Source organism: Scophthalmus maximus, chromosome 2 (genome assembly GCF_022379125.1).
Source record: "Scophthalmus maximus strain ysfricsl-2021 chromosome 2, ASM2237912v1, whole genome shotgun sequence".
Lineage (NCBI taxonomy): Eukaryota > Metazoa > Chordata > Actinopteri > Pleuronectiformes > Scophthalmidae > Scophthalmus > Scophthalmus maximus.
Genome location: NC_061516.1, coordinates 16,784,173 through 16,925,000, shown reverse-complemented (window position 1 = coordinate 16,925,000; position 140,828 = coordinate 16,784,173). Strand labels below are relative to the sequence as shown.

Here is a 140,828-nt window from a genome sequence, read left to right as displayed (position 1 = left end):
GAAAGCGCCGTCGAACCCCGAAAAGAATCCTCGTGACTCACTGCCGTCGTGTCATCCAGCCACTGTCAACCGGCCTGCTGTGAGCTGTGAGCAAAATGGATTCGACTCTGACAACAGACGGCTCACTGGTGAAGTCCCCCAATCACAATAGATCTGGTTTGGGCTCCTCCAAACCCTGAGGGAAATATATGGGTTTTAGTTACTAAATTCTCCTCTACGTTCACCAGCTATAGTCGCCAACTGTCCGTTGGGCAGGCGGCATGCCGTGGGTCTATACTGTACGAGCTGCTGCCAACACAGATGTGACGGGTGTAATGTTTTGGGTTGGAATACCAAAACTTCAGGATGATGAGTGACCCCTTGTCGTGCTATACAAAATGAATGTTCCATTATTATAAAATGTTTTTTGTACGCGACTGAAAGTCAAATTGAAGGTGAGCACAGCGGATGAATATGAAATAATTTTTCAAACCCTCTACATTCATCTTTCTGCACAGTGGCGGTCAAACACTTGTCTTTCTGAGGTTTCTTTCTAATGCAGATGTTATATTATCAAAGCAGAGTGTAAGTGCTGTAAAGCCCGACCAAATACACAGAATAAGTGAAATATGGTCACAGTCATATTTTTAATCCGCTGTGAGACACAAATCTGCAATTATCTTTTTCACTTGGAATTACAAGAAATTATTTTAATTTCTCTACACGCTTTTTCCTGTTTATAGTACGGTTGATGCAAACACATGCACTGAAAGACACACACACACAAACACACACACACACACACACACACACACACACAGTTGCTGTGATGTGATTTAGCTCAGTAGTGTGCTGTTTATTAAAAAATGGGCGGAATGCTGAGCTTGACACCTCGCCACAGTTTCTGAATAATAAATATTAACACGGTGCTATCTCCCCGTAGAAAAATACTGCAGCGGTAGCTGGAAGTCTGTGTGTGTGCGTGTGTGTGTTTGTGTGTTGGTGGTGTGTGTGTTTGTGTGCAGTATGTAGCATGTAGTACGTGTGACTTCTCGCACACAAATGCAACTGAGTTATGACCTTATTCGGATTAACCGGAAGGCTTTGTTGTATAGCAAAAGCTTTATTAATTTATGAAACTATCACGCTGTCACTCTCCCTCCCCGCGGTGACTAATATGTCTGTGACATAGAAGAGAAGTGAATTCCCTGGGGAGAAATATGCACTCTGAATCCTCTCTATCATTTATCTCCGGTACACTGTATATTTGTATACCATGATAATTCCATTGCCATTATACCTATAGTCACACCTAACGCCTGTCCCTATACGCCTGTCCCTATACTAAGATCTTCCACATCTTCCACATTAACACAGGACACAACATACAGGTATACCAACACATTTAATCATTAAGGTTTCAAAAACAAAACTTCATTCACCCAAGGCTATGTTGCAAGTGAGACACAATTGCATATGATGTTTAAAATTTTTCCCTCCATTCAAAACAATAACTCGGCTGAGGAATGCCTTTGAATCAAGGCCCTCCTAGAGTTGGAAACAATTATCACTAAGCAATTCATTTTAATTCATCCTCATCTCTAGGAAGAGATTAAAAAGATGGCACCATAATTATGTCTTTATTTAAATGCATACTTTCACATCAGAAAGTGTTGGTGCATAGTTATTATACATATAAAAATCAATTATAGTAAAATATGATAACAAATTCTGTGAACTCTCAAAAGTGGTTTGTCTTCCTTTCAGCCTTTCCTTTTTTTCTGTGTTTATTTAACTTTACAGCTTTAAGACCTGCCAGACAGCACTTAGAAATAACCCCGTTTGAGGACTCAATAGATAATCATGCAAAAATATAGACGGCAAAAGCATGATTGACTAAGTAAAAGCAAGATAAAGAGATGGAGACGAATGAGCGAGGTGAAGGACTAAGAAATGTTCTCTCCCTGATGGTGTGTCAAAATCACTTTTCACTAATGTGCCTCTTAACCCTGAATCTGTCACTGCACACACGCACACACGCACACACACACACACACACACACACACACACGCACGCACACACACACGCACACACACACACATTCATATGCACAGGACGAGCCATTCATTTTCTTGAGCCATCTGGTCACAGATTTTAAAGCCAGTTTAGTGGGACAGTGAGCACAGACAGTCACAGACAGAGAGGAGGGAGGGAGGTGAGTATGGGGACAAGTGCGCTCACTCAGAGACAAAGATAACGACCTTCTGGTCACCTTGTCATTACAGTACACCTTGTATATATATATACTGTACCACTAGCTCCAGACGAGACCAAAACTCTGTCCAAAATAAGCTACTGTAGCAGCACCTCTACTGCATCCAAGTCAAAACATTATATTCCATTCTGATCCGTACAGAAATTGAATATTAAATACAAATGGTTACGGTGTTGCGAGGGTTACGAGACAGAAACTTTCTGAGTGCAAAAACGTTGTGGGTGTGTCATTGTTACCCGTGTTAAACCATGAGCATCAAAGCTGTTTCCTGTCAGTTTTGTTCCTCCCTAAACTTCGCCGTCCACCATCCTATCATTGACTCTTGAGCCGTCTGACTGAATCTCTGATCCGCCAGGTAGCTTAAGCTGCGCTCAGACTACAGGAAGTATTGGGCGATTTTAACTTAGATTCGGCTCCGAGGTTCTCCTCCGATCCTCGGGGGGACCCCGGTCGGTAACGATGTCCGGCCCAGATTATCTGGTTCATTGAGGGTTCATTTTAAATCAACTTTCCAATCGGAAGCAATGAGAAAGTCGAGCAGTGTTGCCAAGCTTCCGTTGTCAATCAACATTATAGACCAAGAACATGCTCCTGTTTGAGTGGAGCGTCCACCCACAACCATTTTCTCACTTTTTACGGATAGAGCAAGTTCTGGTGTTTGTTTTGGTTGCACCTGAGATTAAGGCAGAGAGATGCCGCGAGGTGGTGCTTAAGAAGGAGCGATAATAATGTCATGTAGTGTGCGATGTGCCATTATTTTCTAATCTTGTGATGTGAGCATGTTTGAGATTAGAGAGAGAATATCGGCGAAGATTCTCCTCCGGTGCGTGATGCAACCCGCTTTTCAAAATCCAACTCCTGTAGTCAGAGCTCAGCTTCAGAGGGAGCCAAGCTGGACGTTTCCCTTGTTTTTATGCTAAATTGAACTGACTGACTGCTAACAGTAGCTTCATTTGAACCGTTCAGACAAGAGAGCGGTTGTCCTCCTTTCAGTCTTGGGAAGAAAACAAGTGGATTCCCCAAATGTCAAACATGTTCTTTAACTTTCCCTCGCTTCTGGTTATTTTCAAGCCATGAGGTTTGACTAAATATTTTGTCCACCTCATCTTCCTCGGGAGAAAACCCTGATCCCATGTGTGAAGGGCTTTTTTGTGCAGCTTTAATGGTCACAGACTAACATCTGTGTCAACCCTTACTACAGATTAGACAAAGAATGGAATGGTACATAAGAAGTGATGTAAAAGAATTATCGATAGCCATGCTGTGGATCACCCAAGGAACGCACCCAAATGAGCCGCTTTATCATGAGGCCATTCAGGACATGTCCAATTTCCCCCCACAAGTCACTGATAAGCGCTCGCCTTGCCTGTCACTCAGGACTTAGACGGAGCCCAATTTAGGCTCGCTATCTATCGCACGGCGATGTTATCTGCAAGTTACCCGGTCTCGGCCTGGCCCCTCCATCTGTCTTTCTTTCTGTCGGTCTCCCCTCCTCTCCACCTTTCTCTTTCTCCGTTTCTATCTACTGCCCTCATTATTCAACTTGTGCCTATCTCTGCTTTTTCCATCCTCTGTATTTCATCCCCTGCTCTCTTTCTGGGGGACCTCACAAACTAATCCACCTGACTTTGCATAAAGATCATATCCCCCATTGACGAGGGATGGAGAAGAAAAATGTCCACATTGCTTACATGTGACGCTTTTCAGTGATGTGATGGATGAGTTGCATTTAGCTTCAGCAAACTTCCGAGACATTCCACTGATATGACTTGATTAATGGCCGCGCTGCGTCGTCCACTACATGTAGGAAGCCTATTGGGGAGGGAAATTTCTCCCCAGAAGATCTCAGATGAAACACTTAATGGCTAGTTCTGTCAATCAGTCCCCTCACACCCATGTCAAAGCCTTCTGAGTAGATTTTCAGAGCAATGACAAGACGCACAGTATATCTCTTAGTGGAAATTAATTAATGTGTTTTTAGGGGTGAAAAGCAATATGTCATCGGCAAAAAGAGGGACAAAACAGGAAGTATCATTAATGGTAATCGTCTGGTGGCCCGATCACATCGCTTTGGCAATGCATGCGAGAGATAAGGGAATGAACAGAGCTACTGTAAAAGACGACTCTTAGGGGGGAAGCCTAGACGAGCCTAGAGACTCTGAACACAAACAAGCTTGTATCACCTGTCAACACTTAACCGTAGAAAGGATATTAAAATCCTCAATTATGAAAATTAGGTTTTATTCAAGCCTGGATATTATGGAACAAAGACCTTAATTAATCCGTCTCTAATGGTCAAATGTCTTCTTGGCATCAAGGGAGCGAATAACCCCAGGGGTTAGTGACCTGGGAGCGCATCTCATAATATGAAGCAGATGTTAAACATAATCAGAGTTGCATCTTAATTTTAATGAATCCTGCAGGGTCGTCGTTGCTGCCATTAAATACCACACAGCACCAGAAAGTCTCAAAGCGATGGCAGAAGCTGCTTCAGGTTATGTGAAAATATGGAGCGCATGAAACAAATGAGCACAGTGGGTGGTGTGTTATAAAGGGTTGTTGCACAACAAGAGAGCAGACATTTTATTTCAACAAATCAGCTGGATAAAACGACTGTCTTACTGGCCCCATTGTGCCCAGGAATCCACATCTCTGTATAAGTACTGATAATAACTGGAGGTTTACAGATCTTCATGTGTTGCATATCATGTGTCTGCAAGTCTACACTGTGGGGATCCAAACTCTTAAAAAATAATAACACAGCTGAAGGTCAGTCTATTACTAGCAAGAGAAGAGACAACAATTCTTACTTATTTTCTTCAAATAAAAGCAGAGTGACCTGAGTCCAGGCTGCAGACGGAGAGCAGGCAAAAGAATCACTATAAAAATATTTTACAATTTAGTGAAGGTAAAAATAATAAACTCCCTCCGGAAGTAATGTAGTTACACATATTATTTGTTAAACATAAGTTTACCTTGCATTGACCTGCATACTTTCACTGATTTAAAAAAGTAAAAAACTTCCCACTTTTGTGTATCAGAGCATGATACCATGTTCTGATGCTATGATTCTATTAAAACCTCTTTGTGGTACAGTAAAAATATTGAAGTACTGGTGTAATATCTCATTAACCAAAACTAGGTTTGAATTGCAACTGTTGGTACTTTATGTTGATAATTCTCTCTTTTTTTTTACTTTTTTAGACCAGTGACTGTGATACGATATAATCTGATTCTATTGGGTGATTCAATATCATTTTGCTGTCTGTGCTACTGAACAAAAAAAATCTCATAACTTTTTTTTTTCACATTGTATCTAACTGGAACTACCGATCTCATGTCTTACACCAGCTGCATGTATGGAGCTGTGAAATGTTTCTGGAGGCTACATCCAACTCCACAATGAAAAGCTTTTCTTATACATGATTGGGGTTGTTGTTGTTATCCTCAATCTTCCACCTCTGTGTACCAATGTCATTGTTTTTCCTTTCCAGCTTAACAGGTCAGGGCTCTTCTGAGGTATAATTCAGTAGAGATGGACTGCCCCCTAATGCGTATAGGCAGAAAAATTGATTTCAGAAGGAAATATGGATGCGGCCTGTAGTTTAACTTGAGATTGTCAGCATCTTTTTAAAAAGTATAGCAATGACCTGCACTCATCAACTGACTGAGTTGTCTCTGATATTTGTATATGATTATGTATACTTGCGTGTATGAAAATAGGCCCTTATATTTGCTTCAGGTAAACATAATGCACATGGGATGCACAAGCCCTCAGCTAGAAACATGCATGTCGGCTTGGTCCTCAGGTTATAAACTACTTATCCACTTGGGAAAAGAAAAAAACATCAACTTAGTGAGTTATTAATAAATCAGCCTTGTATAGCCGGGGTAAATCTTGGGAAATCAATGTTTTTTAATTTTTTATTTACATCATCATGATATTATGAAAAAAGATTCAGCTCAGCCACGTCAGATCTATTGACTGTAGATGTTTATAGTCACTTATTTAGCAGCATAATTTACAGCTAAGCTGAATGATATGAATACATATACATATTCATGAATGCTCATAATGAAGTCTTGATTATAGGCAAACATCCCTGAATGTTTTCTTCAATGATATTCCATAGGAAACGGTCCTTGCATTGCCCTTTGGGTTGTTGCCCCATACATTGCTTACAATTTGTTACAGATGTCTATCAAACATGTCCTTGCCAAAGTTATCTGTTGGCCTGCCATCACCAAACAAATGACTGCCTTCTCTTCATTCTCTCGCCTCTTTCCGTCCTAACTCTACATAGATCTCTGTCACCATGGGAATAAAGCCATTTTAGCATGTCATGTTTTTTTAATATCCCCCGTGGCCCCTATAAATATTTATTGAAGAAGTAGCAATAAGATGGGCTAAAAAGCAGCCTCCGCTCATCCATGAGCAAACACCTCTAGTTTAGAAGTCAAACAGCAAATGCTGTGAGCGAGCAGGCCTACTCCAGCCTCATGTAAGGGCATTTGTATACCTTTACAGACACCGGCCTATAGTCATGAGAAATTACCAAGTCAAAACGTGTGAGAAGACAAAGTGATGTAAGATGTATGAAAATAAAAACAGTATACTGACCTCAAAACATTCGGTTGATAGAGGTGAAAAATCTTTAGAATATTAGAGAAAGGCTTTGGGCACGTGAGCAGTTGACATATTTTGACATAATTTCAGGTCATAACTTTACAGATTGCTATACTTTGACAGAATTGGAGTGTGCCGAGGCTGGTTTGATTACAAATGCATGCTGAAACGACAGGAAGGAGAAAGAGACATTTAAAGTCAAGGTGTAGGGCGACCTGAAAGCCAAATGGTTAGGACACATTCCACGTGAGCAGCAGGTCCGTGGGTTTCTGACTGGAGGGGCCATCTACTGCATCTCATTTCCTCACTCTCTATCCCGCATCACTGTCTCTGATAAACAAAAGCAAAAGCAAAAGCAAAAAAAAATCTATACTTTTAAGTGGAAATAGAAAAAACTTTTTGGCCTTAAACTTGTCATTAAGATGTTAACACTGATTCGCGCTTATGTTTGTCCCCTTTGAGCCTTAATGCTTTCACCACACTGCGTTTTTTTTGGCCACCGGGATGTCATTCGACTCATCACCCAATGTGTAACCAAAACAAGGAAGAGAATGCAGCTGTCCCGGCATCTGTCTCCAGTGATGTCAATGGCGGACGGAACAGCCAAATTGGCCCTCAATCCCGCAAGAGTAAAAGAATCCTGTAGACGGAGGAACAAAAGCAGGTGAAGGAGAGTGATAAAAAAAAAAAAAGGTTAAACAAGAGTGAACCTCGGACAGGTATTCACTCCTCACTTCTTTCTTCTCCTCCGTTATCTCCAAAGTGATGTGACGACTACCTCAGAATCGTCCCTGCGTCCTTACCAGCGTCTCGCAACTGCAGCGACTTTAGTGACCGAGCAAAAGTACCACCTGCAACCGCTAAGGGGCATTACCTTTGTCTCTCGCCACTTCAAAATCAATGCGTTTTGAAGCAAAATGGTCGACATGAACCTTGTCCTCTTTCTCTCCCCTTTGCGTTTTACCTTTTCCCCGCTCACACCAGCCCTCTGGCTCTTCCCCTGGCTCTTCCCCCTCTCCAATGGGCTGCTGTACTCTCTGTCCTGCTTCGTTCTCCCTCCAAGGCTCTGTCTGGCCCAGTTTAGTGCGTACTGCATGCGTACAGTATGTGCTTTTCAGCCGCGGTGTTCAGTTCTACCCTGATTAGGTTGCATGAAGAAGTGGAGGGACGGGGCATTTGGAGAAGTTACACCTCTCGGCCACAACATTAAAACCTGTTAAGTAAATTATACTTTCATGTCCACGCCGGGTGAACGTGACTTGAACTACAGAGAGATACATTTACAGCCGCCGCAGTGACACTGACATCAAGGTTTCCACTTTTTTTTTGCAGTTCAGAGGTTCAAAAGTGCAAATGGGGTGTCAACACGGGCAGACAAATGATTTACATCTAATCCACACATCAATACGTATAATTATGCACAATGCAGGGGAGGTATCAAAATGCGGTGTCAGTGCAGCCAGATTTAAAGCTTAATGTGAGTCAAAAAGCATCTGGAGCGTTACTTCAAATCAATAAAGATCACAAGGGCAAAGCATCAGACACATTTCAGTTGAACGAAGCAAGGACTTGGTGGAAAACTGAATATAAACTAAGGGCCAAATATAGTGCAAATATCTGCAACATGTCTTATCGCCTGTTCAACTTGAGCTTGTTTACTGTAACTGTGTGATTGTGCTGCAGGGCTCTTGATTTACCAATTGGTTAAATTAGCCTGGTGTTTGGCAACTTGCTCCTCTTCCTCGGGAAAGTTGGCTCTGTAAAAAGAAATGAGTGAAATGAGTCAAACGTGAGCTTGATTTTCTGTGCAATTTAGTAAGTACCTCATTAACACGTTGGCTACTTTATTTGACTTGATTATATCAGTTTTGGAGATTGACGTCATTGTGTCATATTTAGTTATGAGACAGTATGTGTGTGTGTGGGGGGGGGGTGCATGTGTGGGTGTGCATGCGTACGTGTGTGGGTGTGTGTGTGTGTGTGTGTGTGTGTGTGCATGCATACGTGTGTGTGTGTGTGTGTGTGTGCTCCCTAACTGACTGAAAAATGACTTTAACATTTTGTAACTCTTTATTGGACACTGATAATAACAATATACAAGTTTTTTTTGAAACATTTGTGACAAATTATAATAATTAATGATCATATAAATTTGTTCATATAGTGTATTGCTGCAAATGGTAAATAATATTTGTGTGTATTTGTGATCTCAGTCTTTTACAGGCTAACAGCACAAAGCTGGAAAGGGGCTGTTTCTGTGAGATCCTCTCTTCATAATGTTGATGATAAGATGTTCTGCTCATTTTCTCACAAAGACGGTTTATTTCTGGAATTAATCAGGTACGGTACTTTGAAGAGCTCAATTTTGTGTGGCGACCAAGTGGATAATGTGTTAGAGCAGGTGTTGTTAAACCTCACCTCCAGGCACTCTCTGTCTGCAAAGAAAAAAGTCTGAGAGGTAATTTTATTGTCCAGCAAACTTCTTTCAATCTTTCAGCAAGATGAATACTAATGATAAGACTGCAGGCAAGTCTTAGATGTGTTTTACAGCCCTCCTGATGCCTGTAAAAAGAGCTGAAGAGAAAAACGACTACCCATCTGTATGATGGACATGCAAATTAGAAAGAGTCATGAGAGGGTCAATGTATGAAGACAGAAATATGTAAAATGTTACCTTTGGTGTGTAATCAGAGCCAGCACAGAGGTCCTTTTCAAATCTGTCAATAAAAGGTAAATGGTTGCCTCCATAATGAAAATCAAACAGTATATGAGAAATGTCATTGGGATGATGTTGTGACGCCAGTGATGACGGTCGTCAGTTAATTTTAAATTGATAACACAGAGTGAGAGCAGCTGGGTTTGACTGAAGAGAGACACAAAGAAAGAGAGGGTGAGGTTTGATTATTTCAACATCACCCATGGGGAGAGCTGGGTGATGGTAGGCAAGTAGCGGCCCATGGTCCAAATCTGGTCGTCCAACAAAAGGATTGGGCCCTCCAAAGCTCAACCCATGGTTTAGTAGGTGTGACTATTTCTGCACAATGGGCACTGACACAAACAAAACTTTATCGGTTTGGTTGTTTCTGCAAAGAGACTCAACAGAGTCCAAAGGCCGATTCAGAGGCAGATGTCTACATCTCTAGAAAAGATTTTACTTAAAAACAACAAACATCAACATTTATGCTGCCGTGATCAATTCTCACAGGCCTGTTGCTTTGACAAAACTAGGAACTAGGGGAAAGAAAAGGGTACCTGAAGTTTCACCATTTGCAATTGCATTTTTTGTTCTTGTCAACACTACAAATGCATTTTCTTCACGGCTAACTGTTTTGTGAATTTCGTTTTAGTCTGAGAGTGCTCATTGAGAAAACAATTACAAAAACCCAATCCCAAAAGCACAAAGAAATCTACTGAATGTGCACAGTAAAGCATCAAGGGCACTGATCAAAGTGCATGATGGGAACACAAAACAATATGGTGCCTACACACACACACACACACACACACACACACTTGAAAATCAAGAGCAGCCACTTGATTAAAGACGTCAAGGTAAGACTGTAAGTGTGGTAGCTCTATACCACAATGTTTCCTGAGAAATTCATGCAAATATCACAAATGCCCAATCTTGCCATGTTGAGACAAATGATTTTAAAATAATGCTGGATCCAACCTTTTAAAGCAGCCAGACCAAAACAGAATGGGTTCTTTCCTGACCCGAGCCCGATCCCTCCACCAGGTTTGGTGAAAATTGGTTCAGAAATGTTGCATATTCCTGCTGACAGTTAAACAAACCAACAGAGACAGATTTAAAACATAACCTCCTTGGCAGAGGTGAACATTTGCCTTCCACTGAGTGCCTCTGGTTATATATTTTTTTAAATGTCTGTTATGAGGACTAGCTATGAAAACAGCACTGATTTACTTTTTTAAATTTTTTTTTAAAGCTGTTAAAAATCTGCAAATTTACATTCATTCTGGATCAAGCAATGATTTAGTTTCCCGCGGGCCTACTTTCATGTTATTTTGCAGCAGACCTGGTGTCAAAATGTTCAAAGTCAATTTTCCTGACCTAATATGATATACTTATGAATGCGAGGCATAACCCTCAGCGTCAGAAATGCTCTCAATCATTCTGTGGGACCTAATATGATTGACATGTCAAGCACAAGGTCACAGAAACCCTCGGTTAAAAGGACACTGCAGACAAAAAGTTGTGTATATGTTCTCTGCACACTCTGAACAATATCATCAGTGTGTTAAAGCTTTAGCATCAACAGTAATACTACTAGTAATCTGTGGCGCTGCAGTCATCAACAGTATGTGCTATTCTAAATTCATGAATCCATGCTCTATGGGTGTCCTTATTTTACTTTTAACACAGATGCACATTCGCTCCATAAAAATACCTCTTGCAATAAATCAGGAGAGGGGAGGGAGGAGACACTAACAACAAACTTGCTTTTTATTGCCTCGCTAAGTGTATGCTGACTGGACAAGATAAAGTGTCTAAAAAAAGAGAACATTTGGGACTGTTTGCATTAAAGCACTCTATTAACGGATTCAACTTTGACAAAAAGAAATGTAAAGATTTATACAGTCACAGTTTTATAATAACCCTCATGTGATCGCTCTCTCTGAATAGACTCTCACTTAGTGAAGTAAAATTCACATATCACAGAGGCTAGTTCATATTCAGGCTTGTAAAATAATAATAAACATTTCCCCATTTCAACAGAATAATGTTGGAAGTCGAGAGACTGTGCGGTGGTTGTGTTTGTGTGTGTGTCAGAGTGACAGGGAGGGGGGAATAAGGGAGGAGGAGTACCCGCCTCTGGTTCCGCCAGGGTTCATGCATTCATGCATGTGCTGTGCAGTGTCGATGCACGCTCACATGTGAATGTGATTATGTACATCTTTGTGTCTTCTGCATGGAAATCAACAATCACATCATGACCCCTGGGATCCTATTACTGTGAAGAGTGTGGGTCTCCCCAGTGTGTGTGTGGGTCTGTTGAGTAACAGTAGCCCTGCATTAGAGTGATGGGTGAACATCCTCAACTTACTCAGGGGGTCTTCAATCGAAATGAGCAAATTTCAATTTTTTTTTTACATATCATATTGCACCCACATTCGCATTCGCATGCATGCGTGTGAAATATCCAAGTACTGAGGTCGTTCTCTCATGATAAATAACTCAACATCCCTGGATATAAAATGTGTTATTGATTGTAAGAAAACCCATCAATGCACGGAGCCTCACATCGAGACAACCCTACAAATCCCCTTTGGTCAATGTACGTGTGGTCATCATCAGTTTAGATACTCCGAAACCAAAAAAAGTGGGAGGCTGCAATGAAGCAATGGCACTGTCTAGAGGAGAAGCTCTCTACGGCCTGAAAATGTCTTGAAATCACTAGAAAGGACTGAACGAAGACGCCATATGCAACAATAGTGGAAACACAGTCAGCCTACTTCCCCACATAGCATCCCACATGTTCCGTCGGCCGCTCTACGATCTCGCAATGGAGCGAGGCGTGCTATCGCAGCGGGACAGCTGTGCAGCCATCGCTGAGGCATACGACCACAGTGACACCATGCAAATTTGACTGTCAGCGTGTTCATTAGAATACAAGAGAAAACGTGACAGAAGGACAGAAAACACTCTGTTCTGGGTAAAATCCACCGACGATGTCTGGTGTAGTAGCACGGTGCTCAGACACAGCACATTACAGTAATGACAGGGCCTCTTATCTTCAGTTTTGCATGGAGAAACTGCACAAGATTACAGCCAGGGAGACACAACTGAACGACTACAAATCAATTCCGTGTGTGTGTGTGTGTGTGTGTGTGTGTGTGTGTGTGTCTGTGTTTGAGTGTTTTTATTTCCATATACATTTGCTCAAAGCATCCTGTTCAGTCATCAAAAGATTATCTCTTATTTCATCTCTATCAATCAAGTGTAGCGATGTATTGGTGTATATGATGTACTGTATGGAGTGTTACTGCGTGTAGCCTGTCTTTTACCCGTTTAAATTCACATTCAAATGTGTTGGGAGTTTGCCATTTTATCTCGGGTTGTCGTTCTTCAAAGTACCGCAAGTTCGTAACCTCCAACTCGGTTTTGTAATAAATAGGCGAAAACCGGCGGTGAGATGAATTGATAAATAGGTGAGGGAGCTGAGGTAATCAGTAATCACAAATCTCATTTGCATATTCAGCAATAACATGGAGATGAATGCTTGCTAAACTTGCTGGTGTCGACATGATTTAACAAAAGTGCAAACACAGTAAACAGCAGCCAAAGTATAAAAGATTAAGTTACGTGATGAATGTAGAATGTTGAATATGTGATGTCAGCACGAATCATCTGGATAATATGTTCTTAGTTTCATCTTTTTACAAAAAAAGTGTGTGGGCCAAATACAAACTAAAGTTGCAGTTAGGCAGTTACATGAGGTAATTTATCATTAGTGTTAATGTGTGATTTTTTATCATTCAATTATGAATAACTGCCTTCTGTTTGTCAGTTCACATAGAGAAAAACCCACAAAGCGAGTGATATCTGAAATGAAGTCCATCTCAACATTGATTTTCTTTTTTTTCTTGTCAGTAGGAGTTTTTTCCTGTGTTGTTTCCATCAGCTGTTTATCTGTGCTCATTGAGCAAACTGTCTAACGCACTTCTCTGTCAAAAACGCCAGAGCAATTTTGCTCTACTTCCGCCGAAGTAAACTAAGGCGCGCTACAATGAAGTGACATTATCTTTATCTTTCCAAAGATTCTTTCAAAAGAGATTTGACTTCACACACCACGTTGGCTCAAAGAGAGCAACTCCATCCTCCGGAATCCGTGTCCCGGCAGACTGCTGCTGACGCAGCCGGGTGCATTATACTGTTAATTTGGAGATAGAAGCATAACAGCAACCGGTGGGACTCCACTCTGCAGCTCTCACACTTGAGCCTCAAATGGCATTACTAACTCTGTAATCTAATCACTGGCCAGTGTTTTAATGCGGTCCACAGCACAAGCCCAAGGAAACTCCAGGGCATACAAGCAATTAATTAATGTAAGCGCATGGTTAACTTAATTGATTACCGTGTTATTTTTCCTAGCCTTGGTATGGCCTCATTGTACAGTGAGATAATGTAGACATGAGCACGAGCCCATAGGCGGCAGTGGTTTCAGGTGTCTATCTCTTCTCCCTCTCTGCTACTGATTCACCCACTGAAATACCAAATTGTCCTAGTTTTGCAGCCAGGGGAGTAATTGATGTCAAAATTATTATCATCCTGAGCTTAATTAGTTTTATTTATTAGTCATTAGCTGAGTACAAAAAAAAATGATAAGCAGGGCACATGAGTATGTATGAGTGCTGCCGGTCACAGAGATAAATGTACAGCAGAGGAATCAACAGTGACAGTCAAATAATAATCTTGATGAAACAACTGTCTACCGGCCTCTCCGCAGATATTTTGACAAGTCGGGGGACAGTCACGGTCAGAAGACAAGAAAAGATGGAGTACAAAAGAGAGGATAAAAAGAGAAAGGCTTAAAAGTGACATGTCCGCCATTGCCAGGTCGAAGAGCACGAACCGATCCAACAGTTCATGTAGCTCACGACCAGTTTCAGGAACTATGTGTAAAGTTTGTTGATACTTTTCATATGCTTGAAGCTTGAATATAGATCTGATCATTAGACATTCTGTATCTCATTCTCTTTTCAAAAAGTGTAATATTGTTGTTTTGTGTGTCCAGCCTTGAATGGTCGTGCAGTATTTGCTTTTGAGGGCTCGCCCATAGCATCGCATAACAAAGGGCGACCTTGAAAACGTACGAATCGCATAGGCTTCCTGTTTGTCATCCTCAAAAGTCTTTTGCACTAACCTGGAGTAACTTTCCTCCAAAATTATGGCCAAATTTATAACGAGTCTGGTACCCGCTAGCGGTCTAGGGGTTGGCCTGAACAGAGTGGCCTGGGATGGAATCAAAATCCTGGCCTGACTCATTGCTTCAGTCCCGGCCTGAGAATAAATTAAGTTTAGGATCGGCCAATTCTCTGCAAAATGTATAGTTATGGCTGGGATATAACTGATCTAGAACTGGAGCGTTACGAGAGAGTGGTTCCCTCGGATAAAACAAAGTGATACAGTATTGTGCATGCATAGCTCAGTGTGAAGGTTGGTAAAGCCAGAGGCATTTATCAGTGGAATGAGTTGGCCTCAGATTTGGCCTAAGACAACTGTCATATCAACACTGCTTTAGGGGAGGACGGCCAGCCTCTCTCTGTTCTACACTCCTCTCTCTCCAGGCTTCATCCCCCACTCCCTGCTCCAGTTCGCCATTATCCTGTTGCCTCCTCTTTCCGTCTTCCCCGTCTGATTTGCCCTGATCTCCCCTACTTCTCACTCATCCCCATTCTCTTCTCAGTCTGTCTCACACTGTTCCTCCTTCCTATCTCTCCTCCAGTTTTCCATCTGCTGTGTGTATGAGGGATGACTCTTCCTCCTGGCCTGAGTATATTAGCTCCCCGGCCTCAGTCTCTCCTGACAGCTCCGACCTTGTTAGAACCGGAGAGTGAAGACGTCCACTTTTACAGCTGCAAACCCCACCCCCCCCCCCCCCCCAAAAAAAACTGCAAGGGCAGCTGTATGACTTTTTTTTTACCTTTTAGTTTTACCCTTGAAGATGGATGTACATAAACACATCATCATCAGGGGATGATCATTAAGAAGGGAGCTGCCAGAACCAAAACATCTCCCTTCAAAACTCCATGTGAGTCTATTTTTACCTGAAGGACTACAGCTGGGATTCTGAGATTGTTTCCTGAACTTGTCTTGTAGAAAACTTTCTTTTAATGACAGAAAATGGCTTTGTGAATAAGGGGCAGCACCCACCTCACACGCACACCTTGATTTTTTTTTTTTACTCTTCTTATAAAAACCAATTACCATACTCTATCATGCTCCGTGGCACCATTAAATGAGCTCATTAAATACCTTTAGGATTACAAATCAAAGTAATTGGCAATTAGGATTTACCAAATTATGTGAAACTTCAAGGATCTGATGTTTTCGCACTTCGTTTGTGGCACTGCACAGGGCCATGTCACACTCATCTATCAGCTAGGCCATTCTGATGATCTATGCAGACAAGCCGAGCCAGCCTGGATCAGAATTTGCAATACTACAGCTGAAGCACAGAGGGACAGGCTGTCCAGTAGCACAAAAGAGGTTAACTCAAGTCTGCATCTCCCTGAGTGATGCCAAAGAAAAAAGATATCAAGGCAACCCTAATGTCAAAGTGTCAAAGCGAGCTCCATGCGTTTTTTTCCCAAGCTGTTTTGATGAAACTTGGGGGTGGACATTTTCTGGAGTTTGCCGTTCACATGTGAAGAACACCGCGAGTCAGACGCGTTCACAACAACAGGAACATTTCCGGAATTTTTCAGGCGAGGGAACGGGCACCTGGGTAGAGCGCCCGCCCGCCCGCCCGCCCGCTCGCTCGCTCGCCGTACTCTCACATGGGCTCACTCGGACATTTTCCAGAAATGTCACTCGGGGGCTGAGGTGGAAAAGTTCAGGGAAATGTCCGGACTTCAGTGCGCACCTGAAAGCAGCTTTACAGTGATAGCTCGCTCACCTTTGAGGTCCAGAGCACTGGTCAAAGTGGAACCTAATGATGGCGCCAAATGAAAGGTTAAAAAGTCAAAGACGAAATTGAATCAGCCATCAACCTAAGTTGTTGTGGAGATATTTCACCCAAAAACATCCCCCTCATGGCTTCACCAGCGGGAAGAAGTCAGATGAGCACAACAGCCCATTAGGATTCATCCTCTGGGAACCATACATGTCTGTTTCATGCAAATCAGTCGTGTAATTGATGAGGTTTCAGTCTGGAGCGATGTTGTGGATCGACCGCAATGCCCTCGCGGAAGACGCCGCTGTAAAAAGAACAACTACATTGCTTTAAGTTTCCGCCAGTAGAAATTAGATTGTGACAAGATGCCTTGATTGCAAAAATGACCAATGCGAGAGCAAAATGTAAAAAAAGAAACAAATGCACAGTATGATTTTTGGTGACCTAAGTGCAGTGATTTCCTCTACCCGGTGTGCCTTCTATGCTGTATGTGAAATGTCTGGTTACTTTACAGCATGATGTATCTCAACACCCTCAGGCTAAGCTATGGAAACGCCAACCTCTCTGAAACAATGTGGCCATTTAAATAGAACAGTAAATCAAACTTGGCCAAAGGCTGCAGAAGTCCATTTCCTCACTTCCATCACAATATATAGTGCATTTGTACAATATATGGACATGCCTGTGGGTTTAGGGAATGGCGCATGATAGAGGTCTGTGTTATGTGAACTCCCGCTGCCTTAGCCGCTCCCTCTGCACTGGAAGTCATAAAGAGTGCACAGTGGACCCGTCCCTGCTAATTTACAGAAGAATAACACTGCAGAGTGAAATCTGAGTGAGCTATTGGCCGTTGAGAGAAGCCTTACACTCTCCCTATTCCGTGCCTTCTCTATTTAGCTCGTGTGCAGGAGCTCACAGACTCAACGTAAAATATTCAGGAAGTACCACTCATGTGTTTGTCCTAGTTGCAGCTAAAAGGATTTGGTCAGGCTCAGATTGCTTTTACAGTCCTCGTGCTCTGTTAATTCTTCATCGACCGGGGGCCCCACATTGTCAGACCCGACGCTGTACTCGCACACGGCTGCTGGTAGAGACCAACAGCTGTGACCCCAGTTGACGTGTCGTCACGCCGACCCAGGCTTATTAAGTGGTCATTACGGCACTGTTACATGGGAACTCGGCAGTTATTATTATTATTATGATCTTCACTACACACCTGTAAAGTTTCGTGACTGTATTTTTTATGATTGTGTCCCTCGTGGATTCGAAAATCTGCCCCACACCTGCCAAAGTACTCAAAACCACCTTTGTTGTAGTTCCTGTCACAGTTGGTGTAGGTGTCTCCAGGACACACACACACACACACACACTGTGAAAACAATACCAGCCACGCTGTCACGGCTGGTAAAAAGTACAGCCAGTATTAGTCGTAGGCAGACCTGTGCTGCTGGTGCTTGACTGTGAACTCAGGCGGTGCTTCAGAATACTAAAATAGTCCTCTGCCATGCGTTTCCCCTTGATCTGAAGAATTTCATCATGGGAAAGAGTTTGGTGAATTGGGCTTAAGCAGCGCTTAAAGAAAACGTTTGAAAACGTTCGTCCCCTGTACGATATTGGATGGATGAGCGCCATCTCGGTTATTCCAATTCAATGGTTCTCCTTCAAAAGGAACATTTCTGATTGTCATACGGTAGAAAATACACACGTGTACCCATTAATGACAACTGAAACCAAATTGGACTATATTAATATTTTCTCTGTGACAAATATATATCACATGCATTTTCAATTGTCCATTGATTTCCCCTTTTTTATTTCTTAGAAGATAGAATTTTCTGTTCAGTTCTATTCACTATGGTTCTGAATTACAGCCCGAGTCTTTTGAAACAGCACACTCAGCCACCTGGTCTTCAGAGTCCTCCACTGCGGTTATAACATGGCAGCAGACACCAGAAAAACCATAAAGAGCCTGTGCGTGATGACTGAGTAATAACAGTAGATTTAAGCCATGTGAGAGCAGGCGGCCCTTTCAGCCATAATGTCTAATACAAATGCATGTCTGGGAGCCAATAGATTGAGATCAATAATCATTGTTTATTCATTACATGAACACAGCAAGTGCTTATAAAATTTATCATTTTTGCTTTTGAGTTGAGTGCAGTTGCGGAAATAACCACCAATAGAACTGTTAACTTCCCTGCTTTGGTTCAGGATGAATGAACTCGATAAATTCCCAGGATTACATTCAAATTCAGATATTGATTGTGTTACATTTCATACAGTGTTTGATATGATGTTGAACATGAGAGGGAGGCACAGAGCTAAGGATGGAGGGGTTGAGGGGAGCCTGGCCAATACACGGGGACAAATAAAATAACGGTGCGGCTCTCATTTCCATATAACTAACATCAACAAAGGATTACTTAAACATGTACGTACATGACACGCACATGCGCATGCATGCACGCCCAACACACGCAGACTAATTCAAAGCCATTTGCAGAGCGGAGCAGTTGCCTGCAGTGTTGGGGAGTGGTGCGACTGGGATGGGACCAGCTGCCTGCAAATGGCTCAGAATGCTAATGGGCTCGCAAATGGGTCAGGGAGAGCTAAATGAGTGCTAGGCTAATTATGAAGTAACCCCGCCTCCACCAATCGGGTTCGAAGGCCAGAAGGGCCAGTGTGCTGACTGGTTGTAGACCGGTTTTAATTAATTCAATTTATTTTTGTTTTATTGGTTGTAGACCATAGCTGGCTGCTAATTAGCTTGTACTTGTGCAGCAGTTTCATGCAATTGGGTCAGTGTGAGGAGCCAATGGGTGGAGGGCATCACGAGCACAGAGGCACGTATATCTTAGCTCCTTGTCACCGGTTCAACACCAATTTTGCAACAATCATGAATCGGAATTTGACTTCTGATCCTTTGGATATATTTAATTCTTAAACAAATACATTTCTTATAATAACTTTCTTTTGTTAATGAAAATCTGTGTATACAAATGGACAATTGCAATATATGTCTGTTTTTGGCAATTTTCTGAATGATGAAAACTATTCACATCCTTTACGCTCGAGTCTGTTGTCATACCCGATGCCGTCCATTGTGGCTGAATTTATTAATTAAATGAATTTGAGTAATTAAAAATGGCACATTAATAATCCCTGTGGGATCCCTTATTAACTCCTGTTTAAAAACTCTATGTTAATTATTTGGATGAAATGAAAAAAGTATTTGTCTTTAAAGCCACGAGACAGAAAATGTAACAACATAAATTTGATCTTGGCAGGTAATTTAATCTCTCTGGAGAGCCAGAAACAGTAACCTTTTTTTCTTCTTCAGGTTAATGTTAACGCCTCTGGTGGCTTTGTATGTGCCAAGCAAACATCTTGAGGTTATACTGCCATCTTCTGGTAAAGATTGACCTACATTATTAAAAAGAGGGACCACACACAAGACAATTCTGTAGCACAAAACATTTGTACCACTGCTTAATCATGCAGATAATGAGCAGTACAATTTGGGGCTGTCAGTGTGTGCGTGTGTGTGTGTGTGCGTGCGTGTGCGTAAACCCATGGCACAGGGGGATTTCAGCATATTTATGCCTGGCAAACAGATCAATGGCTATTAAAAAGGTCAAGGGCAGATGATGATGGATGCCGGTTATATGTATTGATAAATTTTGACTGCATTAATGAATTACAAATGCACACCGGCACAGCAGAGACCAAATGATAGGTATTAATTCATTGATGCTTAATCTGTCATAATTAATTCCATAGGACCAGCAGTGATGAGAGCGATCCTCCGTTAGACAGATTAATTATTCAACACGAGGCAGAGGTGGATCAAAGATAAATGAGTGTGGGAGAATGGTGCCGGCCGTCAAAGGCCGAGGTTAATTTCAGTCTTTTCTTGGAAACTAGCACAGGCTGACTTACAGTAATAGTTACATGGAGTTACCATGCAACTGCAATTGGAGGCTCGGTTTGACCCACCGGTTCAGTGAAGAATTGAGTTGACTTTGAAAAAGAATTCAGAGATAACATACTGTAACGTGAGATATTCACGTGTTAGCAGCGGGGAGCTGGTCCCAGGCGAATCCAATCTTTAACCACCATGTTAACGTCCTTCACGTTTATCCATGAGGCTGAAGTACAAAACATGTAACATAAATATTTATGTTAGATTCATATATCCCTTCATATTCATTGTTCTGTATTACATAACTCAAGCCTTCATCTGTACACTACGCCATTGCAGACTACTGATGTAATGCACGTATTTATAAAGTGTGGACATTACTCACAGTAGTCTATCACATTTAGATCTACACTTACTTGTATTTGTGTGCGAGGCATGCTTGAAGGTTCAGGGACATGATCCAATGACAAATGATTTCTATTTGAATTGCAGTATCACATGTGTGGTACGTGGTGAACATTTCCCCCACTTATTCTTTATTTGACCCTCATTGGAAGTGCTGAATCAAAGACAAACTGCATCCATTAAAAATAACCATCCAGTTGTATTTTATTTACTTTCCAGCATCATTTACAGCTGTACGCAGGCACAGGGAAGGACACGTTGCATTAGGTTTTCATAATTTTTTTATAATTTAGAGCAATGTCTTTTTTGAATTCAAAACCGACCCTAAAGAAGTTCTCCTTCCTGCTGTTTCGTCGGTGATCCCACCATGTCACTAGTATGTCACTAATAAGACATTGTCTCTTTACACTCCTAAATATTAGGAAATATTCATGAAACCTGTCTTGTGCATTGGCATCTCTCTTTTTCTTCTTCTTCAAGTATGTAAATTGACTAATTTCAAATGGTGCTTATACACCTGGCCAGCTTTGGTTTTTCCTTTTGTGATTCAGCCTCTTCTACAAATGGGCATGTTTCAAAAGATAAAAAATTAAATCCACAAAAAGGCTAAAAAAAACTGAAAAAAACTGTTATTAACAGAAAAACAACAGCAGGGAACTACTGATGTCGTGTATATACAGTACAACACAGCACTGGAAGAAGGAAACTGTACACAGCTTATCAACCAAAACTACTGAATATGGATTGTTGAGGAAGTTATTGCTGGATTTTGGATCACTGAGGAAAAGACAAAAAATCATCTGAAGGAATTAACACCTGTCGTGTCAGTCAGGTAAAGCCTCCGAGAGGGAACTTCTGCCCATATTGTGATGTAATAAATCAGACTTTAATATAGATGAGTTTCTTAGCAATTCTCTGCACCAGTCCTGGTGGACAGACAAATGTCAACGGCCGGTGTTAGAAGAAAGTTTCTCTGCACAGTGGACAGGTGGACTTGTTGCTGGAAGTGAACCATTTGTACTGTGGACAGATTAGAAAAATGACAAGAAAACATTGTCAAAAAGCAACGTTCACTAATAGCATTTGTCAGATGTAAGATGGGATAAGGTTTTTTGTAAACGTGTGAATTACTCCTTTTATTATATGGAAATAAAAGGCAACATTCTACTGGACAAACTATAATTTGTTGCAGGTGCTATGGTTCACTTTTTTTAAATCGTTAAATTTTATCAATGCAAATAAAATGTGCTGAAAAGATGGCAGAGCATATATATATATATATATATATAGACATCTCACCAAACAAGCCGAGTGGAATTTCTTTTTGCAGGTTCGACAAGCCTTCTTGGGCAGCGAGTAGTTGGAGCCGTGGATAACAGAGAAGCAGATCATGCAATCCTCTATTCCCTCAAAACGTTTATCCACGTTGTTCTTCCAGAGGGCCAGGCCCTCCATTATACTGCCATTCTAAACACACAAACACAATTTCAGTTTTTTTGGAATTGCTTTAACCTCTTCAGCATTTTCTGATCCCTAAAAACAAAGTATTCTCACATCCTCCATAGCCTGAATCACTCAAAAAGGATATAATCTTGTTGCGCTTTAATCTGACTACATATTCAACAACAGTGTCTCTTGCATTTAAATCCATTATGTGTCTACCTGATGCGTGAGGTAGGTGCTCAGCTGCAGCATCCAGTTCCTCCACTGCTGTACGGCAACACCAACGCGCCTCCCACTCTCCACAGTGATGGAGCCCAGAGGGTAGTTCTGTGGGAGCTGAATCACCAACTCAATGAAGATGTCATCAACAGAGTAGGTAGCGATCACCTCCCGTGCTGCCGAGCGGGCCTTGACCTGGGGCAGTGAGGTGGATAAATGAGTGCGCTGTTTGTCAGCGCCACAGAGGGCGACAGAATCACACTTTTAAATTAACAGGATCTATTGGTACCAATTAATTATACTGCAAATGGGATGCAGGTATCGCACCAAAGGATTTGTTCAATTTTAATTATTATCATGCCGATTAACCTTTATGTAATTTCTTGGTATGCTGAATACAGAATCTGCCAGGTTGGGTAAGTTATATTAAATAATCAACCCATGAACGGCAGATGAGATGAGATATGAAAACAATTTTTTAACAAAATGAAACATGAATAAAAATAACTAAAAGTTCTGGTAACATTATGAGAAAAGCCAACCATCTGGACTGTAAATTAAACATCCAAAAGAGTGAAGCTATTTTCAGACACAAACTCTTAAAATGTCCGAAATTTGGGTCCAGACATTTTGCGGAGTTTGTTGTTCACATAAAAAAACGCAACAGGAGATTGTCCGAGTCAGACGCGATCACAGCAGCAGCATAACCCGGAACATTCAGGCAAGGGTGGTGCTTGGGTTGAGCAGCCACTCACTCGCCGTGAATCTTCTGAAGATTTCCTGCTGCATCCTGCTGTAAGCTATTCTCCCATGGGCTCACCCTGGCGATTACTGGAAATGTTACTAAAGGGGCTGGCGGGAAAAGTCACAATTTTGGAAATGTCGCAAAGAATGTTGCCAAAAGTCGCTGCTGCTGACATTTTCTCAGAACTTTTCCTGCCTTCTCACAGGATATCACTGTCTGGGAAAAGTTCAGGAAAAAGCCTAGACTTCAGTGTATGTCTGTACTGTTAAAATCTCCCCAAAGTAGAAGTCTTGACATTTCTTTGCATGAATAGATAAGTGTTAATTTGAAAATCACAGCTGCTTAGAATATTGTTTTTTCTTACAAAAATTTATAGAGAAAAATAAACTTGGTAGACCACTGACTCCATTTTCCTCTATTACTTCATGAACAATGTGTCTGCTTGCATCAAGTCTTAACATTGAACCTGAAACCAGTACAAGCTGTAGTTATAGACGCTCACACGGGAGCGATGTGATCGTTAACTTACAGTCATGCTGTCGAACATCTGAGTGCTGGAATGGACGGACGAGATCTCCTGCGCGGAGAGAACGGGACTGACATATTTAATGGTGAACTTTTCCGCTGCTGCGCACACTCTCTTCTCCTGGCTGTTCCACCACAGCCGCACCATGGCGGGCAGGTCCTGCACCGTGCTGTAGTACACGCTGCAGGCCAAGTGAGGGAGCTCCCATTCGACACCGTCACTTTCTGCAGGCAAGAAAAAATAGGATAGAGGGAAAACTAAACTTGTTAACATTTCACAGACGGGTACAGAAACTGTGTGTGGGTGCTCTACTTACTGTCTACAGCCAGAGACAGGTTCTCTGTAAAGAAGGTTTTGGTGTCCCTCGTCTCGGCCCCCTGGCCTGGGTAGACGGGGTTCTCAGGCATTAGTTTGAAGAGGTGAAGGAGAAGCTTGTTTAGGGAGCAGCTCCTCTTCAGGTACTGGGCATAATGGGCACGCAGCTATAAATAGATTACAAACGCAGTCATCACTGTGACAATACTTCAATATCAATACAACAGATATCAAAGCACACTCTTCCCATGAAACTTATACGTCTGTTTGTTTCTATGCACTTTTATTTACTCAAATGCTAAGTAAAAAAAAAAATTTTTTTTTAAATGCAACTATACGGTAGAAAATATCAGAGGCAAAGGCTGAGGTCTTCTCTGACAAGACTCGTCATGACTCACATGAGAGGGTGAGGATTTGAAAAAAGTGAGGAGCAGCTTCCAGGCCAGCAGGTAGCCCAGAATGCAGGAGTGCTCGACGCTGAGAGGCTGGACCACTGCGAACTCTCCGACTTGAACCCCCGCCAGGATGCTCTCGCACAGCTCCTCGCAGGTCGACAGGATGGCCATCAGAGAAGCTGGAGGAGAACTTAACACAAAATTTGTTTGTAAGAAAGAATATATACAGTATAAAACATAACCTATCCTTGGAAATCTGGTGTCCCTTTTTGACTTACAGACATGGCTCATCTCTATCATCATCAGACTTGTTATTGTCTCCTTCTCCGTCACACTCAGGCAGCTGAGGCATGACCCTGTATTGATGAGAACAAAGTTAATTTCCGTAGTTCACTAATCTTGTGGTAAGCATGAAACAATCATTTCCAACTTCCTGCAGTAACCTCAAGATCTCCAGATAGGCATAACAATTTAATTTCTGTGGCAGAAATTGGATAAAATCAATTTCTTGTGATTTAAGGAGGCCCATCATTGCATACTGATAACATTAAGTGTTAAACTAAATCCATACTTTTCCAAAAGGTGGTAGATGGTGATCTGCAGAGGTCTGGCCTTAAACAGCAACAGGGGACAGAAGGTGTTGAGGAGCGTCTGGAGGGGCTCAGGCAGGTTCGTCTTCTGGTCGGCTATGAACTGAGGTGGAAGGGAGTTCTGATTCAGCTTCTGCACAGGCACATATGTCAAAGCCATGCCAACTGACTGCAGCACCACTGACGGGAACACAGGGTCATCCGGTTCCGTAAAGGCATCTTCGTTGAAGAAGAGAACAGACAAAAGGATGATGAGCCATGAAATCAGGACTGTTAAACAGACTCCCTCCCTCCGTTGCTTGTACACTACATTGACAGGTTGGAATCAAAATCAAACACAGTTTTTAATTCTTTTCTGTCAAATCCTTTTAAAATCCCCCCCCCACACACACACACACCTGTGATATTGATAGGCAGAGGCAACAGCAGGTTGTAGATTCCCTCTACAAAGAAGTCTTTCCATTCGCCCGCCAGCTGTGACGGCAGCGTCTCCAGAATGTCAGGCGAGGATGACGCGAAGAACTGGTTCAGCTTCACTATTAGTGCAGCAATCTCGCAGGCGAACAGCTGCACCCATGGGTTCCAAAGACTGCTCACATTCTCGCTGGCGGTCTGAGATAGGCAGCCAGCAAAGTCAGAAATAATGAGTTGTTGAAAATCTATAATCAAGACAAGAGCTAACCAAACAACATTACTTATTATTAGTTAGCTACAGCTAGAAGTTGAAAAAGCATCCACCTCAAAGTCACAAAACTACACAGTGTCTAGGATTTTTATCTCACCTCCAACCAGGCTAACATAGAGCAGAGCAAGAAGTCCCACTGGCTGCTTCCAAGAACCATCGGACAATGAGCCACCAGCCAGGACAGGAAACGCATTATTTCCACAGTGAGGTTCAACTGTTCTGTGGTTGCTTTAGACAGGTCACTGAGAGATGAAGACAAATGTAGGCATACGAATTAAATGAACACTGAAAAAGCAATGTGTAAATGTTTGCATGGTTTGTGTGGCTACGTTACCTGCTGAAGAGGAACCAGTCGTCCTTGCTGTTTCTCCACTCCATCATCGTGGCCAGGATGGCCTGCAAAACCTCCTCCTCTATTTCTGTGTTGGCCTTTAGACAGCACAGCAGCACCACCAGACACCCGAACACATCTGTGACACACAGGCAGGAATTATCATTGGCTTAGTTAAAAAAATTTTTTTAAAGTTTTGTCTGTGTATGTATGTGCGTTTTCTCACTTTCATCCTCTTGCCAGTTGATGATTGCAGCAGTGGCGAGGGCTACGAGAGTCTGTCGGTCTTCTTTGCTCATAGAGGGGCAGAGGACCTGTAGCGTGCTTAGTTTGCTTTGAGTCGCTGGGAACAAACTGATCAAACAAAAATACAATTTTAAAAACAGTGGGGGTAAGCGTGTCTACATACTGGCTTTAAATGTGAAATCCAAAAGCACTGACCTTTCTACGCTGCCATAAAGCTTCCTCACGGTTGCGCTGCGAGTGGTTGCAAAGTTGTTGGTGCTGATGTAGTTTTCTAGAGTCAGAGACCATAACCCTCCATCCTCCACTGACCTGCAGGGTAACGATACAATGCAGAATACTGAGTGGATATTTTTTTCAAACTATCCCATAGCGAAATAACATCATTTGAAGAGGCTCGAAAGGATCCAGGCCACTAGTCAGATCCGCTCGTGCCTTAGCTTCTGCGAATGTACTTTTCTCTTAGTTTTTGAATGAAGAGTGAATTGATACAAGCTCATGTGTTACATGTATTTATGTAGTTCGGCTTTGTGTCGACGATTAACTCTTCCAATCAAGTCTTCTTCATCAAAAATCAACCAGTGAACCTTACCTTGAGTAGAGTGTCTCCAACAGGCTTGACGTTAGAACCAGGCTGTCAAGTCCCTCCAACAGGCCCCAGTCAGTCAGCAGTCTGTGGTAGGCAGACACTACAGTGGGGCTGTACTCTACCTCCTTACACCACTGCAGTGCATACAGCAGTTCGGAAACTATCAAACAAAAACATGCATAGACAAACACATTTTTACAAGGATCAAAGATTGGCATCCACATAAAACACGAAGAACACAAAGTTACAGAAAAAAATTGTTAATGTCCTGTTTGTGCGTACCCGTGTTCTTAAGGTGTGGCAGGTGTGAAGGACATTGTGCCTCTTTTTGGTCGCCAGTGACGGCTGCAACATTGCTTGCCACCTTCCCTAACAGGGCACAGGCACAAAGGTGGGCTGGCAAACCATTTAGCCCCCGAATCTTCCAGACGTCCATTGAGGCATTTTCACAAACTCCTCTGTGACGGCTGGACAGTAAGGGTGTTTTGATCCACTGCACAGGACAGAAAAAAGGGGGAGTACAAGGTATTAATGTCAAGTGTTTAGTGTGCAGGAATTAATAAATGCATAACCTTCAAAACAAACATATGGTAGTGCCTGCATGAGTTATTTTCCTTGAGGAAGGATGATGGATCAGCAGACTCACCTGAGGCGGTAAGGCCTGTCTTATTCGTGTCCATTCTATCTGGCTAGGCATCAAAAGGGTAAAGAACTGGATGAGGAGTGAGTAGTCTTGTTCGCAGACAGCGATGATCGTCTCCACCAGGCTCTCTACAGCCAGAACTAGAACCTGTAAACTAAATCATACCACCAAGATGAGTTAATAAGAGCCACAACAAATTCATATGATGTGGTCGAACAGCTTTAGAAACAATTTGCTGAGGGGAACCAGCAAAGATTTTTAAAAACTACACGACAAGATGGATTTTGTTACCTTCCAATGTCCAGAGAAACGTTGAGGAGTTGGTTTCTCACCCAAACGGCCGCACTGTGCAGGAAACCGCCCTCCTTGACCTCATATTCAGAGTGTTGCACCAATGACTGGACCCCACTTGCACTTACTCTCCTCAGCTTATCTAAAAGTGAGGCTTTCAAAGCAACATCAACACAAATCAGTGACTCAGGTGACCTGACAAGCACAGTATAATGTGTTTTGAGCAATGTGCGATCACCTACCGGACAGTTTAGTGTGCGTTTGATCTTGGGCGGTGAGTTGGAAGACGCTGAGCAGGAGTTCCTCAGCAGAGAGTAGCAGAAGACAGTCTTGTACAGATGAGAAGAAAGTGGAGGCTACGTCACAGATGAAGGAGATGAGCGGCTCCATGTTGCCTGCATCCGACAGGCTCTTGGTCTCGGACAGAGTGGCGTGGAGCTTCTCCAAGATCTTCTCCATGTACACCTCCCCTATCAGTGGCTCTGCATATAAAACAGGTCAAAATGATTTGTTGGATAGTTTGGTAGCCAAAAATAATCTTTGCTGGCGTGTGTGTGTTTATGTTCACCATTGTTATGGTGTTGAGAGAGGACCAGGCTGATGAGCGTCCAACTGTGGCTGCTAGTAATAGAACTGGGAGAGCTGCATCCTACATTGCACAGCTCCTCAGTCAATCCCAGGAGCTGCTCGCCCAGAACCGAACCTTTCAGCCAATCACGACAGCTCTGAAGTGTCTCAGGATCTGCACAAGCCTAAACAGTACAGACAACAGAGTAGCACATGTTTATAATAGTTTAAGTTTGATGCGTAGGTAGCTAATACACTTTGATTAAAGTCATCAACAAAACATACCCTCTGTATAATTTGCAGGATAATGCTCGACTGCAGATTCATCTAGAAAGCATGAATGTCAGGAAAGAAACAACAGCCAAATTAGAGTTGGACACAGGACAATGCCGCAATCAGCATCGTGTCATCTGCAGTCTGTGTTACCATGGTGATGTGGTCGAGGATACGTGTGGTATCCAGCCGGCTGCAACAGTAGAGTGAGCTGAAGACCATCTCCACCAGGTGCCCGGTGTCTCTGCGCCCTGTCTCAGTGAGCCACACCACCACCCGCTCCAGGAGGAACTGCACTGCTGGATTTTTTACGTTCAGTTCGTCTCTCCGCTCACCGTCCTTTGTTGTCTTATCATCCAATTCCATCAATGTCTAAGACGAGCACAGTTCAGGGGAAAAGTCAGTTGGATCAAGGAACTGTAAGAGAGCTGCTTTTCAACATTTCATCTAAAATGAAAAACGGCAAATACTAAAATTACTACCAACCATTTTCAAAGCTTGTTTTTATTAAATTCACCCCCTGATTATATATGTGTGTGTGTCTGTGTGTGTGTGTGTGTGTGTGTGTGTGTGTGTGTGTGTGTGTGTATATATATATATATATATATATATATATATATGTATATGTATATGTATATTTTACACAGACATAGCCCAAAAAATTCAGTAGATTAGCTAAACAGAACTGAAACGGCTGACATAAAACTACACAATTGTCAAATATAACTCACACTGAAGATCCTTGGTGTGTGGAAGGACCGCAGCAGAAGGGAGAGGAAAACAAGATGCCTCTCTGAGTTTTTCTCATTCACATGCACCAGACACAGTTGTGCCAGCTGGCACACTACATCTTCAAAACGCTGGGTCTGTTGGGATCCGAATGCCTTCTCGTTCACAGGCTCTGACACCGCCTGCACAGGCTTCTCAACATCATCCCCCTCCACTCCGGGTTTCTCATTGTCCTCTGGCTTAGAGAAACAGATCTTGACAGATTTTTTCTTCTGGATGTGCTTTCTGTTTATTTTCTCAGGGAAGCGCATCACCTGCAGACATGAGAGAAAGTGAGAATAGATTTATCTAGGCACTGAGTTTTCTGTTTCACTTTGGCCACTTTTTAAAATGGTGAATGGTTTAGACAGCCAGGTCGATTTGCTGTGTCCTTCATGTCAACGTGGAAATTAAAGTGGGGATTATGTCTGAACCAGATATTCTCCGAAACTAACCTGTAGCAAGGTGGCTACCCCTTCCAATGCCTGTGGATCCGCTTCCTCATTGTCAACATGACGCACAAATAAAAGACCAAGCTCCTCCCAGAAGTCTGCCAGAAGCCCTTGAAACGCATCCTTGCCTTCATCCGTTTCGCCTTCACTTAGTAAACCTGCCCTCTTCTCCCAGGAAACAAGCATTTCAGTGACCAAAAGGAAGAGAGGACCATTCTGAAGGGAGGGGGTTCCGAGAGCCTTTTCAAGTAGAGGTAGAAGCTGCAAAAAAGACAAACAACAAAAGTATGTAGAAAGGTGGAGACTTGAGAAGATTTGACACGATGGGGAAAGTATGCACCATTGTGTGATCCAACCTGCTGTGAAATAAGCATGGTCCTTATTTTTCTCTGCTCCTCTTCTTTTTCTGTATTTTGGAATACGCAGTACCTCAAGCACTCAACAACAGAAGTCACTATGACTGCACTTTCCGATGGACTTGTCGCTGCACGCTCACTAGAGATGCTAAGACACAGACAGAGTAATAAATTATAATCAATATCATAATATAAACAAAGCAAGTAAGTGTCATCCGTAGACATTTTACATGTAAAATCATGGTAACACATGAGCCTGGGGGTTCTGCTAGGTAAAATTTGCACATTTGTAATGCACAACTTTTAATACATAAAGATGATCTAGACATCCCGCTGGAATATCTTCTGAATTCATCTTTTGCAATTTTCCGACTCCAGCTCAGAACATTGCAAGATGAATAAACATAAAGCTTTGCAAAGGATTACCATCTCTTGATTAAAAGTAAAAAGTGAATTATTTCATATGGTGATATGTCAATGTCGCATGAATGCAAAACCCAACTAAAAAAATAATTAAAAAATGAATCCCTAATGCAATTAACTGTTGTCCACTGCTTTACCTCAGGAAAAAAATGTTTTATACAATGCAGTTTCCTCGAAATTTGATTTGTGGTTAATATTGAATTATATCACAGCCCCAAGTGTACGTACACACGTGAAAACAAATTACCCTTGTGTGAGGGAAGTGAAGAAGGTGGTGTAGAAGTCCAAGGCTGGATCGGTGACCTGCTGGGTCAGTTTGCTGAGGAGCGGCATAAGATTAGGGTGCAGAGCTTTAGCCATGCCTTTCCCACCCTCTTTTAGTAATGTCATAAGTTTAGGTAGGAAGCCCTTCTTCGCGTTCACATGTGTCCAGCAATCCTGGGATAGAAACAGAAATATCAAAAGATAATATACAACTTATTGTTGTATCATGACTGAAACAACATGTGCATGTGTGCATGTGTTCCTTAAACAGAAGCTTACAGGGACTTTGGAGACAACATGAAGAACAGCTTCCCACACAGGAGGCAGCACCACAGGATCCGTGTCATCGATGCTGAGGAGGACGGCAGGGCAGAGTCGTGCTGCTTCAGCCTGGACCAGTGCTGGAGTGAACTCACACAGGGAGCACACCATCTCGAAAAATGCCCCTCGAATCTGTGGAGCAACACACATTGGTAACCTCCTCACAAAAGCTTGTTGTATTGTATATTAGATGGCATTGGATCACATAATTTTATCATTTTAGGTTATAGTCGACTCAAGTGTAGGTGCGGGATAGATTGTTAAACAAAATATAATATATATATATATATATATATATATATATATATATATAAGATGCTGAATCAAACCTCAAGTCACTCTGAAGTTATTACATATTATCCCACTAAATCTTAGCAGGCTGCAATCTTTAATTAATATTAAAAATCCAGTCAAGATTTTCTGATTCAAGTAGATGACGATATTGAATGTATTTTTTGAGTAAACATTTGTTTTCGTACACATACCAGGTGAACGACTGGTTGACTTAGCTAAAGGCATTGATCAGTCTGTGAAAGTCAGAGCAGTCCCGTCAGTGCCAGTACCTGTGGTGTCTTGTGTTTGCTGTACTTCCAGAACTTCCCAGAGTTCACGAGAAGTGCCAGTCTTGGCTCCAGGGCCTCCCTGTCACTCTGAACGAGCAGAGAGAGCAGTCTCTTCACTCCCAGTAGAGAACTGGTCAGCATGCGCAAATACTTGGCTTCCCTCTCCTCCTCTGTCACACTTCTAGAGAACATGGGAGAACCAGAGCGTGAGCAAAAACGCTGAAATAATGCATTATCATTGTGCATATAAAATGAGCTAAACTGATCACTCACTGTGGGTCGCTCAGTGTGTCAGCCGTTTCCTTCAGCAAAATATCTTGAAGTACCTGCAGTAACAAAACAACTATTTAATTAAGTCAAATTCAGCTCATTAGATTACAGTGCAAAGTCCCTTGTTTGGCGAAAAAGCCACCACTACTCACATTAAGGATCTCATCCTTGCAGAAGCTGAGCGCCTCAGGTTGTTTAGCAGGTGAGAAAGCAGCCTGGAAGGCCTGGCAGGCCGCAGAGGCTGCAGGTGTGTAAGTGTCACACTGGGACAGAATCCAGTGGCCCATCAAGCTCTTCAGGAAGGGGGCCAAGCTGCGACGCACTTTCAGCACCAGCTGCTCAAACGCCTGCTGTGTGGCCTCCCTGATCCGGCGGTCATGATCCTAACAGGCACGACGATACAGACAAAAGTCACCTAATGTCCACACAAGACACACAAGTACCCACGCACAGCGTGTGTATACGACAGTCCCGTATGAATGTCATCCTGAATTAGACTGTAGTCCTTCGTTGCTTTTCAGACATGCACTGAAGTCCAAGCATTGTCCGGAACTTCTCTGGAGGGGCTGAATGTGAGAACGCATATGTCTGCAAATGTTGCTTCGGACATTCTCCGGAGTTTCTCCAGCCAGCGGCCTGGTCAAATCTCCGGAGAATGTCCGAGTGAGCCCATGTGAGAATACGGCAGGAGGATCTCCGGGGGATTTTCGTTGTGAACACGTCTGACTGTGACACTCTCCTGCTGCGTTCCCCACATGTGAACAGCAAACTCTGGACCAAATTCTGATTCCATGTCTGAAAACAACTCTAGTCAGACCTCTTGTTCAAAGATATTTCCAATCATGAATTTAATACATGTTCTGTAGTTCTGTATAGTTTCCTCAGGACAGCTCAACATCGTCGATGGTGACATTTGTTGGGAGTGTTTGTCCATGAATGTGTGTAGAACGTGTCAGCGTCAGCTCACCACTGATATCCGGCAGTAAATCCTTGACCAGTATGGCAGGACCCCTTTGACCTCTTCAGCATCCCGCTCCTGACACATGGACCCAAAGTCCTGCACAGCCTGAGAAAAATTAGAACATGTGGTTATTACAAAGGCATGGAAAGGAAACAACAGGCGGGTGTGCAGCTTCTTGTCACGTTGTGGCGTAGATGTTTTTAATATTTAAAATGGTACTTATGTGGTAAATATGTTCGATTCTGCACGCTTTTGTGGACATCGCGTTGAACTGTGTGTGCATGGTAGCAGGTCGAAAAGAAACAACAACATCAAGTTAGAAGTTTGACTTTACCTTGAGTCTGGTGACGCCATCCCTCTTGGAGAGTTTCCTGAGCACCAGGCGGAAGTCAGCGTCCACCAGGTTGTCTATCTCCTCCGCGCCGTGGACAGCGGGGACGTAGCTCAGCTCCGAGGTCGCCGCTGTATCGAACCCCACGAACCCCGGGATGACTCCTCCCTCCCGGGCCAGTGCCTCGGCCGCTCGGCCGCTACTCGAGGGCTAGAAGCGGGAGAGGAAACGTGTGGTCATTAAATGGAAATCAAGGGAAAGGGGGAAACGTCGTGGTTATAAAACCGTCGGGAGTCGAGACAGCGTTGCCACATGAAGTACGCTAACTGTTGACGTGAAGTTTACTTGTGTTAGCTCGTGCTAAAGTTGTGTTGCTAGCTATATTACTTTACGGTAGCGCTCGTACTCACCCGGACATTTCCCTTCGTTCTCTGCTTGTTCTTACCCCCCATGGGTTCGTCTCTCTCTCTCTTAAAACGATCCGTTTATTGTGGGAACTCCGTTGTTTTCGGGGTTGACAGCATTAAAACACCAAAGTAAACGACTCAAGAGAAAGCCACTGCTCGTGCTCGTGCCACGGAACTGACGACTTCCTGTCCACCTCTTTCAAAATAAAGTCTCACTATCACGTGTTTGTATGGTGTAAAAAATATATCTTATTATTTCCCGTAAAAATCTGTCACGCGTGACCGAAATCCAAAACAGGAATGAGACAAAACAGCTAAAATATCATAAGTGAAATCGCTTTTTTCTTTTGGGGAACTTTCTTTAACTGAAGGAAGTCACACTTTTATTTTGAATGACAAAATCACAAAGCAGAAGCGCGTACAAGTTTGTACTTGACACTCGTTTACTGTGCATACGCTTACTTCCGGTATGCATTTCTTCTTCTTGTCAGTGTGGGGGTAAACTCGAACCATTAAGCGCTCATCGCTGCCTTCCATGAAACATGTCCGGGACTGCAGCACTCCAAATCATGGACAGGATTCTTGTACAGACAAGGAGTGTTCATTTAGGCTTGATGTTGCTCTGGAAGTCATAAATTTAGTTGGTAAGTTGGTAAATTGCTACCCAGTAGGATTTTTAACCTCTGCTGACCTTACATAGGAAATTACATTGAAATCAGTTTGTCTAGCTCTGGATACATCTAATGAAGTTGACACATGACCTTGCTGAGTGAAAGGTTTAGGGATCGAAAAACATGAAAAAAATCATTTTGTGGTACCCTTTGCATTGAGTTGGGATTTCCAGCTGTGGCAGTTTGAATTAGCTAGAGTTCCCTTTAGTTCTGACTATACTGGCAATGGGTTTGCTACAGATCTATAATCAATGTGCAAACAAAAAGATAAACTTCAAATTCGGTAACACACACAATCCTCTGCCCTAAATGAAGATCAGGTTATTCAACTTGCTCTTTGCGCTGACCTTCACTAATAACTTTCCTTGACATATTAGATCAAACTCAGCACAGGAAACAAACAAGTCATGTATTTGGAATCAAAAAATATTTTAATATACACACCTTCTTACATAAATCAAATATATTTGTAGAGTTGTATTATAATTCTATATGATTGATTTAGTCTCTTTTTAAAACTCGTCTGCTTGAGTGTCAACAATAATGTTGCACTGTATTTTTTTTTTTTACAATCATGGCTTCTGGTAAGGAGGTCAGATGTGTCTAAAGCTGGGTCGCGAACAACTGATCTTAAACATTGAAATAAATACTCTGGCAAGTCACTGAAATATGAGATTTGAGACAATCTAACAATTACAAACTTGTATTATGCAACCATATATGGAATGAAGTTGTCATGAATGATCCACTCAAAGAGTTGGAAGATTCCACATTGCAACTCAAAATGTTACATGAGCCACAAACCTCTCATCCGTCACCATCAACTGTGGGACTGTGACCATCCACCACTAACTAAGACCGATTCCTCAGTAAACAATGGTTCAATCAATGTGGATGTTAAGCAGCAGGGTTCACCTTGGAATTGCCAGTAAGCGTACATTTAAATTTTTTAAACTTGTTTAGGGAAATATTAATATTGAAGTTATTTCCTACCCAAAGTTTGGATGTAGAAAATCGACATTCAATTATTTGTATCTGCAGATTTTGTCTCCATTATATTGTCATAGCCAGCTTATCCTATGCATCATATATCAATGTCTTTATTATTTTAGACTGACATAGCTCATTTGTAAAGTAAAAGGCTATACTTTTCTTTCATCAAATCCTTTCTTATATTATTCAAACAGTTTACATTACAGTTTAGAGTACATATGCACTTTAAAAACAGATGGTGGACGAGACACCAAGTATTTGATTTCAACCATATATGCCAAATTGTGGTGACAGGGAAAGTGACATCGCAAGGCGGTGGGAGTGATAGAAAAGTAATCACTAGCTGAATGTCCAAGTTGCCAAATTCAGAATCAATAAAATTAAAATAAAGCAGTCATAATGAGATAATTAGCAATTCACTTTTATGACATTTAAGATAAATGTGATCACTGACAACCTGCAAACTGTAAATAGAGGTTTTTAACTTATCAGGTTAGTTCTCTTCATGTGCTGTAAATGTGTTCTCCTCATGATTTCAGCCCCTTAACCGGCTTGTTGTGTACAAGTGAAGAAGCTAGTCTCAATGCAGTTTTCTTGTAAACAATGGATTCACCGCATGTTTCCTTAGCTGTATTGACTGTTGATTTTTGCATCTTCAATATGAAGTTGTTTTTTTAACAGTTGTTGAGCTGCAACAGTAAATTAAACAGTCTCATAAAACACACCTCACCAAACCATGTTGTTCACAAAACTAACCACAAAGTTTGCCATGGTCCTTGATGCTTTCTTTTACCCTGGTACGCATCTTTTAACGTGACTTTCTCTATTGAAATCACCACCGTCAAGTGCTGTTAGAACAAAACAAAAAGAAAAAAGGTAAATATTCATAAAAATGCTCAACTCCATTTACATTTAAAGTAACGGGTTGAACAGTTACTCCCCACTTTTGTGTTTCACATCATTGAACACCATCTAAATATATCTATCATTACATACTTCAAAATAATATGATAAGGCTACATAATTATCTGCACCCGTTGTCTTGAAAAGGTACTAATTCATTCATCTTCTCTCTTTCCTCTTAAATCTTAGTCAAAATCCGGTATTAAGGAGTTTCACCAAATCACCACCAGTCACAACCAATCTTCATGTAACTGCAAAGTGAAGAATCATAACGACTTATGGATGGAATAAAAATGTGTCGCAAAGGAGTCATTTCTTGACCAATTTTTGCTTTTTGTGACTGACCCAAAATCTTACCACTACTACCCACCCTATAGAACTGGTTAATGTGATCCTGCCAAACGCAAATTGACAATTTATATTATTATTATCTATATTCATATATACTATTATAATTATTATTCTGTCTTGGATGGTTTAATGTTTCACTTGTGTTTATATACTTGTCAATTTTGATGTCAATGTCAATTTAATAAATTGTGTGCGTTTTATGTATTTCACCAATTACCTTTGTACATAAAATACAAATCAGTAAATGTCCCTGTGAAAGACTAAATGTTTTTCTCAAGCCCTGACATTATGGACAGATCTTGGACTTTTACATCGTTCAAAGCAGATCCCATCTCATACAACAACATCACTACTTCTGAGCTGTCACAACACCTTTAAATCAAATCCAAAAGTTACTCAGAAAGAACAGGCAAACTGTCCATTTCCTGTTGAGGTAACCTTAAAACTCCTCCCACAGCCTGGTCCCGAGTCATCCGAGTTGGATGTCGGCTCCTGGTGGAAGCATCGTGGTGAAACGAGGGTCCAGTTTAGGCACGAAGCCTTTAAAGTCCCTGGAGGCCTGAGTCCCAAACACATCGAGCAAATGTCTGTTCATGACAGCAAACCTAGGAGAGGAGACAGAAAATGAAAAATGTTGACAATCATATAAGTTATAAATAAATACAGTTTACAAAGCTAGAATGCTCTTCAAAGGGATTGTATTTCTGTATTATTGTTCTGGACTTTGTCATCTTATTTACATACTGAAATGGACCAATGAGTCTGAAATACATTCATACCTTCCCTTAGTTAAGCGCAGCAGAAACTTCCAGTATGAAGGCCTGAGGTTCTGCACTTCCATCACGGCCTGTGTAACAGTAAAGAGTCATGCATTATATCCTTTCTCAGCAAAACAAAAAAATGTGTGTGAGAAGCATAATCATGTGAGTAGATATGCGTGTTTGTGCAGAGGTTACTTACAGCTTGGAAACAGATAGCAGTGGAGATGGCATATATGACCGTGTCTGCATGAGGAAAGTATGGGAACCGGCCGGCCTCGATGCCCTTGAAGTACATGGTCTAAAGACAGAGATTAGTACATGTGCTGTTAATCATAAACTAGGCACTCAAGATAAGCAGACATGTGGGAAGGGAATACTCCGTTATAGTTGTTTTGTCGATCAGCGAACTTAGGAACTACTAACATTTCTACAAGCCTTGTGTGAATAAAATCAGCGACATGGGTAAACGAGTAATTATAAGCACAATTAGATATACAGTAACCAGGTTACTACAGTGAAGTAAACACCTTTTCTGATTTGCTGAGTATTCTTTGTTAGCATGTGTACAGCATTAGTAACTCATATTTTAGATGTCAATGTTAATTATTTATCATTTAAGAGAGTTAATTACTTTTTGTATGATATTCCGTAAACCCAGTTTCTCTACCTTTGAGGTGGGTATTTTTATTTTGGCGAGGTTATTTTCATTGTGATTGTTATCGTTTCATGTGCAATAAGATTTTCCTTTTACCTCCACCAGCTTAGAGAAGAGATACATGGATATCGATGTGCTTTTGTAGAAGAACATTGAGAGACCAGCCAGGAAGCCTTGAAAGAGAAATGAAAAGAGACAACTGACAAACAGAGTAAACAAGCTGAGACATGGTAGAATCTATAGAGGGATCACTCTGCAGGGATTTCAAGTGGCAGTTTACACAGTTACCTGCTATTAGTGCATGGAGTTCGTCGTCAATGTTACGCAGCCAGCGCAGCAAGCAGCTCGCTCCCTGAGCGAAAGAGAGATTAATTTAAACAAAGTCAACAAAATAATACTTGCATGACATACTAAGAAATACAATGGGGGGGGGGGGGGGGGGGGCACAACAGACGTAATTGGAAAAATTGAATAGAACAGCAAGTATGAAATGTACCTTGTAGATGCTGACGAAAGATCCTAGAAACGCCCCGAGCTGGAAGTTCTCCTTGTTGTAGAAGAGAGAGGGGAGCCGAGAGGGTTTGGAGAACATCTGCCTGAAGGCTGAGGGCAATTTGAGACAACACTGAATCAGGTAGCCAACACTGAACATCCTGACAAAACCCTGGATAATGAAAGAAAAGACATTTAACATCAGTATAGGCGTCATTTTTATTGTTTAATGAGTTTCCTTATGATTTAACAATATGGAGTTTGTATTTTAAAGCCATTATCACACAAATGAGAATAGTAGTATCTTGGTCAAGAGTGTCTCACCTTAACACAGTATGAGATGCAGTTGTCTTGGTAATGTTTACAACATCTGTGTCTTGGACCGTGCTTGCATCTGGACAAAAAAAAAGGACGGGGGGCGCAAGTCAATACTGGCCACCACTCTGCACAAACCTATAGGTGTGTAAAGTATAGCCTGACCAATATGGATTTTCATTATAAAAATCTATAAATAAAAAGAAAAATCCAAATGCAACCAAATATACAGAACTTGAATTAAGAAAATAAATTAATAAACATAAATGCACATCTTATCAGCATTGTTCAAATAAATGTCTTCATATTGGCAAACATGAGCGTGAACAAAAGGTGTGTGTTCTCTCACATTGACTCTATCAGATGCCTGGTGTATGCTACCAGAGTTTTCCTCCTGGAGCTAGGCCTTTCTGCTGATGGTTGTGAATCCTCGGCCTCTATAGCAGCTATGCTCTGAAGGGGCCTCGAGCTGACATGGTCTGTCGTGCCAGAGTGAGTCGGAATCTCTTCCTTCCCAATGATGAACCTGTGACAGAAAACGGACGCCACATCTGTGAGCTTGACCAAAGACCATCAGCAATCTAACACAAGGCATCGTTTCAATTGGGGACAACTTACTTCAGTGCAGAGAATGCAAAGCCTTTGAGACCGTCTTTACTCCTGCAATATAAAACAAGATTTTATATTTGCGCTCCTATAACCAAGCAATGTTCCAGATTTCACTGAAACAATCTGTCCACTGTGCTGCTCTGACCTGAAGAAGAACATGTAGAGTGACGCGGTTATGCAGAACAACAGCACCTAACGGGAAACAAAGACAGAAAGAGGAAATCAGGACAACAGGTGGAACATAAACTATTATATACTGACTAACTAATGAAATGTATCAAGCTTTAGGGAAAGGGTGCTAATTTGCATGTCATCTGATGTTGACGTTACTTAAAAACATAAGTGTTAAATAACTGACAGACACTCACACTCCTGTGATGTGACTGTTATTGTTCTGAAGAGCAGTTTGACAGTGGTCGTTTTGAAATTTCTTTCTCAGGGTTTCTTGCTGAATGCACTTTTTGTTCATTTGAGCAGTTTGTGTGTAGAGCCCTTATTTAGCTTGAGCTCTACAGAGCGAGGCGACAGTATGCAGGCCTACACAATGGCATTGTTCATTCACGAAACAGCTGTTAAATGAAGCCTGTGTGTTCAATTGCCTGGTTTGAATAATTCAGTTTTGTTAAATCAAACTTGGATGTGATTTTCCCCCTTTTGTGCACAAGTTTAAAAAGAAAAAGAAACCACTGATGAATATAAACACAGATTTTTTTAACCACTTGTGTGATTGTATGCATCAAAGTAAGATGTGGACATGCAGAGTTACAGGCATTCTACATAAAAGAAATTTGTGGACGTGCTGCGTTTTGTGGCAAAGGCTTATCTGCATGTTTGCGGATAACAGCTATTTGGTCAACATCTTCCTTGCAATGGACAAACCACTGCCAGACTAAGGATCAAGCTCAAGTTTCTTTTTCCGAATCAATTGGTCTGGAGAGAGCACAAGAAGAAACGCTGTGTCTGCTTGCTTGTTTGTTTCAATGATTGTGATAAGAGGGGGAAGACTCAGACATTATTCTACAGCTTCTTTGACAGTCCTGGTGAAGCATGGCTACCTGCTAACAGAAAGCTAAATCACACCTAAGAGCCACTGAGTAGAGATGGAGCACTTCTATATTATGTGTTATATTATTTGACCCCCCCAAGCCTCATCATGTAGCTCCCTTCACCTCCCTTTCATCTTACCTCGCCATGTTTAATGGGTTTGAGGATGCCTCGGGTCACGGCCATGCGGAACAACGTCTCAGTGGCCTAAGAATATAATCACACTACAAATATTACAAATGCAATGTGTGGCAAAAGCAGACGTATCTCTTTATGTACAAAAAAAATCATGTTTGAATGAAAAGAATGACTTACAAGATTTGTCATGTATATTGTCAGCAGCCCTCTCCTGGTGGGGGGGAGAAAGGGTGACATATAGTTTCTCAAATAAACGCACAAAATCAATAGTTACACAACCATCCCCTGATAAATGAGATGTGTCCAACAACTCGATCAGATCCCATAAAGGAAATGTCATTTTGTGCAGTGCTGGACGTGGTGTTTGAGTTCAAAACATGAAAAGACTTTCAGAGAGGTAGAAAAGCAAATATAGTGAAAATAAATAGGCAGGAATCTCACCTGCTCTTGCGCTCCAGAAGGATGGCAATATAAGAGGCAGGCAGTGCCGAGCCGAACCCGGCAGACCAGGGGTAGAACCCCCCAAGCAGTTTCCTAAGAGTGGAAAAACAGTGTTATTTTGCTGGGGGGGGGGGGGTTGTTTATGTCTTGTGACTATGTAGTCACATTTAATCATGTGTGGCTCTGTGATTAAACGGACGGACGGTGTGCGTCTGTGAGACATTTGTTGGAGCTACAAACCTGAGGATGCAGAAGAAAACGATGTAGAGGCCGCCATTGGCAGTGAGAAAAGAGGTAGACCACAGGATCTCAGGGAGAAGCCTTTTTAAATAGTAGTCCTTCTTCCTTCTCCTTAGAACTGCTGCTATCTGCAAAAACACAGAGCAGAGTGGCAGCCGCCGTGGAACCGACAATGGTTTTAAAGTTGCATCGGGAAAGCAGCAAACTGGTCCAACAGCTTAATGCTAAGTTTGGTTTCCTGTACATTTATCATTGCACGGCATGGCTTTTATAAACTCCCATCGCTGGAGGTCCCGTCCCCCCCCCTCCATGAGAAGTCGCTGCTAACACCACGATGAAGTTCATAGACAAGCGGTACTAAGTCATCCTCAGTCGCTGAATGAATGAGAGGAGACCAATACAACCAAATATGTAGAACTTGCAATAAAGAATATAACATTTTCCAGTAAGATTTAAACATAACATGCACATCCTTTCTGCATTGCTTTACATATTGACAAACATAAACACTAACCGATACAGTGTGTGTGTGTGTGTGTGTGTGTGTGTGTGTGTGTGTGTGTGTGTGTCTCAAATCGGCTGATATTATCGGCCGACCGATATATCGGTCGAGGGCTACATGTAAGATCGGTCACCATTTAATGATATAGTAGGTAAAGTAAACATGTGAGCTAACGTTGGACTCTGTGTGTGTGTGTGTGTGTGTGTGTGTGTGTGTGTGTGTTTAATATGGTTATGCAGAACATTGACAGATTTAATAAAAGCTTCTTCCCCAGGCCGAGAAACGGACAGACTGTTGTATTATTATAGGAGGATCTGATTTTCAGAGACAGTTTGACTGAGCACCGACTTGTTCTTGAACCGGAGAAAGCGAAACTGTGCCGCACTGTTGCCGCTCCGCACTCCTGCTGTGAGTGACGTGGGGAGAGAAGAAACTCCCTCGAGCCGCAAACAAGTACAGGGAGGAAAAACAGTTTGAGAAACGCCTCCAAACACGGTGTCGCACCGTGTCTGGAGTGGCCGACACAAACACGCAGTGTGTCCACTTCACAGTGGCACTGGTGAAGCGCGTGCACGGCGCGCGCACTCGGCTGCGCTGGCCTCGCGCTGGGCTAGCTAGCTAGCTAACGTTAGCCTCAGGCTCCACAAGTCACACTGCGGCGGGACGAACGGGGACACACACACACACGTACCAGGTAGAGGGGGGCGTATATCTTGAAGGACACCTCCAGGGCACCCCTGGTGATCTCCAGAGCGGACAGCGCGCACGACGGGTTCCACGTGTGGCCGATCTCGTAGCAGCTGTGCGGTATTTTGCTCAGAGCGCCCATGACTGTGCCACACCGACGACCAGCAGCAGGCAGCAGCGGCTACACGCCGCCGCGCGCGCGCACGCGTTGACCGCGAGGCCGCCGCGGTCACGCCGGAGAGCGGTGCACGCGCACGGTGCCGAGGCTTCAAAGGTCATTATGAGCAAATATCCAAATTCCTTATGTTTCAAACCTCTGCGTCGTCAAAGCACGGAGCGTCCGGTACACAGGGTTCCAAATGTTATGGGGTTGTTTTATATATTTTCCTCAACCTTATTCAAATAATAAGTAATCTGAAGCTGTACCACCCTAGTATCTATAACAGGCCATTACATTAATTTTGCTGACACTTGTGTCCAGAGGGACTTACAATCATCGAAGCAGGAAGCATTAAGGGCCTTGCCTAAGGGCCCTCACTGGGATGACCTGGAATCGAACATCAATCTTCTGCACCAATGCCAGCCGTGTAACCCATTAAGCTATACCAGCTGAACTGTGTAGTTTTTAATTAATTGATAACTTATCTCAATGCTCAGTCTGTTTTTGATATTAAGTTCGAATTTAATTCCCCTATGTTTACCTGGAAAATAGATTGAGTCTTCAAAACGCTTTTGCTTCATCAAAATCAGGTCTCAAGACAGAAGATATGAGAGCATTGTTCTTAATGCTATTATGCTATAAATATCACAAGTTCAATTCCATCCCTTTTCACTGTGGACTAACTAACTAATTACATAAATCTACCTGAATCTTCAACTATATATTTAAGTCTGAATTCATATCAGGCTTTAATGTGGCACAAGATGTTAACCATCGTTGTAACTGAGACTCATGGATTGTGTTAATACAATACAGTACACAGCAGCATTATTTTTGCCAGTGTTTCTTTTAAATTTTACTGGCACAAAGCCACAAACCCACTGGAGAATTGCATGGGAATCTCATGATTCGGCTAATTGCTCTAATGTTTGAGGTTAATAGTGCAGGAATCAGCCGGCAGACAACAAGCTGAAGTCCCAGAGGTTTCCACTCCACAGTAAAGCACAGAGATGTTTCCTAACTGAGAATGAATTAGAGCACAGGTGACCATCGAGGAACAGAGTGTTCTTTCTATGGGCCTGGATGTCAGGGGGCACGATGGTGACACAAGACAAAAGCGGGCATAAGCATCTCTGTGGATTGAGAGCTTTGACCTTGACCACCTTACAAGCTTACAAGCGCATAACCGAGTGATACGAGTACAAGACTACAGGCACAACCTTTGCTCCTGTAAGGGTTTATTTCCAGTATAACCACTGCACACAGTGTGTTTGTTTTTGCACCACTGAGCCATGGGGTGCGGAGTGCAGTGACAGCTTTGTGGGGATTATGAGAAATAGGAAGCTCAGGGTTAAGGGAGGGGACGGACGGACCAGAATGTCTACAAAGGCAGAGCCACCAGTTCGTCCAGATTCATCTCTGCAGTTGTACTGCTCAGAGTTGGTCAGCAGGAGTCAGCGGTTTCACATGAAAGGTGTGAGGTGCTGGGTTGAGGGGAATTTGCATTATGAGGATAAATTGTGATTAATATATTTTTTTAAATAATGGTCGATTGTACATTATCTCTACTAACTAAGAAACTAAGAAGTCACAGTATCATTTAGCAACATGCCATGTGAATGTTTATGAATTTGGCTCAAAGGGATGTTCTCTTTTGTTTCCACCAGAACCTTTTTCACGGGGAAATCCAGAGATCCATTGAGACAAGATGGAGAAACTGCACAAAGCACTCAGCTGGCTTTCTTTCAGTAATTTGAAAAATCACAGTGCTCTGCAATTTATTTGGATTATGCTTCTATCATTTGTATTTTTCTAAGCCATGATAATTTATTATTATACATTGTTAAATAAACCCATTAAAAATACAAACGTTTGTATTGCCAGGTTGTGTGAAAATCCTCTGGGAGCTGCCTTATCCTCCAGCAGGACACTTTCTGCCAACAGCTGGGAAAATGTGGCCCGCAAATCCATTTGATACAAAGTGTAAAACCTACAAATATTTATTTATGGATAACAACATCTCGAACCAGCCTGAGATATTTTTCACGACCAAGTTCTTCTTAATGAATTAAGGACAAAAACATTAGGATATAACTCAACCACTAATACCGATGTTCATATTTTGGTCAGGGAAGAAGACACATGGTTTGAAGGAGGCCGTGAAGGAAGCCATATCTGTTGAAATAGAGAAATCCTCCTTCCACAGAGGAGGAGGCCTGAGACACAGTCTCTCTCCCACCTGCTGTCCTAGTTCCATCTCTTACCAGGAGACTTAAAAAACGACTTAACCCCTTGTGACCCCCAAAACAACAACTCTGTGGACAAAGGGGACTCCGACGACTCATTACAGCAGTTTCAACACGGACTGCCCATACACCACAGAGGTTAAATACCAGGGTTTCACCACAACTTAGTTAGAACTGGAGGAAGCATCTTGGATGAGAGGTTAAACTAACCAAGTCCAGTTGCTCCCGATTCAACACCCTTGTGGTGAACCACTAATAAATACAACGTACTTTGGATAACTTAGCAGAAAGAGATAATGTTGAAAGATTTAGAGAAAATAACTTGGCAGAAAGAGGTCATGTTGAAAGATTTAGAGAAAACAACTTAGCACAAAGAGGTAATGTTGAAAGATTTAGAGAAAACAACTTATCCGAAAGGGGTAATGTTGAAAGATTTAGAGAAAACAACTTAGAAGAAAGAGGTAATGTTGAAAGATTTAGAGAAAACAACTTATCAGAAAGAGGTAATGTTGAAAGAGAAAACAACTTAGCAGAAAGAGTTAATGTTGAAAGATTTAGAGAAAACAACTTAGCAGAAAGAGGTAATGTTGAAAGATTTAGAGAAAACAACTTAGCAGAAAGAGGTAATGTTGAAAGATTTAGAGAAAACAACTTAGCACAAAGAGGTAATGTTGAAAGATTTAGAGAAAACAACTTAGCAGAAAGAGGTAATGTTGAAAGATTTAGAGAAAATAACTTAGCAGAAAGAGGTAATGTTGAACGATTTAGAGAAAATACATTTTAATATTTGGATGCAGATATCACCATCAACTGCAACTGCACTTTCTTGTCGCATTTTCAAAGCAGTCTAATTTCATGCCCACACAATTCTCAAATGTGCGTGCGCGCGCACACACACACACACACACACACACCAGCTGACTAACACGCTTACTCATCACCTCTGGAAAATTGACAGCCGATGGAGACGGTTCGTGGCGCCCGAGTCTGCGTTTCAACATAAGTACATCAATTAGCTTAATTTCCCAGTAGGAACACAAATGTCACCAACTGCCATTAGCAATTAACGCGAGAACAGTGATTGGTCAACATCCTCATCATCATCATCCTCATCATCATCATCATCCACGGGAGGCGTCAGTGCGCCGTGGCGGAGTCAGCCAACTTGTTTGTCCTCAGCAGACTTTCCCCACAGAACCGCAGCAGCGGCGGCGCGCAGTTTGGAGAGGGGTCTGGAGAGGGGTCGCTCTCCTCCACCTCCACGTCTCAACCCGAACCCAAAGACCCCTCGGAGACCCTCGTCCTTCCCCCTGGAGCATGGCGCAGACTTCGGGACTGTTGGCGACTCGTGTGTCGTCGTCGTCGTTGTTGTTGGTGCTGCTGCTGCTGGTGGTTCTCTGCTCCGCGGCGGCAGGGACGCGCGGCAGCCGGCAGAGACGCTACTATGTGGGAATCGTCGAGGAGGAGTGGGACTATGCTCCGAGTCGGAAGAATCTGCTCAACGGCAACGACGTCGAGCGCGATGAGTGAGTTGCGACGAGACGCGTGGGACAAGCCCGAGGAGCGATAGTGACGGGGTGTTATCAGGTCACGATTTGATCACATATCAGAATGATATGCTGCGTGTCGGTATTAATTACACATCTATCCCTGTGAGAAATACAAGAGGTTTTGAATGAACAGTGGTGCAGTGCTGGGTGCTCTGCTGGCCGAGTGTTCTCCCTCACACGACCTGGGGCTCGATACACCGGCAAACACAAACAACTGCTTCACATACGAGTTTGAGAACATTTACAAAACAGACCAGTACTGTGGGATTGGATCCAGTCGACAGAAAGGTGTAAAAGGGTGCAAAGTCTGGAATTAGGATTTTCTGAATGCCTCCACTCCACTGTGGTTGTGCACATTTAATGTACTTTGCCTTTTGAGTTTGAGAAAGTTGAGCCCACTAATACTATTAAGGTGTCTGGCAACTGTGTTCGTCTGGCCTGTACGGTGTACGACACCTCAGTGTTCTCATTTGGAGCTGGAGTTGAGACAGCCGATGAGTGGTGACCTCTAAATGAGCGGGGCACCTGGCGTCTTTTACTTGGCTGTCTCGCACAGCGATCACCAGATTCATGAGTTTCAAAGACACGGCAGAAAAAAAAAATCATGCGTCGCGAACTTCTTCAATTCTCCTGTACGTTAGAGTACAAAAGGGATTCGGTTGGAAAAAGGTACAGCAATTTGTAAAGAACGGATGGCAAGGCAGGAGTCCTGCCGCAGGACCTTTGTGTTGTATGGAACATCAGGATAACTATCATCTGAAGGCATATGATGGATAAAATTCAGATTTTCCTCGGGGGAAGAGAGAGAACTTTGACGCAACATAAGTGTTGGATCCTTGCGTAATGCAGGGTTTTCCAGACTAGCTCATGAGCACTAAATAACCCTGACCAGCTTCCTGTCAGTGCGACCCGAGTGTGAATCGAGTTAACAAAATGTTTTTTTTACTCATCCTCCTCCTTGCTTTGGCTATGAGCTGGAACTACAGTAGCAAAACCGTGTTTGCCCTAGCTCCTGTAACGGGTTATTAGCCTTGGGAAACATGTAATCATAATATTTACATCTTCAATGGTTAGAGAGATGCAACTGGATGCCATTGGCTCTGCACTCTGACTTTAAAAATGTGAACTGAAACTGGATTAGTGGCTGTTTTTTCCTCTCTCCTCGCTCCAACACACTCTCCACCACTCTGTTTATGCCTTCCATGATTTGTGACTTCCTTTCCACTTTTATCTCAGGCATGCTTCCGTATTCCTGGAAAGAGGACCCCAACGTATTGGCAGCATTTATAAGAAGGCTATGTTTCGGCTGTATACAGATGCCACATACAGTGTTCAGGCTCCCAGACCTGATTGGTTGGGCTTCCTGGGGCCCGTGCTACGAGCCGAGGTGGATGACGTCATCGTGGTCCACCTGAAGAACAGTGGGTCCAGGAACTATTCTATGCATCCGCATGGAGTTTTCTATGAGAAGAATACAGAGGGTACAGCGTTACACAATACAAACTAACACACATATGTATGCCAAAATATATGATAATTGTTCTTTTAAACAATGATGCAGTATGTGAGCCATTATCAAGAGATTTGCTTCGTTGGTCCTCAAAGTTATGGCTATACTGGAGACAGTGGGACAGTTTGTTGGTATAGTCAGATATATTATTAAATTGAATAGATTTAATCTTTTCTGGGGTTTTTTCAAAGTTGTGTCTTTATGTTGTGTCATGGTATCTTGGCATGTGTTATATGCAGTAAAAGCCCATTTAGGCCTATGTAAGTTTTTTAATTACTTACATGGGCCTATAATAATTTCTAGAATTGATTTATAACTCAATATGGAAGATATGGCCTCCTGTCAAAATCCCACCGAAGTATTCTGACCTTTGCAGCTTGTTGTTATGTAACAAGCCCCCATCCCCCACCCATCTGTGAATATACATCCTGTCACCAGATTTTTCAGTCTTACAGGAACTGAAACTGAAACTAAAAGTTGTTTTCCCTCTCTCAACAGAATTTGGCAGATGAGCTGCTTTCATTTGGGCAATCACAGTGTGTCACTCTGACTATAAGTCACATGACCAGTAACTAGCAGCCTTTGAGACAAAATTCTTTTTTTGCAAGATGGGAGAGAAGTGAGGGGCTGAGGCATGAAGTGGTGACAACACACCAAGATATGAAACTTATAAAGCAGATAAATGCATCCTTAGCTATGTCATGTGATGAGTACAAATTAGTACAAAGGTCAGTGTGCCTGTGACTAAGACTGAGGTGTTTATGTGTTTATGGATCTCACACGCACACACACAGGGAGGCTGAAAGCCTCACAGAGATAAGACCCAGAGAGGAAATGGATATGACAATGATTTCTGAAACCTCAATTGAAGATTTTTAAGCCTATTGGCAATTGAATTAGTATTTAATTTTATTCCTAATATTTTTTTACGTCATTCCACAGCACTCAGTGTTCAATTTTGAATAGCTGAGGCAAAACTTAAGCTTGTTCAGGCCATAGAGCTAAGACCAGTTTGCTGTTAATGACCAATCAGGCTCAACTGCTCTAAACACTTCAGCTGAAACAGAACGATCTCAACTTAAACATGTCGCATTTGCCCACCAGGGGCGCTCTATCCAGATGGGACATCTGGCAGGTTGAAGATGGATGACGCTGTTCCTCCGGGAGGCAGCTACACCTATCGCTGGGAGGTCAGGCCAGAGTTTGCCCCCACAGATGATGATGCTAACTGCCTCACCTGGGTTTACCACTCTCACGTGGATGCTCCCAAGGACATCTCCTCTGGACTTATCGGGGCTCTGCTCACCTGCAAGAAAGGTATGAAGATATGATATGCTATTAAACATAATTGATTTGACTTTAGAATAAATGTTTGTCATATGACTGTATACTTGCCTGTTTGATTTCCTCTCTGTATGCATAATTTTTTTGTCAAACCAAGATTATTTCTGTATTCCCTTATCATAGTAATGTTCGCCAAGGACCTCTTCAATCCCTTCTTAAACAAACATGTTGGGAAACCAGGGGAAATGAGGGATTGAATGTTCCTCGATCATTATTTGGCTACATGAATGTCGTATTTTAACCCCCTTCCTGCCTTTTTCTACATCTATGTTTCATGTTTTTGTATGAACGCAGGAACCTTGAAGGAGATAAAGCCGGAATCTGCCACAGCCTCGGCCCGCAGTGATGTGGACAAGGATGTCTTCTTGATGTTCAACGTAGTGGATGAGAACCTTAGTTGGTACCTGGAGGACAACATCAAGAAACTCTCCGATCCAGGGGGAGTGAAACAAGACGATGACGACTTTAAGGAGTCAAACCTGATGCACGGTGAGAGAGGGTTTTGTTTTTTCCTTTCTTTCTAAAATGACTGCACACACACCAAGTTGGCTAACAGAAGAATATAATTCATTGTAGAATAAAATGCTTGTTTTAGGTTTTTCAGAAAAATGAATGTGAAATGTTGTTGCCCTTACTGCACAGTCCACTCGACTGTTAACATCATGAAATTGTTTGAAATGTTTTTTCGCAATGAATTAGCTTTTCATCAAAACAACAAAAGCTATAAAGGAAGGTTTAAAGGCTACATTCGTTCTCTTTGTCCTTTCGTCTAACCTCTCTGTTTTTCTCTGTGTGACAGCTATTAACGGGTACATGTTTGGTAACCTGCCCGGGATTCAATTGTGCCAGCACCGTGCGGTCGCCTGGCATTTATTTGGCATGGGCAACGAGGTGGACATCCACTCTGCCTTTTTCCATGGCAATACACTGCTAGACCGTGGCCACCGCACTGACGTCCTCAGCCTGTTCCCAGCCACGTTTGCTACCGCTGAGATGATCCCGAAAGCAAAAGGAAAGTGGCTGCTGACCTGTCAGGTTAATGACCACTTGCAGGGTAGGACACTTGACCTTCAACCTCTCAGCATTTTTTTTGTGAGGTTTTCCACGGCCATTTTGTCAGCGCCTGAAGTTATGGGTCTTCCTACAGCAAAGCTTGTATGTCTTTTCAATACATGCGGGACCAAAGTCCATTGATCACAGACTGAATGAACTATATTTGCTCAACACACTATGAATAATGCTGGCACTTGTGAAATACCATTCCTTTGTATCACACCAGGTTTCCCATAATGGTCTATTCTTATTCCTGTGTCTCTCAAACAAAGTGTTATTTACCCCACAAATCCCACCATTGAAAGTTTTGTGTATTTTGGATCCTGACCTCTCTCTAATATGACAACTGCTAAAAAATAAGGTTGTTCCAAGTGTGAACCCTGAAATGTTTATTATTAATCGAACATAAATCGGACTCTAGAATTGGTCTCTGTAATGCCTTTTGTGAACGTCTCTTCCTCTGTTCCAGCTGGGATGCAGGCCTTTTATGAAGTGAAGTCATGTGGCAGTGAGCCCAGCCCCACAGTGACGGGCGGTGTTGTGAGGAATTACTACCTGGCAGCAGAGAAAGTCCTGTGGCACTATGCTCCCTCTGAGAAGGATCTGATCAACAACGTGTCCCTTACTGAGGCCGACAGGTGGGCAGAGTACAACCTACTCTAATTAATTATAACAGTGAGGGTCACTGCAAAGGAAATGGTGAATCATTATCCAGCCCAATGCATTTCAAGAATTTTGCAGTAAACACACGGACCCACGTGGTTTCAAACTATTTCGATTATCGGGGAGTCATGACGATATCTTGTTTTAGGCCTGGTCAGAGAGTCTGCCTAAACCAAAACTGCTATTATAATAAATCTGAAACAAATCTATGCAATAGTGAGACCGGAAGTTTAAACTGTATCAGCTGGACATATTTTTGCATTTAGAAAGTACAGCTTCGATAGTTTTGGAGGTGGAAAAAAGGGAGCCAAATGAATCCATAGATAATCACCATTTCATTAAGTGGTGAAATATCCCTTAAAGGCTTGCAAACCTCTGAACAAAGTCTGTCTGCCGTCTGTCTGGCCTCTGGACGCGGCTGATTACGTGAGAGCTGGTCACTCCTGTGGTGAGGCAGTCTTCAGGTGTCCAGAGTAAACAGTGCAGTGAGTTGTTGTGATGTGTCAGTTTACAGGACCCAAATTGCAGAGACTAAGAACTAGTCAACAAAGTCATTCTGAAGTCTTTTACAGGGACAGTGAGACCGTTTTTTTGACTGTCCAGCTGTTTATTCTCTTCAGTTTTCTCACACCGCTGCTTCATCCAGCCATCAAATGAAGCGCTAACACTGTAACCCCCCCCCCCTCTTTTAGTGCATCAGAGGTGTTTTTTGGCAGAGGTGGTGGAAGGATCGGAGGTCAATACCTAAAAGTGATATACAGAGAGTACACAGACAATACCTTCACCATCATAAAATCACCATTACCCGATGCTGGACATTTAGGGATCCTTGGTAAGGCGTTCCAGATTTCGCTCTCTTGTATTCACTGGTACTCTGGTATCTCGTCTTTCACCCGGATTTTCTAGTGACAACGTTCTTTTGCATTTGTCCAGGTCCGGTCCTGAGGGCAGAGGAAGGCGACACTCTCAGAGTGACATTCATGAACAAGGCAGATAGAAATTACAGCATTCAGCCTCATGGCCTGCACTATGACAAGCTCTCCCAGGGAAGCAGCTATGAGGACGGTGAGGAAGCAGCCAGTTGCACTGCCACAGATAATTACCGCGCTAAAAATCACCGAACACTGGAAATTATGAAGCAGCGAAGGTCTGTGCAAATGGACAAATGACTAAAGTGACACCAGATCTGATAATCACAGAACTTTGTGTGCAATACTGTAGGTGTTGACAAGCTCGGCTCCCACGTTGGCCCAGGTGAGCAATTCAACTACACCTGGCAGGTCCTGGAAGGTCCGTCTTCATCGGATTCCCCCTGTATCCCCTACCTGTACTACTCTGCCACTGATCCTGCCATGGACACCAACTCTGGGCTCGTGGGACCTCTGCTTGTGTGCAAGAAAGGAACGCTGGGGGAGAGTGGAACTCAGGTGCTGCTTATTTTTATAAACGGATTAATGGAAGATATTTTTTTCAGCACTACTGAGATAAAAATTTTGGATTAAATGAAACTTTAATCATTTTCCGGGAGATTGGGCCTTTGCAGATAAGATAGTGAATATGAGAACGAAATACCCAGACGAAAATGTTGAAAGTTGATGGTAACAACAAAACAGTTCACATCTTCGATAGGCAGGCATTGACATTTGCATGTTCAAAGATGTGTATCAGACTTTAAATCAATGTAATGTGTTTTTAGATTTTATGCTGTTAACTGCAACTGCCGCTCTACTGTGTGTGGATTGCTTCATAGAGAGGTGTGGATAAGGAGTTCTTCCTTCTTTTTTCTGTGATGGATGAAAATATGAGCTGGTACCTGGAGGACAATATTGAGACATACGGCAGCAATGAGACAAATCCAGAAGAAGATGACTTTATGGAGAGCAACAAGATGCACGGTAATCAGTGTGTTTGTTTGGTAACGGGTTTCTGATAATAGCTTTCATACCATTAGTGCCATATTTTGTCTCCGTATTTTCTTAAATCTCGTCTATTGCAGCTGTAAATGGACACATGTATGGGAACCTTGCCGGACTGGAGATGTGTGCCGGAGACAAAGTTTGGTGGTACACCTTCGGGCTCGGCACAGAGGTCGACATCCATGGTGTTTATTTTGAAGGGAACACCTTCAAGAGGCAAAGCACAACACGGGACACCATCAACCTGTTCCCTCACACCACTGCTGGTGTCACCATGCAGCCCAACACCCCTGGTTAGTCACTTTACTCTTTACATTCACACACATTCACAAACAGTGCTACCACTCAAAACCCACATCTTTTTCTCAGTCATACACAATGCCAGTGTTCATCCCTACTTCCTGTTTTCTTTGACCAGCAGATATACATCGTCCACATCAGCACTTAACAACAGGAAACTGCCTTTTGTGTTGTTTTTAATGATTTACAATATCCATGAGATATGTTTGCAGGCTTCATCGCAGCCCATTTACAGGGAAATTCCACTTTAAATTATGTTGAAGTTGTTAACGTGCCAATTGAGACAACTTTGAGAGGGTATCCTCTGTGTTTTTATTGTTTTAGCTTTTCTTATTTATTTATTTAGATGTGACAAACTAATGGGATCAACTTTTGTGCCCCTTGTGGTTCAAGGTGGTATTATTGTTTGGTCACTGTCCTTAAGACGCTGCAGTAGAAAAATGCCAGTAATCCCAATTTGAACAATTAACATCAAGTTAAATGTCCAGTAGTATTTATTGAGAAGTCTGGTTATGTCACTTACTGATCTAGTAGTAAGAAGTTAAACTGCATGTTGTTATTGAAGCCTCTCAAGTCCTGGAGCTCTTTCCGTCTGAGGTTCACTCTTGTTTTAACACTTTTTCAACCACTTCGCTTGCTTTTGTTACTCAGTCAACAAATCTTTTTCTCTTGTGAGGTTGAGTTGTTTTTGTCAATTCGGCTGTTCCACTTTTTGCCATTTCCGTCACTGCGGATAGATACTGGGAAAACGCTATTCTCTTCCTTGCTTTGGTTGTGCAATGGGTGACGCAGTTCCTTTGTTGTAAATCGAGTCGTCATTTTCCTGTGATAACCGCGTCCCGGTGGCCAAGAGAAGGACATGGTGAAAGCAAGGCTTATTTGGGACCGTTTTTCTATCGCCATTACACTGTGCAATCAGTTTTAACATCTGTGTCCAAACCCTGTACCTCTTTTCGTTCTCCTGTCAGGTGTGTATGAGGTGAGCTGCAGAGTAACAGACCACTACTCGGCTGGCATGAGGCAGCATTACAGAGTCAACTACTGCCCCAGACGCAAAGTGAAGCACACGCGCACACAGACGGAGCCGACCAAGATCGTGCAGTATTTTATCAGTGCTGAAGAAGTAGAGTGGGACTACTCACCAGAGAGAGACTGGGAGCTGGAGAAACACCACACCACATCGGAGGACAGGTGTGTGAGAGCAAGACAATTGTAGGATGATGTATTTCAGTGTCGGCGCCGGAGCCTGTGATTAGTGGCGAAACTTATTACTGTTTGTTAATGGAAGCAAATTGGTACATGTCTCCCAGCCCAGGCAATATTTTTGTGGCGAGAGGGACGAACAGAATTGGCTCGCGCTACAAGAAGGTGGTGTACAGAGAATACACAGATGGCACCTTCAGAGTTCAGAAGAAGCGGCAGGCCAATCAACAGCACCTAGGAATTATGGGTACGTTAAGCTGCTCTTGATGTTGTTGACACCAAGAAAAAACTGAAGACAACACGGCCTCTCTTGTCTCCCATAGGTCCAATAATCAAAGCAGAAGTAGGAGAGCAGATTGTGATCGCTTTCAAGAACAAAGCCAGTCGCCAGTACTCCATTGGTGCACATGGAGTCAGGGCCAGTGGTGCACACATTCCTGTCAAACCTGGTGAGAATCCATTTTGAAGGAAATGCATGTTGTTTCTGGTGTTTTCTAACAATCTTTTTTCTATGTTCTCTTCAGGTCACATACTCGAGTTGACATGGGATGTTCCTATAAGCTCTGGTCCAGGGGTCTCAGATCCTAACTGCATCTCTTACGCCTACTACTCCAACGTTGATTTCATTAAGGTACATATCCTCTGTTTATTTACAGAGTTTATTCACAGTGTTGCTGTTGATAGAAGGTGTTTTGGAATACATTTGCATGTTTGTGACAGAGACGGCTTCATTTGCTCGTGTTCAGGATCTGTACAGTGGTCTTCTGGGGCCTCTGGTGATATGCAGGCCCGGGACTATGCAGCGCGGTGAGGGGCCCGACAGACAGAGGGGCGACGTGGAGAAGGAGTTTGCTCTGCTCTTCATAGTGTACGATGAAAACCAGTCCTGGTACTTGGACGACAACATCAGGACATACCTCGGCGTTGAGCCTGACACCGTCACAAAAGATGAAGAGTTTGAAGAGAGTAACAAAATGCACGGTGAGAGATGGAAAAAAGTGAAACTAATCTATGACAGAATTCAGATGAGTTGTTTTACCCTATTGAGATATATGGGGTCATACATCACAAAACATGTTACTAGTGAACACATAGGTAGATAGGAACATGTGACCAATCCTAATTTACAGTAAACATATAATAATGGTGTTCCTTTTACACTTCTATCTGCATGTTTCTTTGTCTAATTAAATATGTGATTATGTGAGTGTTTGGTAATCCCGATGTGTCAATGTGTATATTGAAGGGATCAACGGTAAGCTGTACGGTAACCTCCATGGACTGGTGATGATGCAGGGCCAGAAGGTCGACTGGTATCTGCTGGGCATGGGCAACGAAGTGGACATGCACACCGTTCACTTCCACGCTGAGACTTTTACCTACAAGGTCATTTTCACCACCACAAACAGATAAAACTATAGTAGGCAAAATGTTCATATACAAATACAACCAGTTTTAATCGGAATTTGCGCTGACATCCAAGTGATGGAAGGAAAACACAGCTTCTCGAGAAGTGTTCATTTCCATTTATTTGTTCCGTGCGTGCGTGCGCTTCAGACAGACCGCGTCCACCGTGCAGACGTCTTTGACCTCTTCCCCGGGACGTTCCAGACTGTGGAGATGGTGGCTGGGATCCCAGGGACTTGGTTGCTCCACTGTCACGTGACCGATCACATCCACGCTGGCATGGAGACCACTTTCACCATCGAAGGTGCGTATGCATTGCGCGTGTGTTTACATACTTAGCCTGCGCATGGCTATTAGCAGCTGCTGCAGAGGATTTGTCTTAATGTCTCACTCTTGTCTTTTTCATTTCCAGAAAACTCCTCACACGGTAAGCACCTAAACATTATTAAAGTTCATTATAGTCTGTTCAAATCCGAATAAATTTGATTTAACACAGTACAACAGCCCCACCTAATCTGAAACTTGAGTCCTCAGTGTAATCTTAAAACTTACACAATATCATAAATATCTTCTTTCATTATTGATATTAAGGTAGATTTTTTTAAGTTTTCATTTTCAATACTGTCAACTCAAATGATTTTATAAAATAAATCACTGTATCATATTGTCTTATGTTACTGCATATTATTATTATTATTATTATTAGAGTCTTCTTGAGCATGTCAATTTTAGTAAGGATGTGTTTAAATTCCATGGGAAATGTATTGTATCGGTGCTGCCTGCTTTTACAGAAGGCATGAAGGCAAGTGAGATTTTTTTTCCCTTTTCTTTTCTCCAGAAATCTTTTCATGATTTTAGGCTGTTTTTAAAAAAAAAAACAGGTGAAAACAGCATATGTTTCAACCTGCTACTCTTAGAGACATGTGACACTGAGTCTCGATAGTCTCCCTTCCTCTCTCTGACTTCCTTCTCCTCTCTCTTATCTGGTCATGTTTCCTTTTGCCAGCACCAGAAAGTGAAGGCTCCATGAAGACGCTGCTGCTCCTGCTCACACTCGGTCGAATGGCCGTAGGTGACCAGCTCTGACACTGGACTGTGTCTGTTACCACCGCAAAGCAATTAACAAGTCCAGGGACAAAATCACTGTTGCGTATTGTCAAAAAGAAGTTGAGATCTCGACCTTAAATACATTAGCTACAAAAGGTATGGACAGTATAAATAGTCCAGTTCATGATCGAAGTAACACATAGAGATACAAGACACACAGTCAGTATGAATCATAAAAGCTGATTGAAGTATATGAAATGCTATTAGAAGCTAGGCTGATTGTTGTTATGTTGATTATAAAATGAATGTATTAACATTATGATGAATGATCGAAGAATGTGAATAGAGTGTTAAACTCTAATGTCCATTTGTCATGCGAAATGAGGAAGTCAAGTCCGCTGGAAGATGGCGAGTGAAAGTTTACGCAGTATAAATGGAGCGAAAAGCTCTCTGTGTGTGGGAGGAAGGTACATCTATTGGAAAGTGTCAGAGTTTTCTTCAGTCTTTCCGTGTTCACAGTATATAAACCATAACGCGAAATAGATCGGGGTTAGTCTACGGAGCTCTTCCTAGGATACGGATGGAGGATGTGAACTGCCAGTTACAATCTACGGAGAAAAGACTGCGTTGCCAAAGGTTTCAATAAATAATCTGACTGCAGATAAAGGAAAGATTGTGGTCACTGAGGTTTTATACGATAGTAAAAAGTTTGGAGTTTTGGAATACAACGTCTTTAAGGTTTTTATAGGTTGTTCTAGCCAACCAAAGCAACAGATCCCTGGAACCTTATTCCTGGTCACTAATATTTATCCTAGCACCTAACAGGAGCCCAGATCATCCGAGGAGAGCTACCGTAAACGGACGTAGCAGACAGAGGTAGCCGACGCACAGGGCTGTTCGGCCGGCTGCACTGTCAAGCAGAGGCAGGTTAAACATTCGGACGTAGGCAGTGAGAAGCTTGGCGAGTCTCCTCACCAGCAGCTTAATCAGTACAGGGCACTTATCGGGGTAATACTCCATAGGACCTGCACTCGGACCCTTTAAACAGAGAGCTGGACCAGTACCTCCTGTACAGGGGTTACTCGGGATCTAACAGTATGTGTTTGCTGGAGGATATATGCACTGTATGTAAATATCAAGGGATGACTTTACAGCCATGTCAAAAGTTCAAGATCGTTGTATTTCTTAGGGCTAAAAGAAACATATTTTTTATTTTGTGGATTGTCTCTATGTCGTTCTGTTTTCTGATATGTTGCACTGTGTTTGAGCAAAGCACTGCTATACCAAATATGTTGTTCCAGTTATGAATGCACAATAAAGAAAAAAACATTGCGATATATGTATGTGTGTTAGTGGTCATTTTCACTGTCATTTTTCTTTATGGTGGCGCCAAATTTGAAAACTGCAAGTTGGCAAGAATGATAACTTCTTTTCTCTTTTCTGTGTTTTATCCACAACGAAATATGCAACACTGTCAAGTTGTTTTGGTAGCTGGAATGATAACGTTAACCCACGTGGAGACTAATTACACAATAAATTCTAAATTCTGCTTCTGTTAAGTATCAGACAACTGTATCCTGTCTGGGGAATGTGTGGTATCCTGTGCTAGCTGATCAGACCAATAAATGATTCTGATAAGGTTTAGGAAATAAAACACTGCACTAGATTAGTTTCAACCCTGAGGTGTGTGCTTTGTAATGAGCTTGTAAATAACTGTTAAACCAGGTTAGATACAACCACTGCAGCATCGGCAGAAATGTGCGATCAGTTGATCATTTGATGTCTGATACTCAAACAGTCGGACCGGTTAATCTAGGATGTGATTGATTGATTGATAGATCAACATCAGTGGTTCCATTGGATGCCAGATTAAAAGAAAATCTGAATTTCAAACTGTGGGTTTTTTTAACCTTTAATCAGGGACATTGATCATCGTAACGGCACAAATGACCTTATCAGTGTTTGTTTAGGTTGGCTGACTGTTCACTCAAAGATCAATTTGCATATTGATCACAGTTTCAGCATAATGCTCTGTAAGTGGACAATCAATCGTCTCAAACTTGGAAAACAAGTTTTCACTACAAGTTTGCTCACACTATAACCTTCACTTTCAAAAAATATGTAAATCTATTCCTAAAGACCTCAAGAAAAACTGGGTAAAACAATGGGATGAAGCACCACATATAAATAGTTAATTCGCTGCAATTTAAAGTTTTATTAATGGTAAACAATCATCTACTGATGGTTTATTGATCAGGTATAAGCGATTAAAAAGAACAGAGTTGTCAGGCTCAAACTATAAGGCTTTGATAGTCTCTTTAGCGCCTTAATTCATCAAAGAGACACAATGGACAGTTTGATTACCTCTGGAAAAGGTAAAATACATGTATGAACTATTATTCATATATATATATATATATTGACTACAATTAACTACAGACGTATAAAAGTGCAACAATTTATTCACTTACACATAGAGTTTGACTGGCCCTGAAATAGTTTTAATGTGGTAGGAACATTCATGTCGATGTGGAATGTTTATGGTGAGAGCCAAACGCTTCCCTCGATGTGCGTGTTCCACCTCAGCAGATCACACCCCAGTAAACATTGAACAAATGTAGCACAGCAAACACCAGTAAACAGTTTAGGCAACAACTGAAACAGAGGAGTCACTGCACCAGTCTGCTCTCTATCTATTCCTGTTATTGATCCTGGCAGCTGTTGTCACATCCTTATCTGCAAAGGTCCATTATGTTTTCAACCAGACTTTGTTTGGCTTGATTAATCCTTTCCATTTACCCAGTTAAAGCGCTTGCGGACTTCCCATTGCACAGTGGCTTTGATAAAATCAAACAACGTCATCCTTTTTTTTCTTTTTAAATAAACTCTCATTTTTAACCTTTTCAGAAAAAGAACTAGAAAAATGTCGCATTCAAAATCCTCCTTCAAACTGACTCCTGAGCTGCACGCCCTTGATTATGATTGAAAAATCAAAGTGCAAGGCCTGTATGAGATGTCATTCAGTGCCGGTTGGCTGAGGTGCAGGCATCAGACGTGGTCGACAGGGGGCGCCACGTGACGCCAAAGCCTGAGTATATAAACCTGGCTTGTCACAGAGAACTGATCATTTAAAGCTGGTACCAGAGTACATCTGGAAGTGTGGAGCTGGACGCTGCTGCTGCTCAGCCTGGAAAGGTAAAGAAGCTTGCCGGCCTCTGTGCTTGTATACCTGTAATTTACCTTGCACTGTCGAAAACGGGATGAATAATGAGGATATTAGATTTTTAATTAATTTAATGAAGCAACACATACAAAAACCATTGATTATGACATATTCAACGGCTTATTTCTTTACCATGGGACCTACAGCGTACCCTGCATCCACTTTTATCGCGGCGGCGGGACCGACTTGGTGTGTGTGGGTGCACGTACAGTGTTGTGTGGGGCAGTTGACTGTGTGAGCTGGTTTGTTTATTGTTTGTCTGGCAGCTCCTTTATGTTTTTTGGATGCACCACAGTAATTGCAGAGGAAAGTTGCGGTTGGATGAGCCTGCGAGGACATTTAGGGGTTGTGTGGTGAAGAAGAGGCGATGGGGGGGACAGGGGCCCATGGGTGAGGGAGCAGTGAGAGAGCCCCACTTTTCTCTCGGAGTCCAGTTCGGACCAGTTTTTTTTCCACTCAACAGCAGAAACTCTGTGAAGCCATCCTGGATGCTTCTTCAGTTATTAGTGCCTGTAATGTGATGTAAGATCTTTGTTCCAGCCGCACAGTGATGTAATGATCTTTTGTACAAGGAGGGTTAATAATTCACCCGTCGTTGTTAATGTAAGTTAGTTAGTTAGTTTAGTTATTTCGCTCTAATGGCATCAGCCGTCCCTCTGTGTTTAATTAAAAGGGAGACTTTCAGTTAATCAACGAAAAACAGAGCTTTTTTTCCCCTCAGTTCCCCTCAGACATCATATATTCACAGACATTGAGTTTTTACACTTTGTTTCATAAAGTAAAACAAGTTATCTTCAGTTAGGGGAAAAGTTAAGTGGTTTCATCTTGTAATCTCGTAAAAATCTGAACCTTCCTGTCCTGCAGTGACTTCAGTGTGATAGGGTAACTATAAAAACCTCCCCCTTTCTCTTCACAGATAAGTGATCAGAGCTCCTCCATCCCGAGTGTCAGTCCGGGAGGCTCTCTCTGCACTTCCAGCTTGCTCTTCTCTTCCCTACCTCTTCCTCCATCGGTCTCCCCCGGTGCTTCACTCTTCTCTGCCTGTAATTCCTTCCCCCCCTCGACCATGGCTCCGACCTTGGCCACAGCGTTCGCCAGGCGCTGGTGGATGGCGGTGACTGCTATCATTGAGAATCTGCTCTTCTCTGCGGTGCTGCTGGGATGGGGCTCGCTCCTCATCATGCTCAAGTCGGAAGGCTTCTACTCGTACCTTTGCAACGAGGAGGGTGAGTCACAAATGCTGTATTTCTGCACTGACAGAAGAATGAACGGACTAACTGTCTTCATTTTTCTGTCACCTGGTTCAGACCTGTGCCTAGATTTGCCTTGAAAGTTAAGCCCTAGCTTATAGGAAAAGTTTGTGGTATTAAGCATCTGTCTTCATGAGGTTACAGTGCAAAACTCATTTTTTGGGGGGCGGTGACCTTTTCCCTTGAAACGCACTGAAATTTGCTTTTTAATGTAAGGATTTGGGGAGATGGGAACCGTGACAGTCAAATAAGTGTCACCTTGATTTAGGAGGGAAGGAGGGAAGGAGGGAGCAAGCTTTTATTTAAGAGATGTTACTCAACACTGCTCCCCTCTTGCCTCTTCCTTTCTTTCGGAAGACTAACTGTTTTCTGTGAAGTGGTCATGAGCTGTTTTTTTTTTCTTTTCAAAGGACCCAGAAGATAAGGAGGGAGCAGGGTTGCACATAGGCAAAGTGGTCCAAAGCTTAAGAGTACAGCTCCAGTGTCACATGAACCAGACAGAGTATCACATTCTATTCCACTCCAGCTTAAGAGGCAGCAGACGTATTGAGAGGCAACTGATAAGCGCACAAGGGAGAAACTTAGGCGAGACTTATCCTTTTGGACCCGAGGTGACAGCGTGCCCCGCACCGTGGCCCGACTGTCGTGAGCACCGCTGATGACAAAGACACTAGACTGCTGGCTAGATTCAGTTTATCTCCCTCACTATCACATTGTCTCCCGGGGAGTTTACGCCATTGATTTACCTAACTGGTGATTTGCAGGAGAATGTTTTTTCACCACGACAAATGCACTACGCCGTCTTCCCGTCAATCAAATTTGACAGGCTCCTCAAATCTCGTCCCAAAGCAAAGTGATGCAACTTTGTCCGACACTTATTGTGTGATCTTTCGGTCAATTCATCACAAGCTATGTAGAAAAAAAAGGGCCACCCACAACTTGCAGGCGTCTTCCTCGTGTAAAGCCACCGCCACCTTATCTTGCGCTGATGATACGACAAGGAGAGGGCAGCAGCACCAGCTCAGCTCTTTACAGACACGTGACATGTGAGGGACTCTTTATTGCTGGTAATATGGAAGTTTGAAGTCCACAGATAAAGGGTCGGGAGGGGGAGAAGACTGATAGTAAAGTGATGAACAGTAGAAATCGGACCACTGGTGGCGCTGACTGTAAAAACAAAAAGGTGAAACGCCAGATGACAATGGTGCGGTGCGGACGGGGAGTTTGTGCAGAGGCAGCAGAGATGTGTAAAGGCTTGATTTTTATATGGGCATGCCACTCAAGTTGGTCAAACTGCTGTGGTCCTTTGTTGTAGTATTTGTTGCATTAGTGTCCCATTACTTTTGAACATATCAAAACAAACCATACGCTCCCCCGAATTAATATGAAGCACACGTTTTTTGTCGCATTTCACTCTTTAGCACACAATTTCCTACGCGAGGGTTGCACTTCTTTCTCGGTTCACTTTCACCATCTCACCAACTGCATGTTTCGGCGCTCTTTTGACCACCTTTGCCCCTCGCTGCTGCTCATCAGTGAGATGGATTGGTGCTGTAAGGCCAGCACACATGGACTCATGGAAACGCTTAGGAGTCCCGGCTGTGTAATAAAGAGCATTATCTGGTTTCCTGAGGAAGACCTTGCTCATGCAGCGCGTCACGGTGCGTCGCACGGGGCCGCCACGCACGTGCTCGCCTCCTGTGACTACGAAGACACCACAGAGGTGTAAGGGAGTGTGACCCAGAAGACATACGTGCCCAATAAGTTCAAGACCAATAACTGCTGCTCCCCTCGCTTCCTCCCTTGGACTTTTGTACTTTTGTACTTTCTTTATCTCCTTGCCGGTTGTGATGATAATGAGAGGTTTATTGCCAGAGCTAGATCATCACTTTTCTTTCTGTGGTGGTCCACAGCGCTAATGAAATAGCATCTCTGTAAAAGCAGTTTTCAAACATTTTAAACTAAGTGTTTATTTTGCTTCTGCCCCCGCCACTAAGTGCTGACATATCAGGATCCTGTGAATAGAAATCAGAAATAGAAATAGAAATTTCAATAGAAATAGAAATGCCACCTTCAGATTTCTTCTACACGACATAGGCCACTGCTTCCTATACGCTGAACTATAGGAGCTGAGCTCAACCTTACACAAGCATATGTTTATTCAACACTGCTTTTGTGGATGGTGTTTTTGTTCATCAGTGTGATCAAATAAAACCTGTAAAACGTTAAAATGTGACTTCTAATGAAAAGTGGTCGTGCTGTGGCAAACCGAACCACCTCCACTGACAGCTTGTTTGTTTTTGAAGTGCATGCCTGTCCTGGCTTTTTTGTTAATCAAACTCCGTCAAATTATCTAACGCCAAATCTTCTACCCACATCCATCATGTTCTGTAGGTAACAGCTCCAGCTACAATGTGTCCCGGCCCGAGGCAACGCCCGAGCCTGACGAGTATGCAGACTACTATGACAGTGAGGGCGCCGTGGTTGGTCTGGGAGACGGAGTGGAGATGAGGCCCCTCGTCCCCGTGGATGGGCCCCTGAGGATGAACGGCTGGCTGATCTGTAAGGAACAGGATGAGATGCTGAACCTGGCGTTCACAGTGGGCTCCTTCCTGCTCTCAGCCATCACGCTGCCGCTGGGGATCGTCATGGATAAATATGGGCCTCGCAAGCTGCGACTGCTGGGCAGGTAAACAAGGAGAGGACGTCATCCAGACTAACCCTTGAGCTACTTCTGAGAAGACAGAAGATCTATTCACTTCCATTGTAACTGCACTATGCAAAACCCTTTAAGAAGCGGAAAAAAAATAGCATGAGAGACATGAAACTCAAATGTCATCAAAGGTATTTAACAGTTTCATCTATTTCCAGCACATGCTTCGGACTGTCCTGTCTACTCATTGCTTATGGAGCATACAATCCAAATGGTGAGTACAGTAAGCCGGAAGAGTGTGCACCTTACTGCGAAAACAGTGTACAGTGGTTTGGTTCTCGACTGACTCATGACTGTAATGTGTGTCGTTTGCAGAACTCTCCGTCCTTATCTTCATTGCCCTGACTTTCAATGGCTTCGGGGGCATGTGCATGACCTTCACCTCTCTCACAGTAAGTGTGTGCGCGGTTGCGTGTGTGTGCTTTGACTTCCCTCCCGCTGCAGAGCCTTTGCACCCGCCGCATAGTGTTCGTCCAGATGTAGAAGCTCTGTCTTCACAGGTCTTTGTTCAGATCAGTGTCAGTGCTGTTATAATAGTTTGTATAGTAGCTGTTCTGGCTCCAGCGTCTACTCCCCCTCTCCCTCCCTTCGTGTCTGGCATTCCACCATGTCTCCTGTTCTGGTGGGGTTTTTTGTGTTGTTGTTTTTTTGGCTCCTTACACTGCACTCTGTGTTCCTGACGACAACTGAGCTCAGCATTGGAAAGCAGGAATCAGAGACTGATTGGAGAGGAAGAGAGAGAAGGCAACACAATGGTTCATTATCGCTTTCCACTGCATTTATTTTTGTGCTCCAGCGAGCACACGCGCAAATAGTCACTATTAACGTTAATTCATATTTGGAAACAAATGTATTTGAGCACAACTTGCGATGCAGCATCCATCTCAAAAAAAGGGACCAGTGAGGCAGCGGTGTGGAGCCACGGCTCTGATCTTTCAGTTTCACATTGTGTAGCAGGTTACAAGGAAAAGTTAGAATAACAATCAGAAAACATAAATCACAAATCAACCTCACTCAGTTCCCCAATAATTTTTTGTTTGTATGTGTTTATGTTAAAAGAGTAGATTGATATTGCAGAATATTTTCAGACTCACGATGGACAGATTCAAAACTTCAGCTCAGATGTTACGCGGCTAATGTACAGGGGTGTGTTAAGCTCCTTTCGTTCTAACGACACACATCCAGATTTTATTTAATTGTCTTCAGACCCAACCAGCACAGAAAAACAACTGAGAGTTCAAGGGTCAAACCCTCACCATTCCTTTGCATTCCTTCCCTGCCATTCTTCGTCCTCTTGTTCCCCCCCAACGATCTCAGTTCAGCCTATACACCGGAGTCCTGCGTTGTGCCATGGTGATGCCGTTCACGAGAGAGGGGCTCCGCTCCGGTAAATCACCCAGGAAAAACCCTCAGTTTCTATACCACCACAGGCTGCGTCGTTCGTCTCCTACGTGACATTTGTTGCATCCACCTAAATGTCTCATTAGTCGCTGCCACTGGCCTGAATGTCAGTGATGTAAACCGGGCTCCGGGCCTTTGTTTGCTGTGATTTAGGGACGAATCCCACAGGACGCCTCCGGAGTCCGTGTATGAAAACCATGTTTTCCCCCTCACGTCCTCTTTCACATCACCTCTCTCACATGCTGGCCTGTTGCACTTAAAATCATCAATGATTAGACTCTAATGTTGCTCATTGACTCCTTGAATACGAAGTATTAATTCGTTCAACACTCGGCCGCCCTCAGCAGCCACCACAGGCTCCCCATGCCCAATCTCAGTTGTCAGGTCACCTTCCCACATCTGATCAGGTCTGTCCCTCAGCTGTATCTGGGAAGTTCCAAAACCCACTGGAGCAGTTTAGCCAGTGCTTCACTGTGCCGACTCTCTCAGTTCAGTAGACACCACAAACACATACCTCCTCCTCAGCCGTTTTCCCTCTTATGTAATTGAATGTGCTTGTTGTTGTTCAGTCTCCTGAAAACAAAACAGCTTGTAAATGCCTTTGTATTTGGGTGTTGTTTTTTTCCGCCACCCACTGTCGCCTGCTTTGTCCCCCGGCCCTCTCTCCTGCCCTTCCTCAAAAGGCGGCGCAGCATGTGAAAGACAGAGAAAATGAACTCGGTACTCGTCTCTCCATCTTATACCTTCACTGCATCTCTTTCCTCCTCGGTCGCCCACGCTGATTGTTTCAGCTGTGTAGACTCTGTCAGCGCTGCGCTCGCGTCCCGTTCAGGACAGCTGCGTGTTATGTGATGCTGGTTGACTTTGCTTTTGCTTGTGTTCCATGTCACTTTGTTGTGTTTTTTTACTCCCTGATGTTCTTTTCCGCTTATTGGTTCCCCGCTGTCCACCCTGACCCCAGTGTCAGTAGGCACCATCCTCACAGTGTCCTCAATGTGTCCCGGGCCTCAAGCTCAGAGCAGCTACACTGCAGCCGAGATCAACCATGATCTAGACACCAGATGGTTTAACCTTCATACTCATTTATTTATCAAAAAAGTATATCTCAGGCAGGCGTAATTAGGACATGTGATAATCCAAACTCTTAACTAATTTATCTGCGTCCTCTCTCTCTCACTCTCCCTCTCTCTCTTTAGCTGCCAAACATGTTTGCCGACCTCCGTTCCACCTTCATCGCCCTGATGATTGGCTCCTATGCCTCCTCAGCCGTCACCTTCCCTGGCGTCAAGGTAACAATCACTGATGTGGCCTGCTCACATCCACATGCCTACACTATGTATAGTGCAAACACGATGTATATTGTGTTGTCAATTTCTCATACAATCATGTATTAACATATGATGACCAGTCTGATGTAGACATTAGTTCGGGGTTAACGAACAGCTGGTTTTATCAGGGCTAGTAAGACATTTGGGCCAGGAAGAAGGATTCAGAGAGGTGATGAGGCCAACATTCTTGGTGACCTGGCCGCCTTGGCCTGGCTATTTAGGATGTTTTTACCGTGTGATCTGGGTCAGACCTCTGAACCATTCCATGGTGAAGGAGCTCTGAACCAGCTGAACAGACTCTGTTGTACTCTTTGATTCAATTAGATATGACTTGTATTCAAACTTGTTACATTTGAACGATTATTTGTTCATTTCTCGAGGAAATCAAGATTTCCCCCACATATATTAACAGGGGTTTTGACATCATCATGATTTTATATTTCCACCACTGAGAACTGTGAAAATGTTCCCTTTCGTATATACGTCTTCTCCTCCTCCGAATTTTGCATTTATTGGTGTGCATTTGCATTAACACATGTTGTGATGTGCCCAGGTGATCTACGACCTTGGCATACCTTTCATCACGATCCTGGTGGTGTGGGCTTCCTGTGCCGGAGTGGTCTTCCTCAACTGCTTCTTCAACTGGCCACTGGAACCATTCCCAGGACCAGAGGACATGGACTACACGTCAGTACCATAGATACACACACACACACACACACACACACACACACACACACACACACACACAGCGTTTTTACACAGTGGAAGTCTTTGGTGAGACTCCAAGTCAATGTCCTCATTCTCCGGGAGCCTTTCCCACGGACACTGATCGTTGAAGATAAAGCAAGCAAGAAACAAAACAAGTTGGACTAATCTATAAAGAGCAGTCACCACTGACACTATTTGACAAATAATTATGCAACATGTGAAAGGTGTAAAGCAGCCAGGTTAAAGTCTGTCTGGCAACACTCATCGGCTGACCTCATCACATTCCTGACTGCCTTGTTCAGCAGAAAACTTTTCCAGCTGACTCAATTGTCACCTCCTCTGCCCTTCACTGTCCTTTTACTCCAACTCTTTATTTGAATCCCCTTTTCATCCTTTTGTTTTTCACATCTCCTTTCCCAGTGTGAAGATCAAGTTCAGCTGGCTGGGCTTTGACCACAAAATCACAGGGAAGCAGTTCTACAGCCAAGTGACCACCGTGGGCCGTCGTCTCAGCGTGGGCAACAGCCTGAAGCAGAAGGAGCTGGCCACCAAGGACGGCCACAAGCTCTGCCTCTCCACCATGGACCTCGAAATGGACTGCAAGACCAAGGATGAGTGTAAGGGCATGAATTCTCCTGATGTGAATTTGCAGCTTGGATTTTTGGAGAAGTTGAGCCCTCTCTTTTGGTGATTCTCCTTCTGGTGCATATCCTTCACTTCTTTATCTCCTCTGCAGCCCAGTCGTTCCTGAAAACTATCATCAGCCCCATCTTCCTGCTCAGCCTGGTGACCATGTCCGTCACTCAGCTTCGTCTCTTGTTCTACATGGGGGCCATGAACAGCGTCCTGGAGTCGCTCAGTGACGGAGACCTCAACACAGGTCTGTTTTTCGACATTTAGATGTGCATGTCTGCGTAGACAGAGACAACACTTTTGTTGTTGCTTCATCTTTGATTCATGACTTAAAAGCAGCTGGACTTACTTGGTTTTACTTGACTTTTCAGTGGAGAGAATGGAAGTTGGTAAGATTCAAAGCCTGTAGTTGTGCCAGTAGTTTACTGACCATTAGACTGTTAACTTTCAAGCTGACAACTTCTAGAATTTCACATCTAGTCTTGTAGAGGCCTGTCATCACAATCTAACACTCCACTACTATAACTTATATAGTCATAACCATTTTTTATTATTATTTCATCATTTGACCTTGTCTGTTGACCATGCCACTAACCCAGTCCTTCAGCTGTCATTCAGCTTGAATCTGAAATCACCAGGTTCCATTAGTGGTATTCATTAACTCACTTTGCCCCTCGGCACCAGCAAAGATTACACATCATATGAGCAGTTTCACATGACTCATTTATCATTAGTCCCCAGACCATAAATCCACCTCACAATGGCTCCATATTGACTTTTGAGCAGCCGTTTTCTCCATATCCAGTTGGTTCATGCATTATGGCTCCAACAGCTGACACTAATCATTTACTGTGCCATTATTGTCATTAACAAGTCCTGTCATCTTCTTTATCCTCATTTTGTCCTCGTTCCCTCTCTCTCTCTCAGTGAGTCTGTACTCCTCCATCTTTGGCGTGCTGCAGCTGCTTTGCCTGATGACCACCCCTGTGATTGGTCAGATCATGGACTGGAAGCTGAAGGACTGTGATGATGAAACGGACGAAAAGGAACCCTGCAGCAAGTGAGTCAACATCGACGAGGATGAACCCCTTCTCCATTTATAGACCCAGACATGAATATTTACAGTATTCTCCTGTGTGGTGAAGGGGAATAGAACCGAACAAACGATCCTCTATTGTGGCCTGATTATCTGACCTCTCTTCCTTCAAAAGGGGCGAGACAAAGAAAAAGCGCAGAGACAAAAAGACCCAGAAGGTGACCAATGCTTTGAGAGCTTTCGTCCTCACAAACGTCCTTTTAGTAGGATTTGGGATCACGTGCCTAGTGCCCAACCTCCCCCTCCAGGTGAGTGGTCCACACACAGGGTAGCAAAGTTATCACTGTCTCTTTGTGGCCTCGAATTTTTCTTTACAAGACTTTACTCAATAACCTCTTTTACAGGCTATTGGCAGCAGAGACACACAGTTGTATAAAGGTTCACATCGTCACTGTGTGTAAATGCTGCATCCAGTTCCAAAACTATTTCTTTAAGACCAAAGAAATGTCCATGTAGATCAAATTTTACAGTCACAACTGAGAAAAGGGACATCTCCTGCAATTTCACTGTTCACTGTGCATTCAGTGAAGTGAATTCAGTCACCGTGGAACTTTAAAGGAAAAGTTTGACATTTTGGTAAAAACACATTTTGAGAAATAGACAGGACAATCAGTACAACTCACGTCTGTCAGGTTAATATGAGGCTACAGTCAGGAGACGTTTACTTAGCTTAGCAGAATTAAAACAAAACCGAGATGTTAATCAGTTTGCATTAGAGGTGCTGCTAATAGGATTTTGCTACCTTTGGACAGAGCTATACATTAACTGACTGCATCAGCTCGATGATAATGAATATTTATCTTCTATCTCAGATTGTGTCATTCGTCCTACACACTGTGGTGAGAGGATTCATTCACTCTGCAGTTGGTGGCCTCTACGCCGCTGTGTAAGTCACACACACACACACACACACACACACTGAATACAGTAGTCTGAATATAGCTTCAACCTGAGACTCTCTCCTCCAGGTACCCCTCCTCTCAGTTTGGCAGTCTCACAGGCATGCAGTCTCTGGTCAGTGCTGTGTTTGCTCTGCTGCAGCAGCCACTTTTTCTGGCTATGATGGGACCCCTTGAGGGAGACCCGCTCTGGGTATGAATGTGCACACACTCAGACAGACTCACGCCTCAATAAAACCCTCGGGCCCGGCTAACTCCAGTGTCTGTCCCCCAGGTCAACGTGGGACTCCTTGTCGTCAGCATGCTGGGCTTCCTGCTGCCGCTGTACCTGATCTACTACAGATGGACGCTCAACAAGAAGCAGCAGCAGAGGGAGGACAACGCAAAGATCTTCATGAGAATTAACGGCTCCGACATCCCCGAGGCCTTTGTCTAGAGAAGAGTAAATGAAGATTCATTACTGAGAAACACTGGCAATCCGGTGATACGTGCACACATATACACATAAAAAAAAGGACGGCTGGAATCTTACACATCACATTTATCCATCAGCAGACTGCCACCTCCATTTTCCCCAAATCCCACCAAGACAAAATTACGCTCTGGTTGTCATGGAAACAAGTCCATTGGACGCTGTTGCTGAGGAGAAAAGTAAAGCGCGGAGAGGAAAAGGAGAACGAGAGAGAGGAAAAGACTGTGAAAGGAAAGAGGCGTCATGCTCTCTGTATTCCCCCAAATCCTCTGACTTCTCTTCTTATTCCCCACCGTCGTGCAGCCCCTCTTCACATAAGACTGCGTCAATATTCCCTATATTAACAGAAAAGGGGGAAAAGGAAGCTTGGTTGGCCCACAGATTTCCACCTGGGAAACCAGCAGGACTAGAAAATGTCAGCATGAAAAGGTTCCTATGTTATTATTGAGTGATTCCTTTTTCTTGTTTTCTTTTTTGTGTGTTTAATATGCACATTCTAAATCATCCTGATATTAAATCCCAAAACGAGGTGCTACCTATCTAGACCTTTTGACAGATGCTGAAAAAAGTAAGTGTGGACTAAATGGCATCGATGAGTGACAGGGAGGAGAGTCGAGCCTTAATGCTGATGAGCAAGAAGAGAAGAGAGTTATGATGATTCATTATTTTGTTTTAGATTTTTGTTTTTACAAGACTAACATCTTATTACAGTATTTAACTAGTAGCTTAAAATATACTGTTGTCTTGGATGAATGCCGGTGTTTTATGTGGCTGTATTCTGTAAGAGGGACATCAAACAACCCGTGGTATGTTTTGCTAAAAGCAAACGTTTAGATTATTTATTTTATTTCCTTTAGTTTTCTTTTTATACCTTAAATTCACCAGAGATTCCTTTAGTTTCATTAAAAAGAGAATATGCATTGTTCATTGGGAAGACTGCTCTGTTGGACTTTTAACACATTTTTTTATTTTACAACTTTTTACCAATAGTCTACCCTTTGCAATACATGGGACTGCAATCCAACAAAACAAAACACATCATCAATTAGATGCCTCATCTTAAAGTGAGTATGTCATTCATTCTGTCTATCTGGTGTTAAGAGAAATGCAGCACTTTATAACCATGTGAACCCCTTTAAATATCACAGTCACACACACCAGCTGACTTCAGCACTTCCCTCCTGATGCCTCTCTTGAGGAATAGTCTCACTGTCATTTTTTGAGCTCCTCCTCCCTTCACACGAGTATTTATTTTATTCAACGCTAATTTTTCCCATCACGACTTTCGTGACGTGCTGTATTTAAATGATGCTGTGCTGGTAACTGGTGTTGTTTGCGCAGAGCTCTTTCTTCCATCGTTGAACGTAATAAAGAGATGTTTGTCATACAGACATTCCAGGTTGATATGGAATTTTTTGTTGGCGTTAATAAAGACGTGTTGATCTCTGTTTGCTCTGGTTCATCACTGCTCACCAGGCTACACTATACAGTATGTGTGTGTGTGTAACTGTAGTGTATTATGTGATTCTTACATGTGGGTATTTTACACCTACATAGTTCCCATGTACAGGGGTTGCTTGCTTTTTCATGAACAGGGACTTTGTCAGCATGAAGGACTCATGGATATAGTGGGTGCAACTCCCTCCTGTAATGATCTATTGTTAAATTAGGCTTTTAATTTGAAATTCAGTTTTGAGAGGAGTACAATGTTGTTTCAATATGAGTTTGATATTTGAGTCGAAGAGTGTCTTTAAAAGGAATAGGTTTTAATTTCAGATAAAGGTTTAGTTTTAGGTTGTTCTGCAACCAACCAGCAGAGGTCAGTATTAGAAACATGTGTTTGCCACCTCACCACACACCACACTCGATAAGGAAATACACTGAAAAGGTTTTTTAACTCATTTCCCAAACATTTTAAACCAAACCTGCAAAATTGGAAATTTTTGAATTTCTGATCTTCACTGAGACAGACCACACAGTTCTGTATAACTGGCACGTATCATACATAAAATGAAATGTTGATACAAATATGAATGTGCTTTAACAACAGTGTTTAAGGACTGACTTCATGAAGCGTGTTCGGGGGTGAGGTGAAGACTGATTCTGAACAATGTTCTAACACCTGATGTTCCCGGCACACTCTCGGCCTGTCAGCACACCGCTCTGCCATCCGATACTTCTCTCCATCCGACGGCTATCACTTGACACCTCAGCCCCTCTCCTCACCTGAGAAGAGGTCTGAGAGAACAGCACATGGGGGACAGTGGCTCCTGGAGCGATGGTGGCCTGCTCCTGCTCCTGCTGCTGAACGACCTCTTTGTTGGCCGGCTGACCTATGTGGTTTGTCCAGGGACGCTGTTCAAAGACACAACATGAGACCACTGCCCTCTAAAGCAAGCAAGTAGGTCAGTCACATCATGTTCTGTTGACAAATTTGACCACACACATTTGGCTTTTCTCTTCTGTGCCTCAGATCACAACACATAAATCAATGAGACAAATGAGGGGAAATATGAACGGCAAGTAATAGACCATCAAAACAGGCAAATCATTACAATTTGAAATGTATTATAGCACAAAGTCTTTTAACCATGCAAACGTACCTATTTTCTTTATTGGGAACTGTAGTGAAAACTTCTGTTGTTTGACAAACCTGTGATGGATAGATAGATGGATAGATAGATAGATGGATAGATAGAAAGATAGATAGATAGATGGATAGATAGATGGATACACACGTTAGAAGCGGCTCTACAGATGAGGAGACAGAGGAATGATAAGCGGCTGTTGGCAGCCGGATACAGATGCGCTATTAATACAGCTGCAGTGCGCTGTTACGTAATTTTTAGACTCACACTCACGCAATCACATCCCGCCATCCTCGGGACGCGGGGCTGGATTATGGGACCTGTGATGCCATCGCGTCATGGACGCGCCAGCAGCCCCGTTCTGTACAGACAGACCCGTGGGTGGCTGGTGGACCAAAGTGTGGCCAGGGGACCGCCAGGGGTCCCTCGAGAGTCACAGGTCTTGGCGCAACAATTCCTCTGTGGTTTTTATGGGGATGAAATGTACACGTTTGCCTCCACACATGCGTGCCATCGCTATCGGAGATGAAAGTGTCTGTGATGTCAAACAAATGTCAGTCATCAGACAGGAGTGGGGCTGGGATTCTTGGATGCAGATAATCTCATTGGTCGCGGGGACTTTTTTTTTGTTGTTGCTTAAAGGGGCTTAAAGAGCTGACGCACCGTGCGTCCGTGCCACCGGCGGTGGTCCCGTCGTCACTCTGACGTCACCACGTCTCTACGTCACTGCGACTGCGATGACGCCGAGGGTGGAGCACACTCACAAGAAGAACGGCTCAGAGGTTCTCACTGGACCCGACAGATTCCTTCTTCCTTTTTGCCACAGAGGAAATCCCTCATTTTGTGATAAAGCCTAGTATGAATGCATTATATTATCCTGATATGATATGTCATTCGATCAACTTTCTCATTATTTGTTTGTTTTTGTAACAAATCGTCAGCCTGCTCTGATTAATAAAGTTATGGTACAGACCAGCTGTAGAAACCACATGTGCTGCTTGAGTAGTAGCTATCCTTGAAATTACAAACTTGAACATGGGGATTGTCAATGTCAGCGAATTACATATAGGCCTTCATGTGTTGCTACTCATTTGAAAAACTGAATGGGTCAGTGTGACTATATCCATTCATCGTGTCTGAGCTGCGTGGACCCACCACAACGACCACTGCTGCACCGTGCTTTTCTGTGTGCGAGTGTGTGTGTGTGTGTGTGTGCGAGTGTGTGTGTGTGTGTGTGTGTGTGTGCGAGTGTGTGTGTGTGTGTGTGTGCGAGTGTGTGTGTGTGTGTGTGTGTGTGCGAGTGTGTGTGTGTGTGTGCGCGCGCGCGCTGCGCTGCGCAGGCCTCGGTCGGTGCTCTGCGCGCAACAGCAACGCCGCGCCGCGGCCCCGACCAGGAAGTGAATTTGAAGAAAATACGCGACTGTGGAGGTAGGATGACATAGAGGAGGAGAGGTGGAAGAGAAGGCAAGCGGAGGAAGAAGAAGAAGAAGAAGAAGAAGAAGAAGAAGAAGAAGATCGAACGCGTTTCTGGACCTGTATTGAGCTGCTGCCCCTCTGGGATACTCTGGAAAAAAAATGCTCATAAAGGAATTGTAAGTAGCTATGTTTGCATGTGTGTGTGTGTGTGTGTGTGAGTGAGTGTGTGACAGAGAGAGAGACAGAGAGAGAGAGAGAGAGAGAGAGAGAGAGAGAGAGAGGGAATTTGTGCGCGTCCATCCGTCGGGTTTCGCAGCGCTGACATTGTGGCCGGTCGCCCTGACTGGAATTACAAGAGCGCGTCCAGGGCGACGTCGACGTCCCGCATCTCTTCTCTCTCCGTCACCGCGACGTGTCCGTTCAATAAAGCAGCGGCTGCAGTTGCATCAGCAGCCGGCTCGGGCAGGCATGGCTGTGCCCTTCACATTTCTTACTGATTGATTTATTTATTTCTTTTTGCACCACGAGCCTCCAAGTGAGGTTATCACTGTGGCGGGTCACATAACTGCCTCCTGCCCTGGTGCTGTGCCGACGGACGGGTGTCGCGGTGCCGCTGTGTGACGCACGGCGCCACGCAGCGTCCCTCCGCGTAGGAGCCGCGGCGGCCGTGTTATTGATTCGCGGTGAAGGTGAAACGACCGATGGAGCATTCCGGCGCTTATACTGTACCTCTGGAGGAATGGTGGTAGGGAGGCGCGTGGCGATGCTCAGGGGGGGGGGGCTCGAGGGCAGAGAGAGGGTGGCAATGGGCAGGTATAGGAAAAGTGGGAGCAGAGCATTGGCTATTTCAAAAAAGGGCAAATGGCGAGGTTTTGGCGCACCAGTCAGGCATTTCTGACAATCTGACAGCTGGGCCGAAGTGGGATCTCGCGTGCAAACAGGAAGATCTGGGGGGGGGGGGGGTTCTGACACACTGCATGTGGGGCATTGGCTTTGCAGGCCACGGTGTGCAGGGAGGATATCTGAGCGACTGAGGCCTGTAGCCAGAATCAGCTGGTGGCTAAGAATACAAAAGCCAAGGCCAATATCATCCCAGCTCGTCTGCAAATTCTCTTAATCTAACCACCAGCTGATGCAGTGGGACGATGCGGGCCTTCAAACTAAGTAGCAGATATTAGACATGGTTGTGGACTTCAGACAAGGTGGCTCCATCATTTTGATGTTGTTCATTCTGCTTCATGGAGCTATAGGTGACTCACCTGTAGAAAGTCATTGGATCTCCTCTACATTCATAGGGTAACAATGTAGTTTCAGATAGTTGTCTGTCACTTAATATATCGCTATATTCTTCTATTTTTAGTCATACATGTAATTTCATTGTTTGATCTTGAACAATCTATATTGATTAGAGTCAGGTTTAAATGGGCATACAATTTGTCAACAGTGATCATTGTCTGGATTTCTCATCACATGTATTTCATCAATGAATGGCCCCGAACTCAAAAAAAAAAGCTCAGGATCGGAGTGATGGCATTGGCCAAAGATCTGAAGTGATTAGGGAGAGTCTGGGCCTCAGCGGTCTGCCTGGGAATTAATTAAATCGGTCGTGATTAAATGCTGAATGCATTGCACTGTCAACACATGGGCACATGAAGAGCCTTGCGCACGCACACACGCACGCACACACACACACCAAGATACACTTGTGTGGGTCAAGAGATCCATGTCCTACTGTAGCACAGACTTGGTATCGTGCTCACCTGAACCACTGACCTGAATTACTCCTGAGCCACTTTTTCCCCCCCCCCTGCTCTTCCATGAGTTTTGGCAGGTGTGCACCAATTTACTGTGCAATATATGATGCAATAAAGACAATGAATAGCAGTGAAAGAGGAAAATATATAGCGAAAAAGGCATATGGAGAAAAGGAGAAGACAGAACAGATGATCGAGGCAGGAGGAGAAAAGAGGTGTTTGTTTCCTGAAGCAACAGAAAGACACTTGTCAAGACCTTTAGACCAAGGAGATTTACAGACACAGAGCATCCAGGTGACTTTAGTCCTTGTTTGACTTGAGCCTACATTAAAATATAAACTTTACTTAATACTTAGATGCACGAAAGACTTACTTTGAGCATTTTAAAAGGTGCACAATAATATGATACACAATATTATATCAGAAACGAATGCCAAACAAACAACAACTGGTCACTCACTTGTTTTACCACTATCCTTGTTTCACTACTTCACAATGTGAAAAAACTGTGTCCTTGAATGTAGACATGGGTGTCATCAGTTTGTTGTTGTTGTTGTTGGTGGACCTATGTGTCAATTTGTCAGTCAGGTCCCAGCACTCTTCATGTAAACATAATGAAATGATGTTTGAGACAGACAAAATGCTAATAAGTCATTTTATTTATGGACAGTGTACGTGCACTTCTTCTGTGTGCTGTTTATGTTTTTATTTTATGTCCAGTAAAACCACCGCTGGTTAGTTTCTCTTTGGGATTTTATTGAAGAAATAAAAACACAAAAATGCCAACAAAATTTAGAGAACATAATGAGTGTAGATATGGCTTTCATGTTAAAAAAAGAAAAGAAAAGCATAAATGATAATGGTGCATAAGGATCATGAGGCAGAAATGCAGACGGAGAGAATCTCTTGATCACAGCTTCCCCTGCCTGTAAAATAACCTCTATGATAAACCTTTTTAAATATACATTCAACCTGAAAATTTAGGCTTCACATCTCACTTTTTGAATTTGATCTTGGCTGTTTTCCTGCATCAGTGAAGCATATTCTCATCTTCTCCTCAGAATAGCAAAGAATAAATCATCTACTCTCTCCCGAAGACTCAGTGTCACAGTGTCAAAGTGAAATATGTGGATTTCATACTTAATTGGCTGGTGTTGTATTTTTGTCTTTGTAACGTTTGGTATCCGTCTTATTTTATATTGTTAACAAAGGATAATGTGTCACAAAGTCAACACTTAAAATTGAAATTAATCAAAAAACCCCGTAAATTGTGAAGTGCTTATCTGGGATACAGAGCTGAAGTCACTCAGCACCTGATCTGTTTGATGGTCATCTACTCCTTGTATAGCTGGTATACTGTACATATGCTGTCACTCATTACAAATCCCTGTCGGTTTACTCCAGCTCAGCTGAAGAGTCCGCTGAAACAGCTTCATGCAAAGGACACATGTCTGTCAGATAACTGGTTTGTGGGGAGCTGAATGGTTAGAGATGTCACTTCCTGTGGTCAGTGCGTCACTCACAGGGTCTCTCCGGGCTGATCCAGTTCACAGAGCATGACAAGATGTCATACTACGATGCCAATAATGAATTTAGTAGCGCAATATTTAGGGATTAATGCTCACGGGGTCAAACGTTGTGCAATATGTTTACTATTAAACCAAATGGAGTGCCTGAGGTTATCAGGATTGTTTACCGGGGAAAAAAGAAATAACGAGTAACACAAGAATCAGTCTGCAGGGGAAGTAATCCAGGAGGAAGTATCTGTGTATGTTTTCTTCACTGTATTTGGTATGAATGAGTTGGACAAAAATCAATTCTCCTGAGCTGCAAAACAAACTAATCCACTGGTTAGAGCTCAGCATATAGGAGCAAAGTTTTGGGTTGATTGATGCATTTTTATTCTTTTAACAACTTCCTTTCTTGTTCCTTCTCTTCCAGTCGAGTGATTCTTCCTATCTCTGTGGAAGAGGTAAGTTTTATTTGTGTGTGTGTGTGTGTGTGTGTGTGTGTGTGTGTGTGTGTGTGTGTGTGTGTGTGTGTGTGTGTGTGTGTGTGTGTGTGTGTGTGTGTGTGTGTGTGTGTGTGTGTGTGTGTGTGTGTTATGTTGTACTTTTACATGTGTTGATATTTAAATTGTGCACACATAAGATGTGGGCTGCACGGTGGTGTAGTGGTTAGCACCTTCGCCTCACCTTCGAATCCCGGGTCAACCAGGGCCTTTCTGTGTGGAGTTTGCATGTTCTCCCGTATGCGTGGGTTCCCTCCGGCTTCTCCGGCTTCCTCCCACAGTCCAAAGAGATGAAGAATGGAGTTAGGTTCATTGGAGACTCTAAATTGACCATAGGTACTTTACAGCTCCATCATATCAAAGAAGGTTGCAAGCAGACAAACTGCTGAATCAACACAGTCAACAAATTCTTTCCCCTCGACCTCGTCCTCCTTTCTCTGGCTCTGCCCCCTGTTATCCTCGTTTCCATTGCTGCTCTATTCAGGCGTGCATCGTAAATGAGTCAGCTGAAAGTATACTTCCATGACATTGTGTGTAACCACCACCATAATCTGCACAAAGCAGCACATAATCTGCTCTTACACACACTAAACAGTCTCAGGTATGAGTGTAAAGCACCAGTTGGGATTAGAATGGCATGTCCTCTTCATATATTCTTTACTTACTTGCAATAAAAACAACCAAACCAAAAACATTTGGGGGAATCTTCCTTGTATTGATTTGCTTGCCAAAGAAAATCTGTGACTTCGAAACATCTCCTGGTGTTGTACACATTCATTTTCATTCTACCGCCAAACCACGAGGCAGTGGAGAGAGAGAAATACTGTATATGTCGATTCTCTTTAGATCCACACCAGTTGCTTCTCATTAACTGTGGTCAGCAGAGTCGTATCTCTGTACAATGAGGCAGGTTTTCTCTCAAGCAGGAGGCCTGACCGTTGTGTCCCAGTCAGTATAGTATGTCACAATTCGATGCTGGGGAAAGACATTATTAGAGGAGCCTTTTTTTGGCTCCCTCCAGGGCTCCCTCCGTTATTTGCCTCTACATACCAGATATGGAGATTTGTAATCTCTGTGCAAATAATAGAATAATTCTTACTCCATCAGCTCGTTCCTTGTGTATGATGTTGTAAGCGTGTCTGCGCTCCGGTCCAGCTTTGAGCAGAGGTTATACGGTGGATTAGAGGTGATTAAGAAATGAAAAGATCCATTGTGCTTTGTTCCAACACTCGCATGCACACCCCGGTATCAGGAAGATGGGGCCCGAGAGGAAGAATGGGACGAGAGGTTTGTGGCACATGTTGCGAATGAGGAACCAAATTGTGCGCAATATAAAATTAGATGTGACAAGAAGATGTAGAGGATGAGAGTTTATGGAAGAGATTATGAGGATTCGGGGACAGGGTATGGCGAAGGTAGCGATCAGGGATAAGAAGAAAATGTAATCCATCACTTAAGATTGAAATAGATGAGCTCATGATACAGGAGAAAAAAGAAAAGTATATCTGTCCGTGACTGTGAAAGCTCACTTATCTTCAGGATGATACATGGCGAATGCAACATGCATTCATTAAAGGAGGATGGGAGGGAGCATCTTCTTATTTCTCTTTTTCACACTTTTCTGCCTCAGTCCGACCACAGCGTGTTTTTCTTGTTCTTTTCTTATTTTCAGTACCAGGTTGGCCAGCTGTACTCTGTGGCCGAGGCCAGTAAGAATGAGACGGGTGGAGGAGAAGGAGTGGAGGTGCTAAAAAATGAGCCCTACGAGAAAGAAGGCGAGAAGGGACAGTACACGCACAAAATCTACCATTTGCAGAGGTAAGACGTGTTCAGGGCACGTTTCAATGCAAAGAAGGTTCATGTAAACCTCACCCATTTAAATAAAAGCCTTCTTCCTGGTTCACCCCATGTGGACTATAGTACGCTGGAAACGACCAATAGCTTTTAAGGGATAGTTCAAAATTATTGTTATTATCATTATAATGTATACCCAAATAGAGTTAGATGAAAGAGAGCAAACCTGGCTCTGTACAATTTAACTAAGGCATGCTCGCTACTGTGTGAGACTGTACTGTACTTACACATGATAATGTTGAGATGCTCATGCCGAGCAGGTGTAACGTTAAATATCACTGCTTCTAAATCATTATGGTAAGGTATTACTTTTGAGTTATTAGGTCAAATTAAATAAGTTAAATAATGTGAAAAATTACAGTGATTTGTTTTTACGTTTTATTTTTCTTCCTATTAGTAAAGTGCCATCATTCGTCAGAATGTTGGCTCCAGCTTCTGCTCTCAATATCCATGAGAAAGCCTGGAATGCATATCCGTACTGTCGCACAGGTAACTCGCACACACACACAAACACACACATACCCACACACACACACAAATGTCATGTACAAAATTCGGACTACATCATATATCTGAAGCTGCGTACGTTTTTCTTTTTTCTCATTATTTTCATAGTTTGCCACGTGTCTCACAGAGCTTTAGTGGTGCACGAAAAATAAGAATAAAAACCCCTTTCGGGGTTACAGGTACAGACACCATTATAAGAATAACTAAACTATGTTTAATAGAAATTAGATATTCCGTCCTTAATAAAATGTCCCAATCACAGGAAATCCTTGGTCATGGTTGAAATCCACACTCCCCGGGGGGAGCCCCATCCTCCAAACTTCGAATCTATTGAATGTAGCCAATCTGTCCAAGCTATTGGAGGCTGTAATTATACCCACCATAATAACTGCAAATTCATGTTTTAATATATTTGGTATCTGAAATCTGTCACTGAATAAACATTAAACAGGAGTCCGAGGGGGATAATGTTCTCACTGAAGGGCTTCCTTATCTGTTGTACATATTTGATTCAAAGGGAAATTATAATGCTGAACATGATCATGTCCACTTGATATTAATCTTAGACTAGTGGGAATGTAATTGGCTCAAATTATTTTGAGGTCGCGCAGATGCTGATCACTTCTCCACATGAAGTTTGTTCTCTCGGTACCTCTCTCCCTTTCTCTCTCTCTCTCTCTCTCACCTTGAAAGAGTTGTTGAATAATTTACTGTGTTCAGTGAGAAGAGTCATGCAATCACTTGAGATCTCACACACACACACACATACACCGACAGCCATCTGTTATGCAAACACACAAGATATTAAAAAGCACAACCTGATCGTACACAAACACAATACCCACTGACGAATACCGTCCAATAGTTCCCCTTGACCTATTGTTCAACCCTAAATGTTATTCAATTTATAATATGTATCTCGTATTTTTCGTTTGCTCCTATGCATTCTTTCTCATGGCTCTGCAGTTATCACTGTAAGTATTTTTTTTTTAATCTTTTGTGCTCATAAATTAAATAAATTTATGACAACACAAACGCACACACACCAAACTTTGCCTCACATAGAGGCAGCGAATGAACCTGAAAGTGGAGAAAGAAATCTGATCCATTTCAGTGACACTGCAGCAGCGGGAATAGTCAGACAACATTGCTCTGCATGTGTGTGTGCGTGTGTGTGTGCGTGTGTGTGTGTGTGTGTGTGTGTGTGTGTGTGTGTGTGTGTGTGTGTGTGTGTGTGTGTGTGTGTGTGTGTGTGTGTGTGTGTGTGTGTGTGTGTGTGTGTGTGTGTGTGTGTGTGTGTGTGTGTGTGTGTGTGTGTGTGTGTGTGTGTAAGAGCAGGAAACTGACTCGTGTCAATTGTATTTCATGATTTTGCATTGCTTAGATATTGTTCTGTACACTTGCTGTCCGTCTTCACTCAGGACTCTTTTCTCCGCAGAACGAGTATATGAAAGATAACTTCCTGATCAAGATTGAGACATGGCACAAACCTGACTTGGGACACCTTGAAAATGTAATTGCAAAAGACTGTAATGAGCAGAGAACGTGTGTGTGTAAATGAGATGCTATCGTGTATTTTGATGTGGTCATTTTTGGGGGGTAGAGAACTTCAAACTGTGCATACATGGCAGAGATGCAATGATCTGAAGTAATGCTTCATCTTAAATCATGCTGTATCTCACACTTGGTATGGGTTACACTGTTTTCTTTCCAAATCAAAAACTGTTCTATAAAATTTTGTCCAACACATGGAACCAAGCCATTGTTTTGGCTACTACAAAAAAGGCTACAACAAATTCCCTCAAGTATAATTTTCTGCATTTTTATCGTACAGGCTTTCTTGTGTTACGTGTTGCCTGCAGAGGTGTGTGTCTGTATCTAGCTCTGCTCTGTGGTTCTGCCTCAGGTTCACGGTTTGGATGCAGAAACTTGGAAAAAGGTGGATGTAGTCTATATTGACATTGCGGACAGAAGCCAAGTGGATTCGAAGGTGAGTATGTTCAATTTCAGATCCGTAGTAAGATGAATACAGAAACGAGATCTCTTAACTCTTGTGTATGCCTTCGGCTCACTGTGTTTCTTCTCGTGTCTCTCCAGGACTATAAGCCCGAGGAAGACCCGTGCAGGTTCAAGTCGATGAAGACCAGCCGAGGCCCTCTAGGACCAGACTGGAAGGTGCAGAGTCTTGTTATAAATGTCTCAGACATGTCTGACGCCACCGAAATACACGATAACCAAAGGATCTTTTGAAACTATTGATATGAAATATGATATGATATGAAATAGGGAAAAAAAATCACTTGTTCTGACTCTCGCTGCTTAGCAACTGTAATGTTCAGTCAGCATTGAAGACCTAAGCACTCGGCAAAAGTTTTGTTGACAATTTAAAAATGATCCGTGTGTATTTGTGTGCACTTGCAGAAGGAGCTTCCTAACAAGAAAGACTGCCCACACATGTGTGCCTACAAACTGGTCACTGTCAAATTCAAGTGGTGGGGACTGCAAAATAAAGTGGAGAGTTTCATTCAGAAGGTTTGTTCACAGTTCAGACTGTGCTACATAACAGTTCGTCACTGTGACATCCAGGTAGCCACAGGTCAAGATCAGCTACTGAGCACGGATCTTTAACAACCAAGGAAACTTTTGAGTTATTTTCCCTCCTGGACAGTATTTTTTTGTGTGTGTGTGTGTCAAGAACTGTTGTTGCCTTTGGTGTATATCCTGTGCATGCATGCAGTACATACAGTCTGAGTTGATAGTGTAAAAGTACCACACCACGCTGCACACACTGTACATACATGCTGCACCAGCCTCTAGTGGATAAACAGGCTACAGCAGGATAGAATTCAACCCATAATCACACAGCTTCATTTTAGCATTCGAGTTCCGTTTCTCCAAATCACAGTTTGACTTCATGTTTTCTTTTCCTGTCGTCCTCAGCAAGAGAAACGCTTGTTCACCAATTTCCACCGTCAGCTGTTCTGCTGGATCGACAAGTGGATTGAATTGAACATGGAAGACATTCGCCGCATGGAGGAGGAGACGCGCAAGGAGTTAGACGAGGTAGGCAATGAAAACTGAGCAGGACGGATCCAGACACGGTCTGCGCAGATCTGAATCTTTTAACATTTTCAAGAACAAGTTGACATGAGTAGAAGCTAGTTGGTCAGTCATAGTCTTCGAGTCCTGAAACGGGACAGGGTGTCAGCTCCGCTGTGTTTGAGTACGAACTGGGATTTATCATGCAGCGACAGCATTTCAGTGTGTGATGTGTGTTTTTGATGTGTTTGTCAGATGAGGGTGAAGGACCCCGTGAAGGGGATGGTGGCTCTGGAGGACTGAGGTTGTGTCAGACTGTGAATGCTGCTGCTCATCGGGTGAGAGGAATATGAATCAAGTGTTTTGTGAACCATAACATTGCACCTTAATATCCATTTGTCTGTCAGTATGAACACAAACTCTTGGAGTTTTTTGGGGGGGTTTTTCATACGCTGGTCAGTTTTGGGGCCATTTTCCTTTTATTTCCACATTTATTTTACTACACTGCATCAGTTGATTTCAATTACAACACACATTGTTTTTTAATTTCCATTCAGTAGCACTTATAAACACCAGCACTTATTTCTGACTATATTCTGAAGGTTTTTTACAAAGACGTTTGTTCATATATCATTCCTATCCTGATTTATTGCTTAAACATGGCAACAAAATATTTTTTAATGGCTGTTGACAGTATTGTCTGATTCATTCAGGGATAACATATAAGACTTATTCAAACCCCCTCTTTTTTAAATCTTCTTTATACTAATTACATTCTCAATATGGCTGTATTATTGAAAAACATGCTAATAAGTAACCAAAGGAAATGCCTTGTGTGTATGCTCTTATTTCTCTCTGTCTCTTTCAGACCAGAATACCCAGACACCAGCGGATTCACATCCTCCTCTTGTTCCAACTGATACAACACCTGACCGGCCGGTCCAAACTCTTCCTTCCCCCGGTGCAATCTGGTTTTCGGGGACCTGGACCCAGTAAACTCCCAATTTTCCAGCTGGTCTCCTCCACCCCATTCCACCCCCCCACCCCCCAGTCCCATCTATCTCTGTTTGTTTTTCCATCCAGTGTCCCCATCTTAATAACTGCTCTGAGGCCTCCAGTAGCAACAATATAGATTTTATCAGTCCTCTCTTTCTCTCTCTCAGTGTGCGAACTGTTCTAAACTACAGAGAATAGTGTCATATACTCTGCAATTTAGGACTTCTTTCTATTTAAGATGTCCCAATGTGTATATATACAGTATACAGTATATTGGGGAGCTGAATCATTGTATTGAAATATATATATATATATAAATATTAATATATATAAACAGGGTTTTTAAAATGATTTGTCCTTAAGTGTGTCTGTGGATTTTTATTCTTCCAGACTAAGCTGTGTCTGCTCAGTGTTGCATTTTGATCCCGTGTTTTTTTTTCTCTTCTCGTTTTTCTTTCTTTCTTTTTTTCCATATTTTTCTGGATGTGTTAGTACCTCCCCTCTCGCCATTTGTGTCATGTTTTATGCAGTGTTTCCTTTTGTTGCTCAAATCAATTTGCAAATCTACAAACTGCAGCTGCAAGGTCGCAATTGTGAGTGTTATGTTGTGTCTGTTGTGCTCCTGAGGTACCAGATAGGATTTATTCGTATTATATCCCTGAATATGTTGATGCATTCATTGGCTTTTCTGCGACTTTGTGTGTGTGTGTGTGTGCGTGCGTGCGTGTGTTTCTGTAGCTTTTGAAGGCCATATTTTAAATTTTTTCGTCACCAGCTCATTTCTCTTGATCTTAAGTTCCATCAGGCTGTTCAAACAGTCTGCTAGAAAGTGAAAGAATCATTTTTATATTCAAATATTCATTAACACACACACACACACACACACACACACATAAAGAGAGAGAAAGTCTCTTCTACTCTTCTCATAAGATAGAAGACAAAATGTATGAATACAATAGAAAATGCACAGTAGACAACTAGAACAGCCATAAATGAGTATAGGACTGTCTCTCCTTTAGTCTGACAATCCACAGGATTCACATACTTTAAATGCAAAACTTGTTTTTTCATGGTGGTGATTTTAAAATGAACAGCCACCACGGATATGCATCTCTTCCCACACGCTGTAGATAGAAAAAAATGTTCTCTGAGAGTAATACTTTAAGGTTGTCTGCATAAATCTTTGCCCTGTCACCCATTCTGTCATTCCTCCAGTGGATAAATGGTATTATCCAGTGATAGCAATAACTACCATGACACGTTGGGTCTCCCGTTTATCATTGACAATCTGTTTCTGTCGTGAAAACAGTTTTATTCGAGCAGAAGCGAAGCTGAAAGTCAACTCGTTGTTATTTGTTAAACGCTGGTTTTGTGGTGTCCGTCTTTGGAGGAGTCTGCCGATTGTTGTTTGTAGTAGTGTGGTTTTTTCGATATATGCATGGGTGTACATGAGTAATGTATGGTGGCGTGTCTTTGAAGAGATCCGATGCTGGCTGGGTAAAGAGGGGAGGACGTGATGAAGGTAGTGGAGCGTTTAACAACAGGCCCTGTCCCGATTCCTCTTGTTGATGACTGTCTGGCCTCCTTTTGTCCTCAGTCATCTTTATTTTTTCTCTTTTCTATCCTTCACATCCTCCACATATTTTAACAGTGTGGGAACATTAGAGAGCAAGCAACAGATAACATCAGAAGGCCATTGCCACAATGCTTACACAGTTTACTCACAGTTGATACATTTGAATTATGACAGTGTCATGGACAAAATATCTGCCATCAAAACAAGTAAAATAAAAATAAAAAATAAAAATATATATATATATATGTATTTATGTGTATATATACATATATATATATATATATACTGTATATATGTATGTATGTTAGCACTTAGAGTGATTGTAAAATAAAATTTGATTAATTTGACATTCATATCAATATTTTGCCTAGAATAAAAAGCAGACATTGTGCATTAATGACTACGTCACAAAACAAAACAGCTTTCATAAAAATGTCTAAAGATGTTTTTGCGCTGTGACATTCACCTTCACTTTTTCCAACCAGTGAACCTGCTTTATTTTACTCAGCTTTCTAAGTCTTTAGCATGATAAATCCAAATTTCTTTAAAAAAAAATATACCATTAGAAACTGTATTAAAGCAGCCTTGCCTCGGTGATACCTACTTAATAACTTTAAAATCTCTTATTGTCCATCCTTGTGACACGTTTTACAGGTATTTGTGTATCTGTCAGATTAAGATTCTGTTGCGTCCTCTTTAAAGAAAACACACCTCTCTCTGTGTCCATCGAGCATCTCACTCACTGTCAGTGATGGGGCTACCAACTGATTCATGGAGATTTATGGATGTACTGGAGATTTGTGGATGTACTGTATGTACCGACTCTGTAAATAGCAAATAAATTAATGTAGATGATACATAAATATATATATATATAGACCAGACTGTCCTGCCAAACCTTCAGCACACCCTCTCGGCACTTGATCCTCTAATCCCCTTGCTAAATCGTCAGGCATTACACAGACCACAGTGACCACGTTGCTCTCGCAGAGGTGTCCTGAGGGGGCGGAGAGCTACAGTTGCAGAAATGTGCTGCTGATTAGATATTTATCCTTACACGCTGTTAGAGGTTTTGCTGGCTGCAGATTTTAATGACGCCCCAGCAAAGCAGTGGAGAGCTGAGATGCTGTGCTGTTTGCAGCGGGAGGGAGAAAAAAGCAAAGCAAAGCAAAAAGCCTATCCACTACTTCCTCTCCTTCTCACGTCCGTGCCCTCACAGACCGGGACCAGGTCTCATTGACAGGACAGTGTATAAATATATATTTTTGTTCTGAATGTTGTTGTACTGCTGTTGTCAGTCTCTGAACTACACCCGCCTCTCTCACTGAAAAGGAACATACCGTATGGCGGCAGCTTGGGTCGACTCATTGATCCACTTAATTAGCGGATGGTGTCGGCACTAAGTGGAGCCTCCGTAGGAATTTAGTTAGATTTGCCGTCTTGTGGTCGGCGATGGGGGTCGAGGGGAAACTACTCCGCAGCTACGACCGGGTGCTTGAGGCTTGTCTGTTTGGAAACAGATACTGACTGTAGATCCATTTTAAAGACACCATACAAACTTGTGAGAGAACATGGCTTAACAGAGACAATCTCATAGATATCTGTTGTTAGATTCCTCAATTTATAATCAGAGTATGAAACCAAATGATTCCACAGTTCCAAACTGTTTTTAGATTATAAAATCTCTCTCTCTCTCTCTCTCTCTCTCTTACTCTCGCTCACTCCTGTTAACTTGTCTCCTGTTTTTTCCTTTCTTTTATTGTGAATTTGTGCCTTTTTTTGTCATCTTATCTTCCAATAACACTACTGTACATTGGAGACGTAAGAAATGAATAAAAAGAAGCAGAGCTACTGTACATAAGTTTTGATGTGAAAGTTGTCGTTTTTCTTTTGCTCTAATTCATGCGCTGTAACACAAGAGCAATGATCTCCTAACTCATTTACCACCGAATTTTGACTGCAAGGAGAGCAATGATACTGGACTTAGGGCAATCAGAGGTATGTTAGTCTTTAATTAAAACCCATCTCTAGTAAAGCTTTGGGAAGCTGCTAAATATTTATATTAAAGTAGTATAAAAGTCAATTATAAAGCAATTTACTGGTAGGTCTAGAAAAATAAAACAGGCTGGCAGGCCGCAGCCTCCACACACACACACACAAACACACACACACACACACACACACACACACACACAGTAGGCAGGGTACAATTAATCAGGCTTTGGCTGCCAAAGATTACTATCTAAGGGGCAGAGGAGGAGAAAGAAAGAGTGCTGCTACAGATTTTGTGAGACAGCACAATCTGTGGGTGTTTAGAAGGTGTTAAAAGACACCAACACTGCTCCAACAGTAAAGCAGCCATCTAGTAACAGAATACAACAATGAAGGACAGCACCCTCTACATTTCAAATGAGTGCAAAACATTACAAAGACATTCAGTGGAATCAATCGATATTTTCCCATTAATTTAACACCAATATGTGAGCTAAATTAATGAACTCATTCATTAAACTGAGTTTATAAATCAACAAAAGAAGAATATTAGCAGATCTCCCAGCAAAACCTAATATATTTATTATTCCCCACCGCAGCATTGTTGAATCATTGCCCAGAAATTATAGGTTTAACTCTGAATTGGCACAGAGTAAAGCAGAGCGCCATACGCGCATACTGTTAAGAAAGTGAAGGATTATTTGTGAACTCCCAAAGAGGGCTTTAATGCAACAAATACCATGCGTCACGGCGACATTGAATAAACAGACATGTCCATTCATGACTAACAAAATACTTTCTCACTGCATTGTTAGCCAACCTGGGATAATAGCTTGATCCGATGTTACGCTTTAAGTCCAGAGCAGGTTGTGTGTGGGACCTTGAACCCAGGCGGGGAACAGCTGAGAGCGAAGTGAGGGGAACCAAAGAGAGGAGGAACAGTCAGACAACGGGACTCGCCGCAGGAAAGCAGGTCCAGTCTCCCAACTCCCCTTTGGAGATCTTCATCATCTGTGCCCAAGGGGTCTGCAGCTTTTTCCGGACACCACAGGAGAAACACACAGATACAGGTACTATGCTGAATGGATGATAGTGGTCATCACATCTTCCTGAAATTCATAGGTGTTCTTCTCGACACAAAGATTACATCATGTTTTTCTCGAACAGATTGGTAAGATTAATGGTGTTCGACGCTGTTGTCTTCTTTCTGGTCGTCTGGAGAAGTTGTTGTTCTTGAAGGTCATAGAGTAGAACTGTCCTGCGGTGTCGAGGAACACAGTATTTATCACCGGACAGTCAATGGATTTGAGAAAAAAAATCCAACAACTATGGATCTTGATGGGTCACATTTGATGTAAATGGTTTGACCCTTGTGTTATTTCGTAAACCATAAGAACATAATATGACATTACAGTGTAGTTATCAACTCCTCTTTCACCTGGTGGGCCGCCTAAAAATCGGTTCCCATTTTAATGTAAAAGATCCGGTGATTCGGCTCAAACTTCACTAAACAATGTTCTTATATTGACATTGGATCTGTTGACTGTGTTACTTTCAGCTCTGTTGAGCATTTTAGCACGTCAAAGCTCATTGTTTTGGCTTACAACCCTAAAACCACTGTGCTCAGCACCAGACAACAAGACGTTCTGAGCATCTAGCGAGCTAGTGAACATGGCCCAACATTTCTCAGCCAAAGAGACACATTTCCTTCAGAGGTTAGAGGAGGAGACCAAAACAGAGCTATGGTGAGTGTCAGACTTACCTTAAATTTTCATCTGTCAAAGCTGTCAGTGGTGCAAAGGCCTCAAAATACTGTTTCTCTGATTTGGATTTCAATCGTAAACCAACCACAATGCCATTGTGTACGTATTTGAATTAATATTGACATTTATACTCTGCAGTTTTCCGAAAGTACATGTTAGTGGCAAATTTTCACCGAGACAAAAGTGTTTCTGTTTTTACATGTGACCTTGGGGCACTGTCACTTTAACATGGATGAAGCTAACCGGGATTTGACATGATTACAAAGCCATTTCAGAAATGACTTTCAGGCATCCCTGTCAGATTTGGCTTTGTCTGTCCTATTCGGCTGTGGTCTATTATTGTGCTTGGCACACTTCCTGTTTGTTTACAGTTTGTTTTGGCGCATGTGTGTTTGTGTGTACCTGCAGGAAAGGAAATGAGCACCGGAAGATTACGAAGTGGTGGGAGAGACAAGTGCAGGTAAGATCATTCATTACCTTTCTCTCCCATTAAGACCTCTTCTTCTTTTTTTCCTTCTGTGTCCAGAAACTTGAGAGAGAAAAAGGGGATGAAAGTAATCGTGGACGACAGCACAGACTTCCGACATAACATTGTGTACAGAAAGAGTCCTGAAAAAGAAGGTTTAACTCTTCCAGTACAGTGTCTAAATTGCATAACCTTCCTAAATTTAAGCCTGGCATTGTCTTTGCAGGGCGCTGTGATACAACTCACTGGGCTTGTGAACCCCCCCGTCTGTTATTCACTTAACACATTTGCTTGCAAAAGAATGTGTCCTAATTCTCTTCATGTGACACTGTTACATGATGTGACAGGAGAACTGGACCAAAGATTAGCATTTAATTAAAGGGCTTAAAAGTTTTTCTTTTTCTCCTAGCTAGTATCCAGCCCTCCTGTTTTTGTCCCCTGCAACTAAAACACTCTCATTATTTACTCATATAAAGTTGTTAAAATTAACCAGTTAAAAATCATCGAAAATGTGTTGAATTATGTAATCCCCCAAATTACGCAGTATAATAATTTTCCATTTCTTGAGGTCCTATCACCACAGCTGCTGTGTGACAGTTTTAGAATCAGACAATGTGCGGACACTGTTAAGAGAGATTTAATTTGTTTTAATCGATCGATTGATGGCATCAAATTTGCCAAAGAAAATAAACAAGGAATTTATTTTCAATATACCAATTGAAAAAAAAAGATATTGCAGTGAATTAAGTCCAGGAGTTCTATGATGAAACCAAGTCTGTCAATGAATCAAAGGTTTCAAAGTTAACTTTCTTGCAGTTTCTAATCTTGGTCATTGTTCACAGAGCAACACATTTTCTTGACTCTGAAACTAAAGCTGAAAGTATTAACATGGTTTTGAAATCTCTATACAATAAAAGTATTAGGCTAAACGTTTGGAGTCGCTGATTGTTGCACGTATTATATCCCTCCAAATCTATTATGTAATGTTTCCACTATTAACTGTTTTGCAACAATAACATAGATGGGTAGTGTTAAACAGAGAGTCCAAAGTGTTCTCTGATTAAAAATGAAAATGAATTCTCTGTTATATTTAAAAAAAGAAAAAAGCTTAATATCTTGGTCAGAGCTGTTTCAACTCTATTTAAGCCCCTCTCCCTGGGTTTAGAAAGATAACCTTTCACCTATATGAGGAAAGGCTGGTTAATGCCATTGTGCGTTGGTGTGCCGTCACTAATGCGGGGATATAATTGCAGAGTTGCATGCATCGGTAAGTGTACTCAGCTGATGGAGGAAACGCTGGTTGAGTAAACCTCTTAGAGATCTGAACGGTTGCTCAAGTCTTACAACAGTACTCACAAAGATGGAGGATCAGCCACTAGTCCTCCTCTTCTACTCACTGTGACTCAAAGACAAACACACACTCAAACACACACACACACACACGTTCACATGCCAGCGATTAGGGTTACGGCCACATTCCTCAGTCAACCCCACTGCTTTGTGAATTGTTGCTCCATCGCTGCCTGACCACACAGGAGTCCGCCACAGAAAGGACCACACCAACACAGACGCACTTAACTCAGGGCTTTTTGAGTTTTGCATCCCGGTCCGTTTGGAGGCAGAAGCTGGGCCGAAGCACCTGCAGAGAAATTTAGATGAAACGATCCCTGTTACTTCCAGTGGTCTGAGCAGTGAGCAAAGGCCTCTTTCATCAAATGGCTGCAACCAAACCAACTGGAGAAGTCTGAGGAGGAATCGAGCCAAAAGCATCTTGTACTCTGCATTTTGCTAATTTGCAATAAAGCTTCTTTTTTTTTATTCGAGTAATTTCTTAAATAACCTATAGGACAGATAGGTAACAACGGCAGGAAGACCTTTTTCAGTCTAAGATCCAAAGATGGACCCCTTGACCGGCAGTCCACGTCCGCGCTCAGACAGCATGAGCAGCTCAGCATCTCAGGGCTCCAGGTCCAAGGTGCTGCTCCGCCAGCGTCTGACCCAGCTGCTCACCTGCATCGAGGACATGAGCTCTGACGATGAAGCCAGTGAAGAAGTGTCCCGCACGCTGGATGAAGCGTTTCAGCTCTGCGCACGCTACATTCCCACAGATGCATTCAGGTCGACCACATGCACATGGTTACATGGTTACTCGCGCATATGTTGACACACACACACACACACACACACACACACGTTAAGGGAGTGTTTGAGTTGTTTGAAATAATCAGGGACTTGTTTTCTTACTTGCGTTCAGCAGAAAAGGAGGAAGGTCATGTTGTAAAAGTTGAATTTTTCTAATTCATTGTCCATTATCTGGATCTTGTCTGGGTTTCTTAACAGTTTTATTTTCTTGGATGTTCAAAATGTTTTTTTGTTTTTTTCGCTCTGTATTTATTATATGAATACTAAGAATCTATTGTGATTACACCTTAAGGGGAGACTGTGACTTACTGCCACTGATATTTGTTGTTTAGTGTTTTTCCATCACTTTGGCCTAATTACTGTCATTAACCCCAAAACACACACTTCCAGGCTGCACATGGTGACCTGGAACGTAGCCACAGCCGAGCCTCCTGAAGACGTCACCTCTTTGCTGCAGCTGGATGTCCAGCCCCCCACGGATCTCTACGTGATTGGGTGAGCAGCGAAAATGTGGAACCTGGAATCGAAAAAATCTTGGACCGTAGCAGCAGGTCCAAAAGGCTACAGATGCCAGCGTGCCAGTGTTTGTCATTCATTGCTGCTGGTGTGTGTCAGCCTGCAGGAGGTGAATTCCACGCCTGTGAGGTTCATCGCTGACCTTTTGGTGGAGGACTCCTGGAGCCACGTCCTCATGGACACACTGGCACCCAGAGGATTCATCAAGGTGAGAGCAGAGGCAGGAATAGGGAAATGGTACTGTGAGGAAATCTGTGGATAATCTGAGGATAACCATATCCTGAAGGCTACTGTTACAGTATAATCATTGGGGTACTTCACTTGAACACTGCGTTCATACATTTTGAGTTTTTCAGCATTTTATTGTATTTGGTAGTATCTTTAGTGAAATACCGTGTATTTAGCTGTGTATTTATGTATTATCATATAATACAAGAAAAGCTATTTCTATTTAGCTCATGATATTTCCTTCATAGAATTTGAAACTGAAAGAAAAAATTCAAAAAGGTTATTAAAATCTCTCCCTATCTCCGTCTGTTTCCAGGTCACATCCGTGAGGATGCAGGGTTTGCTGCTGCTGGTTTTTGCCAAACAGGTTCACCTCCCTTACATCAGAGACATCCAGACCACCTACACTCGCACTGGCATCTTCGGCTACTGGGTAGGAAATCCCAACGTGTGAGCTTAGCTCTGAGCCTTGAAGACAACAACACTTTTTAAACCCTGCACCCCAGGAATCCCACCAGCATCAGATGCGGTGGAGTTTGAAGACATTATGAAAGGCCTATTGTGTTTGTTCAGTGGGACATCAACAGCCCTGACCGAATGAAATCACAAACAAAGAACACTCAGTGGAACAACTGGTACATATGGAATAAATGAAATAATAACTTGAGAATGAAGTCATACAATTATAAGAATAATGTTACAATAGTATGACAAGAATTCAATTTTTGTTAGTTGTAGACAATTGTGCAACGAACTGTCGAAGAATAAAGTACATGGACTTGGAGGAAATAGCCCCTTTTGTGGAAGAGGAAGTCTTGTAATGTTATGACTTTCTTCTTTATTAGACTTTCTTCTTGTATTGTAATGATTCTTTTCTCAAAATCTCGGATTTTTATCTTAAATATGGCCTCCGTCTTTGCTTTTATTAATCCTGAATAATAAAAAATATGTCTCTAAAGTTCAGTCTTTGGAAAACTCTTTCCACCTCCTCTTTTTTTTTTTATCTGTGACAGGGTAATAAAGGAGGAGTGTCTGTGCGTTTTTCCTTCTACGGCCACATGGTTTGCTTCCTCAACTGTCACCTGGCAGCTCACATGAACTACGCTCTGGAGCGCGTTGATGAGTTTGAGCACATCCTGGAAACGCAAGACTTTGACATGGACGACACCCCACACGTGCTGGACCACAAGTCAGTACACGCACATTTGCCCAGTGAACTATATGCTCTGAGGGGTTGTTGTCGCACAGCAGGTAGGGAGAAATTATGCTCTGTTCCTCTCTCACCCAGGGTGGTGTTCTGTTTTGGCGACCTGAACTTCCGTATTGCGGACCATGGCTTGCACTTCCTCCGCTCGTCCATCAACAGTGGACGCCTGAATTTGCTGTGGAGCAAAGACCAGGTGATGTGCTGAAACAAGCACACACACACACACACACACACACACACACACACACACACACACACGCGTGCGTGCACACGAACAAACAATTAAGAAATTTCATTTCACACTTGTTTCATATTTTTTTTGCAGCTCATCATGATGAAGAAGAAGGAAGCGTTCCTGCAGGAGTTTGAGGAAGGGCCATTGAATTTTAAACCCACCTACAAGTTTGACCGTAACTCTAACACCTATGATACCAGGTAACACGAGCGCCAAACAAGTAGATTACTCGCCAACATGGACACACACTTTCAAAAACATGCATCCAGACTTCATCTGTGCTCCTGTTTCTATTTGAATATTGCACAGCTCTCTGAAGACGTGGTTCGGTTTTAAGTAAGACTCTTTATGTGTTGCATGCACCCCGTTGCCTTATTTCCTCAGTCCACGCACCATCTGTCCTTTTTCACAAAGCTTTTGCTGTCACAGCTTTTGTTCAAAGTAAACCTGCAACCCCTGAGACAAAACAGAAAACAGACAACTAAAAAAGCCAAAGCCTGATCTAAAGATGGCTCCCACAGCTCTTTCTGCGAGTCTTATCCCTACTTGACACAAGCACCATGTACGTATGTGTCTCTCTCAGAAAGAGCACTGTGGCGCTGCCCCTAACCATGTACAGACCCCGGCCCCTACAGCGCTGCAGCACCACTCTCTTCTTCCTCCTCACCTCCCTCACCCTGGGGGCTGCTCTCTGTCTGGCTGGGGGCCTGGTACAGGGAGCTAGACCCACCAAGGTGGGTGTCTCCATAGATATGATAAGCCATCGGTTAGGTTATATAGATATAATCTACAATCCCAAAATAACTGGAGACACTGACATAAATGGCATGACACAAAAGCGGTTAGGTGAACTAATGGCCGCGATGAATTTCAGATATGATCTGCAAATTCATGAGACTTGAGACAGTTCCCTCCTGCACCCAGCACCCCTCTGTGTGGTCCTGCATAATGTATGTGTTGCTTTTCATAGTGAAAGTGTGTAGACATGAGCTGTATACCATGTCAGATGGTATTGTCCACCCCTGATATCTGTTGTTTCTCCACAGCATGCTAAGAAGCATTTAGTGTATAACTGAATTGCATGTGTGTGAGTCGGGGTTGCGTTTTGTTTTTTTCCAATATCTGTATCCAATATTCTTATATATGTACAAGAATAAGAATTAGGCATTAGGTTGAAATGGAAAGACGCAAGTGGATATGTGACATATCAGGTTACTATTGGAGACAGATAATTCAATAAATGTTCAACCTGTGGTTATCAACCCTTGTCTTTGCTTTGCTCAGTGGCAAGAAGAGGAAGCCAGCTTGGACGGATCGGATCCTCTGGCGCATCAAACCCAAAACCCCGCCGATGGAGGACGATGATGAGAAGGCGTCGACTTTAACTGATGATGGACAAGATGAGTATCCAATCGTGGTCAGCCAGGATAAATACACCAGTGAAATGAGCTACGGAGTCAGTGACCACAAGCCTGTCATTGCAACCTTCAGCCTGGAGGTGAGCGCAGACTTATAGTTGGACATTTTTCTGTGTTGCTCTCTCAGTTCTGTTAATAAATACATATATGTTTGCTTCCTTCATTCGGCTTCCTGCATTGTCAAAACTCGTCTTCCTCTTGTTTTTCCCCTATACAGCTGAGGAAATGCTTTGACACACCAATGGTGCACATCTCTCCTGAGGGGGTATGGAGTGCCGACCAGGATGCAGCTCTAAACTACACCATCCAAGAGGACTTCATGTCCTCCACATGGGACTGGATCGGCCTGTACAAGGTACTGAGACCAACAAATAGGAGGAAAAAAAAGAGCAAATAATAAAATACAAGACAGATCTGAACTCAAGGGGTGGATGTCCCGCAGGTGGGATTCAAGAGTGCGTCCGACTATGAGACCTTTGTTTGGGTAAGGGAGAATGACCTGCCGGAGACAAATGAAGACATACAGGTAAAGTAAAAGAGAGGCTTTTGTAATATGTGTAGAAACTGTTTACGATGAAAATAAGTTATGAGTTCAGGCTGGTTTTGGTTGTAGATATCTGTGGATAAGGACGAGATCCCTCTGCTGGGTGGACAGTATGTTTTGGGTTACTACAGTACAAACATGCAAAGCATCATCGGCCTCAGCGCTAACTTCCAGGTGGGTGATCTTTAAGTACCTTATCATCATTTCTTTTCTTAAACGGGAATTGTATTTCTTTTTTCTGTACTCATGAACTTTCTGTAAGAATAATGCTAGAAAAAGAAGACAGCCGGACAAATGCTGAAATCTGTGCCAGAAAATTGTTATTTATAGTTTCTATGAGTGGAATTAATTTTTAACCAATTACTAATAAAAAGAAATTATGTCAAGTCATTAACACTTGAACACATTTTAGCAAAAATAACATTCTTCCCTGAGGCGCTTAATGAAACCTTGTTTTATACAGTGTACACATGTTTTAGCAATGAGGTCATGGTAAGTGAATGGGAAAGACAAATATATAATTAAATTTTCCCATTTCTCAAAATGATCTATAATGAACTTTGCAGACCAAGTATGGCAGAGCAATTACTTGCAATAGGTTGTACAGGTGTACCTAATAAAGTGGCCACCATATTTCCAGTAGGAATTGCGTGTGGCAGTGGGCTGGTTGGATTTAAGATCCCATCTCTGCTTGAATCTTGCAGATCCTGGAGTCAAAGCGAGCTGTTATGGAAGGCCTCGTTCCTGAGATCATCAACGGGCTCAACAAATAGGAACAAATTCACTGCAGTGCCACATCGTATTCTTCTCCCCTGCAAATCCACACAGAGCTGAGTAAGACTTCCAAACGCCCCAAGATCAGCTCCATCATCTACTGCATAAGCTCACCCAGTCATTGATTAAAGGCCAACTCACTGTGCCATCACATGTACTGGAAACTTAAAGTTGTTGTTGTATACCTTTGCCTTCACGTACAATTGAGTCTAGCTGGAACAGTTCATTGCTGTAATGAATTATTTGCCAGTTAGAGCAGAAAATACATGAATAAAAATGCCAAACGACACAGTTGCTTTTAAAAGCAAAAGGTGCTTCAGTTTGTTTTGTTGATAGTAGTGCAGAATCCGCCATCATAGGGAACTTTTGAATAGAAAATTCAGTGACAATCGTGTGATGATCTGTTTCACTTTATCTGTACTATCTTAATGCAGAAAAAAAGCATCTGGTAATTTTAGGTCTTGCTGTCACTTTGCACCAGCTACAAAGCCCAACTTTGTTTTGACTGATAATATTTATTATATTATAAATAGAGAAAGATTTAAAGATTTAAATAGTTTATTTACACATGGATCCCTTTAAGAACATTTAATGTTAGATATAGATGTTGAAGTGGACTTCTACATTGAAGTGTTTTCCGTGATATATTGTATCTCAGATGTACATGTAGTAATATAGATCTTATGTGTATCATGACAGACTGTAAGACAGTGAACATCAATCATAACAGGGTTATATTTTGAATGTATCTGGGTTTAAAAGATTTCAATTATTTATCTTTCTCTAAATGTCACTGTAGTTTCTTTCCTATTCCAATGCAAAAAAAATATTGATGTCAAAGAAAAAGAAAAGTGTTGAATTGTGTGTTGTAGCGAAGATGTTTATTTGGTTGACTGAGAATGAATAATATCAACAGAGCACAGTCAGTATGTGTGTTGTGATTATAAGTTTTATTATTATTATGAACATTTATATACACATGATAAAAAAATGTGGGCACTCTCCTGTGCAACTGTTATGATAAAATTACAAAATCATTTTTGCAAATGCAAGAAAAACTATCTCATAAATACAAGATTGTGAAGACAAATTGGAGAGGTGTCACATTTTTTATATTTCTGTATTCTTTAATTTTCTAAAATGTTAACAAATATTATATGGGATGTACACATATGCAACAAGAGCGCTATCGCTTGCTGTCGTCTTGAACACATTTCTCACTCTTCCAATACATTTCCAAAATAATGATTGTTATACATGGTGGCCATATAAATACTTATATAAATATAGGATAGAAAAAATTAAAAAACTCCCCTTACCTGAATCATAACCATGTCTCCTCAGATTTGATTTATAACCACCTGAATCCTTATTCATAATTACGTTATTACGTAATTCGTGATCATGGCTTTTTTTCAGTACTTCGTACTTGCGCAGTTTCAGTATCTGGAACTTGACGCAGATATATGGCGCAGGAAATGTACCGAAATACTATGAAAATTAAGATGCGCAAGAAGCCAATCCGACCAGAACCTGTTTCCACTCCACTCTCCCACAATTCATTGCGAGAACCCGTTCATGACCTGACAGCTTCAGCCTCTGGAGCATCCGTCGTGTAAAGGCTCTTCGGTAGTAAACACGTGGGGACCCTTCGCACGTCGCCATTTCGCTGAAGGTAAAGTTTTAACACATTTATGTAACGATCCGAAGTCATATGAAACTGGACACAGTTTTGTAAAGAGGTCACGGTTATCTTAGTGTCATGCGACCGCCGCTGAGATGAAGGAAGTGTCCAGACTGCGGGTTAGCAGCAGGCTAGTGGAGTTAGCTTCGTTGGTTTACGTCGTAGACTATCGTTGATATGGGCTAGCTAAAAGCAAAACCGCTCACCGGTTCAATTTCACAAAAACAGTGCAGTGTACTGCTCCCCAAAACGTTTTTTGAATCAACATTGGTGAGTTAACGGACATTCTGTTATAGTTTAGCTAGCTATAGTGTTGCCTTCAGGACAACCCAGAAATTACAGCACCTCATGAGGAACTATGCTCACCAAAGAGGATTGACTGAAAAATCCAGCAAAATCTAATTTGAAGCAAATATAATTTCAAGATTCAAGAGAACAGCCACGAGTACAAACATTTAAAAACAAGATGTGTCCACGTTTACTTCTAACGAGAAACTGGATGTGTTTGAGGAACCATTTCCCAAGCTTTGTAGAAAACTAAACATCATATTCACAATGTAAATAAGTATAACACGTGTATATACCTCCATTTATTTAGAAAACTTGTTGTTAGAGTTGTGTATCAAAACCAAACGGACGACGATGAGTGAGGACGTGGAGCGGCTGCTGATCCAGTTTCAGGACGAGGAAGGGGAGGTTCTGGGTTCACCTTTCGATGTGCCTCTCGACATCACCCCAGACAAACTACAGCTGGTCTGCAATGCACTGCTACAGAAGGTAACTACCTGGTATCATACTGTATAACATAAAAACAGGATTTACTCTGGGATGTACACGTATGCAACAAGAGCGATATCGCTTGCTGTCGTCTTGAACACATTTCTCACTCTTCCAATGGTCAATCCTAAAATTGACAGTATTCAATTAACCATAAGCAGATTTCATTATTCCAGAATTCCAATATAAATATAAATATACTACAAAGAGACCACAGGCCATTGCCTTGCGTTGTGTTTTAATCCTTCTTAGCCACACTTATTAAAGTCATAAAAAATATACGAATTTATCACATTTTCTCTTCAATTCACTGTAGGAGGAGCCGGTGCCGCTGGCATTTTTTGTGCGTGGAGAGGCCGAGGTGGTGTCCAGTCTGGGCTCTTGTGTGAAGGCTCTCGGTGTAGAGACAGAGCAGGTGCTGCCTGTTGTGTACCAGCCACAGGCGGTCTTCAGGGTTCGAGCTGTTGCCCGCTGTACCAGCACACTACAGGGACACACAGAGGCTGTCATCTCAACTGCTTTCAGCCCCACCGGCAAGTGAGTGACTTGGATTTCTTTGCCTGTTTTTTTTTTATTTTTTGTACTCTCGATTTATCTGAGAGCCTCTATGACATGACAGCATTTAGAAGGGAACACACCCCTTGTGTAGGTTCAGACATGCTTGTTAATAAAGTTGTCCTTGGTTGTTTTAGATATCTGGCCAGTGGTTCAGGTGACACCACAGTGCGGTTTTGGGACTTGACAACTGAGACGCCCCACCACACTGCCAGAGGTATATAGTCTCTTCTGTAGAGTATCGTAATCTGCTGTGCATGAAAGACACAAATAATAGATCAACGAGTTTAAGACGTAATTGAGCTTTATTCTGCTTTATTTAAGGACACACTCACTGGGTACTGAGCATTGCCTGGTCACCGGATGGCAAGAAACTGGCTTCAGGGTGCAAGAACAGTCAGGTATGATTCCAACACACGTCTGGGTTAGGGTTATCCCTAGGGTTATCCCTAACCCTGTATCTGTTCAATGTCTCCCATGAACATTATGTATGAGTTTTTTTTCGTGGTGATGTTCTGCAGATCTGTCTTTGGGATCCAGTGACGGGTGCACAGATAGGAAAGACTTTGACGGGACACACCAAGTGGATCACTTGGCTCTGCTGGGAACCTTTCCATCTGTGAGTACTCAAGTCGTCACTGCATCACTTCCGTAAATTTTTTCTTATTATTTTAGTACTATTGTTAAATGCCATTTGGATGCAACTCTGATGTTCTGCGTGAATATATTTTACGTAACAATTAACTGCTTCTCTGATCACCCCCCCCCTCTCTCTCTCCCTTTTCAGTAACCCAGAGTGTCGTTACTTGGCCAGTAGTTCTAAGGACGGCGCGATACGCATCTGGGACACAGTGTTGGGACGCTGTGAGAAGATCCTGACTGGACACATTCAGTCAGTCACCTGTGTGAAGTGGGGAGGAGATGGACTTCTGTACACTTCTTCTCAGGACAGAACGGTCAAAGTCTGGAGAGCCAAAGATGTGAGTGTGTGTTGATCGCTACAGACAGAATGAGCCGAATGTGAGATATCTGTGTGACAAAGCAAGTGTATGGGCGCTTTCAAACCTACCTTATTTGGTCTAGACCTTTTGACTTTTGACTTTAGTCCAAACCTAAATAACAGGTGTGAAAGGAGACTTTGAGCACGGCCCAAAATTTTGTTTGACCAAAAGCGCCAGTCCAGATCAATCTGAACCATGGTTCGAATAGTTTGCAGTGTGAAAACACTTTTTTTGGATAGTTTGGACCTATGGACCAATTGCAGGAAGTTGAGACAGCATTAAACAAAAGATGAAGAAAACGAAGCGGGAAAAAAACTAAAATGAGCCGTTGTATCATCACATCGGGGGAGGAGAAGACTAAATATTTAATTGCAATTTTTTAAGGATTGTTTGCTGTATTCAAAGTGGACGTTCGTTTTGTGTATTCAAAGTTGTGTCCGGTACTGCGCCTGAAGTTGGTGATGCTGGAATTAACACCATAATGATATGACAGTGGCAAGAAATTTGGTAAATGAACCGGTTCATAGATGGAAAAACAACTACCTGACGTCAAACGCACGCCAGTCTACGAACTACTCAGGCCTAGGTAGACGCAGCCCACGTAGGTGATGACGAGAGGAAGTATGTCATACAAATGATTGTATGTGTGCTCCATACACTGCAATATGAAACCTAAACTAACTGGATCAAATGTAAACAATATAACAAAGACATGTGGTGTAAAACGCTCTTAATGTGTCTTCATGTCTACCTTTCGCTATAGGGTGTCCAGTGCAGGACTCTGCAGGGCCACGCCCATTGGGTGAACACCCTGGCTCTTAGCACAGACTATGTCCTGCGCACTGGTGCTTTTGAACCCGCAACTGCCACTATAAATCCGCAGGACCTCACTGGATCACGTAAGAACTGCCACTTTATTCTGATAAAACTCACGTGTGAACACATCTTACCTATTCTAATGGGATAAACAACCTTTTTGGGAAATATGTTATTCATGCAACAAGCCTTATTTCTCCCGCAGTGGAAGAGCTGAAGGAGAAAGCCTTGCAAAGATATAATAAAGTCAGGGTAAGTTCATCTGTGATGTGAAAATTTGATGTGTTCAAATCTGTATCCACCTAGTGTCAGTGCCCTTACTCCTGTTCTCGCGCTGCAGGGTTCAGCTCCAGAGCGCTTGGTGTCTGGCTCCGATGACTTCACCTTGTTCCTTTGGAACCCTGCAGAGGAGAAGAAGCCTCTCGCCAGGCTGACCGGCCACAGCGCCCTGGTCAACGAAGTGCTCTTCTCCCCAGACACCAGGCTCCTTGCCTCTGCCTCATTCGATAAATCCATCAAAATCTGGGACGGACGCACTGGAAAGTAAGATAAAATCGCAACCACAGTTCAGTTGATGAGACATCATAAATAATGTTTGTAATACTACTGTTATCCAGGTGATGGTGCTGTAAGTCTTAAGATGTGTGTCTGTCTCTGTGTAATCATGACTCTACCAACATGCAGGTACTTGATGTCCCTGCGTGGCCATGTGGCATCTGTGTATCAAGTGGCGTGGTCTGCAGACAGCAGGCTGCTGGTCAGTGGCAGTAGCGACAGCACTCTTAAAGTTTGGGACGTAAAGACCGGGAAGCTTAACATGGACCTTCCTGGCCACGCTGATGAGGTGAGGGAAGGAAGTGCTGCTCCCCAATTTATTGCGTTTATTATATTTTGACCCACTAATTTTGATTGTTTGTTGTGTCTAGGTTTATGCAGTGGACTGGAGTCCTGATGGACAAAGAGTGGCCAGTGGCGGGAAAGACAAATGTCTCCGAATGTAAGTGAGATGCCAAGAAGCCTTTTTATTTTTTAGTTAATTGATCTGAGGAAACACTGGTGTAACTTATGTCTTGGCCTTGTGTTGTACATATCCAGATGGAGAAGATAGCCACACCTCTGCTATCCCTCCACACGTCGGCTGAGGATTTACGTCTTCCACCGTCATAGAAACCTGACAGCTGGAGCAAGGGTGACTAGACTGTACCTAATCTACCATTTGGCTTCATTACACTGTCGGTCAAAAGTGGCATCCTGTCAAGGAACTCAAGTCTGGTCATGATGCAAGTGTCATGGGATTATTGATGAGCGTAAACGTGTTTAGCTCAATGGAAAATGTAAAACGGGAAACTTTATATTCATTGCAACATCCGTCCATTGAGCTATGAAAGGATTTCTATTCATGTACATACTGTTTCGTACACATCAGGAGTTCTGACGTGTAAAAAACATACTGAATATGCAAATAACCACCAACGAGGATATGTATTAAAAAAATAATAGATTTTCGCCCCCACATCAGGGAACCAAACATACTTTTCAGCATTATGTTTGTCTCCTTCTTCACATTAAGCTTTACTGGATGGCTTATATCCTGAAGGTGACAGGTGGGAGCGCTAATACCTTCCTCTGTGATGTTAATGCCGACGGCGCTCGCCCTGCTCCGTCAGCCTTTAATCTCCTCAGTCCTGCAGTCAACAAAGCCTGTATCTGCCCCTTGTTTCGAAGCCAAGTTTCGCCAACTCTGAAACCGTGAGATTCACATCCCAGTGTGGGAAAAAACAGGTTCAACATTCCAGCTACAATAAGATTAATTATCTGTGTCAACAGGCTTTGTGAATATTTAACGCAAATAAATATACATCACAGTATTTACTATGCTTCCAATTAATTGAATAACAGGTTGTGTAGAATAAAATAACAGCAACTTACGGTTTGTCACTTCACAGATAAATGTTAGGTGTATACATAATGTATACATAATTCTTTATTCATGATGCTCCTTTTGAAAGGTCAAATTGAATTGAATGCTTGAATGAGATATACTTACCCCTACCTTCAGATCATATTGCACATGTTGATCTTGATGTTTGACACACATTTCCATTGCTCAAATTCATTTTTATTAAGTTCTAAAGTATATTGAGACCAGTGAAACGACATTATGTCTTAACATGTTCCTTCAGAGGTTTCCACATCTGATCATGTAAACAAACATTGAGCATTGACATTTTTTTCTGATTTCTTTACACAAATCATTCAATCCTCCTGAAATGATCTTCGGAACTGTGAATGATATCACCAAATTGAATTTGCTGTATGATGAGGTCCACAAGCCGTCGGCCTGTTTATACAAAGCAGCAAAGCATAAACACAAAGTACATAACATGGTAAGTGCGCTTTTGTCTATGTAACCAAAATGGCAGCGACAAAGATTTGACAGTATTCAGTTCCTCTTGGTTTGAAAGGTGATAAAGATGTGCTTTAATCAGAAATATTGCAGATTCTACTGTAGTAGTTTGGCAAAGCGGAGTAAAAGGCAAGGCAGTGTAGTGCAACTAGGTCCATCAAAAACCTCTCTTACCTACTTGTTCTGTTGTCATGCCTTTCGCACATCTACTTTCCCCCTTGTTGAAGTTCAACATATGTAAACACTGTTAGACAAGAATGAGTGGATTCAAAGATGGCTAATCCAGGATTTCATCAGTTTGCGTACAAAAAGCTTATGAAGCAGGTTAGCTTGAGGTAAACAAAGAATATTCAAGTGACGTATAAAATCTTGACTTAAGAAAAGTCTCTGAATGAATGAATCATTAAGCGCAAGAAAACCGCTGAAGGCTCAGGCGCATTGAAGTCACATGGCTTCACACAGTTGGACAGTTTTACATCTTGTTATCTATCTGGATTCACTTAAAAACGTAAATTTCAGGCAGCCCACCAGCACCTGGTTGGAAACGCCAAGTCAGTCTGACTGAAGATGTGAATTAAGCATTGCTAGTTATATATTCCAAATAAAGCCTTCAAATTCATTTGTACAGAGCACAACCACCTACTGAATACCATGGGAGCACAACTAATGTTGATAATGTATTAATTTCAACAGATTGATAACAATAAGCTCCCAAACTAATAAACGGACTCTTGTCTCCCTTTGCTCTACTGGTAAGACTGAGGGGAATATTGTGCTACATATGAATTGGTTTCCTACAATATGTGCTTTAATGATTACTTGTGTCAGGTTAAAGCTCTCAATTTATCTGGGGCAGAATTACAGACTCCCAACCAGTTGTTTAGTCTCAACTAACCGGCCTACTGTTGGTGTGTAACGGCCATAAAATGAACAACAGTATCTACACGTCACCAAGACTGTGTAAAAACTGTGAGTTATTTAGTGGGATGATGCCACAAGCACAGTCAAGCAAGCAATTACAACACCAAGATGTGTTCAAGCGCTGCACAGACATTTTAACGTACTGCAGTGGGCTCGTTTACATCCAGTAGCATCTCAGTTCATCCCCTCGGTATTAAGTAATAAGTTCTTAGTGAATCAGAAGACACATTTATGGTTTCAGTACAAAGTGGTCACTCTACAACATGTTCAGTAACAACAGTCAAAAAAAGCTGAAACAATGGAAAACATAACCATTTTTTGTAACCTACTATTTTTTTCCTGCTTTTCATTCTCATAGTTAATAATACTTACTTGTGCTTCTTTTCTAAATACTGTTTAGTCATGTTTCTTGTAATAAGACTCAATTCGAGTCTCCAAGTTTGGTCAGGTGCACAGAACAACACATCACCTACTTCTCTTCCTACTTTGCCTTTCCTGTCCTTCAAAATAAAGCGATCCCTCTTTACTCCTACGCCTGACCACTAGAGACAAAGAAGAGAAATGCAAAGCTAAGCTTTTAGTACTGCAACTAGCCATTCTCCCTTCTTTATTATCACCGTATTTATATAGGTCCTTTGAATAAATTTCTTTTTTGAGTGGAAACTGCTCAAGATGAAGTATCATCTGCTCCGGGCGAATGCAGAGAGCTAGTATGAACTAGAATAGAGGTGTTCAGTTGTGCGTAGCATGAGGCACTGCTCCGTGATTCCCTCTGGACCTCTGCCACCATGTGGTCGGTCTACTGAGTCTTCCACACTTTGTTGAGTAGTTTGACCACCTCTTCATAGATGACAAAGACTATGGCCACGTCCAAGCACACACGACCAAGCCTGGGAACTGTCCCTTTGTAGAATCTGCAAGAAGGACGAGTTTAGATGAAGGTAGATGGTTTAAAGTAGTGAAAACTAACACCGTAAGCAATGATCAGGGTAACTCACGCCTGTGGTCCTTCGTGCTTCAAAATCTGGATGGCACAGTCCACTGTGTTTTTGTAGCGATGGGCCTCCAAACCCTTAAAAAAAAAAAAAAAAAAAAAAAATATATATATATATATATATATATATATATATATATATATATATATATATATATATATACGAGTGTCTTAGAAGAGGTACACCTGACAACAGTAATTAAACCCATCAGAAGCTGTTTTCAGACATGAACTCCAGAAAATATCTGCAGAATTGCGCCAAGACATTCTTCAGAGTTTGCCATTCACATATGTCGAATGTATCAGGAGATTGTCTGAGTCAGACGCGTTCACAACAGCAGGATATTATCTGGATCATTCTGTGGGGTCTGGGTAGAGCATGCAGGAGGCAGGACAGGGCGATAACTCAGATGTGGTGACAAGTGTTTTTACAGGTATCATGCCCAATCGCTTGCTTAGGATCGTCTGGTGATTTTACTGCTATGCTCTCACATGGGCTCAATGTCCAGACTTCAGTTCATATCTGAAAGCAGCTAGCAGGTGTGTTTCCTACCTGCAGCCTGGTCTTCACCACATCCAGAGGTGTATTTCCAAAAACACTGGCAGCTCCGGCCGTCGCTCCAAACATCGCTGTGACAATTGGGTGCATCTCTCGTCTGGGATCATCCCCTTTGAGGTCAAATCCAAAAGTTGGATTCATAGGGAGTTTAAAGGAGGTGGCAGGAAAACATTTTCAGTGAGAGATCGGAGGCCGTGTAGAAAATAGACAGGGACATTGGATTTGCAGTAATTAGGCTACTCACCTTTGTACCAATTGCCCAGCAAGTTCATCACATAGAAACGAATGGCCTGGTTGGTTCCTTGTTTCAGCAAAGTCGCAGTCAGACCTTGATATGTCCCCCTGACACCTAAATGAGTCAGACAGTTTAGGTTTCATTAGGGAGCGCAAAGCACACACATACATATTGCTTATAACAGATGCAGTTTCAAACAACCGCTTAAATGTTTTCAGTTTTCCTGCTCTCTTTACCCTGTTCTCTAATAATCTCACTGACTCCGTGGAAGAAGCCTCTGTAACGAGGTCTGAGGGAACACTGGTCATGGATCAGCTTAACCTGGAGCAAAAGGGGAAAACCTTTTATTTTATCAGTGCTATATTCATTTAGAGCAGTGTTGATAAAACAGATGAAGAAATGTACAAATGTCAGCTTCACTGACCTTGACTGTCTCCATGGGACAGACGACCACAATGGCCTCTGTTAACCCCGCTCCTAACCCACACAAGAGACTCCCTGTGTTATCTAGCCGACCTGTTGCATCTCGCATCGGGTTGCTGAGTATGTCAAACGTGCCAAACCTGAGAGAAAGAGGGGAAGGTTATACATTAGGAGAATGGTAATGGTCAGACAACTGTCTCAATGGTACCATTAGTAACTATGCAAGACTGGTACAGTTGATTAATTGGTTAGCTGAATTACTATCTCACTCATTGTTAAATCGTAGCAAAAATATAACATTGCATTTGGTCGTGCCAGTGTCTCAAACAAAGATTTTGATGCTTTTTCTTATCTTTAAGCGGAAAAAGATCACTTTTTGCCTTAAAGTCATTATGATGTTAAAAAATATTGCACAGTGTGATGGTGATTGAAAAAATGACACAATTCACAATTGTATTGGTCCCTATGAGCCTTGCTTTCACCATGTTATTCTCTTGGCCACCGGGACGCAGTTTTCGTGGGAAAATGAGGGCTCAATTTACAACAAAGGAACTGCATCACCCATTGCTTAACCAAAAGAAGAGGATGGCGTTCTCCCGGTATATATCCCCAGTGATGGAGATGGCAGAGGGTGGAATAGCCAACCTGAAAAAAACAATCTAACCTCGCAAGAGAAAAAGAATCCCATTGACGGAGGAACAAATCCAGGCAAAGAAGGACATGATAGAAAAAGAGATGAACCTCAGAAGGGCATTCACTCCGTGGAAAGAGCTTTGGGACTTGCCTTCTTTCTACAAGATCGGTACGTTTAACTCAGTTATTTGTTCAAATTGGGATTTTTACGGCTGTTTTCTGCTTTGGACAGTAGCCAAGGCGGCTGATGCTAACGCTGCAGTATAGTCAACGCTGTGAGCCAGAAAACGAAGTAAGCGCTTTAGTCTTTCTTCTCCTCCGTTATCTCCAAAGTGGTTTTGGCGACTCGCTCGGGAGCTCTGAGGAAAAGCACCCTTGTCTTGCTACTGCAGTGTCTTTACGACAGTGACTACAATACACTAAAGTTGTCTGTTGCCTTTTTAAATGATATAAACGGTAGTCATTAGTTGCAGCCACTCACATTTGTCTGGCTTTAACTTAAGTACCATGAAATGCAGAGTCATACTTTGCAAGGACGTGAGTCAGCTGTTAAAGTAATCATAAGATTACAACCCTGACGATCTGTGATGCTGTAAACCAGCAGAATGCAAGAGGCAAACGTGCCCTTCTACTGCAGCTCCATTCTGGTTTTGATGAGTAATTCGTGAAGTAAAACTAACTCTAGGACATGTGTGCATCTTTACCTCACAGCAGATTTGGGTATTGATCCATAGAGCAGGGAGCTGAGGCCTCTATACAGTCCCCTGAGTCCGTGATCCTGCACTGTCAACTTCACACAGTCGCCTGTACGTGCACACAGAGCATCCAGGGGTGAGTATACAGACACAGAAACCTGCAGTCGGCCGGTCAGTCGGCAGCCACACGCGTCCCAGTGACCTACCAATCCCTCTGTAACGCGGTGGGTTGGCTCTCTCATCCAGCTGCAGCTGGGTCTTGACATACTCTGTGGGGAAGGTGATACAGATCTCGATTCCTCCTGCAATGCCACCTGGGAGAGAGCGGAGAGGCAGAGAAGCACCGCTGTCAGGATTTGTTGACTCACTGCAGAATTGCTCGAGAATGTTCTGAGAGCAGGAGAAACCCGCATTTCCATTGTCGTACATCTATAAAGATTAGATGGAATCACCGCAGAGTGATGCTGCTGCTGGATCATTGCTTGGCACACAGTACCTCTGTTTTAATTAAATGCCGATGTGATGTGATTACACAGCAGTGCCTGTAATGAACTGGGAAGGAGAGCTGCTGAATGAACCTCCCTCCACCCAAAACGTAGCAGAAAACTTTCAGCATCTCCATATATATTTAGATTCATTAAGAAAATGTGAGCTCGGTAGTAAATAGAAACAAAAGATTATTAAATGCGTGCGACTACATCATGCAAGTGCTGTAGCATCACTGCTGTCTGCGTGCGTTCTGACCCAGTTCTGCATGGATAACCTCAACGGGCGACAGGCTGAGGTCAGGCTGCAGTGTGCAGAGAAGCAATTGGCGACTATGATGCTTGGAAATGGGTGCATGGCAAAAATCAACCTGCAAGAATAGCCTTTACGGAATGCTTCATTTCCCTCCCTCCGATCGCAGCGGCCGCCAGGTTCCTGCTCGCCGCGTGCGCCCGCTGGTGGGCCGGCAGAGAGCCCGGCCCCGCCGCGGCGGTCAGACGCTGGAGCGGAGGATGCGCAGCCGCGCCCGGGCATCCTCTCCGGACACCGCGGCTCTCGCACGGCCCGTCGTACACGGAAAACGGCTTCAGCAGCGATGACATTGTGGTCGTCAGGGCAGGTTATGGGGGGGGGGGGAGCTCCCGCTGTTGGTGACGGTCCCACTCAGACAATGTCAAGAACAACAACAACACCGGGAGGAGGACCAATAGTGGCGGCGGAGGGCGCATCAATATTCAAAGGGCGGTCAGGTGATGGGGCAGGCCATTGGCTCACCACGCCGCCTAATGCCATTATTCAGTCACGTGACCAATGCATGACTTTTGGCGACCAATGACGTGCCGGATGCTGTTGCATCGACGTGTCGGCTCTAATTTCCCGTCTGACGAGTGGGCGTGACACCGTCGAGTCTGACAGCAAACTGGCCACGTATATTTACCCGTGTTGTCCTTTTGCTTGAAGACAATACTAGAATACTAGAACTAGAATTTTTTTTTGTCATTTATCACCTGTATGCTACCTATGTGTGGTGAAGCAGTATAAAAAAGGGGACATTCCATAAATATGTTATGTCACCCATATATATATGTTATATATATATATTAGGGTGACATAACAGATATCTCTTATGTCACCCATGTATATATATATATATATATATATATATATATATATATATATATATATATATATATATGCAATCCTGTTGACACTGTATATATTTAGTTGACAGTGTTTTTATAGTTCTTTGTGTTTATTTTGTTTACAATTTATTATTTTATACCTTCTTTCACTGACGTTTCTGTTCTTATTATCCCCCTTGCTGCTGTAACACAGCAGCACTAATAAGGAATTATCTTTTCTTATCTTGAATAAACATATTTAGTGTGCAGGAGTATATATTGTGTTTTCTAACACTATGCAGACATAGCACAAAAGACACGGGATATCAATAATATTGATGTCCCATAAAAAATAATTATTAGATGATATTAAAGATAAAAACAGACAATAGACTTTGCTTCCTTTCCTCGTGTGTCATGTGCCATGCAATCAGATGGGTATATGTTGCCTTGTAATCCCTGTTCCTTTAAATAGTGCTCTCCCCATGCCAGAGCACGCACGCACGCACACACACACACACACACACACACACACACTGCCTCCCCCATCACCCTTTCCAATGAAACTAGGTCAGTGTTTCCACAGACCCACAACCCCCACCCCCCTGAGAAAAAACAGACAGTCATTGAGTCAGCCCAATCTCCAAACTAAAATGATCAAATTGATTTCATACTTCATTCATTTCATTTTTTTTAGGTGCGCAAGCACCAGTGCATGGGCTCTGTGATCATAAAAAGGGGGTCGTATTCGCAAAAATTAAAGAATCCAAGGCAGGAGGGAGTTACAGGTCAATATTTCCTCCAGCTGGTCTTCCTCTTCTTGGGTGTCATCATTTACTGAGAAGTTTCTTACTTGGGAGATGATTGACAAGAGATTTTATGTGTGCATACACAATCAGTGTATGTCTTGATATCCAAAAAGGCCCAGACTGTCAGTGTCTCGACCAGGTCATGCAGCTCCTTTTCCAGTGATTCACTGCAGTTACTCAGGTCCAGGGTCAGACACTGCAGATAGACAAGATTAAGGACATTCACAGCATATTCACTATGTTATTAAAGTTATATATTCAAGATTGTAAAATTAATTAACAACTTCTTTTCTATTGTCATTTGTGGCTTTCAGTAAGTACAGTTTATAGTTTAGAGGCTAATACCACTTTAGATTTGGGGAAAAAGTCACAAAAATCTGGAAGAAAAAAAAACTAAAACCCAAAACCATAGTCTATAAAAAACGGCAAAGAGAGATGGATGTGCCTTGAGCTACATTCAGTCAAACAGTGATCTGGACACTGTGGAATACAACATTATTGTTCTATTTTGACATCACAAAGACTCCATCAATATAATCACTCCTATTATTTGTTTTTATTCAACCGGCAACTCAAAGCATGAAACATTAAAACAACTATAAAAGTGATTTAACAGACATTTACACTCATGACTACAGGCATGATTGATTTATACTGGAATACCTACTTTTATAATTTGATTTGACCAAAAATAAACAACGTACACTTTTTCTCTACTTGGCAAATCCAGATATGTTCTTAATTATGGCTAATAACTGATCTATAAAACATACATAACTTAACTTATAACTTATTGACCATTAATAAAACACTTATAATAATATAATTGTCAGGGTAACTTATTATATAGTAGTACCAAACAATCTGAAAAAATATATATTTTTATTATTGATGACAGTTTATGAATAAAACTAAACTTCTTTTTATCTTTTTCCAATGCAAGCAATTCAAAAGGCATTTCTGATGTTTTTTGTTTTCTTTTGTCATAATTTAAAAGATTAAATATAGGTTTTTATTTAATCTGGGAATTCCAACTGAGAGCAAATTACTTTTTTACTTTTTACCGCATCCCTCAAAAATGTAAAAATGTAAAAATAAAAAACAAATAAAAAAGATTAGATTATTCCACCTGTGAGAGGCACGGTAGATGAATGCAGTTTTTCCCAAATTTGTAGTCATGAATGATATCCAGGGTAAAACATTCTTGTGTTTGAACGTTATCCCATATTTCCTGGTCTTAAAAGGTGATGATGCATGAAATGTTAGCTCATTTAGAATAACTGTGGAGATTCTCGTTCATCAAGTTCAGTGTGTTAAATCAGGAGCAACTGGACTTGGTTGCAGATTTTAGAGCTTCGTCGTCAATCTTGTTGAGGCAGGGATTTTAGAAGACAGACTGACCTTGTTTTACACATGCAGTTTATTTGTCTGAACACATCGTTGAACATACAGTATATCACAAAGATTGAACATGAACTCAAAATGAAATAAGGAATGAACATGGCTAAGGCTACGACACCAGCGGAAACAGATTTGAGGTTCAAAGTATTTCCTGAGCGCATTGAGACGGAGAGAAGACAGAAGGCCTGTTATTTTCAGTACAGGGAGCGTTTTTCTCTTGTGATGACTCAGTTTACTTGTTTGAGTTCCTCGGCCCTTCAAACAGCAGACATTTGGCCTGTGCAGAAAGAAAGAAAACAGTCAGAGGCTCCCGAGTAAGCAGCCATAAACTGTGGTATGTTTAACGGAGACTGTGATCTTGTGCGTCTCTATTTATGTCGCCGTATGTTCACAACCTCATGCCACCGCAGTGTGTCAGGGGGCAAGCCCAGATGGCAGTGAGGGCACGTGTGCGTTTGATTGGGCATGTCCTGGTGTCGTTGCCCCCAGCAGGGCCCCTCGCTGCCCCATAGAGGGCGACATGGGGAGTGGGACGACCAAGCCACGCCAAAGTGAGGTCGAGGGTCTGTCTGATAGCTCACTTTCGGGCCACTAGAGGGCAGTGGTGACGAGGGACCTGAGTCTTCCTGCAACAGAGCCACAGGGGAGAGTTTAGTCACCTGACGTTAGTTTAAAGTTTGAATTTAAGTCTTGAACAGCACAGTCAGATTGTGAACTCTGACCAGCTGTCTCTCATTCAGACAAAACCACATTAGATGGGGTATTTGAAGAACAATATGTTGCACCTATAAACTCGTTACTATAAAAAATCAGCCTCAGTGGCTCACCTCCTGAAAAAATGTTTCTTAGTATCATCATAAATTCATGTCTTCCCAGAGTCAGTTTTCTCTTTGGTGACTGCTTTGAATTATTAAGACCAGTAGACGATGGTTCGGAAAAGCATTTGACTTTTGATCAAATCACATCATGACGATTGACTGACTACTTTTGCATCTGTAAGATCTGTACATGTACTTTTGAATCTTTCCTTTTTTTATGCAGGACTTTTACTTGAAGTGGGACATTTCAATTTGAGCCAATCTCCTGCCACTCAATTTAAAAAAAAGATTTTGTTTGTTTTAGCACTTTGAAAACGCTGCCACACAAGCAGTATTTCTTCTTATATTGCAATATTAATATTTAAAAGAGCACAAGGTTTAGTTCAATAAAGATATGAATTCCCTGCAAGATAAGGCAAAACTTTCAGCTAATTTTTTTTGGCACCAATGTTACTTTTTTTGTTGCAAGTTAAGCCTGTGTTTGTGAAATTAACAAATTTTGTTCCATAAACTAGTCAGAGAAACAGATTTTCCTCATTCCAGTGTGTCAGCACTGTCTGGGTCAAATAATGCATTCAGTGAGAAAAATGAAAACCTGTTCAGGTGATTCAGGGCGGTAGTCTGGGTCAAGCGACCTTAGACAATACCAGCAGGGCTCAGAGGGGCGATCTGTGAAGACACAAACTGTACAAAGTACTACACCAGCAGTCAGTGTGACATACTTCACCTCCAGTAAATCACCTCACGTGTGTGTGACTTACTCTGTATGTTGGAGGGATGAGATGACACTGAAGGGGGGGTCACTTCATCCTCTGTTGGCAGGGGGCATGAGGGGAGGCAGTCAGCATCAGCATCTTCCGGTGTGTTTGTGGGTATCGGAGTCGTCTGCTGCAAGGTCTCTGTGTCACTGACACAAAGATCCTCCCCAACCTTCACCAAAACCATACAGAGGAACACGCACTGAAAATGTTGAGCAAAAATTTGTGCACATTTCCCCCAATGACTATTCTGTTTGAGCGAAAATAAAACAGATTGAGGTAAGTTTAGAGTATTTAGTAACATATATACATATATATATATATATATATATATATACATAAACATTATTTTCTGTCACAGATGACCTGCACAGGATCTACCACTCCATCACAGGCTTCGTCGTCAACCCTGTTGTCTCCCGTTGGCTCCTGGAGGATTTGGGTCTCATCGCTCTCCTCGCCGCAGCTCGGAGTCAGTGTGTCAACCTGGGTAGAAGTCGTCCCACTGAGGTTTGAGAAAAGAAGCAGCAGAATTTAAAAAACATGCCCTCCTAACTGCCTGACTAGAAGGTTATCAGCAAATCAAATTCGGCTTGTAACACCCGCTCAGCCTCTACTGTTACTCTCAAGGAGGGCACCTGATTAGTAATAAACAATCAGACGCTTCTTGCCTTACCTGTCGGTACTTTCTCCCCGTTCCTCCCTCTCTCCCTCCATCCCTGCTCATGTGTTTCCCTCCCAGGGTGCCTGATGTGTTATTTCCGTCTTTATCCCATCGTTCATTAGCGTTTCCCTCTCTTCCTCGGCTCCTGTATGTCCCGCCCTCTGTCCGGCTCGCTGCCCTCTCCCCTCCCTCGCTGTGTGTGAAACGGAAACTCCAGGCATTCAATATTTGATGTGTCTGAATGGCTCACAAGCAGGTTTCTGTAAAGAGTAATCAGGTGAGAGCTCGGATGTCTCTGCGGTGGAGTCTGCTTTGACATAAACAGGCCTGCAAAGACCAACACTGCATACAAATCCAGCCAATGTTGTTCAATTTGTGTGACACAACATGTGTACATTGTAATATTACATTTATTCGAGGCACAATTACTTACAGCACCAATAAACAGTGATAGTGAGGTATTCATTTACAACATTACATTAAAATATATCTTCTGACAGTCAAAATCTTCAAATTCAGTGAATAATAAATGTTCATGCGATCTTTGTCGTTTCTTTAAACCATTTCGAGCTGAAACATTTAATCAATTATTTCAATCAATTGGTTGACTGACAATAAATAGATAAAATTAACTATTGAAATATAATTGTATAACTATATATCAGCAACATTTCCTCCCCAGTTCCAACTTATCTGTGACGACTGTTTTGTTGAAAACAAAATAAAAACACAACACATCATCATTCCCTGACATGTTATGTGACGTGCTAGCGACAGATGCTAGAACTCGTGGTGAGCGCGTCAGTCGCCCATACCCGAGGCTGCGGGTTCGAGACCCGACCAGCCCAGTCCAATAATCAACAACAAACAATAATACTCCAAAATCTCTCACTGGCCCTTCAATGCCACATCTGCTCCCACATTTCATAGGAAAATATTCTACTTTTTTGAATCTGAATCTGAATGTAACAGTTACCAGTTACCCCACAGATTAATATTACACACAAAAAACATACTGTATGGTTTAGTTACTGTACGATGAATTCAACTTCACTAAGAAGACACTATTAAGATTGACCGTGTATGCGTCATTCTGTACATGGTGTTCACTCAGGACTTCCATCTTGTGCCCACAGCACCATGACTGCATTGTAAGTGGCTCATTCTTCCAGCAGATGGAGGAAGAGCATTTTTTTTTCGTGGTTCAAAACCTTCAGATTGACAAACGAGACCAAAGTCACATCAACAAAGCCAAGGAATTTCTGGCTCACTCTCTTCTCCCCTACATTTTGGTCCATTTTGTTCTCAAGAACATCACTCGCATGAGCAGCTCACTCTTTATTCTACTATTCTTGCACATTAACTCAGTCATTAACATGAGAATGCCTTTACAAACTTGAAATAATCTCATAAGATATGATAGGCAGCGCACATCAATGAACGCCATTTTCAACCATAATTATCATTTAAATGACGTGACTGGGGATTTGATTTCAGGGTCGTGTTGAAGAGCTGTGGAATGTGTGTCATTCTTGTGTGTCTCTTAAGGGTGTGTGTGTGTGTGTGTGTGTGTGTGTGTGTGTGTGTGTGTGTGTATATACGCGTGTGTGTGTTTGTGTATGTGTCATCCTGTAAGTGCATGGCAGGTAGGGAGTAATTTTAGTTTTTTTCCTGTATATGTGTGTTTTTTTGTAGTAGGTGGGAGACAGGAACATAAGTGGCGATGAGTCACCATTCTTTTGTGACAGTGGCGCAGAGAGAGTGCTTTTCACCCATTTCCCTCCCTTGGGGCTTGCATACAAAACAAGAAATGGAGAGAGGATAAAGAAGAAAAGGGGAGGAAGATTGTGTGTTAGGGAGCATTAGGGGGGAGCAGGGCCATGGATAACTGGAGAAAAAAGGGGAGAATATGGGGAGTGGTATAAAGAAAGGGGAATGATGGGAGGAGGTTGCAGAGATCATAAACAAAGGACGTAGTTTCAAGGGAGAGGCCTTTTTCTGCTCTGCTGCTGTCGTCCAAATGGCTGGTAAAAGCTTGGCTAATGAGGCATATTATGGTGCAAAGATGACGTTCAAAATGGTCGTTTAACGGACAGGAGAATTAACAAACATGAGCACGGGGGGCAGCAATGAGGTCAGGAGCAACATCATATGGGAAAGTTCAAACATTTTGACTCTTTTAGTGGCTTTTTTACTGACAAAGATATCTAATGGTCACAGAGAGTACCAGCAACGTACTGGATAAACACCTAGCGTCACACAATGGATGTAGAGTTTTGGTGTGCATGCTTCGGATTGATGTCCTCTGAGGTGCAGGTTTGATAGAGGTGCATTTTTTGATATCAACACTAACCCTATACTTTGCCTCGGGGTATCTCGGGGTCTTTGTCCTGCAACATGTTTCTATTATCATAACTGGGATCCTTCTTTTATATCATTGAAAGCTGGCCAAACAAGCTGCAAGCTGTTAAAGAATACATTAAACGATAAAATCATAGTTTGCTTGACAAAATCGAGAGTGATACAGTAACGTATTAAATACAGCACAACAACATTTTATTAGTTTCACTTGGTGCACCAAAGCGCTGATTTTCGTTTATTGTCAAATTAAGGGGACAATAGAGTCCACTGGGTCAGAAAAGGCATTTTGACGTGCCTTGTTGGTCCTTAACTCCAAAGTCATTACATCACAGGTCATGTTTCAGGTTAAATGCCAATTAGCAGCATTTTTTTAATTGCAAAAAGAGGTGTGGAGATCACACCCAGCACTTTGGCATGTGAGCAAAAACCAAGGCCAAATCATCTTGAGTTAAGAACATTGCAGAATCAGGTTAAACATATGACAAACGGGCGGAATGGATGAAATAATGGAGAGGGGTATGTTGGCCGCATGCCAAATTTATAGTATTTTAGTGTGAGTGTTTGCAATGGTGATCTGGTCCTTTTTTACAAGGTTATTTTTATGCTTCCATTGCACTGGTCATCGTGTTGGTCATTTTGCACTTTGACTTCAGCATTTGTATTACTAATGTGTCAATTACTATATGTATATACGCATTTAAAGTTCACGTTGTTCCTAAGTCCCATTGCTGTAAAAAAAAATTGTGATCATTATTTCATCAGATTTTGAAGGTGTTAAATCTGTATTAATTCGCTGTTCCTACTAATGGCTGCATCCTTTTTACTACTTCTTGCAGCCATTACTGCTGAATGGCTGTGCTGTCAGACTCTTTTGTGCCAGGAGCTGGACGTACACCAAATTTTGTGCCTGAGAGAGTTGGAAGCTTTTGAAAAATTCAAATTGCATTTTAATTATAGTACCCCCACCAGGCAAAATATAAATGATTACTTCAAGGACATAATGTGATCTAAAGCTTCGCACACAATTCTGCTATTGTGCTGGAAATTTTTAAAATCTCAATTGTGTTGTAAGTCACAGGAATATTAATGTGGGAATGTAAATAGTAGCATCTCAACAATGCTCCTTTTTTCCCCCACAGCTTAGCAAAAAGGTGTAAAAGAGGACTTAACGTTTCCCTTTCATGAGCAACGCTGTGTGAGCTTCAGTGTATTACCAGAGCAGACCTGCTTAGGCTCGTTCTCAGGTCTCAATCCTGTGATAAATCAAGCCTTTTTAATAACGGCAATAATAACATTGTCTAATGTTAAGGGAGTTTTGCTGAAGTAGAGAAATACAGACATGAATTTGATCAGATATTACACACAGCACATTACCATCGATGCAATATTAACCATCCTTTTCAAGAAATCAATAGGATAGAGGTTCGGTCGTATTCTGTACAGACGGTAAAGTTCCTTAATTAAATTTGTGATGTTTGATGTTAGGCTATATCAAAAAACTGACTTCACTTGACTGTCGCAGAGTAAGTTGTACATAAGTTGAACTGCATCAAAGTTTAATGTTTAGTTTGATAATGTTAGTGTCATTATTTAAATTCATCTTTTGTTATCATGTTTAAACACATGTTAAAACTTAAAGTGGGCAGTCAAACCTAAATGTTTATTTCACTAGTTGAGATCCAAAAGTTCCTGAACATAACACATATGTCTGACATGTTATGGAGTGTTAACTTAGTTTTTACACTTTGTATGCATTTTCTTATTTTTAGGCCTCTCTTACCCAGAATGAGATTCAGTTCGGTAACCTTTTCTCTTTTGAAGTATCCGTCGGACCCGAGGTTAGGAGGCCAAATAGATCGCAACTTGAGGAAGGTACAAAATATCTCTCTATATCTTGTTCTTGGAGACTCAAGTGACAACACTTGGGACAAAAGACTTCATACAACTTTTTCGATATATGTTAGACCTGTAAACTGACTTTGATTTGTAAAATTGGCCACTCTCAGATAAATAAAGGGGGAAACAAGATGTTAAAGAATTAATGATTATTTATTGTCTAATTATTATTCTAGGCTAAGATAACTTCTTGCTGACACGAGATTGGATATGAGAGTGGTACTGATCTTCTCTTGTAAATCTCTGCAAAATGTTTAACTATTCCTTTGCATTTTTTTCCAACAACACAACCACAGTGTATGTCCTATATATGACATTGCTAGACATAGAGTGTATGAATATTACAGACAGGGTCGTTTGCTCGACTGTCAGCTGCTTTGATTGTCCTGTTGTTGCATCTCTTTCTGCATCCCAGCACTAGTGGCCGACGGTCACAGTTATGGCCACAGGAGATGAATATATTCATTCTTACAGTCCGTCGGTGAATATCCAGCTGTGATAATGACAGAAGCTCATTTAAAGTCTGAATTCATCACATGGTGCACAAGAATTACCCGAGATAAAGCCATGAAAGGTGCCATTCCAATCAATGTTGAGCAGCCTGACAAGATGACATGCAATTAGACCATATTGACAGCCTGCTAATCGCTGTCAGTGTTTGTGCCACTGACGGCACGCATGAGGATTGTTTTGATACCAAACGAGTAGCAGCCAGAGGCACAAGGAATTATAGCAGGAGGGCAGGAGACTCGTGTGAAGTGAGAATGAGGAGGAGGTGTGGAAACAAGATATGGCGAAACGTATCTACCGAACACCTTTCCACCGGCCAGTTGGCTGGTTCCAGTCAGGAGCGAACATGACTCAATCTTTATCTTGAATGCCAGCAGCTAAATTACTATACAGCATAAAGAGTGTGTGTGTGTGTGTGTGTGTGTGTGTGTGTGTGTGTGTGTGTGTGTGTGTGTGTGTGTGTGTGTGTGTGTGTGTGTGTGTGTGTGTGTGTGTGTGTGTGTGTGTGTGTGTGTGTGTGTGTGTGTGTGTGTGTGTGTGTGTGTTTGAGCGTGTGGTCCTGCGCAATAAAGTGTACAGATGGATGACTCATCCACCAATCATGTGACTCATCAATCACTGCAGTTAGTTTCCCTCCCTCTTTCTGAATTTTTCCTTTCTTCACTTATTCTTCCCCCATTTTCCATCCAATTAATGTTGTTTTTATCATGTTCATTTTGATTATCAGGTGATATAATAATTATCTCCCTCGATGGGGTTTTTTCTTCATTTGTCTCCATGTTGATGCGACTGTGACGTGTGAGTTGTGCTATCACGAAGCTGTGTCAGACAGTCTTTCTGTTTACTGCATTTCCGATTTGTTTCATTTCTCGAGTCAAGCGTTCCCGCTGTATTTGCTTATATACAAGTTAAACATAGCACTCTCCAAAAAGCCATTAAAAAACTGAACTTTAATAAAATAATTGCTTTTATTTTTTATCATATAGCAAAACTAGTAATCATCATGCTGTTATTTACACATTGCACGGGCATATTTATTTCACACTGTACATCTTACAATGCTAAAGGTGACATCAACAACAACACTCTCCTTTTACAAGACAGATGGCTTCACTGTGGACACAGTGGCCCTCTTCCTTTGAGATTTCTTTTTTTTATGTTCACAGTTTGTTGAGAGAAAACAACCATCTTGAATTCTCCATACTGTTTTATTTTTTCTCTTTTTTTGTTCTTTTTTTTGTTCATTTTTTAAGATGCAAGTAGAAAGACGTGCATTTAACGGTTTAAGCACAATCCCTGACTTCCCGGCCTGAAACTTCTCAATGAATTTCTTCTGAAAATGAACAAAATTCGTGTAGCCTCTTGGTGGAGATTTGTTTAAAAAGGCTGCAAACAAATAGTACGATTTTTTTTCTTTTGAAAGAAAGGGAAAATGAAATTATGGATATGATACAAGAGTTAAAGTGTAGATGAACAATGAAAGAAATTAAACATATATGTGTGTGTGTGTGTGTGTGTGTGTGTATATATATATATGTATATGTATAAAGGACTCCTAAAATTTCAAGTAATTCTGTGAGGTGATCTGCCATAAATATGTTAACAATAACTTCTGGATCCCAAAATGGTTAAAAACCCTTAGTCCACCAGGTTGGAAGTGTTTTAGTATTTAAGTTTGTGCTTTTGGAGTCCACAGGGTTTCCACATTGGGACCGGCAGTGATGATAATATTATGCATTATGACATTTCCCTTATAGAACCATGGTGCTTGTAAGGCAAAAATCTGAATCTTGAGTTTGACAAACTGAAAGCTGTTTAAAGTTGATCCAATCGCAAATAAGAAAGGCAACTACACTATCACTCAAAAGCTTTAGAACACCTCCATTAATAAACATTAAAAAACAAACAAATCATGTCATCTATACACCCAAATTCAATCTAATTGTTTGTCTCATCCAGCAGCATTCATTATTTTAGAAAGGTTTTCCAAACACTGCTTCCCACAGAAGTTCCCATGTTGGTTGCTTTGCTTTTCACATGTTGTCCTGTTCATCCCAAACCAGCCTACTGGGGTTCAAGCCTGGAGACTGTGCTGGTCGTCCATCATGTGAAGCCACAGTCTAGTTTTTTTTCTTCTGTTTTGAGTCATTACCTCTCTGTACGACGAACCTCTCACCAACCGGCCACTCTTCCTTTCTTACTTGTCATAGTTCTGACAGCAATATACAGTCCTACTTCCTTCAGTGCATTATCATCCTAATAGCTTTGTTCCAACACTGCCTTGGTACAGACGTATGATTAGTTAGTCATCATCTGTAGGATTAGTTTGCAGTAATTTTCAAAGCTTCATATACTTCCATTGCAGCAGGAATGTTGTAAATATACCAATTCCTTTAAAAAGACCCATCTTTTATTAAATGCACAGGATTTATCTGTTTTTGGCAACCTAACTTTTTTAAGTTGGAGAGTTTACTGCTGACCTCTGTACCATTCCAGGTTATTCAAGGGACTTGAACTACTGGAATTAAAATTTAAAAAATGGGGGTGTTGTAAATCTTTCAATCAGTAGTGTACACACACCACATACGACAAAAATATACTGTCAACAGTGTTCAGGTTTTTTTATATATATTTTTGTAGACAAGAAGTCATTGAACTACTTTAGTTTATGACAGAGAATATTAAAAAAATATGGAACAAAATTACAAATTGATGTTGTAAACATGGTTCTCTTGCAAAGGGCACATCAGCTTGTGAATGTGTCAGAAATGTGATTATACTGTATGTAGGCATGTGTGTGTGTGTGTGTGCGTGTGCGTGTATGCGTGTGTGCGTGTCCTCTAGAAATCTCTGAATAATGCAAGAGCATCAGAGATTGACCTGAATGGAGGCAGACATACACCATGGTATGTTCTGTTTCAAAATGTAAACCGATCAAGAGACTGAACATGGTTGCAGGGAGCGTAAACTGGGACACCTCCATCTTCTCCCTGACCAAGGAAATCAACGAAAATACAGTGATTTAAACAACATAAATCTAACTTTTCACTTCTTGACCCTTAAAATTTCAATCAGGCTCAAAACACATATCTCCTCTGAGTCTTTTTTTCCACCGCTCTTTTAGCTTTTCTCCAGCTACTGTATATCTATCCCACCTCCGTCTGTTCCTCTGATCTGACAAGAGTCCAAAAAGTCTCTCAATACATTCTGCGCTTCATGTAGATCCTCTCAATAAAGTTTTCCAGTTCCTCCTCACTGTCCAGCTGAGGCACCAGCCCATCTTCCTCATAGTCATCTCCCGGTGTGATTTGTGGATAGTAGTATGGGGGGCGCCTGCCTCTCCTAGGTGTGGTTGGTGGTTTGGGGGGAGGTAAGGGTTGGTAGGTCCGTGGGTGAGGAAGGATATAGTTAGAGATATAAGGGTTGAGAGGCAGGCGTGGTGCCGGCTGCTGCCTCCAGCCCTGTCCACGGTTCTTACCCCCACCCCTGTGCCTGCGCCTTGGGGCCTGGAGGTCAAGTTCCTGGGGGCCGAACGGCTGGTCTCTGGAGGGGACGGGCTTGCCATAATATTGTGCTTTGGGATATGGGAAATAAACAGGGTAGTACGCTCGATATGGCTTCTGATAGTATGGGTAGGAAGGGAAAGCTAAAAACTGTTTCTGGGGTTTATACCAATAATCAAGCTGCTTCTGAGGCTTATACCAATATTCCTGTTTGTATGACTTGACATTGTCCTTGTGCCATTTCTTGTTGGACTTGTTGTACTTATAGGGGGCTTTCTTGGGGTTTTTTGAGGCTGTGTAATGGTAGATAGGCGGAGCTGCCAGAGGAGGAGGTACCAGAGGCCTGAAGCGTGGGGCGACAGGGTTGCTGTTGGTTGGCTGCAGTTGCAGCTCTTTCCTTTTCTTCTTCTTCTCCTCCACATCACTAATGATCTCAATCACATCATCAGCTGGCAGGTGCAGCTTACTGCTGATCTCAATGAGCCTGTCGATCATTTGTTGGTCTAGGTCATCTTCATCGGGGAGGACCTCCTCAGAGCGCTTGTCCTCAGCGGTGTTGCCGGCAGCGCCCATGCTGCTCTTCTCCCGGGGCTTCATGTAGGACTGCTGCTTCCTCCCCATGTACTGCAGCAGCATGTCAGACGCAATGTCTGCCAGCCTCTGCTCCTCCTCTCTGGCTCGTTCCGCCTCCTCCTGCTGCCGGAGCACCTCCTGCTTCTCTGCACGCGCTCTTGCCTCCTCTTCCATGTGGGAGAGGCTCTCCTCTTCTTCCTCGACCTCCTCCTCCAGCTCCTCTCCTTCATCCTCAAAATCATCCATGAAGTTGCCCCCCTTGGTGGGTCGGTTGCGGTCCTGGTTCTCCTGCCAGTGCAGCTTCTTTCCAGCTCGCGCCAGCTGAGTGTTATATGCCTTGTAGCCCTTCAGTGGAGGCAGGATCTCATTATCTTGGAGACCCAAGTCAATATTTTGGAAGTAGCCTCTTATTTTGCGCTGCAGAGAGGGATCATCTACCTGGGATGTGGAACTCACTCTGGTATTGTCTAAGAAACGTTCTAAATCCTTTCCTACTTCCTGCCCCTCTTCTTCACCTTCCTCCTCACTTACACTATCAGGTCCCACATCCTCCACAGACCACCCCAGATCATCCCTTGACCTTGTGTTTTTATCCTCCTCCTCCCCCCTTTCCTGTAAGTCATCACCCTGAGCAGCTGTCAAATGGCCCACAATTAGCTGTTCAATAGCCTTATCAGCCCTTCGCCCCTCTCTCTCCTCCTCCACCTCTCGGCCTCCCACTGTCTGTCCCATTCTCCTTATCTCACCATCCTCAAACCCTTCGATGGAGGGCAGCTCTTTACTCTGCTCCCCTCCCCATTCCCTGTTTATGCTCGCCTGGAATTCACTCTCCCCCGGGTGGTCCAGGGCCTCCAAAAGCACGGCGAGCACCTGCGCAGGGTCCGTTGCCTTTTCTGGTAGGTCGTCTTGACCCGGGCCCTGGCCCCGGACGAGGGATGCATCGTCAGGGCTGGAAAGAGTCTGGGGAGGGGGTGAGAGAAAGGGGGCGAGGCTGTCCTCTATATGGTCTGTCCGGGTGCGCCCCTCCACCCCTCCCTCACCCCGCACAGGGGCGGTGCCAGCCAGCTGTGGAGTGACAATGAGCAGGACCAATAGGATGAGGTGGGCTGTGGAAGGGGCGTGATGACAGGTCATGACCATGCAGAACTGGCAGGAGGGAGGTTAAGCACCTGGAGAGAAGGGGAGAAGGCAGAGGGAGAAAGACAAAAGATATGCGAAATGAGTCACTCATCATTTGTTGTAGTTTTTTTCCTGTGGAACATTTATAATGTGGAACCTCAATGGCAATAGGAGCACAAGAGCACCTCTGTATCACTGAAACACTGATTTTTTTTTTTTGTTGTAAAAAGGCCAGTCTAAACATACAGAAAGGAGGATTTAGAAAAACAAAATGCTTCACTCACACAATTGAATCTCCTTTAGCTCACCAGCATCTGATTTACAAACAGTATATCTTTTCACCTTGAGGCGACCATTCGAAAGCAGTTAACACTGTCGGCAATTTAAACGAGGACAAAGCACGCACCCAAAGGCAGACTAATGAGCCGTGCCAAATGCAACAAAGAAAGTTGCACGCCTCTCGTTCTCTTCTGACATAACTGATCATTTTAGTCCAAGTGTTTTTGATGGAAAATCAAGTTTTGTTGTAGTGTTGTAGTATTTCCTACAATGTCTTTTTTTTCTTTTTTTATTTGCCAATGCTGTGTAGCCTCAGCGCAGCTGGAAACAAGGAGATGATCTGACCGTCGTTGTTTAGATATTTTTACGCGTTAAGTGCCAATATCTTTAAAGAGGAAGGTAATAATCTGCATGCAGGAATTGCGCTCCGAACATTTAAATCAGCCCTTTTTTTTGTCTGTGGTCGTGCGTCAACCCAGACATTATCTCTCCAACGTGCGTTTGAATTGATTGACAATAATGCTCTCTCTCTCTCTCTCTCTCTCTCTCTCTCTCTCTCTCTCTCTCTCTCTCTGGTCATGAGATTCAACGAAGCAAACTGTTATATAGACAAGAAATGCATATTAAGGAATTCATTTTTCAGTCAAATGTTCTGATATATGTAGGAAAAAATGCCTCACCTCCTTCTCCAAGTCAACCCAACCAAAACGCGCGCACCTGCCATTTTAAGCGTCTGTGCCTTTGAAAAAAAAAAAAAAAAACGTGGAAACCCAAACTGATCCGAGGTTCTGTCTCTGTGTCAGCTGTGATTTTGCTATTCCATGCATCGAAGCGATGTGACCAGGACACTGGAATAGAGAACGCACGCACGGGGAAGTCATGCGTAAAGCCGGTGGCTACGGATGAGTTCTTTAACCCTACGGTCCCTGAGTGGTCCATCCAAATTGTAAAGGAGCTGGGTGTTGCATTTTAGGGTTTCGAGCTTTTTTCTCTCTCAAGGAAGCAGTCGGAGGAAAACGCGTCTTTGTCCCTGTGTGGTGTGAGCATGTTTCCCCTCAGTAGCAGTGGTGGAATGCAGACGAGCGCAAATTTGGGCAGAGCTGAACAGCGAGCCGCACGAAATCTGACATTTTTATAAACTGGATCAGGAAGGGTGAGAAACGAACCAAACCCTCTTCACAAGAGAGCCAGACCGCAGTGAATGACTAAGAGCCTAATTTAATTAGAAGTGAATAACTGGAAATGAATGATAAATCTTCAAAATATACTTTTTTTTGTTACATACATGACTGAAAAATCTCAACTGAAATTTTACAGGAGTTCCTGAGCAGCTCACAGAAATATTCATTAAATATAATTGTCTGCGCTTTGCAGTGGCTTAATTCTTCAAACACAGAAAATAACAGATTTCATTGTTTTTCTTAGCCATAAGAAATAATAGATTTTTAGACTATTCACAAAAAAAAGCTTGGTTTGTTCATAAATTCCTTAATTTTTCAATTTATTCAAAAATATTGACGTTATAAAAAATAATTCGGAAAATACTCTATATATTTCTCTACCGTCTAAAGTCACAGAATGTATTCCGTTATGTTTAATATTAAAAAGTCCCACAGAAACAGTTCTGGTTCAATAAGACATTCGGGCTTTTGCAGAAAACTGATCAATTCTACTAATAAAGTTTAAGATTTTCAGAAGAAATTCTTCCACACTCCGCAAGCCCACACAAACCTCACTCTGTAAAAATCAGAATCTAGGTTTAAAAAAAAAAATACAACTACAAAAAAAGCCCTAAATTAATAGCACGAGGAAAATGTCCGAATCTCTCCGATTAATATTTCCGATGAGTCGTAGAGAAAAACACTTCGTTCCACTTACCTGGAGTCCCTCTCGGTGGGGTGGGGAAGTGGTGAAACTCAACGCGGGTAAAGCCAAGATTAATTCATGAATGGTGGATCACCTGAGAGAATGGCTGTCTGTTTCCCACCTCTCTCTCTCTCTCTCTCTCTCTCTCTCTCTCTCTCTCTCTCTCTCTCTTCAGCTTGTGGCCAACATCAAGAAGAGAAAAACCCCACACTGGCGGCTCTTTATTTAGTTGTGTGGTCAATTCGAATGGCAGCAGCAGTAGCGCTAATGTACTATTCAGTGAATGTTTTCAGCACCACGGTCAGCGCAACTTTATTGTATATACCCTCACTGCACCACGTGACCCCGCCCCCCTCCCAACACCACCACCCCCCAGCTGCAGGCAGTGCTGACGTCACTTCCATTGATAAGAATGTTGGTGTGGTGGAGATGGCACTGAGAGTCTGGGCTGGCCCCGGCTGATGAATGAACGGAAATGGCATGAATGAAATAGTACTTTTCCTCAATGAAAATTGTAGATGCTAGAGCCGGTGCGCAGCCATTTTCCTTCTCGCACGTGTTAAAGGTTAGTGTGTTGCTTCTTCCTCCCTTGGTGCTTCCTTCGCTCTCATTTTAGATTCAGGAGCATGGGGGGAAAAAAATTGAGTGACCTCGTTCACGGGCTATCGATAAGGACCATTTGGTGACACGCTCCGAAGAATGGGCCTTTCGGACAGAAGATTGGCGTGCACCCCAGAGGCCCATTTCTCTCGCAGACCTGGTTGTTAGGCTTTTTGTCCGGGGTGGCCCCTGATCCTCTGCGGCTTCACGGCTCACGGGCCACGGGAGCCGCCGTGCTTAGCTGATCAATGTTTGCTCAATTTTCAGGGACAGCGCAATTTACCACTTGCTGTCTCACATAATTTCTGGCTGCTCTCCATCTGCCAGCACCACATTGTGCTCTTAGCACGGACCTCTCGTCACTAATCGTTGTGTCATCACAGAGACACAACAGCAAACTCTATACTAAGGCTGCAAAACACATGCTTCATAGTGCACGATGATTTAATGCACGAGTAATGCAGGGTTAAAGATGAATTCTTGAAATTATGAAGTCTGTATTAGTTAATCAACTCACTGTTTTCTCCTACATTAATTTACATGTCACCATGTTTGCTGGGATACAGATACATGAATACATATAGAGTAGGACTTTGCATTTTGCATTTGAAAAACTTTATTCTCTATTTTCATGAAAAATATCAACCTGTTTTTATGATGGTCAGACATAATAGTCTTTATTTTAAATGATACATTTTGCTGTCGTTGTTGAAGTGGAGTGTGGCACTGAAATCAAAATGACTCAGCAAGTGCTCATTGACAAAGAAGGAGGAGAACGGACATGTTTGAGAACATGTCAATGTTTTACATTGTCGTGAAGTGAAAAAGAAAAACAGCGCCATGTTGTTGTTTTTTGCAACCAGACTTAGGATTGGGGGTGGGTCTGACTGAGAGCTCATCCACTGCGGTCCCACCTCCACCTGCAACCATAAACCGAGTGGACAGACCAGCTGTCAGTCAGGCTTTATTGGGTATTTTACTCTAAATGAGACAACTATTTACAAAATGAGCATTGTGCTGTATTGAAGAAGGATTGAAACTAGTGATTGAGATCATAAACTCATCAGGAACAAGTTAGTGAGGGGCATTTTCTCATAGACTTCTATAGAAAACTGGCTTCTTTTTGCAACCAGTGAGTCGCCCTCTGCTGGTGATTCCAGAGAATACAGGCTTCAGGCACTTCCGCATTGGCACAACACCAAACAAAGCCAGGTTAAGCGAGAGCGGAGGCCGACCCTTCCTACATGTGTTGGAAGCGATTGACCAATCACTACTGTACGAAGTGGGCCAGCAGGCCAATCAGCACAGACTGGGCTTCATTGCTAACACCAGGTGTTTCAGGGAGAGGCTGGAGAGAGGAGCTGCAGGAATGGACAGTACGAGGAAAATACTGAAGCGGTTTCTGAGAGCACAGTCACAGACCAAATTAAAATTAGGAACCTGAACATAATGTCTCCTTTAAGCGTGTGAATTACCCTTTTTTATAAAAAAGTGTTACTCACAAATCCTTGCATGTGCGCCCACACTACATATAATATTGTGCTGCTCAATCGTTAAGAATCGATTTTCTTCACGACTATTTTCACGCTCAACGACTCTAATTCTGATCATTATCTTTGACAACTGAAGGAGAAAAATGTAGTAGCTTTGCTGAAATGCAGCGGTATTGAATTGAAAATCAGTCTGCCCGAAGGTTTTAGACTAGTCCTGTCTGAAACGTCGGGATAAGAGTCAGAGGTTCGATGGAGTAAATAACTCTGGGTTGCCGGGGGGATGCTTTGATTACATGACCCACTCGTATGCATTCTCCCGTGTCCTTTTTCAACTTCCCTTTTCGGTGTATTTCCTATAAAATAAAAACAACCTCCGCCGTCAGCCGAGTCGTTTCCCCAGGTCTTGTGTGTTTGTTGTACACTATGATGATTCACAATGTTAAAGCCGAGCTCACACTTCATTTGTCAGAGCCAGGCCTTCGCTCTGGCCTCATTTGCCCTTGAATTCAGCTGTCAATCCTCATGTGGGTTCGTTTCTCTCGGCATTTCTCTTTTCACACTTTTATTTCCAGTTGTGCATTTGAGTGTGTGTGTGTGTGTGTGTGAGTGTGTGTGTGTGTGTGTGTGTGTGTGTGTGTGTGTGTGTGTGTGTGTGTGTGTGTAATTGTCTTTCTATTGTTGCGAGGGCCAATGTTGGTTCAAAAACAATCGTTCTGAGGACATGCTGAAGTTGTGAGGACATTTTGATTTGGAATGCAACTTCAAAGAACTGATTGAGGGTTAGGACTTCGTGTTAGGTGAGCTTAGGTTAGGCTTAGGGTAAGGGGTTGGGCATTTAGTTGGTTGGTTAAGGTTAGAGTAAGGGGCTAAAGAATTCATTATGTCAATGAGGGTCCCCACAATTTCACGTGTGTGTGTGTGTGTGTGTGTGTGTGTGTGTGTGTGTGTGTGTGTGTGTGTGTGTGTGTGTGTGTGTGTGTGTGTGTGTGTGTGTGTGTGTGTGTGTGTGTGTGTGTGTGTGTGTGTGTGCGCGCGCGCGCGCGCATATGTGTATACATCTATGGGCGTGTTGTAATGTGTGTTAATATTTGCACTGTACGTTCAGTTGACCACAGGCAGGGATTCCATATTAACCGCGACGTGCTGAGATTAATGGGATGTTCACTGCAGAGACGAGAGTCACACGAGGCCAACTTTATTACATGATTATTGTGTGGCAGATTCAAAATCTCATGCTGCTGATGTGAATGTTAGATATCTGATATGATCAGAGAAACAACGTGCGGACGCACATAAATATCATCCAGAGCCTTTGATGTCTCATTTTAAAGGGGCTTTTAAGTTTGTCAAAGCCCACAAAAAAAAAAATCATACAGAACACAGCAGCGATGAAACAGTCCTGTGTTTCTGAGACTCAGGCAAAGGAACATGCTCACTCGCTACCTAGGAACTAAAATGGCGCTTTGTTTCACTTCTGAGGCAGGGCTTGACTTGGTCCCTGTGTGCAAATATGTGTTTTGTGCTCGCAGACGAGATATGCACATCAAATGAAGTTGTAATCCGTTGCGATGGCTTGAGGCGCCACATAACCTCTGTTTGATTAGATTTTGTGCAAGGGACTGTTTGCTGCGGAATGCAGAGTGTTTGCAGGGCAGTCGTGCTATCGTGTGCATGTGTTTTTGTGTCTGTGTGGAAATGCTCGGTGGCAGCAGCAGGCTCGGAGAGGTAAGCATGGAGCCGGAGGGCAGATGCTGATATAACGGTCTGGCATTATCAACTGCCACTCAGCATTAGTTGGCCCTTTACCCTCACTCCATGTCCGCACCCCCGCACTGACTCACACTCTGCCGCCTGCTTGGCCACTCACATAGATTAACACTGCTTGCATTTAATGGAATACACACGCGCGCGCACACACACACACACACACACACACACACACACTGAGACAAACATACTTCCCCTCTCTTACTGTAAATGTACATTACAGACAAATGAACCTCCTGGTGGAGGCTGGGATGTGCTGTCGCTGTTGGTTCCCTGTACAAACGGCTAAGACAAGAGGCGATGACCATACGTGAATGGCCTTTTGTTCCATTTAATTAACTTGCTCTCTCTCACTGTTGGTATTGGACTGAGGAGGGCTGCAGGGTCGTCAGGAGGAGCTGCGAAATCGACATGCCTCAAACAAGGCGAGATAGTGAATGATGAATCTCCTGGCTTTTGCTGACATTTTGGCCACAATTATGGTAATGCAGGCTGCGGATCTTCCGGCAAGTGTGCTAATGCAGCTCCGTCACACAGCAAAGGGCCTCTACCTGAAAGTGATAAAATAGAGCTCATGATTAACAGAAGCTTTTCCGCCCACGCCACTTTGTCAGGGGAGGGAAGGACAAGTAATTGCACTGTAAGGTTCCTACAACACGATGCATAGCACCCACACAATAATCTACAGTTTCATCTGGGTTTTTTCACAAGTTTGCGTCAGGCTACATTAGCCAACACAAATTTCCAATGAGCATGCGGTGTATTTGTGTCAAAATAAATAATGTGTTATGTACAATAATCAAAGGCTAATATTATCATCATTACACTGATTCTTATGCTTTACTTTTATGAGTGTCTGTTATATCCACCCATCTAGCCCATTTGTCAGTGTTGACAAACAGTTACAAGATAAAAGTTGTCAGTTTTTGACCCAGTTTTGTGGGGAAAAAAGTATATTTTCTACACCAGAGCTCAATCTGTCTCTCTCTGTGAGTCAAACGTTTGTCCGTGTCACAGGGTGCAACACGGCGTTGCACAACAAGATCTGCTCTACTTGGTGAGACTTGTTCGCTGGTGTTATGTCGCAGTGTTACTGTTTGTTTCTATGGCTCAGCAGCTCTGTTTACATCTGGAAAGTTGTTGTGATGGAAAGGCTGACACCAATCGGAATTAAAAAAAAAATCTGTATCTCGTTAAAAGCCCCCCCAAAAAACATGACATGAAAAATAATCATTAAAACACACCTTTGTGGGTCTACTCGCTGATACACTGCAGGCGTAATGTTGATCTGTTAATAACATTGATATTGAAATATTCCTCTTTATTCAAGGCACCGTTAGAAAGATACCTGAATACAAAAATGCTCTTTTAAGAATTTGTGTGCTCATGCACTCTGGAAAATAGTAACTTTGATGGTTAAAACTGGACCAAATATAAACGGTTGCATATGCACTCTATTCTATGATGTAAACTGTGCAGTAACCCTAATAAATCAGTCAAATTCAAAGATTTTTGTAGTTTACAGAAATATAAAAACCTTTAAAAATGACACTCACTCAAATGTTCCCAATATTTGTGCTGCCTCCATCCTCTCAGCTCCTTCACCAGTGCTGCTGCAAAAAAATGCTGCCTTGTGCAGCGCACTGAATGAACACCATCCCTCCGTAAGTAATCTGTGATGGCTGAGCATCTCCATCTTGATGAATATGGCGTTAAAACTAATATTTGAATCCATCAGCCAATATAAATGATGTGAGAAATAAGCTCTGAACAGCCACTGAATGCCAAACGTCCGTGGCATAAATTAGGTCTCGAAGAAGAGTTATGGTGTGAGTCAATGGACCCCTAGGGAAGTGGATCCCGTGTGAATAATGTGCGCGCATTGTGCCGATTGTTGTCCTACTCTCTCATTGTCTGCTCCTCGGAAATTATTTACCCCCTTGAATATTAGCTGTGAAATGCGCATTGCAACCTTTGAGAAACTGGTGGCGCCGCTGACGGATGGCGTTGGAGGCCAGGAGCAGGCAATGAATTTGAGGTTGATGAGGCGACTCATATCAGAGCATGCGACATCAGCGCTCACCATCAATCTCTTCCCCTCTCCCCTGTAGACACCTGGCACATGCATCAGCAGACACACTGTTTAAAATGAATTGAACCCAACCCTGACCAAAACACACACACACACACACGGTTTCAGAGGCAACGCTGCACGTTCAAGGCCTCATGACAAGACACTCGGCCTGCATCCAGCTGCCTCTGATGTACTACAGCAGAACCTAGCATGAGACTTTAATCAGAATAAGAGCTTGCATCCACATCATTGGTAATCACTGCACCAGAGAGCACAGATGGCAAAGCCACAGACTGCAGATGTATTGGCAGGGAAACCAAGCGTTTGCAGACCTCCGACACGTGCCAAATTTCGAAAACCCATGCATCCCTATGCATTGATGTGGTCACGTTCATTACCTCATGATTGTCCTGGCACAGTGCTGCTGTGCAACAACAGCTTTTATTGTGTATTGTATGGCAGCTATGCAGAGGTCTTTTATCTTGAGCGTGCAGAATGGATGAGTTTAAGTGTTGTCGGGGGGGTTTCTCCAAGCTTTGTGTTGTCATTCTGAGGCAAAATACATTTCCACCATTTTAAAAGCTGACACTTTTATATTGGCAGACCATATACTGTGAACTTGTGTAAATACAATATTTCCTTGCTGATCATTTGTCAGCTTAAATGAGCTGTTTTATGAACCAAGACTAGATAGGCTGAACCCTGAAATGTTTCCCCACTCGTCCCCTTCGTGGAGACAGTTTTAGTTTCTACCTTTTGATGATTTTTCATTCAACACTGCACTTGTCTGTCTGTGTTGCAGACCTCCTTGCTGTTCGCACTGTGCTGTGGACTGTACTACAAACAGACACAGACCTACACACAGGCTATAACCCTGTGTTGGACAAAACAGATGGAAAGATGAGTCCTCCAAAACTCCTTGTAGAAATGAAAACTGTTATCAGTTATCAGCACGCCACCTGACTGGAAGGGAAGTAATTTGAAAGCCGTTTGAAACGCGGTGATTTGCTGGTGACTCATCACCAACACCTACAGCGACAAAACCTCTGATCCTCCACAGGATGAACAGGGTCACACAACTCTGTGTGCATGGATGACTGTGTGCAACAAACCGGAGGATTGTGGTTCATTGATTAAAAAAAAAGAAGAAGCCAATGATATAATTTTGGATCATACATACTAAATATAGGACAATATTTCCATATCCTTTGTTTGATCGAGTGCCTCGATCTGTAAAGTAGAACATAGCCTCTTTTATACGTCACAGATGTTGACTGAAGTTTCCATGGACAGATGTCTTGATAGGCGTCCTGTGCAGCTTGATTGAAATTCCATGAAATGGGAAAAACTGTTTTGCTGTGGGTTTTAAACGGATATCAGATCCGTTTAAAACCCAAGATAATAGCCAAGATAATAAAAGCCAAGATAATAAAAAAAAAAAAACACGGTCTACATTTTTATATCAGACAGGAATTCATGGTCCAGTTAATACAATTCTAATGACAACCTGATGGTATCGCAGCAAAATAGGGCAGGCACACTTGAGGTGTCAGGGTGAGGAAAATTATCATGATTAATGCAGGGTTATGACTAGGAAGGGATGTAATCAGTATCTCACTTGTAAATCATTATCTCTCCCTGATTAATTTTGGCTTAGGATTTAAAACAAGATATCAAGCTTCATTGTGTTGAGCAGAGACCTTAAGACGTTCCAAAAATACATTTTGAAAACAATTCATCAAACGGTGAGCTGTAATTCTTGGGGACAGAAATAAAATAATTATTTGTCAGAATGCTTTACAGGATAAGACAATGCTGTAAGAGTAAAGGGCTCATATTTTACATCTTTACAGCGTTTCATATATGTTTTGTTCTTTATAATTGATATTTGTGAAATTATATTTGGCAAAAACTATCTCAGCATACCTTTCTGGCATTTCTCTCTCGAGCTCTGGTAGGGACAGGTCAGCCAGCCAATCAGGAGGGAGGCTCTGAGTCTGCAGTCCACACAGCTGTTACAGTATAACAGCTGGTTTGAAGTCCAATTGTATATCAAAAAAGCATAATGAAGGTAATCAGACAGGTGATAAATACGTGAAAAATAGATTTAAGAAGATGAAAAACTGAACAGATCGTTAGAGAGACCAAACAAAACCCTAATAAGAGTCCTTGTTAAAGATCAAATAAAAATCTTGAGTCTCTGACTTTGATTTTACACTAGACTTTGTTAGGACCTGAAAAGGTAAGTTAGTGTAATTTATATTTCACGAGGCTGCACTAAGTTTTACAGTAGTGGTAGCAATAATTCTATGTTAAGGTCTTTGACATTTTCAAACATTTGCTATAGCCTGCCATCTGCAAAACTGTTAAACGTCTTCGTCAGACAAGGCTCTTAAAAAATACATAACCTTTACAATTCATGAGCATGTGGCAGTCGGTTTTTAAAATTAAATTTAAAAAAATCTCAGAACCAAGAAAGCACATGAAACCCTTAATGTGGCACAACAAGTCAAGAAATGAATGAGTGTAAACTTTTTGTGTGCAAGTGTATTATATATATACATATATAATTAGTTGTTTATTTGTTAATTTTTTTCATTTGATGTTTCCCTTACACTGTTAATCACATTGAAGTGTGTAGCCTAATCCTCACATGCAACACCTTTATTTGTTTTTAAATCCCAGAATTAAGCCATGAAATTAATGAATTCCACAGAGTTCAACACCTTCAGCACGATTTAATGGGGCACATTTTGTACTTTTTATGGAACACGCTTTCTTGCTGAGAGTAATGTCCTGACAGATGACGCTGTGTGGGGGAAAAAAGAACCACCGGCCTCTCATTTGAATGGAGCCAGTCCAGCTTTGCAGTGGCAGTGCCAGTGCAGGGGGACGCAGCAAAAACAACACAGCATCGTCCTGGCAAGAAAACATGAACCTGCCTCAACTTTTGCTGCAATGCAATGTGACATTGCCGGGCAAGGCGCTGCACTGGCCAGTCAAATACATGCAAGTACACATTCCTGGTGGATTGTGAGGGGACCGAGCAGATAAAGCAGACAGACACAGGTGGTTTCTTGAAAAAACATTACTTATAAAACAAATAAGTTTCCAAAATGCTGGAGACAATAATGCTGGGCAACATAAAAGAGGGTAACACAAGATAAACTAAACTCAAGCATCGACAAAAGAGAACTGAGTAGCACTAGCTAACCGGACAAACTGAGACATGAGGGGAACATGCAGTATATAGCGGGTGATAATCTTAGAAGTTTACTGGTAGGGACGTAGCCTCAGCACAATCAGGGAAGAATAAATGACTTTGGCGTTTACACAATTTATGGCCTTGTAATTTTACATTACTCTCAATTTCTCAAGTCATGCAAAGTTTTTTCCGGTTAAGTGGGTTTGGTGAAACTGACTTTTGGTCATATTGTAGGCTAACCCTCTTTTAAAAAATGAAAATGGGATTATTGAGCATACGCAAATGCTCTCGCAGGACGACCACTGAGGTGAATGTGTGTACACGAGGATGTGTCGTCTCTTGTGCATATAACATGTGGAGTCTGTAATATTTGTCTTTGTATTATCACAGAGAAAGAAAATGTATTCATTGTAGCCAGTGGGTAAAACCTGCGCTTGTAAACGTAAGAGGATTCAGGCAGTAAAAGCCAGAATAAAAGCTTATATCCAGCCAGCTCAGTATTCACAAAATCCATTTCCCAGATAGTGGCATACAATGAAATTTCCCATTTCTTTATCTATCACTTCTGCTAATCAGACACTGATCTCCCTGAAACAAAGCTGTGTTTTCTATATGTAACTGAATGTCACAAACACTTCTCTTGTCTCTATCATTTCAGCTCATGACCTACTCTATTATGGTAGCATGCCTACATTATAATTTCTGTTTCCTCTCTTTTCTGTATCTCTCCTCTATATATTTTATTTACAGGCATGCGTATGCTTATCTGTATTGGCTGGAGAAACAACAAGAGACACTATTGACAGTTGAGAAAAGAGCAAGACAAGAAAGAGACAGTCTATGATCTGAAATGGGAGAATTTTCAGGCTTCATTATATTTCTGTTATATCTCTATTATTTAGAAATATTTGTATTTGTATTCTTAATTGAGCTTTAATGTCTTATTCAACACAAAAACTTGGGAATCTCCATAGGGTATAAATAAAATCTAACAGGGGGAAATAAAAAATAGAAGATATTTTACAAAAAGATGGAGTACAGTTGACATTTTTTCTGCTCCACAGCTTTTATAAGAAAATATATGGTGAGAAACGCTGCAGAGCGTTGCGGACCATGAATTTGTTTGGGACTCTGGATTTGAGAAGGTCCTTGGTCAGCTGCCTTAGTCACAGACTTGATGCATTCAGGCACCTCAGTGATGTACTTATTGATCTTTTCATACGGAGAGGGACTCGGATAGTGTAATTGAAATATTTTGTCTTGTGCCTTGTCCTTCTGGACGGATGCCTTGTTGATAAACTGGTACTTTTTACTTTTTTTTTACTGACATCTCCACAAAGGTGGAGATGTGAAGATGGTGAAGATTTGATCACGGTATGTTGAGTTTTAGATGAGTTTTACACACTGGTATGACCGGGTTCATATTTTTCTGTGGCCTTTAAGTTTTTCTACTGGTTTTACTGAATATCTTTATTTTTTGAATTTTGTTGTTAAGGGAGCTGGCTTTTAGGCCAAGGGCATCATACACAGCTCACAGTTTTTGTGTGTTTGTGAATATTTAACAGCGATGGAGATGTTAACGTGTTTGGACTGTTCCTATTTATGTGCAGTTTGGAGATATTTAAAAGTTTGCTGTAACAACTACAACAACTGGTAACAACTGTGAATGTAATTTCAATGCATGGATCAAATGGCATTCTAATTATTTTCCTCCTTTTGTATTTAAAGTAAATTAATATTTTAATATTATGTTGAGTTATTTATGAAAGTGCAGAAGAAATGGTTACGCTGGAGGAAGCTGTCTTTTTTGGACCAGAGGCCACAGACACAGAATTCGTGTTTTTTGTGTCTTGGGAATATTCTGTGAACAGGAGTAAAGAGTATTGACCCAGTGTTTTTCATCTTTAATGCAGAACGAGAGAGACACACAAATGATCACCAGTTACAAGTACAGGTGTAAATCGATGCACACAAAAAAATCTTGCAAATCATTCATAAATGATGAAGTAAGGAATTCATTAACCACATAATATTGAATCAGTGCTTCAGTCAGCACAGTAAGTGGAGTGCTGGTGGCAACTTTGTAATGATCTCGCCCAGGGAAAACAGAAGTGCCTTTACCTCTCTATTAGCTCAATCGTCCGTCACCACACATGTCAGAGACACTATGGTTATGAATCAAAATCAATCAAGAGTCATATAGCTGAAACTACAGACATTACAGTCAGGGACCACGTTTCTGTTTGCACACTCACCAGTCACTCCTGCACATGGCACTTCACTGTGGAATAGTGTAAAGAACTTAATTGTTTTCAAACATGGATAATTACACGCTTGAAAAGGATCAGGAGAGAGCACAGTTAGACAAAACAGTACAAAAAGCATTCATTTGGCAACAGGACTAATCATTTCCACTTGGTCCAGTTTATTTGTATTTCCTTTATTTACAGGTTACAGGGCTCCACGGAGTCTACAATATACAATTTAATACAAAACACTCAAAACCAGAAACACCACAGTCTCACACATCAGTCCTGGCAAAAAACTTTGATTGAGCCACTTGAAAAGTAATAGACACTTAATATACATCATTGTGTTTTGATTAGTGTATGCATCTTGCAAAGGCAAGCAATTACTTCAATATCGCCTCACTTTGATTTACTTGCAATTGACTGTTTGTTGTTGTGAAGGTCAACAGAGGATTGCGAAGCCTGTTGGAACATCAACAGTCACCATGAACAACAGCTACCACCAGAGGCGAGGAGGCAGGAAGAGTCAAGGACCACAGAGGGCACAGATCACCACCCAGCTGCAGCCTGCGCTCTGGAATGAGAAGAGGTAGGGGAAGCATTATTACAACGGGCAAACAACCACACAAACATGCATCAGCGTGAAGAACAGTTGTGCTCCAACCAGGTTAAATTTCCATCAGTGGGAGCCTGAACTGGTCGGCTTTTTAAAACCCGCGTTTGGGAGACATTTGGAGCGATAAACTTCATTAATCCCTGCAAAATTATTTGACACAAAGACGAGCGAGGGCCGGCGGTCTGTGCTTTTAAATTCTAATGCCAGGTAGATAAGTAGCCGTCACCATAGGATCCGAGGATGCTCAGCAACATGTGAAGTGCAATGAGATTTGCTAAATAGCATGGTGCAAGCCCATGCAGTATTACACCTGGCATGAGGACAGGCTGGGCAGAGTGGGCTTAATGTGGTCACTTTAGGATTTGTGATGCAGGAGACGAGCTTGAGGCCAAAAAAAAAATTGTTGAACTGATCAAATATTTGTTGTTTCCCCCATTTGTAAATTATAGGTTGATTTAGTAATAGTTGTTTTTCTTTGATTTACACTTAAACTTAAAGGCAGGTATGAATGCAGTCGGATTTTTGTTATTTTTGAATGGGGGGGCATTTTAGCCTAAACAGAGACAGACAGGAAACATCATGCAGATTTGAATGACAATATAGCAAAGGTCCCCAGCTGCAACTGAACTGGAGATGAAACTGCAATTGTATTAAATGTGTATTAATTACTTGGCTTCCAAAAAACTCCCCTAGCTGCACTTAATCATGACACAGAGGCGAGGACAACAGGCTGTCGCACAATAACTGTGTATCCAATAACATACATACAAGTGATTGTTTTTGGGAGTGAAAAATTGATTTGTTCAGTCCTTTGATTACTCTCACATTAGTTGCTCTTGTACTCGTTTTTTTCCCTTTGTGTGTGTAGCATTTGAATTGTTGGTCTTGTGTGTCTGCTGGTTTAGTGTCTTGCTATAACATTACTCGTCATTGTGGATTTTTGTAAGTTTAGGCCCTGAGGGGAAAACCATTTCTCTTTTGGGTCTCGCGCTTAAAGAGTTTTGGAACCTCCGTCTAATACTAACACAGAGAAGGAGAGGATTAAAGATGAAGTGACTCAGACCCACAGGGATCCTCATCAAAACCTCAGACGGGGCAGAGTGCTTAACACAAGGAACGAAAGGCAACATTTGTCTGATGATGCGCCTGTAATGGAATTCACATCTGCCTTCACATCTGCAGATATTAA

At 42.3% G+C, this 140,828-nt stretch overlaps 9 protein-coding genes and 1 long non-coding RNA gene across 15 annotated transcripts; 5 read left to right on the top strand and 5 right to left on the bottom strand.

Moving 5' to 3' along the window:
• Window positions 1-21,026: 21,026 nt before the first annotated feature.
• On the bottom strand, window positions 21,027-33,998 carry ltn1 (listerin E3 ubiquitin protein ligase 1). Its single transcript, XM_035626180.2, has 32 exons — window positions 33,822-33,998; window positions 33,415-33,621; window positions 33,087-33,185; window positions 32,272-32,502; window positions 32,123-32,175; window positions 31,850-32,030; window positions 31,245-31,418; window positions 30,949-31,139; window positions 30,279-30,426; window positions 29,926-30,183; window positions 29,434-29,745; window positions 28,856-29,074; window positions 28,715-28,756; window positions 28,431-28,614; window positions 28,105-28,344; window positions 27,863-28,016; window positions 27,575-27,725; window positions 27,211-27,421; window positions 26,932-27,088; window positions 26,538-26,651; window positions 26,323-26,450; window positions 26,100-26,235; window positions 25,863-26,007; window positions 25,479-25,692; window positions 25,062-25,299; window positions 24,769-24,846; window positions 24,494-24,680; window positions 24,097-24,262; window positions 23,784-24,004; window positions 22,510-22,704; window positions 22,147-22,314; window positions 21,027-21,867 (listed from the first exon to the last, which is right to left on the bottom strand). Exons 1-32 carry the CDS (start codon window positions 33,861-33,863, stop codon window positions 21,805-21,807), a joined length of 5,307 nt encoding a protein of 1,768 aa, XP_035482073.2. The 5' UTR covers window positions 33,864-33,998; the 3' UTR covers window positions 21,027-21,804.
• A 903-nt stretch (window positions 33,999-34,901) lies between these two features.
• tmem135 (transmembrane protein 135) lies at window positions 34,902-42,820 on the bottom strand. 3 transcript variants are annotated; one of them, XM_035624769.2, is made up of 16 exons: window positions 42,625-42,820; window positions 41,432-41,559; window positions 41,192-41,284; window positions 40,928-40,961; window positions 40,754-40,819; window positions 39,714-39,760; window positions 39,578-39,619; window positions 39,309-39,485; window positions 38,969-39,038; window positions 38,649-38,816; window positions 38,441-38,504; window positions 38,249-38,325; window positions 37,697-37,795; window positions 37,516-37,583; window positions 37,175-37,341; window positions 34,902-36,330 (listed from the first exon to the last, which is right to left on the bottom strand). In XM_035624769.2, the coding sequence occupies exons 1-15, from the start codon at window positions 42,760-42,762 to the stop codon at window positions 37,206-37,208; spliced, it is 1,407 nt and encodes a 468-aa protein (XP_035480662.1). In that variant the 5' UTR covers window positions 42,763-42,820; the 3' UTR covers window positions 34,902-36,330; window positions 37,175-37,205. The 3 variants fall into 3 exon arrangements, 2 of the variants coding, with proteins under 2 accessions (XP_035480662.1, XP_035480661.1); XM_035624768.2 differs by having other exon boundaries at window positions 34,902-37,341; XR_004790079.2 differs by lacking the exon at window positions 34,902-36,330 and having other exon boundaries at window positions 37,263-37,341; window positions 38,249-38,351.
• Window positions 42,821-46,138: 3,318 nt separating this feature from the next.
• Window positions 46,139-58,356, top strand: hephl1b (hephaestin-like 1b). The gene is made up of 20 exons (XM_035627261.2): window positions 46,139-46,552; window positions 47,813-48,057; window positions 49,191-49,403; window positions 49,725-49,919; window positions 50,230-50,484; window positions 50,953-51,121; window positions 51,839-51,978; window positions 52,080-52,211; window positions 52,368-52,573; window positions 52,897-53,041; window positions 53,143-53,355; window positions 54,331-54,553; window positions 54,673-54,812; window positions 54,889-55,014; window positions 55,090-55,196; window positions 55,312-55,546; window positions 55,812-55,951; window positions 56,123-56,276; window positions 56,385-56,399; window positions 56,979-58,356. The coding sequence occupies exons 1-20, from the start codon at window positions 46,344-46,346 to the stop codon at window positions 57,056-57,058; spliced, it is 3,342 nt and encodes a 1,113-aa protein (XP_035483154.2). The 5' UTR covers window positions 46,139-46,343; the 3' UTR covers window positions 57,059-58,356.
• Window positions 58,357-60,141: 1,785 nt separating this feature from the next.
• slc43a2b (solute carrier family 43 member 2b) lies at window positions 60,142-72,193 on the top strand. Its single transcript, XM_035626052.2, has 14 exons — window positions 60,142-60,214; window positions 61,159-61,468; window positions 63,887-64,181; window positions 64,364-64,419; window positions 64,521-64,597; window positions 66,803-66,895; window positions 67,488-67,621; window positions 68,066-68,262; window positions 68,382-68,525; window positions 69,206-69,338; window positions 69,490-69,622; window positions 70,187-70,260; window positions 70,343-70,466; window positions 70,548-72,193. The coding sequence occupies exons 2-14, from the start codon at window positions 61,309-61,311 to the stop codon at window positions 70,707-70,709; spliced, it is 1,782 nt and encodes a 593-aa protein (XP_035481945.2). The 5' UTR covers window positions 60,142-60,214; window positions 61,159-61,308; the 3' UTR covers window positions 70,710-72,193.
• LOC118301027 lies at window positions 72,189-74,000 on the bottom strand. Its single transcript, XR_004790208.2, has 3 exons — window positions 73,601-74,000; window positions 73,349-73,398; window positions 72,189-73,100 (listed from the first exon to the last, which is right to left on the bottom strand). It is a non-coding gene; the product is annotated as an uncharacterized LOC118301027 (long non-coding RNA).
• A 670-nt stretch (window positions 74,001-74,670) lies between these two features.
• pitpnab (phosphatidylinositol transfer protein, alpha b) lies at window positions 74,671-88,347 on the top strand. 2 transcript variants are annotated; one of them, XM_035626053.2, is made up of 12 exons: window positions 74,671-74,925; window positions 78,445-78,475; window positions 80,187-80,332; window positions 80,766-80,857; window positions 81,842-81,849; window positions 82,314-82,388; window positions 82,782-82,865; window positions 82,973-83,050; window positions 83,297-83,407; window positions 83,816-83,938; window positions 84,170-84,252; window positions 84,783-88,347. In XM_035626053.2, the coding sequence occupies exons 1-11, from the start codon at window positions 74,909-74,911 to the stop codon at window positions 84,215-84,217; spliced, it is 813 nt and encodes a 270-aa protein (XP_035481946.1). In that variant the 5' UTR covers window positions 74,671-74,908; the 3' UTR covers window positions 84,218-84,252; window positions 84,783-88,347. The 2 variants fall into 2 exon arrangements, with proteins under 2 accessions (XP_035481946.1, XP_035481947.1); XM_035626054.2 differs by lacking the exon at window positions 81,842-81,849.
• Window positions 88,348-89,276: 929 nt separating this feature from the next.
• Window positions 89,277-98,861, top strand: inpp5kb (inositol polyphosphate-5-phosphatase Kb). The gene is made up of 13 exons (XM_035627166.2): window positions 89,277-89,548; window positions 90,650-90,701; window positions 93,240-93,344; window positions 93,465-93,573; window positions 93,910-94,026; window positions 94,607-94,782; window positions 94,882-94,993; window positions 95,126-95,235; window positions 96,320-96,533; window positions 96,671-96,808; window positions 96,896-96,979; window positions 97,067-97,171; window positions 97,702-98,861. The coding sequence occupies exons 1-13, from the start codon at window positions 89,320-89,322 to the stop codon at window positions 97,768-97,770; spliced, it is 1,620 nt and encodes a 539-aa protein (XP_035483059.1). The 5' UTR covers window positions 89,277-89,319; the 3' UTR covers window positions 97,771-98,861.
• A 448-nt stretch (window positions 98,862-99,309) lies between these two features.
• Window positions 99,310-104,472, top strand: nle1 (notchless homolog 1 (Drosophila)). Of its 2 annotated transcripts, none has more exons than XM_035626371.2 (13): window positions 99,310-99,446; window positions 100,054-100,232; window positions 100,549-100,769; window positions 100,925-101,004; window positions 101,112-101,188; window positions 101,309-101,406; window positions 101,575-101,767; window positions 102,552-102,687; window positions 102,810-102,856; window positions 102,945-103,147; window positions 103,289-103,448; window positions 103,531-103,601; window positions 103,700-104,472. In XM_035626371.2, exons 2-13 carry the CDS (start codon window positions 100,098-100,100, stop codon window positions 103,710-103,712), a joined length of 1,434 nt encoding a protein of 477 aa, XP_035482264.1. In that variant the 5' UTR covers window positions 99,310-99,446; window positions 100,054-100,097; the 3' UTR covers window positions 103,713-104,472. The 2 variants fall into 2 exon arrangements, with proteins under 2 accessions (XP_035482264.1, XP_035482265.1); XM_035626372.2 differs by having other exon boundaries at window positions 99,332-99,446; window positions 100,069-100,232.
• Window positions 104,473-104,701: 229 nt separating this feature from the next.
• Window positions 104,702-110,658, bottom strand: slc25a1a (solute carrier family 25 member 1a). The gene is made up of 9 exons (XM_035626374.2): window positions 110,328-110,658; window positions 109,678-109,785; window positions 109,481-109,580; window positions 108,145-108,283; window positions 107,957-108,041; window positions 107,730-107,834; window positions 107,480-107,595; window positions 106,931-107,004; window positions 104,702-106,846 (listed from the first exon to the last, which is right to left on the bottom strand). Exons 1-9 carry the CDS (start codon window positions 110,557-110,559, stop codon window positions 106,732-106,734), a joined length of 1,074 nt encoding a protein of 357 aa, XP_035482267.1. The 5' UTR covers window positions 110,560-110,658; the 3' UTR covers window positions 104,702-106,731.
• Window positions 110,659-121,244: 10,586 nt separating this feature from the next.
• Window positions 121,245-127,911, bottom strand: si:dkey-175g6.2 (stress response protein NST1). 2 transcript variants are annotated; one of them, XM_035627133.2, is made up of 2 exons: window positions 127,648-127,911; window positions 121,245-125,540 (listed from the first exon to the last, which is right to left on the bottom strand). In XM_035627133.2, exon 2 carries the CDS (start codon window positions 125,509-125,511, stop codon window positions 123,493-123,495), a length of 2,019 nt encoding a protein of 672 aa, XP_035483026.2. In that variant the 5' UTR covers window positions 125,512-125,540; window positions 127,648-127,911; the 3' UTR covers window positions 121,245-123,492. The 2 variants fall into 2 exon arrangements, with proteins under 2 accessions (XP_035483026.2, XP_035483027.2); XM_035627134.2 differs by lacking the exon at window positions 127,648-127,911 and adding an exon at window positions 126,450-126,950.
• Window positions 127,912-140,828: the final 12,917 nt, after the last annotated feature.

Coding starts and splice junctions, on each gene's coding strand:
- ltn1 (XM_035626180.2), bottom strand. CDS start 33,863: ATGGGGGGTAAGAACAAGCAGAGAACGAAGGGAAATGTCCGG. Junction 32,176..32,271: donor GCAAGGATGAGATCCTTAAT/GTGAGTAGTGGT, acceptor TTGTTACTGCAG/GTACTTCAAGATATTTTGCT. Junction 27,726..27,862: donor GTTTCTCTGGACATTGGAAG/GTAACAAAATCC, acceptor GGTATGATTTAG/TTTACAGGTTCTAGTTCTGG.
- tmem135 (XM_035624768.2), bottom strand. CDS start 42,762: ATGGGCGCTCTGAGCAAAATACCGCACAGCTGCTACGAGATCGGCCAC. Junction 38,326..38,440: donor ACTCCATGCACTAATAGCAG/GTAACTGTGTAA, acceptor TTCTCTTTCAAG/GCTTCCTGGCTGGTCTCTCA. Junction 37,342..37,515: donor CTGCGCTTAACTAAGGGAAG/GTATGAATGTAT, acceptor CTCCTCTCCTAG/GTTTGCTGTCATGAACAGAC.
- hephl1b (XM_035627261.2), top strand. CDS start 46,344: ATGGCGCAGACTTCGGGACTGTTGGCGACTCGTGTGTCGTCGTCGTCG. Junction 51,979..52,079: donor TGGACATTTAGGGATCCTTG/GTAAGGCGTTCC, acceptor GCATTTGTCCAG/GTCCGGTCCTGAGGGCAGAG. Junction 52,574..52,896: donor TGGGGGAGAGTGGAACTCAG/GTGCTGCTTATT, acceptor ATTGCTTCATAG/AGAGGTGTGGATAAGGAGTT.
- slc43a2b (XM_035626052.2), top strand. CDS start 61,309: ATGGCTCCGACCTTGGCCACAGCGTTCGCCAGGCGCTGGTGGATGGCG. Junction 66,896..67,487: donor TCACCTTCCCTGGCGTCAAG/GTAACAATCACT, acceptor TGATGTGCCCAG/GTGATCTACGACCTTGGCAT. Junction 70,261..70,342: donor GGTGGCCTCTACGCCGCTGT/GTAAGTCACACA, acceptor TCTCTCCTCCAG/GTACCCCTCCTCTCAGTTTG.
- pitpnab (XM_035626053.2), top strand. Junction 83,408..83,815: donor TGGAGAGTTTCATTCAGAAG/GTTTGTTCACAG, acceptor TGTCGTCCTCAG/CAAGAGAAACGCTTGTTCAC. Junction 83,939..84,169: donor CGCGCAAGGAGTTAGACGAG/GTAGGCAATGAA, acceptor TGTGTTTGTCAG/ATGAGGGTGAAGGACCCCGT.
- inpp5kb (XM_035627166.2), top strand. CDS start 89,320: ATGTTACGCTTTAAGTCCAGAGCAGGTTGTGTGTGGGACCTTGAACCC. Junction 89,549..90,649: donor GGAGAAACACACAGATACAG/GTACTATGCTGA, acceptor GTGTACCTGCAG/GAAAGGAAATGAGCACCGGA. Junction 94,027..94,606: donor CTGGCATCTTCGGCTACTGG/GTAGGAAATCCC, acceptor TATCTGTGACAG/GGTAATAAAGGAGGAGTGTC.
- nle1 (XM_035626371.2), top strand. CDS start 100,098: ATGAGTGAGGACGTGGAGCGGCTGCTGATCCAGTTTCAGGACGAGGAA. Junction 100,770..100,924: donor GCTTTCAGCCCCACCGGCAA/GTGAGTGACTTG, acceptor TGGTTGTTTTAG/ATATCTGGCCAGTGGTTCAG. Junction 101,005..101,111: donor GCCCCACCACACTGCCAGAG/GTATATAGTCTC, acceptor GCTTTATTTAAG/GACACACTCACTGGGTACTG.
- slc25a1a (XM_035626374.2), bottom strand. CDS start 110,559: ATGTCATCGCTGCTGAAGCCGTTTTCCGTGTACGACGGGCCGTGCGAG. Junction 109,581..109,677: donor ACCGCGTTACAGAGGGATTG/GTAGGTCACTGG, acceptor GTGCACGTACAG/GCGACTGTGTGAAGTTGACA. Junction 108,042..108,144: donor GTCCCATGGAGACAGTCAAG/GTCAGTGAAGCT, acceptor CTTTTGCTCCAG/GTTAAGCTGATCCATGACCA.
- si:dkey-175g6.2 (XM_035627133.2), bottom strand. CDS start 125,511: ATGGTCATGACCTGTCATCACGCCCCTTCCACAGCCCACCTCATCCTA.